Raw genomic sequence first — 144179 nt, forward strand, 5'->3', positions numbered from 1 at the left:
CAACACTGGCAACCTCAGGAAAACATACGAGATCAGGAAGTCAAAGACATGTGGCATACGGAACAAGTAATGGCCATCGCGATCACCGGTTGAACATTTACACGTTCCAGTTGAACATAGTGTGCATAGTATTAGGGTCAGGCGCCCCCTGTGGTTTCCTACATCTGCGCCATATGTACACTGTGAAGAAATACAGAACTACTGTAAATGCCAGAAAAGTGTTCTGTGTTGAATACCTAGTTTTGCGTTGGGTTCTGTTGGGTGTCCTGGCATTTGGCCACAGGGCCCCTGGTGAAACCCAACGTTGCCCGCACACACCGCTACGAAGTAGCCAGGCTGCTCATTATTCTCTGGCTAGTCTCCGCAGGGTCGCCCAAGCTTCCTGACAGAGACCAATGTAAAAAGAAAAAAAGAGAGAGAGAGTTAGAGTGGGTGGGTTTTAGAATCAAGAGAAAGTGGGGACAGGTAGAAATATGGGGGATGAAGAAGAAGGCATCCCCCAGGTACAATGGAATAATTCCATCAGGCGAAAATAGGGGATGGCAGTGGAAGAAAAGATGCCGTGCAAGAGAGCACAAGCGTGATGGCCATTTGGCACAATCTATTTACTCTTCTCATTCAGGTCCGGCCGTGATGTCAATTTCAGTGATGATGCCCAGTTTGGTAGTTAAAGTCCCATCCGGTGATCTGTGGCTAAGTCAGTAGGGATATAAATAGGAATGCAGCTGCGGTTGTCCTACATTGGATCTTCTCAGATTTGTTGGTGGTGTAGTCTCATTTGCTGGTAGGCCTCTGCATTGATTAACAAAATATAGGTGGTTGTCTTCTTTTGGTTTTTGACGATGATCCGGATAGTGACTATGTCCATGGTAGGGTCTTCCGTCGTGCGAATAACTCTTGTGCGTATCGCGTAAAGGCGAAATAGTCTTCTCTTTGGAGGATGTGCTGTTCTTCGTTTTTAGGAAGGTAATGTATCCTAGTCGGGAGGAGGCATCTCAAATCTTCATATATTTCGCACTCGTACATCAGGTGGTCCCAACTTTCGACGGAACCACAGAGAAATTGTGGGTTTTCGGTGATCCCGAGTGCAGTGAGCTTTCCTCTGATAGATCCACGGCCAGTTAACAAAAAAGTGACGTATAGGACAGGGGAGAACCATGTGGGAGGATTTCGGGTATGCTGTTGCTATTGTACGAATGAATTTTCTGGTGACTTCTCCTTTTGTAGACTGTGTCCACCTACACTGCCAGATCTGCTGCAAGCATGCAGTGAGCGCTTCTTCTCGGCCTTGATGTTATTTGAGGGGTCGGTGGCAAAATCCAGACAGGAGATGGCTTTACCTTTGGAAAGCATGTTAAGCAAACCACATTTTATTATTTCTAGATCTAGAGGTAGCACTCCGGCCAACACTTGCAAAGCATGTGTGCTGACTGTGCAGCAGGCCCGGGTGATGGTGAGCAGGATGACACGTTCCAGTTGAACAGGGGGATATTCAGGGATATTCATGTGTTGTTGTGGCGGAACCCAGGGTTTCCCCCATAAGCCGCTATTGTACTTCTTGTGTTGAAGCTTATGCCAAGACCGGCCAATTGTATGTAGTGTGTTGGTCGTGTAAGTGTTATGATGTGTTCTGTTGTTATGTTATCAGCCGGTGCCTGGCTCTTAGCAGGTAAGAAGCAGTAACACCTGGTTACTACGTCTCACCCCCCAGTTCCAGTTGAACATTTACATAATATCTTTTCCATGCCGAAAGCATGTCAACCACAGGTATGGTGCCAAAGAGCCTCTATAAAAACCTAGCAGCAGTACGCCCGCCCAGAGAACGTTCACCTGGAACTCCAGAAAGTCGCGATCCTCAACGCGTGTATGATAGTCAGAGAGTTCCTCGTCCAATAATAATAAAGGGACATAACAACTACCCACCCACTTGGTACCAATACCCGTCGCGGGGTGGGAAAACACCCATCAGAAGAAGAAAGAGGATATAATAATATTAAGAGGTAAGTCGTCCTAAGTCGAGAAGAAGGATGTCGTGTTGTTGTTCGTGCCCAACCTGAAAAAGTGTTCAGTTGGCGACAGTGAATCGTCGTGGAGCAAACCTTGTTTTATTATTATTAAAATCAGTTTATTTCCCAAGAAACCTTGGGTCACCCCGGGACGGCTCTGTGCCAGAAGGGTGTGAATATTTGCAGACTAAGGTGCGAGGAACACAATGTACAATGAACAAGAGTACATGCGTGCTCGACCCGAGACATTTACAGAATTAAATATACAAAATATACAATTGCATGAAGACAAAACAAAGTCTTTGACATATACAAATAGGCAAGTTAAAAAAAAAAAAAAAAAAAAAAAAAAAAGTCTGTCCAGGAGAAGGGGAGTATTATAAGTTCATAATCTGGTAACAGTTCTTGAGGGTTTCCTTCCTGTAGGGCTTGTCTTCACAGAACCTATCAGGGTGGATCCTAAATTTATTGAAGACCCGAAGACAATTGACTGGAAACATGTTCCTCAGGGAATCAATGCTTGACAGCGTAAGACGTAGAGGGAGACAGGAGTCGGGGTGCTTCCCTCTGGCCCTCCTAGGGCCAGAGATTAATGTGGATACCGATGGAGCATCAATTCGCCTCGTTATAAGCCGTGCAAGCGTGAGGACATTTTTTTGTCATGATGATATGTCTCCAGGGAGTGGTGCCCGCATTTGCTTGTAGGATAGATCTGGAGATAGTTAGGGGGTGGCCTACCACCCTGTTCATCCATATAAGCCACCAGTACTCTAAACTAAGATACTTCTGAAGGTATGAGGCAGGGGCACATGACCAAATTTCTGAAGCATAGAGAGGAATCGGCGTAATACACCTCAGGTTGGATGAAAACCTTGATGAAACAACTTAAGAATTTTATTGAGAAATACCTCAGTTTGTACTCTTAATAAATGGAGGGCTACGTTTCAAGACAGTAGTACATCTCATCTTCAGACATAAGGGGATAAGAACAGAATTACTAAGGAAAGAGTCGGGAGTGGTTCATGATTTTCAGAAGGGATCAGCTTAGGCTGCTGGCCCATAACGCGGTGCTGGTTTGGTTCGAATTGGGGAACAGGGTGCTCACGATATGCCTTGCACGTGCCATGATAGGAGGGACACAAAAAGTGACAAAAGAACTTCATTGGTCGTTTGGTCAAAGGGATAGAAGCTCGTAATTTTATTTATTTACTCTGAAGTATGCAACTTCACCCCCGTAAGGCAGTATGTGCTACTGTATTTCAGTAAACAACGCTTACAATAAACATATAAAATGAAACTTGCCAGACGAAACTGCCCAGAGGGAGCTTCTCCATCAGCTGGCAAATTTTCTGCAAAATGGCACTTGGTCGAATCTCTGTCCAGTGGGCAATTATTTCTCTTCCTCGTTGCCAAAGGGGAGGGGGAGGAGTGTCTAGTTCCAAGACTACACGCCTGTACTCTTCTCGAACACAAATCTGTGGAGGTCTGCATCGAGGAACTGAGCAAGGTTTCAGCATTGGAGATGGCAAAAAGTGGTCCGACAAAGGAAGTCCCCTCGGATGGGGAAGACCTCGAAGCCGGCAAGGGGAGGACGGACGCAGGGTTCTCCGTTCATAAACATCCAAGATGCGACGGGGAGCAGGCACGCAACCATCAACCATTTTTACGGAGCATCAATTAAGGACGACAGCGTTTGATTTTTTTTTTTTTTATTAATCACGAAAAGGAGCAAAAAGCTTTTTTGTGAAAAACAGTTTGATAACATTTAAATATAAAAGTACATCGTTGGGTGACCTCGAAAACCTACACGAACATTTCTGATCATCTGACAGGTTCGAAGTTGCACGGGTTTTTTGGGGGGGAGGGGGAGGACAAGGGGCTTTCTGCACAGTTCAACCGCAGAAAGCGGACCCAGAAGTGATAAGGGCTCCTGACCATTCGAAATAAGGCGGTTTTACCTTCTGCGGTGCTCACTTGAACATCAGGGAAAGAGAGAAACTCGCACGGCTGTCTGCAAGATCGTTTTCGAGGGTGTTTCCACTCGAGGAAGGCGTCTGTCTTCGTGCCGAAGGTTCTTTTCGTTTGGAGATGCGGCCTGTCCGTTCCTGGTTGCTACGAATAGCCCACGACGCGTTTTCTGATTCTCGGCTTGATCACGTGTCTTCTGCCAATTTCGGTTTCGGAACGAAGGCGGTGTCTTTTCGGCCGTGCGAGGAACTTCTGATCAGTCGGAGGAGGCACCTTCGATGGACAATCCGTTCTCCGCACTCTCCTCCATCCGCCTTTCACGCCGTCTCTCTTTTTCCACATCCTTCCTCGTAGTCACATGACCCGCCTCGATTATCCCACGAGAGCACCGCACGGTGGCACTGCGCCTCCCGCGCTATTAACATATCGGCCCAGCCCTCCGATAAAGCGTTTCGGCTTCGAGGTGGTCCTCGGCTCCGTTTATTCATGACTCCCTTCCCCCCGGAGTCCCCCACCCCCCAGTGAGTGCGACGCTCGGAGAATAAATCCCATCTATCGAAGCGGAGCTCGGACGAAGCTGCCAGAGGATGCAGACAGAGTGGCGTGCACGGCAGGGGAGGAGGGGGGAGAGAGGAGGGGAGGGGTAGAGAGGGAACGAGTGGCATCTGGTCCGCTCCTCTGCCGTCATCAGCGTCGTCGGTGCTGTACGGTCCGTGGCGCGGTGACGACCAATGAATGACTGTCCTCGCACTCATTGTGAACAACGCACGCGGGTTTCTGATTTGGCCCGCTGTTGTTGTTGTTGTTGTTGCTGTGGACCAGCGAGGAGGCGACGACGGTGTGCTATCGAACGAGAAATGTCATGCGAGGAACGCCATGGCGATCTGGGAAATGGTCGGAGTCGGCATCGTCCACACAGCGTGCAGGTGGGTCACCCAACGGCAACGTAAGTTAAGGAATAAGATTTCTAGGTCGAGAGTGGGGGACTGCTTGCGAAGTTCAGGGAGGGGCACCCTCCCATCCGAAATTTGTTTCTCTGTCTTTATGTGGGCTGTCCAGGCGTCATTTCTTGTCTGTTAATATCTCGTTTTCTGCGGTCGCTTTAGAAGGGGGTTAACTTTCCCTTTTGCGTGTTATGGGACCTCCTCTGTAGCAAACGATGCGTGGAGCGAGAACAGAAAAGCGTGATCGCGTGAAAGTTTTTTCCGATTGAAAATCTTTTGCCCTCCAAAAGTTCGAAGTGCCTCGAAGATCACCCCGAAGATAATCTCCTGCGCGTTACGAATAGCACGAAAAGGGTGTTTATTAAGTAAACTGACGATAACCCTTGGGAACATCGAAGAATTCTGTTTCACTACACAAAGAAATCCGCAGAAGTTCGCACGATTGGTTTTCGCACTGAAACACTACCCCTTCACAACTCAATCTCTCCTCTCTCTCAGAGACCTTGGCGTGGTCTTTGATGCCAAAATGGCATTGATGAGCCACATCAATGTGGCACTCTCACGCGGTTTCTTGTATATTCCGTGCATCCGAGCAATCTTGTACTGTTCCCAAGTTTGGGGTTCAGCGGATCGCAGCGACGTTAAGAGAATCTACGCACGAGAGTAGCGGCTTCTGAAGAGGACAACTCCATCGCACAAATCGCGGGTTGGATCACTGAACTGGCAGCCGCCTTGCCAGTAACAAGAACGACGTCCTCCTTTATGAACGAAAGGAAGATCGTGTTCACAGCCGAAATGCTAACAAGAGGGATGTCCGAACCCTCCATCTGCGGCTCGTGCTCCTGGAGGATCTCAAGACTTCGTCTCAGATCCACTGCGACGCTAACGCTTGCCCTGGCAGTGCGAGCGCCTTCTTAATAAATTTAATACTTCGATGTGGGCCCCGTTCCCCCAAGGCTATTGTCCACCAACCAATGTAAAACCCCTGGCATTGTTGCTGTGAAGGGTCTATTGTATATACCATGTTTGTATACAATAAAGATTAAAGATTAAAGATTTATTTCAGTTTGGCATCTTCTGTGTGTTTCTTGCAGTGCTCGCTCAGACTGCAAACCCGTGGCATTCGGACGCTGTGAAGGTTGGTTTTTTTCCATATTTCTTCTTTTTCTTCGTTATTTATAAGATGAGCGGGACAAAGCTGCCTCACGGTGACCCCGGGGATCTTCCAGCCAACAGCTGGAGCCGAAACGCCTCTCTTTCTTGTGTCTCCCTTGCTCGGTGAAGTTGCTCTCGAGTCGTCCCTTGCTTTTAAGTTTTCCAAACTGGGCTGCCACCTGCCGGTAGTATGAGGAACTCATCTGTGCCATTGAACTGAACTTGTTTACATTCCACCCTAGGGGCTTCCATCTGGCGAGTATGGGCTTTGGCACACCCCAGGGACCTGAATTGGATATCATCATTCTCTTTCTTGGTGATTCCCTCTCTGTCTCTCTCAGGGTAACTCGGAATTTTTTTTTTTTTTTGGCTTGTGCAGCATAAGCCTCAGACTTTCTTGCACCATATAGCTAATAATAATAATAACTTAAACGCTTAATTAACTTAGATTTTGCATCGGTGATCTTTTGACGAAGCCGGTGGAAATACGAAGAGGAATGTACCATTGTGGGTTAAGCGGTGGGGGTGAAGGGTCTGACAGCGCTCACAAGGCTGCAGCCTACTCTGGCAATCGAACGGTGCCGGATGGGAGATCATTGCGAGCAGAGAAACTGCTCCTGTCGAAGCTCTCGTGATGTCACATCCATTACGCTACGCGAATGTACGAGAAGGAGTTTACGTCAAGGGCATTCATCGGATGAATTGCGAGTTCATTTCGTGTTCAGATCGTTAAAGAGTGGCAACCCTTACTCCGTGTAAACCTGGAAAGCCGCTCACTTCGGTGGTGCGACACCAGATTCTAATCGCTCTATTATTATTTTAATTTATTACTATTATTATTATTATGATAGCAATCCTTCTTCCACCTTCCCACCTAGTAGCGTATGCCGATGACATTTCCATTCTAATCACTGATAAAGACCCTCACCAACTTCAATGCAAGATCTCTGCCTTCAAAGAATCAGCTGATACTAAACCCAGAAAAATCCAAATATATGGTGTTTAGGACGAAAAATAAACCATTGAATATTGATTTCGAAATAACATACAAAGGAAAACAACTGGAAAGGGTGAATGATACCAAGTTTCTAGGAATCTGGCTAGATGACAAGCTGAGTTGGGATAAACAAATGATCACCTTACGAAAGAAGACTTCGTCACTAGCAGGAATACTCGCCCGAGCCTCTGCCTGGGTACCTCCTTCCCTTCTCAGACTAGTATTCCTTTCCTTAATACAGCCTCACTTCACCTCACCTATGGAATCATCTCATGGGGTACGACCAGTCAAGATAACCTCACGAGAATCAATTCAATTGTCAATCGATGTGTTCGTTCAATTTTGGGCCTTCCCTGGAATGCATCGGTGACTTGGAGATATAAGGAAGCGAGACTCTTAAGCATCTACCAACTGATACAAAAAGCTGAGGGGGTCTTTGTCTAGAATGCTTTGAAAACACCGAACTTTCCTCCTCTCTTCAGATCCTTTTTTATAACAATAGAAGAAGAAGAAGGAATAAGATATAATTTAAGAAATGAAGCGAACCTGAAGGTTCCTCTTTTTTAAAAAAAGCCATAGCTCAGAAAAATATAAAATACAGAGGCGCAAAAACCTGGAATAATCTTCCTGAGAACATCAAAAATGCCATCTCACTAAACAAATTCAAGAAGCTCCTGACTGAACACAGCACCAGGGATGTCTGATCTAAATCACCTTCCGCTCAACTCCTGAACTTTGCATTCGGAAATGAAGTGAACAAGTTGAGGAAGAGCCGTCGAGAAGCTCGTAAGCAATTATTTCATCATAATTTCTTCCATTATTCCTTGTTATTGTAAAAGTGTTCGCGATGCAATTATAAGTACTGTTGTTAACCACGTGACACACGTGGTTGGTTTTCGAAGTGTGTGCAGTGGAATGTAGAAACATGTCCGATTTATTTACGATGTATCTGTGTAATTTCAGATCTGTTTTTATCGTTACCGTTTCGAAACCCCCTAAAAAGCCTCTGGCTCATGTGTTCTCCCTCCCGTCTTGCTGTTATCTCCCAACAATTGTAACACAAAATAAAATCAAATTATTATTATTAAACCGCTGTGTCGGCGTGATGGAGATGCCTTTGCTTCCGTCAAAGCGGAACTCGAACCCAGGTCCATCAGGCTGCTAGTGCAGTGTATTAACCACTGGGCCCTCACTACAAATAAAGTATTCCCCCGTTTATTTCGGCAAAGGTTTGCTTTCCCCCATCTGTTGCACAGCCCACCGACCAGAAGGGTGTTGTTGTTGCAGTTGCAGTAGGGGGTTTTAGGAGCATCATCGACTAAGGCCATGTTGTCTGTAAATTGCGTCTGTTCTCGGGTCGATTTTCTGTTTCCGGGAGGGAAAACCACGCTACCCTCGCCAGACACCGACTAACTCTCCATCAACGTTCTGAAAAAAGAGCCGCAAAAATTCGTACGTCATCGAGTGGACTCCAACTGGGTCTTTTCCACCCGGTGTGGGGGGACGGCGTGTCTGCGCTACCCACGAGAGCCAGAAGGGGTACACAAAGCGATAATTACCATTATTCGCAATATTCGCAGAATTATTTAAAGTATTTAAAAATAATCGCGTTATTAATCGTGCGCCACCCCTCCCCACCCTTCTGCATCGAGGGGTGCGTGTGTTTCCTCGGTTCGCCGCTGTTTGCCACGTCATGGTCACGCCGCGACCTTGCTCGTAATCTCATTATCCCGACATCAGGCTGGCATCGAATCGCTCGCTTCGTGGCGGTTTCTTGGCATCCGACTACTGTTGGGGAGTTCGGGTGGGGTGGAGTGGGGTGGGGGAAGTGTGCGTAGTGGTTGCGCCGAAGTATTTCGATCGAACTATTCTCGCTTGCTCCGTAATCAGGACACGACCCGCAATGACTTCCTACGAAGCACTCGAACAGGGATCCATCGCTGGAAATGTGGGGCGAACCCAGTTCTACAGGATGGCGTGTAATATTCCTTCGAGGGAGTGAACCCGTTTCGGATGGAAAAGATTTCGCAACTATTCCGAGCGTTTCCTTTTCTCGCCCTGCAGAGATGAAGGGGAAGGGGAAAGAGAAGGGGGCTCCTCCATCTGGAAGCCCTTCAAACGGAACGGGGAACGTTGCTGTGGGGAGGAAGGGCGAGTTGCCAACGAGGCTAAATATATCCGATCGCGGGAGGGAGTGACGCACGGCCGCGTTAACGAGAGGACGAAGAGGGTAGGCGGAAGGAAAGAAAAATCTGCGGGAAGGTCGCATTCTGGGGTGGGGGATGGGATATCGGCTGGACGCAAGGCCTTGGGGGTAACGCGATGGAAAACGTCTGCGCAGTTCCTCAATTCGTTGAAAAGACCGGGTTGGATTCCACCCGTAATAGGAATTATTTACAAAATGCGATTGAGTATTGCCAATAGCACGAGAAGCAGTTATTTGCAGCATTCTCCAAAAGTAAATGTTCAACGAACGACTCTGCATTAAGTGGAACTGCCTCTCCTCATCACAAATTTTTACAAATTATTTTACTACAGCTCACTTATTACAGGGTCTTAATAACAGTATCACATCTCGTTCATCTTCTTTATCCCAGGGGGGGGTTCCTACCTTCTGCTCCCGTTCTACACTTGAAGCCAGCTGTAGGCTTTAGAGAGAGCACGCTGTACTCAAGATGCTGCCTCACCATTGCCTCGCACAAAGGGACAGTCACCTCCTTTTATCCCTGCTGGCAAAGTTTCTGCATATCATTGACGAAACCCCATCAGTTGTCCCGTCTGCTCCGCTCACAAAATTTCAATTCTGAGTGTACCTCTCCAGTTACTTCCAAATACCTACGCTGATCCACACCTCAGATCGATCTTATCGCACTGATTCCGTCCGCTTAACCACTCGAGAAGGTAAAGGATTACGACGCAATTTTCGTTCTCACAGCTTTCTTGTTTCATCCGGCATTAAAGCTACGATACACGTTACAATCAAGGTCAGGGTAGTGCAAAGGGACTTGAAAAGGACGTTTTCGCGCTCTTTTCAAAGACCAAACATTATTTAAAATCAATTCTGAGAAATAATCGGGCACATTTCGTCTTTCTCGCGAACTCTTAAGTCGGATCCATACCAACTTCAACGACAATAAGTAGCTAAGATTTCATCCAATTCACGCTTTTTTAAAAACTTATTTCAACAGTTTCATTTTATCACTTTGTTCATAAAATGTAGTAAAGGCATTTGATGCAAGAAAGTCCCGGGGGGGGGGGAAATGAAGTTACTGTAGAGTTGTTAAAATTGGGAGGAAGAGACATAACACAAAAACTGGCAAGGCTCTTCACAAAGTACATTAGAAAAGGTGTGATGCCTAAGCAGTGGAATAATGCAATCATAGTTTTGCTGCATAAGAAAGGAGATAAATCAGAAATTGGAAATTATAGACCAATTAGCTTGTTATCCCATATCTACAAGTTGTTCACAAGGGTCATTACTAACAGATTAGACAGAATACTGGATGAGAATCAACCGAAAGAGCAAGCTGGCTTTAGGACAGGATTCTCAACTGTGGATCACCTTCACGTAATATCACAGCTAAAAAGAGAGAAAGCAAATGAATATAAAACACCATTATGCCTGGCATTTGTGGATTATGAAAAGGCATTTGACTCCATACAGCATCAGGCAATGTTTCGGGCACTGGAAAGACAAGGCATAGATACTCCATATATTATGATTTTGAAGAAAATATATGACAGTGCTACCTCCTTCATTAGACTAGGCAAAGACGGTGTCCCCCAAGGTTCAGTTCTTTCCCCCACTCTTTTCCTCTTGTATATAAATGACCTTCTTCCATTGACTGGAAATCCTATCCATAGTTTTGCCGATGATAGCACATTGCATTCAACTTTCCATTTTGAGAAACCTTGTCCAGCTCAATCAGCTTCAACTTCTCGAAAATCTGCTACCAATTCCTTAAATGCCGATCTTGAGGTAATTCTTCAGTGGGGCAAAGACAACTTAGTTCATTTCAACCCTTCTAAATTCAGTCTTGTGTTATGTCTCGCAAAAAGGATTCTTGTGCTCCTATGCTTATCTGTAGTGACACTCCGATTTCTAGGCAAAATGATATATCTCTTTTGGGGATTACCCTGACTTATAATGTCTGTTGGCACAAGCACATTACAAATATTGCTTCTTCTGCATCTAAAAACTTGGTTTTCTCTTTCGCTCTTGACGTTACTTTTCTTCCAAACAGCTGCTCACTCTGTATAAATCGCAAATCCGCCCTGCCATGGAATATTGTTCCCACATCTGGGGTGGTGCCCCCAAAACCTCTCTCAGGCTTCTAGATTCCATTCAGAAGAGGGCAGTTAGGTTAATTAATGACTCATCTCTAACAGTCTCTCTCTCTCTCTCTCTCTCTCTCTCTCTCTCTCTCTCTCTCTCTCTCTCTCTTTCTCTCTCTCTCCATTCGCTTTCTCTACAGATTTTTCTACAGATACTTCCATGGGCACTGTTCTTCTGAATTAGCTTCTATAATTCCCGCTCTCTCTTCCAAAACAGTCCAAACACGTGCCGCCACCAGCCAACATCTATTTACTGTCCAACTTCAAACCCACAGAACCAACTTTTCATCTTCCTCGTTTATTCATTCAACTGCCGTTTTCTGGAACAACCTTCCTTCATACGGATTTCCTGAAAATTACAATCTACAGAAGTTCAAGTCAATGTCAACAAATATCTTCTTTTGTCTTCTCAACCTCCAACCCAAGCACGGTACTAAGTACTATAGGTTCCAATACCTCTCGTGTTTGGGGTTTACATAAAAAAAGGAAAAAAAAAAAAAAAAAAGACAAAGACAGTAGGAAATTTAAAATTGAGAAAGGAGTTCGACAAGGAGACATAATATCTCCAAAGCTGTTTACTGCTGCCCTTGAGGAAGCTTTTAGAAGATTACACTGGTCGCAGAAAGGAGTCAATGTGAACGAAGAGTACCTAAACCATTTACGATTTGCAGATGACATTGTGGTCATAAGCCACGATCCCAAAGAATTAGAGGAAAATCTTAATCAGTTATGCACAGTTAGTAAGGATTTTGGACTAAAGATGAATATGGATAAAACAAAAGTAATGATGAACAAGTATGCCACGGAAAGGTAAATAATGATTGAAGAAGCAGTAATAATGATAAATGGCTGGAAGTCAAGAGAAGAATAAATTTTGGATGGATAGCATTCAGGAAATATAGTCACATACTGAAGAGCAATATCCCAGTTTGTCTGAAACGTAAAATAATGGACCAATGTATACTCCCCATCATGACTTATGGAAGTGAAACTTGGGCACTCACCAAAAGAATGGAAGAGAAGCTGAGAACTACACAGCGAAGAATGGAACGAATTATATTAGGAATCAGACTGTCAGATAAGAAGAGAAACTGTGGCAAAAACTCGAGCAAAGGACATTCTTATCAAAACTAAAGAACTAAAATGGTCTTGGGCAGGACACATAGCTCGAAGACATGATGACAGATGGACTAAGAAAATAACAGAATGGTACCCAAGAGGAGCTAGAAGAAAACCTGGAAGACAACAACGGAGACGGACAGATGAATTTCGTGAGTTTGCGGGTAGTGAATGGTTGGCCATTGCACAAAATAGAAGGAACTGGAAAGTTGCTGGAGAGGCCTTCATCCTGCAGTGGATTGAAAATGGCTGACGATGATGATAATGAAGATTATATAACATCCGTCAAAAAAAAAAAAAAAAAAGAAAAAACCATTTTAGCCATTCACTCGCTCGAAATGTTTGTCTAGTTCTGCCTTGAATTTATTTAAACCATCAACTTCCCCAACGACAGATGGAAGTTTGTTCCACCAATCAATCACTCGTTGGCTAAAGGCAAATTTCCGCACATCTATTCTACAACTGTCTTTCCTGAATTTGAATTTATGCCCCTCAGGTTCGTAATTTGAGCAAGAGGAAGAATTCCATCAGAATTCAGCAACGCTCAACCCATTCAAGGCCTTGTACACCTCAATCAGATCACCTGACAGGTGCCTAGGCTCCAGACGTTGCAATTTACAGAACTTAAGCCTTTCTTGGTAAGAGGACGTTCTCGTCACCGACCTTGTTGTCCTTCTCTGTACAATAACATATTTTATTACTTAAGGTCTTACTTTTTTTCTATCTCATACATTTCATGCGGGGTTCCATCCCTCTCTTTGTATGATAATAATAAAAAAAAACATTATTATGATTAAGAAGTATTAATTAATGTTAGACCTCAATTATCAGCGCATAATTTCTCGAGTTGGGGAGCAGTAAATCAATTCCCGTCATTAATTACTCTGTTCAGATTGGTATCGCCATCAACAATATAGAAATTAAACTGGATATGCGTTGTCAATATCGTTGTAAACAGGAAGTGGTGAGCGCTGAACCCTGAGGGACTCTACCATTGATAACCAAAACCTGTCTTCTCCCGCTCCACCATCCACAACGGTATAATGCTCCAATTTGTCACCTTTTATGCACAACAGCATCAAAGGTTCTGAAATTATTTTTTGCGTAGTAACTAATTTTTAACCTTCCTTTGTGAAGACCCCTTAGTCTCCAGACGTCTCCCCGAGTCTAATGATGCGCTTATAATTAAGAAAGGCGATCTACAACGAGCCACCTCAATTCGAGTAGTCATGTCAATTCACGAAAACCTCCGAAGTTCGGTAAAAGGTTGAAGCGGTTTTCTTAGAAATTGCGCCGTAATTGAACTCCACAAACAGAAGTTGAACTGACGATGTTATTATTCATGAATCGAGTGCGATGTCTCAATAAACGGAACAAGTCGTATCTTTAAAACAACCAACTGTTCTCGATATTGATTAATGTCAACGAGAAGACGCTAAAAAAACGAAAGAAGTTTGAACTCCATTCATCGCCCAAATTACTCGCTAACACGGGACAGCACACTTCGCCAGCTTCTTCGATACTGCGAACCCGCTAAAAATCGATGAAAGAAAGTCTCGAGCCAGCGTGCTTGCAAAATGATTTCCCTCGTTGCGGCGACTTTAGACACGGGGGGGGGGGAAGAACGGCAATTTGCCTTAACGCAGAATCTCTGTCAGCAATGTGGGCAACGAGATAGAAATAACTGGAGTAAACAACAACACACTTGCCATTCACCACATACAAACATGTGTTGTTCCCATTCCCACGAATGCCTCAACGATCTGGTCCTCTTCTTCCCTCACTAACATTACAAAATTCATGGGTATCGAATACTGGATTTTAAGATGGTTGAACAGTCTTAGTAGCCAATTGCGATCTATAAACGTAGCCGAGTGGTTAGGAGCGAGAGAGCATAGCACGCGTTCCTTGAGTGGGCCGAGATTCAAGCCCGTGACTAATAAATACGATAAATATTTGTATTGACGATTTATTGTAATCTCTACTGACTCGGTTGTCGTGCTGGAGTATAAACTGAAAAATTAATTTAAAATTTTAAAACAAATTAAAATTTAATTTATAATGTATGCAAACCTTGGTTGCACCCCTTGGGATCAGTTGCTCGTCGCAGAAAAGCTGCACTACTTCTGTCAGCTTCTCGCCTTGATTCTCCAAATGTCCACAATTTTGTTGGGGGCCCCTAGACTATCCCGCGTTCTTTGCAATGACGAGTGGATTCCCCTAAGAAGCTCACTATAGAATTTAACCACGCTTCGAAGATTTTTTCCGGGTAACACCCTGAAGATTGACCCCCACAAGTTCTGTGACGATAATCCTCTTGCTATCCTCCATCAACTCCTCATCAATAGGCAAATCTTCATTAAATAAGACCATAGATTGGAGAGGACCACCACGACCTCTATCGGCATCCCACAACAGGGAGTTCTTTCAACATGGTTTTTTTGCCACAGCACTAGAGCCCTTCCTTGCGAAGCACCCAAACTTCATTTCATACGCTGACGATCTTAAGATGCTGGTCATGTCTGATGATCCAGCAAAAGCTGAGGCAGTCGCCTATGAAAATCAGATAGTACTGTTTGAACTCCAAGATTATCTAGGACTCTCTGGGACTTAAACTAAATCCTCAGAAAGCAACTCAGATGACCTTCACAAAAAGGAGGACTGTTAATGAAATTATGCTGACAATAAATGAGACTGTCATTAAAAAGGTTCAAAAGATTGAAGTGGCTTACTTTCAAAGACCACCTCAAGGTGGCCAGGCTAAAAACGCTTGCGGCGTTCTGGGCAATCCGGCAGGAGTTGGTCGGTCTGAGACCTCGAGAGTTCCTTTTGGAATACGTCCGAAGAAATTTAACACCTGTACCGCTCTACGCTTCGATACTCTGGTCAGGAGCCTCCTCTACTCAACTAAAGAGGTTTCTGGGGGTTGAATATTGGCTCCTGAGATGGCTAAACAGAGAGGTGGGCTACCCTTTCACCATCTCTAGGAGCGTGCTCTATGGAAACCTTGGAATGAAACCCTGGGAAACCATAGTCAAAGAGAGGAATCTACACACCTTTGACCCAACTTCTATTCGGCCAAATGGATTCGCCTGGAATGAGATGTTTGTAGAAACATCTCATTCCAGAGATGTTTCTACAAACCCTCGGACCTGACAACGAACCCGGCGCAGTTCAACACCTTGTCTACAATCTTCTCTGCAAAACGTGCCTTAGGCCAGTATTCACGGAAAATAGGTTCGGAATGTATAACTTCCTGGGAATTGATGGCTCATCTTTCTGCAGCTCAAAGCGCTATAGACAGGACAGAGTGAAAGAATTCTATAAACACGAACAATAAGCACTATGTGAAAAGAGTTCCCTGCAAAGGCTTTCCTGGACTCACCACTGTGTTTTTTATTGTTTGGTATTTATTGATTTTATTGTTTATTATTTTATGTATTTATTTTTACCTTGTTATGTATTTGTAATCTGTCTTTATCTCTTGCAATACCAATGATTGCATTCAAATGGAATTTGCACAATGTACACCCTTCTAGCAGAACCAGGCTGTTCCAGGGGTACCCACTGATGTGGATACCACCAAATCCACATCAGTGGAAATAAAATGATAATAATAATAATAATAATAATAATAATAAAACGTACAGGTCTCAGAAGATACAGGACATGTGCCATCAAATACAACTGTAGAAGTTTCCTGATTATCTCCTTCAGGATGGAATCTGTTCAATTAACCATGCTTTGCTCCTCTGCTGAGGAGAAACAATTTGTTTTAATTTTATGTATATGTATGATAGTTGTATACATTGCACCCTCCTAGCTGAAGGCTGTTCAGGAGTGACGCATAAGCAACAAATTCAGTAAATAATAATAAGAAGAAGAAGTTCAACGCAAGGTGACTAATGTACAGGAGTGGAAGAAAGAAAACAGAACTTAGGGAACACTAGCATTACGAATTAGGGGATAGTTAGAAGATAGACAGCCATTTACCATCACCAGCAGGGAGCCAGAGAGAAGAACTGAATATATCAAATTGCTAAAAACAATTGGCAACAACCAATCCTAAGATGGAAGTTTGTTAAGAAGATCGTTAAGACAGATACGATCAAAGGCTGAGATGGGAACAGCAACTGCTTCAGCTCCACCAGATCGAATTGTCCATAGATGGTAACATAATTATGCCAGCGTATTGACAATTAAGGAGTTGGTGGTTAATGGATTTCTCCATTACTTTAGCAAGGCTAGAAGAAGAAGAACTATTTATTGGATACAGAAGCTGTGCAGAGAAGTGCATCGCGACGATAACTGGACAGGACTGTCGAGCCTTTTTGAGGAAGTGGCTGTACACGAGAAATTTCCAAACAGAAGGATAAACACCACTAACATGAAATGTTCCACCCAAAGTAAACTAGGAAGGCATATGGTGGCCCGTCTGATTTCTAGGGCCTTTGCTAACAGGGAGAAGAACGTCATTAAGGAACACTGGCATTTGCAATATTGTATTAAGGTGTGGTGTTGTTGTTTTTTGGTTTTTAGGAGCATTAGCAAATAAGGCCATGTTGCTCCGGGATATGCGGTGATCATTCCCTGACCTTTCCGCATCCTCCGTATTTGGTGGTCACGGGCTCGAACCCCGGTCTAATCAAGAAGTGTGTGCTACGCACTGCTGCTTCTGTCCACCTGGCTACGGAGGCGCCTTAAGGTGTGTGGAGACCTTCCCTAAAAATTACAGAATATTTGAAGGGGTTCGAAGGAGCGTGACGAGTGCAAAGCGATGCATGAACGACCTACGAAGGCAGAGTGCAAATTTTGGCAAACAGACATCTAAGGGGAAGTCTGATCAGGATGTAAGGCACTGAACAGGTGGGATAAAAATGAATGAAGAAGGTGTGTTTTCCCTCGTTGGAGGCACACGAATGGGATGAAAATGTAAAATCTTGGGGAATGAGACAGTACTGGATGACGTGAAGGCCATCTGCGAGGAGAGGTTGGAACTGAAATTTTGGAATAATTTGACTCCCGACCTGGTGGGGTAGTGAGTCTGGTTAAGTTTGAAACGTACTCAACAAGTGTGCTTCCTTACATCATCCCACTTTCCGAATACTAAACAAGAAAGTGGAAAAGGGCGATACAGAGCAGGAGTAAGTTGAGGAACAGAAGTTTCGAGAACAAGTGGAGAAATGCCATCAGAACATGCAGCTTTCTTGGGACAACATTGTTCAAAGTTCTTCTGACATCCTTTTGACTGAATGCCTCAGAAATTAGAGCTGGAAAAGGAATTAGAAAATGTGAATTGGAATATCATCGGTTTGGCTGAAACAAGAAGAAGAAATGAATCACTTATAAGTTTATCAAGTGGAAATCTGCTGTACACCAATGGAAACAGTGAAAGGAGTGAAGGTGGAGTTGGGTTTCTGGTCCATAAAGATTTAAAAAACAACATTTTGGAATTCAAAAGTACATCACCAAGGGTGTCAAGACTAATACTCAAGATTTCTAAGAGGTACAAGCTAAAGATTATAATGATTTATGCACCAACATCGAGCCATGATGATGAAGAGGTTGAAGAAATGTACACTGAAATTGAGAGTCTTCTAGATGAGCAGAAAACCCACTACACTATTATTATAGGGGGCTTCAATGCTAAGGTTGGAAAAAGGCAAAACAGTGCAGAAAGAGGAACTATAGGAAATTTTGGAATTGGTGAAAGAAATAAAAGAGGTGAAAGACTTGTGGAATTTGCAGAATCTCAAGGACTGTCAGTAATGAACACTTTTTTCGAGAAAAGGGTGAACAGAAAGTGGACATGGAAGAGTCCAATTGGATCAACAACTAATGAAATCGATTTCATCCTCACTAACAGAAGATATATTGCGGATGATGTTACCGTCCTGAATAAGGTAAATGTTGGAAGTGATCACAGAATGGTAAGATGTACACTTGATATAGATGTAGGAAAGGAAAGGAAAAAACTGACTCGAGTAAATAATACAAAGGTCTTTGAGATAACAGAGGAGGAGAAAAAGCAGTATGTACTGGAACTTAAGAACAAGTATGAGCTTCTGCAGACTGCTGAGGACCAAGATATCGACGAGGAATATTACAACTTTTTGAAAGTGATAAAGCCCAAGAAACCTATAGGGAAAAAGAAATCCAAAGAAGAAAAAATTAGTCAAGAAACACTTGTCATGATGAACCGAAGACGACAAATGAAGAGCAAGAAGAACACTGACAGGGAGAAAATTGAGTATACTGAGTTATGCAAAGCCATTAGAAAGAGACTCAGAGAGGACATAAGAAGATTTAACACAAGAAAAGTAGAACAAGCTTTAAGGGAAAACAAAGGATTTAAATCAGCAGCCATGAGCAGTAATACAGAAAGACAAATGATACTGAAACTGAAGAATAGCGATGGTGTACTTATAAATAGCAGAGAAGGCATAATTCAAATAGCAGAAGACTACTATAGGGAATTATACAAGCAGCGAGGGAAAGATGGTAGCAGTGGGGAAGAAGGTAGCAACACATACGACATACCCGATATTCTTCCTGATGAGGTAGAACATGCATTGAAGAAAATGAAGAATCAGAAAGCCCCGGAGGAAGGAAGATGAAGTTACTGTAGAGTTGTTAAAATTGGGAGGAAGAGACATGACACAAAAATGGCAAGGCTCTTCACAAAGTACATTAGAAAAGGTGTGACGCCTGAGCAGTGGAATAATGCAATCATAGTTTTGCTGCATAAGAAAGGAGATAAATCAGAAATTGGAAATTATAGACCAATTAGCTTGTTATCCCATATCTACAAGTTGTTCACAAGGGTCATTACTAACAGATTAGAAAGAATACTTGATGAGAATCAATCGAAAGAGCAAGCTGGCTTTAGGACAGGATTCTCAACTATGGATCACCTTCACGTAATATCACATCTAAAAAGAGAGAAAGCAAATGAATATAAAACACCATTATGCCTGGCATTTGTGGACTATGAAAAGGAATTGGCTCCATACAGCATAAGGCAATGTTTCGGGCACTGGAAAGACAAGGCATTGATACCCCATATATTATGATTTTGAAGAAAATATACGAGAGTGCTACCTACTTTATTAGACTGGACAAAGACAGTAGGAAATTTAAAATCGAGAAAAGGGTTCGACAAGGAGACACAATATGTCCGAAGCTGTTTACTGCTGCCCTTGAGGAAGCTTTCAGAAGATTAGACTGGTCGCAGAAAGGAGTCAATGTGAACAGAGAGTACCTAAACCATTTACGATTTGCAGATGACATTGTGGCCATAAGCCACGATCCCAAAGAATTAGAGGAAAATCTTAATCAGTTATGCACAGTTAGTAAGGATTCGGGACTAAAGATGAATATGGCTAAAACAAAAGTAATGATGAACAAGTATACCACGGAAAGGGAAATAATGATTGAAGGAGCAGTAATTGAAAAGGTGAAGTCATATACTTATCTGGGACAAGTTATTACCTGTAATAATGATAAATGGAAGTCAAGAGAAGAATAAATTTTTGATGGATAGCATTCAGGAAATATAGTCACATACTGAAGAGCAATATCCCAGTTTGTCTGAAACGTAAAATAATGAATCAATGTATACTCCCCACCATGACTTATGGAAGTTAAACTTGGGCACTCACCAAAAGAATGGTAGAGAAGCTAAGAACTACACAGCGAAGAATGGAACGAATTATATTGGGAATCAGACTGTTAGATAAGAAGAGAAACACATGGATTAGGCAGCAAACTCAAATAAAGGACATTCTTATCAAAACTAAAGAACTAAAATGGTCTTGGGCAGGACACATAGCTCGAAGACATGATGACAGATGGACTAAGAAAATAACAGAATGGTACCCAAGAGGAGCTAGAAGAAAACCTGGAAGACAAAGGCGGAGATGGATAGATGAAATTCATGAGTTTTTGAGTAGTAAATGGATGGCCAGTGCTCAAAACAGAAGGAACTGGAAAGTTGCTGGAGAGGCCTTCATCCTGCAGTGGATTGAAAATGGCTGATGATGATGATGATGCCTCAGAAAACGTTGAGTGGAGTGAAGTGGAGTGGAGTGTAGCGGAGATGGTAAGAGGTGGCTGACCACAATTGTCCTTCCTGCAGTTAGAAGAAAAGTAGGGTGGCAGCGGGTCGGCTTTACGCTTAGCCGAAATGGAACCGTCGGGTTTTAACAGTAGCGATGGAGCGGGGTTGCCCCAGCAGGCTTTGCACGAGACCAGAAAAGTTGGACTACAATTTCGACAAGAAGCAAAGTCGAGTTTCGATTGATTAAAAAAGCGTTTCACAGTTTTGTTGCGAGGTTTAGTGCAGGCGGAAAATGCAGATTTGGATACAAACCAATTACGATATGCAAGAACATTCTCGTCTTGAACAGCCTAGGAGCATTTATTGGGAAGGTCAAGGTTAGGTAAAGGAGACGAGATTTTAAGATGGAGCGTAGAATAAAGGGTTAGACCGCGTAGCCGAGTGTGCACGCGCGCGGATCCGTAAGGAAACGTGCTTTGATCGATCGTTGTTTAAGTTCGTGGCTGATAAATACGGCGCTGTTTCTTTCATTCCTCTCTGTATCTCTCGATTTCTCCGACGGTGTGCTACTCCAGGGACTGGTTTTGCTATTCGTATTTCTGGCGCAAGGCTACTTAGGCCATGTTGCGCCCATCAACGAAGATTTACCGAAAATTTATTATTTTGATTTCGTCCGTACAACGATCATCGGGCCCGACGTAGCCGATTGGTCATGGGAAAGAGTGCAATATCACGCGCCCTTTGAGTGGACCGGGATTCAAGACCGTGACTGATAATTACGATTAGCGTTTGTATCGACGATTTATTGTCAACTTCACTGACCTTTGTGGTCGTGCCGGAGGATAAACGAGAACATCCGAGCAGATGTGGGGATCCACAGTGGCGGGCGCCTGACCCTAATGCACACTGTTCCCATCTCCCCCCCCCCCTTTCTACAATGTCATCGGTATTGCATTCCGCGCTGCGCGTCGAAAAATAAGTTTTTCGATCACGAGGAGTGGACGGAGGAGGAATCGTACAGAAGACGCATCGTGAGGGAACACGATTTCGTCTTCAGCCGAGTGAGTGCTATCGTCATTTCATTTCATTCGTCGTTCTTTCATTTTCCACGTCAACGTTCATTTTTTTTTTTTTATATGTAAATACGCATTTTATGTAATTTTTCCTGTATTTCATCGCGCGCAATAACACCCACCGACATTGTGGGTGTTATTGCATCGGGCAGGGGTGGAACCACTCGCTGCCTGCAACAAAAAAGACATTACTTTTTATCACTTGTAGGCAGTGAATTCACAAACGGGAAGTTATTTCTGTTTTAATTTATTTTTTAAACATCTCTTTTTGGAACGTACGTGAAATTTAAGAGGAAATATGTAAAAGATTAAGATAATTGTATAAAGACAAAAAAATACAATCGATTTTTATTATAAAACATGGATTTGTACATTTCTTGGCTCAGTTAAGAAGAGGGGGTGGGCGCCGCTCCCGAGGAAAAAAGTTAGGTTACTTTTACGCCACCAATTCGGGACAGATTCAACCAATTAATGATTAGTAATTAGCGAAGGGGAAAAGGTTATGTTAATATCACATGGAAACCACACTTCGTAAGGGCTGTCCATCATACCGACAGAAATACTGTGAACTCCCTCCACAGTTTGATCCTGAAAGGTGGATGGACTTTATTGCACGAGTTCAGCAAAACCAACATGAGCCCAGTGATATTCCCATGTCTGATGATGATGTGCCCAGAGATGCACTTGAAACCATTCAATTAACAAGACAAGACCTTTTATCTGCGATTAATAAGTTGCCTGCAACTGGTACAGCGGGAATCGACAAAGTACCACAATTTATCATTAAATGTTTGAGCCCATTTCTAAGTGATCCCCTCCTAATAATTTTCAATAGCATATTAAAAGGAGAATTTTTCCCTCCAATATGGAATTTATATTCTGTTAGGCCACTCCCAAAAGTTTCCCAGCCAACTGAAGCCAGGCACTTTAGACCCATCTCTCGTTCCTCGTGTCTATTGAAATTACTTGAAAAAACAGTACTGAAAACACTTACCACGCACATTCTCCCGCACAGGCCCCAGCAAATTCATTATTCGTTGCAAAACAGATCAACAGTTAGTAACCTGATTATGACTACTAATGCAATCCTTGGATCATTTGAGGAGAAAGAAGAAATGGCAATCACATATCTTGATTTACAAGCTGCGTTCGATAGTGTTCACATCCCAGCCTTGCTCAAACTCCTTCGAAATTACTATCACATCACAGGCCCAGTATTGAAGTTTCTGACATCCTTTCTTCAGAATAGAATCATCCAAATGTACATAGGAAAACAAAGGTATACTAGACAAATACATGCAGGCGTTCCACAAGGAGGAGTCCTGTCCGGAATTCTTTTCACTGCTATCATCTACCCACTAATACACAATAGAACAGATACAATATCATCAGAACTCCATCTGGTTGAATCCCTGGATGCCGACTTATTTAAAATCATAGATGATAAAAAGTATAGACGGCTCATCCTAGATCTGCACGTGGGCTCCACAACTACCAATTGATCTCAGATCGTTATGGCGGGGCAAGAAACTCCCAGAAAACTGGACTTGAGGAAAAGCTTTTGTTATCACAATTTGTTATTTTTGTTTTTTGTATTAGTTTTCCTTCCAAATCAATGTTATCTGCTATGAGTACTTTTTTTTTTTTTTTAATATAATCTGCCTATAATTAATCTTTATAATCTCGGCGAGGTTATCTCTGCCGTTTGTTAACCTCTGGCATGGTGCCGTGAAGGGTATTGCAGGGTCGTGGTACTTGCGTGTACCGGTGAACTGTACAATAAAGATCTTATTAATGATTAGTAATTAGCGTTACAGTGAAGAGGAAAAGGGTTGGTTACGATACCCAACTGATTCGTGCATTACGAAGTGGGTGGCATCCCGTTCTGCATTTCACCCCCTTTTTTCTTTTCTTTTTCTTTTTGATTTCCATTTTCCGCGACACACTTGACTCGAGGTTGAGCGACACTGGACCGTCGGGGGTTTCTCGCAGTAGTGACGTCGCCTGTCCGCGAAGGGGGAGGAGCGGGTTTCGAGGGCCGATGCACGTGGCAATTACGAATTCGTTCTGTTTTTTAAATTAAAGAAGCACAAATGCGCTTCTTTAATTTAAAACCTTTTTTAAAACTGCATCGTCGCACGTTCACCCGTGCTTCGAGGACGGACCTCTAAAAATAGCCGTTTCGAGGAATCCTCGTGGAAGAAGCAACGGCACATTTAAGAGATGCGTGACGATCCCTCCCCCTACACCCCTCTCTCTCTGTGTCTAACGTCGTGTTCAAAAACCTTTCTACTCGACCCCCCCCCCCCCGCGGTCGGCCCAAGTTGAGAAAAGGCTTCCGTGAGGACTGCGCTGCATTCCCCTCCTCCTCCAAGGACCATAATGGTTCCTCGTGGTCTTAATTTCCTTGGCTCCTATTCTCCGATAACTTTTTTGTGACAACGAGATGACTTTAAAACTTCAACGGAACGCGAGAGGAAGAAAAAGAAGAAGAAAAATGTCGATCAGCGTTCGTGCAGTTTACGCGGCTCATTTTCGGAACGTGCTCAACCCTTTCAACACCGATCAGGACCGCACCCAAAGACACGCGTCTTTCCTCCCCCGATAATGGCACGAGGGAGAAAAGGCCGTCTGTTGCGTGGGGGACGGGTGGGAACCGCCGTGTAACTGGAAGAACCATCTGTTCGTGTCAAAGGTCATTAGGACAAAAAATCTCACCGCGCTCACAGGAACAAAAGGGAGCCCCCCCGTCGACCACGTTTCTGAGGAGGGGGAGGGAGTTACGTGTCCATTCTAATGGCGGGAAGACGATTCGTCGAGATCTTTCCGCTGAGTTCAACGCGTGTGGACGCCGGAAGTGCGTGCGTGTCAGCAAGAAGAAGAGAGCACGTGAAAATCCTGTTTACGACGACCCTCGCATGAGTCACTCGTCGGGGCAGCACAGAGCTGCGTGAGTGCGAACAACAATCCAGAGCGAACTGAACAACTCCCCCATCCCCTCCCCTCTTCCCTTCTTTCTCTCGGCGCTGAAGGTGGCGGCGCTGCTGTCGCCAACTTCGTTCGCGAATGGTTTCCGGCGAACCACGTGACCGCAGTGGCGTGTCGTGTGAGTTGCCGAAGAAGAAGAAGCCGCTGTTCGCCCTCATTCAGTTCCGTGTCGGGCGGCGGTGTCGGATGTGGCGATTCCAGTGGTGCAAGTTGGACAGCTGGCTGAGGCTCGAGCCGCTGTCCACGTACAGGTACGCATCTCCCTTTTACGCCCCTCCCCTCCCCACCTCACCTGACGATTTGGCGAAGGATCCCACAACACTCGACGGATCAACGGGAGGTGCGCGAACGCGTGTTTCGGCCGCTGGTTGCCACCTTCCCGCAGCGATTTAGAGAAGTTTCCCGAAACCGAGGGGAGGAGCGATTGTTAGCTGGCGCGAGGACAAGTGGGGATGTTGCTGAGGTGCGTGTTGTTGCCGACCCATCAGCGGAGGACGATTCTTTGTTTCGGCCGATGTTTGAGCGGTGCTGTCGATGAACACCCTTTTGTTGTTTTTTTTTTTGAGGGGGAGAATTCCGGGGAGTTGAGAAGGATTTCCGTTCTGGTGTTGGGGTGGCTGAATTCGAAGAAAACGGGTTCGCTCCATTCGTAGGAAATGCAAAAAGGAAACTTAAAGGAAATGAACGATCGTAAGAGTGTTTAGCGTGCGTGGACATGTTGTTTGTTATTTGGTTTTTAGGAGCATTAGCAACTAAGGCCATATTGCTCCGGGATATGCGGTGGTCATTTCCTGACCTTTCCACATCCTCCGTATTTGGTGGTGACGGGCTCGAACCCCGGTCTAATCAAGAAGCGTGTGCTACGCACTGCTGCTCGTGCCCACCTGGCTACGAAGGCGCCTTAAGGTGTGGGGAGACCTTCGTGAAAGCGTTGGAACGATGGAACGAATGAAGGAATAAATGAATGACTCGCTGTGCAAGTTCACGTGGGTCGTTTACAGCGAGTACATTGAGGTAGGTCGCCGAGCACCGTCGCAGGAGATCGTGCTCGCCCTCCAGCACCCCATCACCGGTCAAATGGCGCGAGAAGACGCGTCAAAGGAGCAGCGAAGTGGAAATCCGCTTTACGGACGGCTTCCCTTTCGGAAACAGTCCCTCCAAGTGGTGACCCGAGAGAACGATTGTAGCAGTAACTGTTACCATTGCAATTCGATCGATGCAGTCGAATGATTGTGAGAACTGTGACACGGTGACCTCTGAGAACGTACGCAAAGTTGGTCGACATCAGACGTATAATCCCCGCTGTGTCAAAAAGTGTCCGAACGTTGGGACACGTCTGAGTGGCACACACATCCCTCCACTATCTTTGCGGAACAACCCACACTTATCCCAAAACGCGATCGTCCGGAAGTGTGCGATTCTTTCTTACTGCACGTGCACTTCCCAAAATTCCTCGGAAGACGACCTCCGTGCACGGATTCGTCGCGTTCTGCCCAAGCCGTGCCAAATAACTGAATTACGAAGTGCGTAACTGCGACGGGTCGATCTTGTTTTGACCGTTGGGTCTCGGCCCTCTTTCCCCTCCCCCACTTGTGGCGTCCAATGACGTAGGGCAGTTGTTCCCTTTTTGTTTTCACTTTTAGCGAGCACGCGTTGTGACGCGGGTGGACATCGCGTGATGAGTGGCGCCGTTTGCAGCCACCGATCAATTCAATTAATTAATTGATTCTGGCTGTCCATTATTATTATTATTATTAAGGAAGCGTGAGGCTTATGCTGCACCAGCCAAAGGAACATTTGTGGAGAGAGAAGGGAATCAGCAAGAAAGAGAAGAATGATGATATCCAGCTTAGAGGTCCGCACGGGCCCCGGCCTGGTCCTCGGGCCGGGTAAGACGAATGAGGTTCGGGTACTTTATTTAATTTAATCGTAACGAATTTGTTATTTCCAAACATTTCGGACTTTTTTTTTTGTTTTTGAATTCTTTTTTTGGAAAAGATAGTTGAGTGTTGAGTTGACATTTTTAATTGACCAAAATAAGGCGCACTTCGCCAACGTCACCGAAATCTGTACTCTTTCTAGAAATGACCCGGTCTGTATTTATGCTCGGTAAAGTAGCCATCCCCTACCCTTAAGCGAGCGTAGTTGCAATTTGCATTACGTGAGGTATGTGGGTCATTATGACTCCCCTTTTAGTCGTATGCGTACAGTATTTATTAAAAGTGCCGTTCAATTAATCCCTGGGTGTACTCCATCCGACATTTTGGGTTTCACCCCTTTCAATTCTGAGAACATTCACTTTCGAACCGCTTCTTTGCTCAATCCAATAATTTAGAAATAAGGGGAGGGTGTGAGTAATTTAGAAATAAGGTGAGGGGGAGGGTATGAGTAATTTGGAAATACAGGAAATACAGCGGGGAAAGGGAATGCTTGCACATCCTTCATACAGTGGGATCTGCCAGTGACACAAGTCACAGTCACTTCTACTTTTTTCAGTTAAGTACAATATCGATATTCGTTTCCGAATTATATCAAATATGGCGAATTGAAAATTGATTACATTTCATTTTAAATAATTAATTATTTTGGATAATCATTACAGTATTGTTATATCTTTCAATAGATTAAATTAATTTCCCTCCTAGTGATATTTATGCAGCCAATGGGAGAAGATGGATGCGGGTTTCCTCACGAATACTAAAATACGCAACAGAAGCTCGCTTTACTGTGGTACAACAAGTTTCTCTTTAAGCGTGGCCACGCGCTAAGTTTATGTAACGTGACCACGTGGTACCATTGTTGATATCCATTTGTAACGTATTTATGTATTCGTAGCAGAGGAAGAGACACACGGTGTCGAAAGCTTCTCTATTTCATTTTATCAAAAGAAGCGAGCAGGAGACGAAGCCCCCTAGTAATTACTAATATTGTATTTTGAATGTGACAGTTTCATTTTTTTATTATTGTGAAACTTCAAAGTAATGCTAGCGATTTTATTCATATAGAAAATTTCAATCGGGGTGAGATAAAAATCGGTTCTGCGGGAATTAAATTTTTGAAAAAAAAAATTCGAGCTCGGGTTGGGTCGTCTGGAGTGGGGGCTGGGACGGGTAAAAATAAAACAAAAAATTAGGCCCGCGCAGACCTGTAATCCAGCTGAGGGCCGTGGTGTGCGAAGCTCGTAGTCAGCAGATAGGAGCTCTTGGGGTTTCCTCGCTTAAATTGGGGGTCTGTATGTGAGAAATGTGTATATAAATACGCTTCACGGGTCAAGTCGTGCTCCCAAAAATAAGCCCCTAAATATTGCGTCGATGAACGCTGCATTAATGGCGAAACAAATCGAATAAAAGCCGTTGAAAGCATCGCCATTAATGCTTGCAGTGCGTTCTGACGAACGAAGTTTTCGTTTCGTGTGTGGGGATTCCGTTTTTTTTTTTTTTCTTCAGACCGACCTCCACCCTGGCGCCTCCGTATCCAGGTGGGCAGGAGCAGTAGTGAGTAGCAGACGCTTCTTGATTAGACCGGGATCGAGTCCGTGACCACCAAATACGGAGGTTGCGGAAAGGTCATTCAGGGAATGACCACCGCATATCACGGAGCAATATGGCCTTAGTTGCTAATGCTCCAAATAACAACAACAACTTCTCTGGGGGCCCGTCATATCACGTTCTAAAGATTTAACAAATTTATCGGAGTCATCTCGTCGGATTCTTGTGGTTAGTTTTCTGACTTCTGCTCGAAGCTTTTTATATTTTATGTGTAGATGGAGGTCTTTAGTTTGTAGGAACAGTCTTTTTTTCTCTCATTGGTTGTTTGTTTCAATTCTTCATTCCAAGTTCGTAGCCAGTTTTTATGTGTTTATATCCAAGACTCTTCAGCAGCTCCTAGAATTGATTTCTTTCATGTTTGACCATATTTCCTCAACATTATCACTTTCATCTGATTTCAGTTTATCTTTCGATCGACTTTCGTACAGGAATTTGGTGTTTTCATCTTCCAAAAAATGTGTTTTTAATTTCTTATAGTTTTTGTTGCTATTTTCTTCTTTTTATTAAGATAATTTCTTTTATTTTGAAAGTGCCTTCTGATAGGTAGTGATCACTGCCTTTCAATACTCTAATAGTGTCTCTAATTTTGTCATTTAAATTTTCATCAATATAATCTATTATAAACTTTGTGTTTCTCGCTTCCCACGTGGAATTGTTATCATCATCAGTTTATCACAAAATGAATTAAAATCCTCTCTGGATGTTCTCTTTTCGGAAAACGGGAAAAAAACGACGAGTAAAAATTTTTTTTTTTTTTTTGTCAAATGGAGAAACAGTCCGCTCCGTGCATCATTTCCAACGCTCGTTTCACGAGAGGTAATAAATTGGACGTCGGAGCCACCCGCGCAGCAGTCTCACCCTCTGGTTTCCGGGTAGGGAAAGGGAGGGGTGCGACTCGTGAATTCTTAAGAGGAAAACCCGTTCGTTAAACGAATTTCGCCTCAAAATCGGGCAGGGTGTTCCGCTGGATGGTCACGTGACCGCACATTACTCCGCTAATCGTTCTCTTTCGTACGCTCTTCCGTATCGCTTTTCGCACAAGAAAGCTTTCCTGCTCCGTGAACAACATAAAGAAACGGGGGGGGGGGGGGGGGTATAGCGAATACGGTTATGGCCGCAGACACCCGTCGGACCGCAATCCCGAAGTCCATCGGACTCGAGGGGAAAGGTCAAAATTAGTGAATCCCCAATTGATTTTATGAGATGTCCTTTGTCTTCTTCTTACAGGTCTTTCCCCCCCCCCTTGGCCTTCAACGGGTACTGGTATCAGGTGCACGGGGCAGTTGTTATGTCCCGTACTATTATTGGGCCACGAACAATGTTGCTATTCTACGCGTGTGGCAGAGAAGAGAGAGATCCTTGCTGTGATACACGCGTAGCATAGCAACAGAGATCCTCCTGGATCGCGGCTTTCTGAAGTTCCATGGTAAGTGTTCTCTGGTAGAGTTATTGCCGCGGTGTTCTTATGGAGGCTCTTCAGCGGTGGTTGTCGCTTGTTCCGTATGCCACGTGTCTTTCACTTCCTGTCTTCGGTCCTAGTACTTCGTGATCTGTCCCTCGTATGTTTTCGGAGAATGGTGCTGTTGGGCACCGCCGCGTAGATCAGGCACGCAACCTGTTCCTTCTTGTCCGCAAGGGTTATGTGTGGTCCGTTGTGCGGGATCACGTTGTTCGTTATTACGGCACGGTTCCACTGTAACCTCTAGTACGGCCTCAGGCTGGCACTGTAATACGGCAACTTTCTTCTGTTCAATGGTGCTTTTGTTCTCTCTCTTCTGATGTGTTGTCCTGGTCAGCTGGTCTTGTCTGTGAATGTACTGCGTCTGCGTGATCACCCTGAATCCTGCGATGATGTGCCGCATACTTTTTGCGTTATTATTTCTATGCGCGTCATCTGTCACTCCGCGGTCCTTGCCGATATATTTCTTGTAGTTCGTGGTGTTCATCACCTGCATTTGGAGGGTGAGCACGAATCCTTCGCTGTCGGGAGGAGCTTTCCTTTCGTGAGCTAAGCGTTGGAAGCTGTCTTATGTATGTAGTGTTGATGGAGTCGTTGCAGTGTCTGCCCCGGAGTGCCTTCTTCGGTTATCTTTCCATCTTTGTTTTTTATTTCTGCGCGAGTGGGGATCTTCTTGTTAAGGTTAAGTGCCGTTTATCAATCTTTCTTATTTCTTTCAGCTGACCAGGATTGGTAGATGGGTGTTTTCCTCGAAGTAATTCCGCAGGTTCGTAACCGTCTTCTTCTTTTGTTCAACGAGCTCAGTAAATCCCCTCCCTCCTTCTTTACGGGTTATGGTCACTTTCTCGATGAACCCCTTTTATATAAAGTATATGCACTGAGTGATCACTGAATTATGACCACCTACCTAATACTTAGCAGGTCCTCCTTTTGCCCCCAGTACAGCAGCTATCCGGCATGGCGTTCATTCAACAAGATGTCGAAAGCGTTCAGGAGGGCTGTTAACCAAGCTGTGTGTAATGCAAGCATGGAGGTGATTTGTGTATCCAGACGCCTGATATGCCTTTCCATAGTGTTCCATGGGATTGATATCGGGGGAATTGCTTTAAAACTTGATTTTTTTTTTTTTTTTTTTTGTTAGTTGTTTGCGCATCGGCTTCTGTGGCCATAATGCAACTCCCAAAGTTTTTTTCCATTTTACTCTGATCCTAGCTGCAGGCGGGATTCGAACTCGCGACCTTTCGGTTGCCAGGCAGGCACTTTACCCACCTGGCTAGCCCGGTCGGCTAACATTTGATTACCTCCTTATTTCTATTAGAGAGGATCCCTTATTCGAAGGTGTCGATTCTTGATTTCTGAAAAGTAATTTTGAAAAGTGGAAACTTTCGAATAATTTAAGAAATGTTGTTTCCATTAATGGCGGCGACTCGTCTTTCTTGGAAGGCGTTGGTCGGACGCAGAAGTCGAATCATTTTAATAACATAAATTTATTTGCGTTTTCTTTATAATTTGACGAACATCAAAAACGCGAAATTAATATTACGATACGATACTGTTTATTAAATACAATTTGACAAACGTGAAAAATTATACAATAACTAAGAAATTTAAGAAAAAAAATTAAAATTTTTGCGGTTTTAAATTTGCGAAATTATTAATAAAATTCATTTTACTGCCATATTTATAAATAAAAAAAATAAATTTATACTGAGTAGACAACATTGCAAGATTGCACAATCGACTTTCACCAATAGCGTTTCTTTTATTATTCGTAATTTACTAAACGAGCTTTCGGCAGGGGCAGCTGACACGGGCAGGGCAAAAAATAATAAAGAAAGCATTTCTGAAAAGTCACTTCATTTTCAAATTAAGAAATAACAAAATTGTCCGCCGATAAATCTCGTTTAATAAGCGCGATTAAATTGCGATACAGTTGGGGAAAGAAAGAGAGTACGAATGAATACTTTTTTATGAGATTTTCACACTTACTGAATATTGACGTATTTTTTTTCGGTTCTCGAATTGCAAAATAATTTTTTACTAACTTCGTACTTTTGAAACGATTTTTAATTTTGTCTGAAACACTGATTTAAAAAAAAAAAAAAATCTGAAGCTAATTCAGTGGTCTTCGACCTTTTTTTAATAACGGCACCCCTGAGCTGAGTGATTTATTTTGTTTTGCGGCACCCCTACTCAATTTTCTGCCTGTTACAATCCGATTCTGTGTGTGTGTATATATATTAAAAAATATATACACGTATATGTTATTACAATAATATAATTATAAAAATTACATTCTCAAATAACACGCAGTGGCATCGACTGGCGATAGTTAACTTCGAAAGAAAGAAAGAAAGAAAGCCAGCTGACAACATACAAGAGGGGGGGGGGGAGGACAAGCCAGATTGACTATATCGTGTGCCGGAGGAGGCACGTAAAGGAAATGAGGAAGAGCGAGGTGATAAACGGAGAAGTGTGTGCACAACAGATTGCTTGTGGTCGATTGGGAGGTTGCAGTGGACAAAAGTAGGAAATATTCAGGACAAAGGGAGAAAAGGATAAAAGGGTGGAGGTGGAAAGAGGAGGGTTTCAGGAAGGAGTTTAGGGAGAAATGCTAAAAGGAATAAAGTTACCGGAAGACGTGCAAGAGTGGTGGAAAGTTAAACAGTTGTATCCTAAGGAAAGTTGGAGAAGAGTTGTTGGGGAAAACATCAGGAAAGGGGCTGCCGAGGGAAAGAAGGCTTCGTGGTGGATGTGCAATCGGTGATGAAACAAAACAAGGAGATGAAGAAAAGATGGGATTTAATAGGTAGCCAGGAAGATAAATAAGGAGGCAAAAAGGACTGTGGCAATAGCAAAGACGAAGGCATTGGACGAGGCCTGTGGGGAACTGCAAAGGAAAGATGGAGAGAGGCAATTGATGAGAATGGCCAAAGCGAGAGACAAGGCATCAAAGGACTTCTCATCAATAAAAGATGAGAGGCGAGAGGTGCGGCTATTTTTGGAGGTCACTTGATCTCGCTTGTTTACCAACTGACCGTCCGTCACGCATCGTACAATCGGAAATGTAACAACGTTAATAACAGTTACCATTAATTAGAGATGAGCAGCGCCATCGTACGGTACTCTGCAGAATTCCCCCCCCTCTCTATTTACTACCAATATTAATCCGCTCTGGTTTTAATGCTGAATTAATAAACAATTTTTCCACTTTGGAAGTTTTTTTTTTTTTTTTTGAACAGAAAAAGAAATTATTTATTAGGAAAGAATTAAGAAGACGAGGCCAGACTGACCGAGATGCAACGGGGCAGTTGCACGGGGAGTCCCGCGATGCAGCGACTCCCCCCGAAAAATGAGATTATTGTTGTTGCCCTACATCCAATGGACGTCGAGATGGTACTTAATTATTATTATTTATTTCTCTTTCGAGGCACCCATAGACAGCACGTGGCTAGAGGGTGTGGTTACATTATATCAGTATTTACGAGCATATTTACACGAACTTATTTACAATATTTGGAGATGAAAAAACACAGAATGTGTGGTTAATGAATTAATGCCGACAGAGCTGAACCAAGTCTGGCTACAGGTGCCAAGGACGGGCACCAAAGGCAGTCACGCTTGAGTGTCTGCCTCCTGGTGGCGATGAGGCCCCCTTTTTTTTTTCCTATTAGTAGTAGTTCTTTTGGACATATGATATTGGGTGGAGATGGGCGCTTGCCCGGGTGCCACCATATTTACATTAACGTTTGATGATGATATTCGAGCGAACCTGAGGACCTCATTTCACTTCGTGCTAAAAAGATGTTTCTGCTGGAACTCGACGTTGCTGCTACGACTTCCTGGAGATAATCCCTTGTTTTCTGGCGTCTGAAAGTAAAAATCGCTGTTTTCACTTCTTTATAACCACAGCGGAAAGGGAACACAACAGTCGGTGGAGACACTCGTTGGGCCTTCGCCATTGTGGCTCGAGTACAAAGTGGAAGCCAAGCAAGCGACCCCGAGCCCCCCCTGTTGTTTTTCTCTCTACTTCAGCCATGCATCTGACGAACTGTACGACTAATCATAATGGCGGCAGAAAACCTTGTGATTGCCGAAGTTAAATCCATTGCTCGTAGCGCTTGTCGAAGAGATTTAAAGAAATTTATTTAACGAAGGATACTTTCTTCCGGTTGGCCTCCGTAGCCAAGTGATCGGGAGGGTCCCCAGGGGCCATTTTCAGTTTGGGGTCTCAGCTGTTCTACCGTGACGTCAAAGAACCGGCGCTTAATCAGCCGCTTTTGTAAATGCCTCGCAACGACTGCAATTAGTAAGAGCGGTTCGTGCTCATTTCACTGAAAAGCACAAATACGAGAGAATTCACTTAAACAAAATATAGCTAGGGCTGCGGGAGTTGCCGTGTCCTTCGATCTGTTTTTGTGCCCAGCACGAGTTGAACTTCGTTGATAATCATAATTCTCGCGGGGCGGAACAAAGTTTTTCTCCGAACGAGCTTCTGTGGGATTCCCTACTTTCGAACAGATGGCCACGCGAAGGGTTAATCGAGCGCTGTCACGACAGCCCGTTCCAGTTCTCTGATCAGAGAACGAGTGATGTCCAGTGACAACGCTCGGACCAAACAGATAGCTCTGCTACAACTGCGAACAGTGGTCTCGCACGCCACCTCACATAGAACAACTTCTTGACTGATCTTTTCTGTGTGCATTCCAACTACAACTGGCGAGGGCGTACTGAACACAGAAAAAGGCTGTCGCAGAAGTCCCATCTTTTAAAGAAACTGCCGATTAACCTCTTGGCAGTGCCGTCCGTTCCCAAGTACTGCAATACCACAGTAACTCGTTGCAAAGGCAACTTTCTTCTATTGTGAGAATTATTATTGTTTCTCCCTGATTGGGGATTTCACCTCGTGACAGGTATTCAAGTACACCAGCTGCCGTTGCAGATGAACTCAACAGTTATTTTGCATCGATATTTACAAATGAAAAGCCTTTTGTGGATGGCAATGGGATATTGTGGGAGCGAAGTTAAAAAATATGTAATTAATGATATTGAAATTTCGCAAGATTATTTAATGAAAAAACTTTCGAGCCTACAGACCAGTAAAGCTCCTGGAGTTGATGGAATATACCCCATAATCTTAAGAGAGGCGGCAAGCGAGTGCATTGAACCATTGAGGCTAATTATGCGAGCATCATTAGACTCTGGGGAGATTCCCTTGGATTGGAAAAGTGCAAATGTATCTCCCATACATAAGGGTGGCTCTAAAAGTGAAGTGGGAAATTATCGACCTGTCAGTCTGACTTCAGTAGTAGGGAAAATCATGGAGGCAATGATCAAGGGTGGAATTCAGGATCATTTGGATCGAATTGAAATTCTCAAGGATACTCAGCATGGTTTTGTAAAGGCAAAATCATGTTTAAAAGGTTTTGAAAATGTTTCGAAAGGGTCACTCACAAGCTGGATTTTGGGAATAATTTCGACATTATTTATTTAGATTTCAGCAAAGCTTTTGACTCAGTCCCACATGAGCGGTTGCTTTATAAGCTGGAACAGGTTGGAATCACTGAGAAAATCCTTAGATGGATAGAAGGATGGCTTCAGGGCAGGAGGCAGAGGGTTGTGATAAATGGCTATTCCTCAGATTGGGTTGATGTAAGAAGTGGGGTTCCCCAAGGATCAGTATTAGGACCACTGTTGTTTTTAATTTTCATAAACGACATTGATGAAGGCATGATGGCATGATGTCTAAATTTGCAGATGATGTTAAAATTGGTAGAGTAGTTAATGATCACTGTCAAGCTGAGCTTCTTCAGAGAGACCTAGATAGACTTCAAGAATGGTCAGAAAAATGGCAGCTATGCTTTAATCCAACAAAGTGTAAGGTATTAAACCTAGGAAACAGTAATCCCAAAAAAACTTATTCACTTGGTGGAGTTCAACTAAACCCAGTACTGGAGGAAAGGGACTTGGGTGTTACGATACGGTCAGACATGAAATTCTCTGAGCATTGTAAACAGGTTGCAAGGAAGGCCCATGGTGTCCTATCGATGATCTATCCAACTTTTGAAAGTAGAGATAGGGTCGTGATAATCCCATTATATAAGGCTTATGTTAGACCACACTTGGAATACTGTGTTCAAGTATGGAAACCGCACCTAAAGAAAGACATCGAGCTTCTTGAAAGGGTGCAAAGAAGGGTAACTCGCCTGGTGAGATCGGCAAAAGGGAGGCCTTATGAAGAAATACTTCCAATATGTGGGTTGCAGAGTTTGGAAACTAGACACCTTAGAGGAGATTTGATTGAGGTGTTTAAGGCTCTGAGAGGCATCAGTAAAATGAATGAGGACGAAATTTTCAAGATTATAAATGATGGTAGAACTAGGGGACATAAATTCAAGTTACGCGGGGAAATGTTTAGATTGGACTGCAGGAAGTTCTATTTTAGCCAGCGAGTTATAAATTACTGGAATAAGTTGCCTTCATGGGTGGTAGAGGCCGACAGTTTGGGGAAATTCAAAGGTCATCTGGATAGTACTTTCGGGTAAGGGAAGCGCATAGGATGAGACGTTTAATTTCCTTTTTATTTTATTTTTTATATTTTTATTTATTAATTATTATTATTTAGTTATTTATTTATTATTTATTTTTTGTTTTTATCATTGTTTTGTTCGGATTTTTTTTTTTTTTTTTTTTGGCTAGTGCAGCATAAGCCATAGGCTTTCTTGCACCATGCGGCCGTTACTAATACTAATACTAATACACAGGGTGGTTGCTGTTATGTCTGGTGTTACTGTTTTATTTTTATTTTATTTTATTTTATTTTATTTTATTAGTAAAAAGATACACAACAGGTAACCATTAACAGTGTATCTGAGATCAGATCAATAAACATAATAACAATAATGTGAAATCCTACAGGACGATAAACATTGATATAGATTCAAACAATAAAAGCATATGTACAAAAGAGGATTGTATTAAGTTAAGTTACCGGTAAAACAAGTAATAATTAATCCGTTAGAGAATAGAAAAATAATATAACAAATAATAATAAACTACAATAATTAGATGTGAGCTAGTCACTTTGCAGTTTAAGAGAAGAGGCAAACTTGTGGATGGAGTTCATCAGTGATTGGGAGTTGTCAAACAAGTCAATGAGAGAGTCATTTGCTGATTCTGTTCAATGGACTGAACTTCATTAAGTCCGTGTTGGCAGAGTCAAGGCGAAACGGTGTAAGGTTCCTGACTTGTCTACAAGGAGCATTGAAGTTTATTTTACTCAGGATATCAGATGCTTCGTAAATTCCAGTGATTCATTTGGCTAGAAGGGTGATGTCAGCAGTAACTCTTCTAGTGCACAGAGGCCTCAGATGAAAGTAATCACACAGCGATTCATTGTACACTGAGTGATAGAACGTTGGATGTCCACGGATGTCCACGATTGCGACTTTCTGGAGTTCCTTGTAGGCGTGCTCTGGGAGGGATATTGCGGCAAGGCTGTTATGTAGGATCTTTGGCACCATACCGGTGGTTGACACGACGATCGGGATGGTTGTTACTTGTTGCAAATACCACATCTCTTTGATTTCTTGCCTCCTTATTATTATTATCTGTTAATTCACCTTAGGTTGATCTCCTGAACAGCCAGTGGACTACGAGAATGTGGAAATATACACTGTGCTGCCACTTTATTAGGTACACATGCCTAGTAGTGTGTTGAGCCTCCTTTAGCCTTCAAAACAGCCTGAATTCGTCTAGGCATGGATTGAACAAGATGCTGGAAACGTTGTGCAGGAAAGAAGTACCATGCAGACATGAGTGTGTCACGCAGTTCCTTGAGATTCGACGCAGGTGTAGGCCTGCATTGCAGCGAACAGCCCTTTCCAGCTCATCCCGAAGACGTTCAATAGGATTGAGATCCGTGGACTGAGCGGGCCACTGCACCAAAGAAAAGTCATTGTCATGTTCCTGGAACCATTCCATATTGATTCGGGCTTTGTGCACCGGCGCATTATCCTGCTGGAAGTAACCATCTGACTGAGGATAAACTGTCAACATGAACGAATGCACTTGGTCAGCAGCGATGTTTAGGTACGATGTGGCATTCAGACGTGAATCTATCGGTATCAATGGACACAACGTGTGCCAAGATTGATTTTTTTTGATTTGGTAGTTGTTGGCGCATCGGTTTCTGTGGCCATATTGCACCTCCCAAGGTTTTTGCAGTACTTTGATCCAAGCCCGAGGCGGGAATCGAACCCGCGACCTTTGGGTTGCCGGGCAGGTACTTTACCCACTCGGCTAGCCCGGTCGGCCCGTGTGCCAAGAAAACATTCCCCACACCATAACACTGCTCCCACCACCTTGCACAGTAATCGTCAGACATGACTGGTCCATGTATTCATGTTGTTTTCGCAAAATTCTGAGCCTTCCATCGATATGATGCACCAAGAACATTGACTCGTCAGACCAAACAACTGTTTTCCAATCCTCGATAGTCCAGTGCTGGTGTTGTTGTGCCCACAGGAGGCGTGCTCGCTTGTTCTTCATTGATAACAAAGGTACGCGATGTGGCTGTCGTAGCTCATTCGCGACAAAGTGCGACTAGTGATCCGTTGCGGTATTTTGTTCTGCGCACCAAGTTTGTATTCTGACGTGATGTGCGACATTGTGGCCCGTCTGTTTGCTTGCACAATTTTAGCCATCCTCCTCCTCCGACCTCTCTCATCAACAAGCGATTTTCTTCCAAGGAGTGGCGTTGAGAGGGTTCGTTGCACCATTCTCGATACACCCTTGAAAGTGTGGTGCGTGAAAAGTTCAGGAGAACCGCCGTTCCAGAGATGCTTTGTCCGTCATGTGTTGCACCTACTACCATGCCACGTTCGAAGTCCGTCAGATCAGTGGTCTCAAATTGGCGGCCCCCGAAGCAATTTTACAAGGCCCGCGAATACATTTCAATTTATGTATTTGTTGTAAATACGGTGCTTATAGTTTTAGAGACAGGGATATGGACTGAGCTTATGTGCGCGAGTGCTATTGAAGGAAAAAGAGATAGAATGAATTGGTTGGGGCTTTGTCTTTGTCACTGTATGCCAGGCCACGTGACTGGGGTAAGGTGGGAGAACTTCCCACGTCGGTACAATCAGTAAATTTAGTTCGCCAGCTGAACAGTTGGTCGCGCTTCAGTATTCTGCTGTTTCCGATTTTTTCTATTGAGTTGGTAGTTCTGATATATATCTTCCTTGAGTCAGCCACTAGTTGCTTAGTTGGATGCACAACTGCGCAGTTCATATTGCTATACAGTATAGATGGAGACAAACTAACGTATACGGCTTATAAAACCTGTTTATTTGTGCTTGTTGTTAGATCTGCAATGTAGATCTAACCATAAACGATAGGTATAGTAGATTCTACGTTATATCAAAATACCTATCCTTTAGAATTGTGCGTAACTTTTGAGAGTTGCTTTCATACGAAAATTCATCTTGTTAAATTAAAGTTGTAAATGAAATTATAATCGTGCTTTTAATTAAGAGATTAAACTGCAAGCCATGTCTTTAACATGTCTTTAAAAGAAAAGTGGACGAAGAAGGACGTGTTTTTCAAGATAAATGGGAAATTGTGTACTTTTGTGGTGTTGTGCGCAGTAAAATTCTACGTTTTATTTGTAATAAGGGAACATCAGTTCCGAAAGAATACAATTTACGTCGCCATTACGAAACGAATCATAAAGAAAAATTTGAAATGTGGGAAGGCAAATTGAGGAAGAAAAGTTACTTTCTGAAATCCAGTGAAGCAACAGTTTACGCAAGTTTTGCTCTCGCGCACATTATTGCAAAACGATCAAAACCATTTTACTGATGGCGAATTCCTTAAAGATTGTGTGATTAAGTCTGCTGAACTTCTTTGTCCTGACAAACAGCGATTATTTAAAAATATTAGTTTGTCAGCCAACACGGTAGCGGAACGTATTAACGAAATCGCTAGTGATTTACGATTGTGAGTTAAAAGAAAAAAGTAAAGATTTTGCCGCATTCTCAAGACATCAGAGATACAGCACAACTTGCCGTTTTCGTACGAGGTGTTACTGACGAATTTGAAGTAATTGAGGAATTATTGGAAATAATTCCTACGAAAGGAAAAACTGGTGCGCGGGATATTTTTTCTGAAATAAAAACTGTAATAGACAAATATAAATTGAGTTGGGATAAAATGGTTGGATTTGCAAGTGATGGTGCAGCCGCTATGGTTGGTAAAAAAAAAAATGGAGTAGCGGTAAAATTAAGAAATACAGCGAAAGAAGAGAAATTTCAGAATAATTTTTGCACTGTACATTACATTATTCATCAAGAAGCACTTTGTGGCAAAAGTTTGCAGATGGATAATGTTATGGAAACGGTAACTAAAACAGTAAACTTTATCCGTGGACGAGCTCTGAATCATCGAGAATTTGTGGATTGCTTGAAGAAATTGAAAGCGAGTACGGAGAAATCATTTATTACAACGAGGTTAAGTCGAGGAGCTGTATTAAAACGGTTTTTTGATTTAATAAATGAAATCAAAATTTTCACGACACAAAAAAATAAAACCATCGACGAGCTACATCATGATACGGGGATAACAACAGATTCAGCATTTCTTGTTGACTTCACCGGCCATTTAAATATTCTCAATAAAGAGCTGCGAGGAAAGAATAAACTTCTCACTGACATCTTTGCTTCTATTAAAGCTTTTAAAGTTGAATTGCAATTATGGGAAACGCAACTGGAATCAAAAAATTTCCTACATTTCCAACATCTTAAATCCTGCCCTATTAATTATTTCAAATTAAAAATCTCAAGAACATGCCAGAAAAATAGCATTATTACGACAAGAATTTGAAGAAAGATTTAAAGGTTTTAATGATTTGGAGTCCCATTTTACATTATTTTAAAATAAATATTCATTTATTGCAAATACAGCAAGCCCATCACAGCACATGGCTAGGGGCAGATAAGAATACAAAGGAATGATATAAAGTATATGTACATAGCAAATTTTATATAGATATTAACAATGGCTAGGAATTTTAGTTATGAATTTAAAAAATTGCAGAACAGGGCATTTAGCTTTCAGCTGCCATTACTGGGTTGGATTATTTTTCTTCATTTCATCGGAGATCTGACTCCTGTAGGCTTCAGAGTTGATTAACCTGTTGCAATCAATGTTGTGATGATTTATGAGGTGAAGAGATGCATTGGGGAACATTCTGTCCATTTGTTTGAGCCTGGAGAGGTTGGATTTAAATCCCTGGTTTCTTGTATTTTCCCTGTTGGGGGCAGCTATTATATTGGCTAAATTTGGTGAATCGCATGCAGAGGTGATTAACTTTGCAAGAAGCATGACTCCAGACTCGTTGATCATCTGTTGCAGAGGCTTTGTTTTTAGGTTTTTATAAAGCTGTTGCCTGGATATTGTATGGGGAAAACGAAGCTTCCTATTGATCCATCTAAGAACCCAATATTCTAGGGCAAGGAATTTCTTGACGGTTACTTATTATTATTATTATTAAAATCCGTTTATTAAAAATAGCAAGTGTTTGCCTTCACCCCTTATACACAGCCAACCGGCTAGAAGGGTGTACAAAATGCAAGAATTGCAATTATATACAATATGAGAAGGGTGTACAAAAAGCAAAAATTACAATTATTTACAGTATTTACAATATAAGAAGAGTGTACAAAAATGCACGAATACAATTATTCGTGCATTTTTGCATTACCATTAAACAAGAACGTGAATATTACGCGCCAGAAAATCTACAAATGGAGCTCATTAATTTACAGCGTGATTTTTTTTTTTTTTTTTTTTTTTTTTTTTTTATGAGAACCCCAAACACGAGAGGTATTAAACCTATAGTACTTAGTACCGTGCTTGGGTTAGAGGTTGAGAAGACGAAAGAAGATATTTGTTGATATTGGACTTGAACTTCTGTAGACTGTAATTTTCAGGAAATACGTACGAAGGAGGGTTGTTCCAGAAAACGGCTGTTGAATGAATAAATGAGGAAGATGAAAAGTTGGTTCTGTGGGTTTGAAGTTGGACAGTAAATGGATGTTGGCTGGTATTCAGACTGTTTTGAAAGAGACAGCGGGAATAATAGAAGCCAATTCAGAAGAACAGTGCCCATGGAAGTATCTGTAGAAGAGGCATGCAGCAGAAACAGTACGTCTATGAGAAAGGGAGTGGAGAGACTCTGTTAGAGATGAATCATTAATTAACCTAACTGCCCTCTTCTGAATGGAATCAAGAAGCCGGAGAGAGGTTTTGGGGGCACTACCCCAGATGTGGGAACAATATTCCATGGCAGGGCGGATTTGCGATTTATACAGAGTGAGCAGCTGTTTGGGAGAAAAGTAACGCCGAGAGCGAAAGAGAAAACCAAGTTTTTTAGATGCAGAGGAAGCAATATTTGTAATGTGCTTGTGCCAAGAGAGATTAGAAGTCAGGGTAATCCCCAAAAGAGATATATCATTTTGCCTAGAAATTGGAGTGTCACTAAAGATAAGTATAGGAGCAGAAGAATCCTTTTTGCGAGATATAAGACAAGATTGAGTTTTAGAAGGGTTGAAATCAACTAAGTTGTCTTTGCCCCACTGGAGAATTACCTGAAGATCGGGATTTAAGGAATTGGCAGCAGATTTTCGAGAACTTAAAGCTGATTGAGCTGGACAAGGTTTCTCAAAATGGAAAGTTGAATGCAATGTGCTATCATCGGCAAAACTATGGATAGGATTTCCAGTCAATGGAAGAAGGTCATTGATATACAAGAGGAAAAGAGTGGGGGAAAGAACTGAACCTTGGGGGACACCGGCATTAGTGGAGAAGTTAGAAGACAGAGAGCCATCTACCATCACCCTCAGTGAGCGATCAGAGAGAAAACTGGATAACCAATTACTAAAAACAGTTGGCAAACCATAAGATGGAAGCTTGTTTAGAAGACCTTTATGCCAAACACGATCAAAAGCCTTTGAGATGTCAAGAGCAACTACTTGTGTTTCACCGAACCTTTCCATTGAATTAGTCCATAAATGGGTAACATAAGCCAGAATATCACCAGTGAATCGACACTGACGGAATCCATACTGGCGATCGTTGATCAGACGGAAAGTTTCTAGGTAGTTTAAGAGTTGGCGGTTAATTGATTTCTCCATTACTTTAGAAAGAGTAGAAGTAATTGCAATGGGACGATAATTGGATGGGAGGGATTTGTCACCCTTTTTAGGAACTGGCTGGATATGAGCAAATTTCCAAGCAGAAGGAAAAACACCTTTGGAATAAGAAAGTGAAAAAAGGCGGCAAAGAATAGGAGTAAGTTCAGGAGCACAGGTTTTGAGAACAAGTGGAGAAATACCATCAGGACCTGGAGCTTTCTTAGCATCAAGATTCATCAAAATCCTTCTGATATCCTTTTGACGGAAGACCACAGGAGGCATTGAATGGAGCGTGTTAGGAATGGTGGGAGGTGTTTTACCAAGATCATTAATACATGAGCTCAAAGAAAAATGGGATGCTAGCAGGTCAGCTTTATCCTTGGCTGAAGTGACAACAGAACCATCTGGTTTGGACAGAGGTGGGAGCAGAGATGGGCAAAAGTTGCGGCCAATAGCTTTGGCAAGAGACCAGAATGCTCGGCTACCATTAGGGCAAGAAGCAAGTTTTCTACTCTTAGCCTGTTCAAACTCTAGTTTGGACTGATTAATAACTGCTTTACAATTGTTGCGAGCTTTGGTGTAGGGAGAAAATGAAACTGAAGAATTAGAAACAAGCCAATTACGATATGCAACATTCTTCTCTTGAACAGCCTTAGCACATTTATTGGAAAACCAAGGTTTAGATAAAGGACGAGATTTTAAAGTGGAGTGTGGGATAAAGGATTCCATTCCTGCAAGAATAATTTCACTGACACGATCTGAGCAAACGTTGACATCAGAAGTTTTGAAACAGTAATCAGACCAAGGAAAGGAAGAAAAGAAGTCTCGCAGGTCATCCCATTTTGCATTCTTGTAATGCCAAACAATACGAGGTTGGGAATAGCCATGAGATAAAGGTTCCATTGGAGAAGCGACAATCACCAAGTTGTGATCTGAAGTGCCTAAAGGACCTCTCACTTCAACCTTGTACTTAGAAGGGTTGTTTGTGAGAAAAAGATCAAGCGTATTGGCTGTATGATTAGGATTGTCCGGTATTCTTGTAGGTAAATGAACAATCTGTGCTAGGTCATTAGTAATTGCAAAAGCCTCAGCATCTCGACCTGCTGGGTCGGTGTGACTAGAAAACGGAAGCCAGCTGGAGTTGTGAACGTTAAAATCACCAAGGAAAATTACCTCACTGTTAGGAAAGTTGGACTGGAGAAAGTCAAGTTGCAAAGAGAGGAAGTCAAAGAGCTCCAAGTGATTAGTGGAGTTGGGAGAACGGTAGAGACAACAGATGAATTTTACACAATGAGGTAGAGAGATTTTAAGCCAGAGAAGATCAAAGAGAGAGGAGATTCCAAATTGCCAAGTCTCTGACAGGGAATATCAGAACGGACATATGCACAAGTACCACCTTTGAGGCGAAAGGAATCATACAGCGAATAATTTGGGCATCTGAGATGAGCAGTAGTTGAATCAACTGATAACTGAGATTCAGTCAGAAAAAGTACATGGGGTTTGGAAGACTGCAAGTGGAAATGGACATCGTTGAGATTAGAATTGAGACCACGTATATTTGTGAAATGAATTAGGAAGTCCTTGATTTAAATCTTATTCAAAGGTTTGAAGATACAGATTCGATTAACTTTTATTCGTACTTGTCAAAAGATAAATACCCTCAGTTACGAATTTTTGCAATAAGAATAATCGCTTTGTTTGGGAGTACATTTATATGTGAACAGTTTTTTTCTCAGTTGAAAATTAATAAGTCTAAGAAAAGAACCCCCGATCGACCGATGAGCATCTCCAATCCGTGATCAAGATAGTTTCTAGCAATTTTTCTCCAAGGCTACAAACTTTATCAGAATCGAAACGGTGTCAAGTTGTAGTAGGAAATGTAGGTGTAGGAAATAAAAAAGTTTAAAATTATTTACATATGTATTTTTTCTGAATGTGTCGATATAAATTTTCAATTAAAGCACGTTCGAGGCAAATTAAATTTTAAAAGTAAAATTTCCAAACTTATTATAAACTTACACGCAACACACCACACACACACGCGTCACGCCAGGTTATAAAGGGGTGCTATCCATACATTAGGGGTAAGTACGGTGCAATATATACATATTCACTCTCGTTTTGTTAAAAAAAATTCCGGCCCGTCAGCTGCTTTCAGATTTCGTGATTCGGCCCGCATGCGATTTCAGTTTGAGACCACTGCGTTAGATCACTCCTTTTCCCCATTCCTGCTACGGTTTGTACGCTTAATGATACAAGAAAGGTTGTTCTGCCGCATTTATATCCACATCTGTGGTCATGTGACTGCAACGTTGAGGGACAAACTATTTGTGTGCGCAGCAGGGGTGTACCTAATAAAGTAGCAGCGCAGTGTATATTTGTCATTACAATTTGTTTAACTTTTACAATACTGTATATTTTTGCATTCATTTCCATTTCTCATATAAATAAAGCTCACATTTTATAGCAGTTCTGGTGATTTGGTCCACATTTCGTCGGTTCATAATTTGGCTTCTGCCTTTTCTATTTTGTCCAAACTTATTTGGATCTATGGAGAATGTGTTGGATCATGTTACACGGGAACATTCCTTTTAGGGAGTTCAGGGTAGTGAGCTTCATCCTAAGTGAAGAGTGCTGGATCTGATGGTTTATATTCCTTGCTTTATGGAGTCCTCTGTGGATGGGGCATCAATCTGACTAGTTAGCAGTTTAGAGAATGATTTTTTCTTGAGAATATTGAGCTTCCGGGAGGAGGGGAGTCGTGCGTAGATTGACTAGCATTAGCATTAGTAGAGGCATTTGATGCAAGAAAGCAAGCTTATGCAGCATCAGCCAAAAAAAAAAAAAAAATAAAAAAAAAACCACTCCCACTTCACCCCTCTGTTCGTTCAAAATACCTGTCCAGCTGAGCCTTAAACTTATTTAGGCTATCAACCTCCACCACAAGGGATGGAAGTCTGTTCCACCAACCAACCACCCGCTGGCTAAAGGCAAATTTCCGCACGTCTATCCTACATCTGTCTTTCCTCAATTTGAATTTATGCCCTCTTAGGTGATTATTCTGAGCTAGAGGAAGAATCCCATCAGCATTGAGCATGCTCAAACCATTCAAGGCTTTATACACCTCTATCAGATCACCTCGCTGGTGCCTAGTCTCCAGACACTGTAATTTGCAAAACTGAAGCCTTTCTTCATAAGAACATTCCCTTTGTTCCATTCACTAATTTTGTTGCCCTTCTCTGTACTCGTTCCAGCAGCTCTACATCCTTCTTGAAATGAGGCCTCCAGACCTGTATACAGTACTCTAGGTGCGGTCTGACCATTGCCTTATACAATGGAATAATCACCTCCTTATCCCTGCTGGAAAAATTCCTGTATATCATTGACAATACTCCATGAGCTACTCTTGCAGCCCGTCTGCACTGCTCAGAGAACTTCATATCTGCCTGCACAACCACCCCCAAGTCCCTTTCATTCTCTACCACTGTCAGTGTAGTACCACAGAGTTGATACGTTGCTCTGGGGTTGCTGTTTCCCATGTGTAGTACTTTACATTTGTCAATGTTAAACTTCATTTGCCACCTCTCAGCCCATCTGCTCAACCGAACTAGAAGAATAGATTTCGAGATGGTTCCCTCCCAGACGGTTCAGCCACAGCAGAATCCAGTATTCCATCGCCAAGAATCTGTTACGCAGAGAGGCAGGTGGTGAGGACCAGATTTCAGATGGATATAAAGGTATACGAGTGAGGCGCCGATCAATGTACCGACAAATCAATTTGATGTTGTTGGAAGCTTCTGGCGGATAGCCCAGAATGCAGCGTAGGTCTTCTTCTTCTTTGCCTTGAGGAAATTACATCATTGCATTATCAGTTGAAGGGTCGCATTTCCTTCCTTCTTTGTAAGGTGATTGCGGGAACAGTTCTGGCGCTGCAAGAATCTTATAAAAGAAATGAATGCTACTCTTCTTTGCGTGGGTTCTTAAAAGCTAATGCGATCGTTGATAGCAGTGCTGGATTGCTTTCTTAAATGTTTTCCTGTTTTAAAATGTTCATTATTTATTTATTTATTTATTGTTATTTATTTATTTTTTTTTTTGTAAAATGTGCCAGATTTTAAAAAATTCCCAAAATGTTTGAAATGTGAACTGGAGAAGCCGATGATGATCCAAAAGCGTTGTACCCGGCGAGCTGAACTTGCGTCTCCTGAGGAAGTGCGAAGGTGAATGGCCACCGTGGATTGACTGAGGCTTCCCTCAGCACAAAGAATCAGAGTGGAGACGGTGCAGGTTAAGAGTGGTCACCCGCAAAGATTATCAGCCACAACAAGGCTTCAAATGTCCACGCGCTGTAGAGCGAGGCGATAGTACCTCCTCGTCCTTACAATTCTGAAGTTGGGGAAGTGGGAGAACACCCCTTAACCTAGAAGCCATAAACTACCGCAGAGATAGTGAACAGATCTATCTAGTGACCATCCCACTTCTGCTGAAAGAGGGGTGGCCAAGAGCGAGTCCAACCTCTCTGAGTCGTACGAAAGGACCAAAACCGGTTCAACTGTTCTGGGTCATTCTCGTTCTCTTTCCTCCCCCTCCACATCTGCAGCTGAAAGCGAGGGTGTACAAGCTGGGCCAACAAAAGGGACACACAAATACACCGGTGATGCATCGGCGCTGTTTGCCAAATTAAAAAGTAATAAATAAAAGTGCGAACCGGGCTGTCGTAATATACGCGGATGTCACATTTCGAATGTCAGTTCCTTCGTCCAATTTAAGAGGAAATTCTTTTTTTTTAAAGGTTTATGTTATACGTAAATTATTTTGGTATATTTGATATTTTTTTTCTTTATTTTTCTGTATTCTGTACACACGCACCCTTTTTTTATACAGAGGGGTGGACAACGTAATGGAAACGCCTGCGACAAGTGATACGCGACGGTTAGAACTGCAGACACGCACCCACTTTGACCTACTCGCGGCATTTTTTCAGCGTGTGTTTCTACCAAATGGGGTCGTCTACGTTTAATATAAATAAATATAATATAAAATTTAATATAAATAAACGAAGCGGTGACTTTTCGCAGCGCGTCCAAGTTCTTGGGAAGGAAAAACACTTCTGCGGTCATCGGCAATTTTGGTCAATGGAATTGTCACGTGCGTTACGCGTTCACGTGACTGAATTAAATCGATTGTGGTTCGGAAGTATTTGATGGAAATAACGAAAACGCCTCCGAATTATTATTATTAAAACGGTTTATTTGCTCCGATCAAGAGCCATCCCCTGGACATCGGTAAGCTAGGGGGAGGGGTGATATTTACATACAGACAGGGACATGTGTCTCACGGTTACATGGGGCACATGTACGCTTAACCCGAAAGGTACAGAACTTAGTGTTTATTATTTTACATAATTGAAAGTTGTGCGATACCGAAGTGTCCCAAATTAAAGGATTTTATTTTCTCAAAAGCGCTGTTAATTAAGAAAACATGAGAAGTATGTAGAAAATATAGAGAAATGAGGCAGTCCTTCACCGGTTGTTGCACGTGGTTTCTCTTCAATCTTGACTGTCCTGGTGCTCACAGCTGGACGTCTTTGGCTACGGTTTCTATACATCATCTAAGAGAGAGGGGACCAGCGATGGCTTCACTTTATTTTATTTTTCATTCGTCTTTCATGGGAAGCATTGTCGTGGCAATTTTCCTTCTGGTGGTCTGTCACAAGTGTAAGTTTGTATCGTGTCCATTAGCTTCTGACGTCTGTACATATGTTGCTCGCAGAATCTATCCTGGTCGATGGATAGATTGTTGATCAAGTCTACCGTGTTTCTTGGGAACATGCGTCTCAAGCCTTTCAGGTTGTTCAAACTGCCTCGTTGGCGACTCCATCGTGTATGTAGTTTACCCAAATTTTAGAATCCTCGGAAGAGCTTGGGGTGGTCGCCAAACGTTTGTTTCCAGCCCAGACCTCCCTCCTTTACACCGTTCCCTCGCATTCCGATTTTGAATTGGATGTACAGCCGGAAACGGAGCGCTGCGCAAAGGCAAAAGTTGAAAAGTTTTTATTTGTTCAAAAATACAAAGTCCACTCCAGTGACAACGTGCAAGTACAGTATTACGAGAGAAATTAAATAACGACGCATTTAAGGATGATACGCATATTATTGCTAAAGGTATAGAAGCGTACATCTGTATGTACAAATACTGTAACAAAAGCGATTACTTTATTTGTACAGGAATTAAAGATTAATCCGAACTGATAAGTCGACGTTTTGCAGTGCGAATGAAATTTGGGTAATTTTTGACGAAGCTGTTCGGGAACATTACGTCACTCACTCACTGCGCGCTGTTCTTGCCGTAGTCAGCCCTGCATTTGATGAGAGAGAGAGAAGAGAACAGAATAAGTTTTATTTTGTACGCGACCTCCATCTAAGATTTTACGATGCAGAAGCTTATAAACAAGTTTGCGCACAGTTGAGTTCGCCCGCGCGATGAATAAGATGAAGAAATTCTCATGTGGAAGTACCCACGATAGCATTCCGTGTGGAAGCATTCGGAGCCCTCTAATTTTAGCAGAAATCTTTTTTGGATATTTTCCAACTCTTCAGCAAATGATTTCCAGTTCTGGTCCGCATAGGGACAGCGAGTTCGAGAATTGGCAAGACAGTAGAGAGAAATAGATGTCTAGTAAACGTTGCGCAACTGAACGTATAAGTGAACCTGTTGACGAATCCAAGAACCTTACACGCCTTCTTAAGTTTCCAAAATATGAGGAACGAAAGACGGGTTGCGGGAAAACAACACCCCTAAGTACTTGCGATGGGATTCGCTTCCAATAAATTCATTATTAATTTCGTGAGGATGAAAAATCTTTTTCTTTCATTTTAGGGTCTGCATAGGTCAGGGCAGTACATTTGATTCGTAGAGAGTCAGATTTTTGTGGTATGCCCCATCGTGAGAATGGGTTGAGTGCCTCGTGGTTGATCAGGGCGCACCGCAGACCGGCGGAAAAGCAACGTGGAGCTTAATGTCATCTGCGTAAGACAAAAATTAATCGATTTCTCAAACTGTGTGGCTATATCATTGATATTATATATGCACCATATATTAAATAATAGTGGGCCCAGAGCGGACCCCTGTGGGACACCCTTAGTTAGAGAACACGTAATGAAACGGCGTCACTGACAGAAACTTCACGTAGCCTATCGTGAATATAGCTTTTAGAAGCACGGTCAGAAGCGGTTTATTTTTGCCATAGAGATTGAGTTTAACTGTTAAGCCTTCGTGCGAGACCCAGTTGAAGGCTCGACTCAGTTTAGTGAACGTGACGTCAATCCTGACACCTTCGTGAAGCTTGGCCATAATGTACTGCCAAAATTGGTAAAAATTAGAAGGCACAAAATCTCAAGGTCCAAACCCGTGCAGTGAAGGAGAAAGTAAAGAAGCAAAGTAAGAAGCCTATCTTTTAACTGCCAGACACTCCAGAATTTTCCCTGTAGAATTTAGCAGAACGATTGGCCTATAGGTTTGCCGAAGTTTCCAGTCACGCTTACGGACACGTAAAACGCAGACACGTTTGAACCAAGACAGATCTCGCTATCAGTTCAAAGGGAAATATTGGAAAGATGAGCTGAGTGTGCAGCAAGTACGTTAATGATCTGTTTCCAGATATATTATTTTTATTATTATCTGTTTATTTCCATAAGGAATATATCGTGGCACACCACAATATATCTGGAGCTAACTTGAGCGACAGCGGCCAGTGGAGGATCTCTCATCTCGGTGTGGTTTCGTCCGTCGTGTTGTAGGGGGAAAAAAAGGAGGAAGTCTCTGCTTCTTATTTTGTTGTTTTTTTTTTATTTAATGGTAATATTAAATATTCTTTATTTTGTTCCCTATTATTTATATAGACCTCTGTTTTTTCTTATACCCCCACTTACACATCTGACTATGGATTCACAGGGGAATTCCAGATTCAGGGGAACTTCTCAATTACGTATAATTCCCCCCGGAAAGGCTGAATGTTCAAGAATGACAAAAGCACACGTTAATTTATAGCATAACATCGTTTATTTACATATATATATATATACAACATGATAAAGTGATCAAAACTCAAGCACATACTAATATTATTCAAATTTGCCTATGTAGCATCAGATATATATATATGCAAATTAATACATTGGGTTTACACCAGAAGGGTTATTTGTTTCTACACAACAAACTTAATATCCTTACAAAAACTGCTATAGTTTCTTCTTTCTTCACACATGAACAATAAATCAGAGGATCAGTTAACACCCTTTCTCCTATGAAAATCAAATTCTTACCTTATAAATTGATTTAGGAATTTCACTCTTACTTTCTGATTTAATTATAGTTCCCCTTTTTGTCTTAGGGGAATATAAGTTCACAAACTTTCTCTAATCAAGCTAAATCGTACAATTAACATCAATTTCTGGACAAATGCTGGTCCTAAGGGTTAGCTACATCCATAAGGCTATTTCTTTCTCTGTATTCTCTACCCTTCCCTTCCAAATGTATTATACCTATATGTTAGACAATAACTAATAACAAATATCAAATTTCTCTTCTTTACCTTTCTACATATGTCTAATCATACATTAATCAAAACCATAACTATCATCTGACTTATCCCTATATTTATCTTTTTGTACATCCTTCCCTTAACATCTTTCTAAATTTCTACTAATCTGATATTAGAGTTCCAACGGTCCTTTATTTGTGAGGGAGAATACCTTATAACTAATCACTTACTTTATTTACGAATCGGATTTCTCCGTTTTGGGTCCTTCAGCTCCTTGCCTGGGAATGGCATCATTGTTTGCCAACTGCATTCATCTCAGAACTTCTAGTTTCTCAATGGGCTGTTCTTAAGAGACACAGGGCATCGCTGTGTCTCTTAAGAATTTATGGGCTCGTCTTCGATACTGCTACTTAACCTTCGGTTCAGCTATTCTGGCGGACTCGGGGTTACAACTTTACATTCTCAGCTCACTTATCTGCGCCTTGCCTTTACCACTGCCTAAAGATGATGGACAAGGGTTATTCCTCTTCTTACACCACTTATGTTCATGCTGGCCACTTTCATTACCTTCCTATTACGGACAAGGTTTATTTCTCCGTACACTTCACTCGTTTTCATACAGGCCACTACCCTTGCCTTCCTCCGATGACGGACTACTCGACTGTTCTCTTCTATCATGAAACTCCTCTAACTTTTCTTAACTTACTAACTGTACTTAAACTTATCTAACCCTTCACTACTCCATCTTAACTTTGTCAGATCTTTCCCAACTGGCTGTCAGGACAGGACAGGACTTATCTAACCCTACACAACTTATTACTCCATCTTAACTTTGTCAGATTTTTCTCAACTGCTGACCTGAGTACTTATCTAACCCTACATAACTTATTAACTCATTTTCCCACTAACAATGTGAAAAACCCAACTCTGTGTCTCACTAACTCATTTTCACAAAACACCAACAAAACCTCAACTCAGTGTTTTTCTTGGCTGTGCGCGCTCTCTTTTTGTTTTCCGAATATGTGTACCGCCCTTTTGTGTTGGTCCACCTTCGCTCAGAAATTTGACCACTCGTTCTTCAATATTTAAATTTCCATCCCGACTATTCGCTAGTGTGGGTTTCCCATGCTATGTCCATCCTCGCTAGATTCAACCTCCCATTTTAATATCACTATTCCTTTCCCAGGCCGTCTGTTCTCTTTTGAAGAAGGCCGAACCCTATAGACAAGTGTTACTAGATTCGCACCTACCATAAATTTCTTCGGGATGAGCTATTGCAGACTACCACACGCTAACCCTATTGTTTTGGACACGGTATTAGTCCTGTACTCACATCCTGTTTGTCTCCGATCAAAGGAATGCTCCGACTAATCCGGCTCACCTTTCTATTGTTGTTCTCAAGCGACCCTTTTTGTCGCTTATTCACCGATGGCTCTGCTACCCGTTTTAGACCTTCAGATTTGTTTACGGTACTTATAGCTGAGTGTTTATCCATCTTTTGGTGGAAATTTCATGCAGTAATTCCCATGACTCTCCCATGCCTTCGATTAGCCCTCTCCTTAATTTAATCTCCCCCATATTTTTAACGATCCACTTTGTTCAATTTATTTGATTTGTTATATTTTATTTTTCAATATAACTATTCCTGACGTATCCTTTCCTATTAAATTTCTCAGTTTGGGAACGACGATCTGTTATCTTTATATACAATTTACTTGTAAGATTTTATATCTTACAGTGTCAAGTCGCACGCAAACATTCTACTTTTCTTTGTCGGTTTTAGCTTTTCCAACGTTGCAATGCGTTCAAGATGGAGACGCGAGCGAGTAGGGTTCCCCAGAGATGAAGATGCATCTTCCACCTCATCCTCATCCACACCAGAATTTGTTAAGGTAATACTGAAACAATAAGACAGCGATGATCCAGACGACGCTTTTTACTCTCTGCGAGTGCATGGATCAGATGGTCGGCAAATGTCTTCTGGAGGCTCATACGGTTTCTATACGTTTTCAATACCTTCCAGTAGCGAGTTACAGAGTCCTGACACTTGCAAAAGTGTGCGTGGTAGTCTGTCAGCGGGGGCGGGTATTTGAGACGTGTGGGACAACATTATGCCTCGAGAATCGCTGGAATGAGAATATTCGTTGTTTGATTTTCCTGGTGGGATCTTCGTTGTTTCTTTTTGTAAATCGTGGTTACCTTAAAAAAGAAAACTTCAGAGCTTTTATCAGTATCCTGTCAAGACGGAAGGACTTTAATGGATTTCTTTTTAACACACAATGTGGCCGAGTTAGTTGGTGTCGGACTACGGTTATATATTACCTTCCAACAGGTTTGATTTTCATCCCGGAAAGTAGGCCACCCGTCGAATACACGAAACTTATAGTTACAACGCATCGAATTGCCTCATAGCCTTAGTGCTAGGGTAAAGCGACATTTCGAACTCGTAGCGTGTCTCGTTCGTAATAAAACGTGATGACCTGACGCGCGAGTAAACATACCCATTGGTGTTTGCTATCCGAAGAACACGTAACCGCACGTCATGTCACGCTATGCGTTGCTATTCACGAGGGCTTTCCGAGGTTCTCGCTGCGAACAGGTGAGTAATGGCGTTCTTTCATTTTCCCAGCGCGCGCTGATGCAAATGAGTTTTGGGTGTGGCGTTTGTTTACGTGTGTTTCTTTCGGCAGATACATGAATGTCCGTGCCCATGGAAACCAGCCGTACGTCCCTACTGAGGTGGAGCACGTTGCCAACGTCGTCACCCATGCGGTAAGTAAGGGCCCTTTGTGGTCACATTGCCTTGCTTTTCGTACTAATTCTTGCCGTAGCTACACCGACCCCCACTAATAATGGCTGACGCGGATTCTCGCAGTAATATCACGAGGGACAGCAACTTTGAGCAAATTCAGAATTCATTGAAAAAGATCGCAATTCCCAACGTACAGTAGAAAGCAGTTTCCGGTGATGTCCCATTAACGGCCGATCCGTGAATTCGACTCCCCCACCCATCTGGGTTTCTCATAAGCAGCGCTGTAGGTGTAAAATTAGCGGAAGGTGTACTCTACGAATGTTAAATATTTTAATATTTGTTTTTTCCGAGTCTCGCAAAAACCTAAAAAAAGCCAGGGGTATTCGACGTATACCCTCCTCTACAGCCCTACTCGTGAGAGTTTACTGAACAAAATAGAAGCAGTCCAAAAAATGTCGTCCTCTATTTTATCACTCTGAATCGCCGTGCGATTACTTTCATCTGAAACCTCCAGGCGCCAGAAGGGTTATTGCTGACATCACCCTTCTTGCCATAGTAATCCTAAGCAACACCGACTTCCACGCTGCTCGCACCAAATGACAGGAATCTGTCATTTGGTGCGAGCAGCGTGGTGCTGCCAACGGGGACTTCGTGAAGTTCAAAGCACCACGCAGGGATTACCGCATCAGCAAATCACTTTCGTTGACTTTTCTCGCAATTCTCAGTCTGTGAGGAATTCCTTCCACAAATATTCGTCATCTCTTGGACTGAAAAGTGATTAGAACTCTTTAATCCCACGTGGTTTGTTTTTATTTATTTAATTTTTTTATATTTTAACGCTTTTCTTTTCTTTCTATTATTTCGGTAATTAAACTTAACTGAACACTTCTTATTTTCGTGCGTATGATTTCTGAATCTGTTTTAATGGTTAATTTTTCTGCTGGATTTTTCTCTTGTAATAATTGTCAACTCTGTTCATTGTCTGCTCTCAGATACGCTGTTAATGATTACCTCTTGTGTATCTTATTATCAGGAGGCACCGGCTCGATTACCCCCCCCGCCCTCCTCCTACACACTGGTGATATGATCCAATCTAACACGAAATTTTCCATGCGGCGCAAACAGGCAGTTTGGAAGGCGCGCGATGTCCTCTCTATAATTTATAGCGCCTTTACAGGTAGGAAAAAGGACGCCATTACAAAGCGACGGTTAGACCGCATTTGGAATACTGAGTTCAGGTCTAAAGGATGACATGGAACGACTGCATTCAAGCGGGATGTCCGCACCTAAAAGAAAACATGGAATTTCTGCAGCAGTGCGACCAAATTGGTGACGAATGCAAAGAGATGGACAATATGAATTATGGCTTAGAAGAAGGTGTGGACTGCGGACTTTGGCAACCAGACAACTGAAGGGAGATCGGATTTGGGCGTATAAGGTAATGAAGGGACTGAGTAAAATGGGTGAGGAAGGGCAGTTCTCCCTCCTGGGAGAGACACGGACCAGGGGCCGCAAATACAAAATATCGGGAACAACAGAAGGTTGGACCTCATCGAGTCGAACATTACAACACGTTGCCTCGCAGTGTGGTGTGCCTGGCTGAATTCAAAGCACAGTTCGATGGTTACTTTATGCCGAATGATAACAGAACAAATATTCTTTTGTGTCGCTTATTTTATTTTATGTTGTTATTATTATTTGCTTTTTTTTTTGCTGATGCAGAAAAAGTTATTTTCCTTGCATTGTTCGGCCTTACAAATACTAAAGTGAAAATTCTTTCTCTCACTCATCACCTTGGCGCACTATAGCCACAGATGCCGATGCGCCTAATAAATCCCCAAGCAAGCAAGCAAACAAACAAACAAACAAAGGACACTCATCACTTCAGATCCACCGTACGATCGCGCCAGTAACTCCAACTTGTTCCGCCCTGTGAAGCAACCCGAGTTGCTGATGTGTCTGAAATCCAACAACTTCATATAGCAGCCTACTGTGAGGGACATCAAAAACTTTACCGAATTCCAGATCGTATATTGTCAAAATTGTTATGGGCATCATCCAATTGCTTAATGGTTGCATCATGGTCATTTACAAGATTAATCAGCCAAGGTCTCGCCTTAATGAACCCCAGCTGAACGTACCGAAGACCTCGTTCTTGTCCAGATTCACCTAATAATAAATAATTATTACTTATAAATAATTATCACTCAATAATAATAATAAATAACAGACATAATTTATTTCAGTTTCTGTCAACCAAGCTAGCCATGCTGATAAAAATGTTCCTCATAAGCTATGTAGAGTTCCTCAAGCCGAAACTTAATTCACGAAGCTTTCATTATGGAACACCATTATATCTGGGAACAGTTTCAGACATTTTGTTCTATCTGAATTCTAAGGGAAGCTGGTAGAACCAGCATACGCTAGTTCTACCTGCTTCGTGGCACCAAAGTATTCCGTACCGGTTGATCCATTTCTGGGGGTGCATTAGGAGATGCAACTCTTGAAATAGCATCACACACTTAAGTGTCTGAATTTTGTGTGCAGAAGACCTTTATGGCAAAAGTCATAAAACCATCGATTGTTTGAGCACCAAATTTTTCCTTCGAATTTGTCCACATGTGAGTAACATGAGCGGTATATCGACACTTACGGAATATGTATTGCTGATCATTCATTGGATGAAGGTTTCTGGATGGTTGAGCAGTTGGCAATTGATGGATTTCTTCATTTCGTGGCTGGATACGAGCAAATTTCCAAGCAGAAGAGAAAAACACCAGTGAATATGAAAGTTGAAAAAAGAAGAACAAGCTCAGGAGCACAGGTTTTGAAAATAAGTGGAGAAAAGCACCATTAGGAGCTATAGCTTTCTTGGCATCAGGATTGTTCATAATTCTTCTAAAAAAAATCCTTTTGGATATTGGAAAAAATTCTAATGGACAATGGAGCCCTCGTGGATATCACAGTTGGTAGGATCGCCGTCCTCCCCACACCGCGTTGAAAAGATCTCAGTTCGAGTCCCGTGGAATTTTTATAGGCCCTTTTTCATAACGTGGCTAAGTTGGTGGGGTCTGAGGCGAGGGTAGCGTGGTTTTTCTCCCGGTCAACTCGGGAGAAAAAACCAACTTCGTCCAGCAAACTGAAAATCGACCACAGACACCCGCAGTTTACAGACAACATACATGGAGCAATAAGGACTTAGTCGCTGATGGGCATAAAAACCAATACGACAACAACAATAGACAATGGTGGCGTTGAGTGGAGTGCATTTGTTAAGGCATAGCGTTTGGATTGGGGCCGCTTTGGTACAAAATTTACAGAGATCATTCATTAAAGAATTAAAAGCATGATTCTAGTAAGTCGCCTTTATCTTTGGTTATGGATACAATAAAACCATTGTTTTTAAAAGAGGTGGGAGTAGAAATGAGCAAAAATCAATAGTTTCAGTAAGAGATCAGAGCGTTTGGACAAGAAGCACGTTTTCTACACTTAGCCTGTTCAAAATGCAGTTTGGACTGATTAAAAACTGCTTTACAATTGTTGCGAGCGAGCTTTGGTGTAGGCAGAAAATGAACCTGGACACTGTATTTGGATATAACCAATTGCGATATGCAACATTCTTATCTTAAACGACCTTAACAATTATTTGAAAACCAAAGTTTACATAAAAGACAGACTGCAGGGTGGAGTTTGGAATAAAGGATTCCATCCCTAAAAGAATAATTTCACTGACACTATCTGATTAAATATTAATATCAGAAGATTTGAAACGGTAATCCGACCAAGGAAAAGAAGAATACAAACCTCACAGATAAGGTTTATGCATTCTTACAATATCGAACAACAGAGTGCTGAGGAATTGGAGAAGACTCAATCGCCAAGTTGTGATATGAGGAGCCTAGAAGACCATTCATCTTGACCTGCATTTGGAAGGGTTTTTAATGAGCAAAAGAGTGTGGCTAGGAGTGTTTGGTATTAAAACCAGAAAGCTAAGTATCTGCTCACCGAAAATTGATTCAGCCCCGCATGACTCAAAGGTGGGCGAATAAAACTCCATCAACTCCACTTAGTAGCGCGCTTACATAGCTAAGAAGTCTTCGGCGATTTTTTCCGTCTAACACTATCAAGATGTACAACGATCTTCAAAGTAGACTCAGAAAGGCTTTGCACAGAGAAGAAGTAGATGATGGAAGTTTTTCCGAATGTGTTACTCCACTCATGAATGCTGCGAGTAAATGAAGGCCACAGCAGAAAACAGAACGCAGAAAGTGAGCTGAATTTGGGAAGACAAACTGAATGTGTATTATTTCAGCATTGGCGCTTCTGTTATTTTTGTTACGCTGTTTCGCTGCAAACAGGTCGTGTACACGTGAACATTCTTAAATGTTTCCTTTAATTTTTGTAAAATTTACAAATTATTCTTTAAATGTAAATTCAAAAGAACAATCTGCGCGCGACCATCAGTAATTGCAAAGGCCTCAGCATCTCGACCAGCTGAGTCCTTTTCACTAAATAACAAAATCCAGCCGGAGTTGTGAACATTAAAATTACCAAAAAGGAAAATTAGCTGACAGGAAAGTTGGATTGGAGAAAGTGAAGTTGCAAAGACAGGAAGTCAAAGAGCTGCAGATTGGTGGTGATGGAGGCAACGGATGAATTTGACAGAAGGTGTCGTATGTCGTAGAGAGATTCGAGTCAGAGAAGATCGGAAAAGAGGAAATTCCATATTATTGAGTCTCTGACAGGGAATATCGGAATGGACATACTCACAAGTACCACCTTTGAGGCCAAAGGAACCGTACAGCGAATAATTCGGACAAGTGGGACGAGCACTGGTTGAATTAAGGGATATTTGGATTTCTGTCAGAAAAAGGTTTACGGGATTTGTCAAACTGTAAGTGTGAATGGACATCGCTGAGATCGGACACGAGCCCACGAATTCGTGAAATGAACGAGGAAGTGGTCGGAAGGTTCGGATGTTTTTTCAAATAAGTTTGTTCCGTTCGTTTGAGAGTCTGCGCGGATAGCACCGTGGTATCGTCACCGTCCTCCCAACCCCGGGTGGAAAAGGCCCAGGTTCGAATCCGTCGATGACGCGAGGAACTTGAGTGGGCTTTTTTCTCTCCGTGGCTGAGTTAGTCGGTCTCAGGCGTAGGTTTTTTTCGTCTAGAAAAGTGGTGGGCAAATCGACCAGAGAACACAGCAATTTACAGACATGCGTATACGAATATGTGTAAGAAATTACGGGTGGCCCTAATATTTGAATTTGTTATTGAGTATTGTTATTAAATATTGAGTATTCGTGCAGTATTCAGTAGTAAGAAAAGGTGGAGAGGACACGTTGTATAAAAGATATGAAATTTTTGGTGGTATACGCAGAACGTCTTATACCCCGAAGAATATCTCTTTGAAGAATATTTTTATTAAAAAAAAGAAAACGTCTGTTTAACATAACTCGACTTCCTAATGTGGCCTGGACAAATGTGTTTTCTCTCCCTCCCCCAGAACATTACAATTACTCGGTGTCCCTGTAGTCATTAAGTGGCAGAGAAGAGGCGGAGAGACTACACGCAAGTGCTGATCCGGATGCCCCCTGAAGAGTTAAGTTGCCACGACGAAAACCGTTTCGAAATGTAAAGAAGGTTGGGTTTTGCCGCGATGCCCATCGTAACTTCAAAAAGACATCGAAATGATAGATGGAAGGAAAGAAACCTTTCTCCCGGATATTTGTCTAGGGGATGCTTAAAAGTTGAAATATAATTTTCGGATTTTTATTAGCGCTAATGAATAAAAAATGAATGCAGAAATAAATTAATACGACGTAATTTGAAACAATTATTGAAATCGTCAAACACTCCCCCCACTTCCCCCCCATTTCCTCTGCACGTAATCTTGGCTAAATTCCCAAAAAGTATCTTTTTTTTTTAATTGTTTGATACGTTTAAATTTTAAAGAAGCAAAAATTTAAACGGCGAGTGGGGGCCCACTGATTCCTGCCGAAGCTTCTCCGTTAGTTTTTACATAACGAAAGCACCCCCCCCTCTTCGCCATCTCCGCTTCAGCCCCAACCCAACTTTCGTCTTTGTCTCCCTTTTCCCGGGGGGGGCCTCCAATTCAGGTCGCCCGAATTCCTCATCCGTTAATTGTGAGGAACATTTTGTGGGAATTATCTCCCAAAGTTCTGATTGGTCCCTTTAGTGTTAGCGTGTGAAGTACGAGGCTTTGCGCTGCACCACTCGAAGAACAGATTCCCTTTTTCTTTTTTTTTTTTTTTTAACTTCGTGTTTCGGGCTCGCAAAATTATTAAGAAGTTTCTGACGGACGTTTTCCTTTGACTTTTTGCCGCAAACATCCAGAGAGCACCCTTTCGTCGGGGCGCAGCAGTCCCACCTTTGAAAAAAAGATATTTTGAACAGCGCTCATTATCAAATTTGTTATCACCTGGCTGGAATGAGAAGGGCAGTTGAGGAATATATTTGCGACCCGATGCTCGGTCCACTTGACCGCCCTGCACTTTCTGTTGGAATATTCGCGGGCCGCAATCTTTGATTATAAACGAGGGGCCACTTTAAAACCCAGAAAGAAAAAAAACGTGCGACCTTGGAGTGGCAGCGGTAATTTTAGAAATCACGTGTTGGAACTTTAACAACTCCGGTAGTAGTAAAGTGCAAGAAATGAGTGAATCGCCATCTGTCGAATCCTCCCCATTTGGAATGGCAGCGATTCCTAATGGGGAGTTCGTTGAAATGGGCTTCGGCATTCTTTTCTTATCCAACAAATCCAGAGTGGATTTCGCCAAGGCCCTCCGTCGCTGTGAATTCCCATAAAAGAATTTGCGTCGATTAATTAAGAAAAGAGGGCGGAAAAGAGATTCGTCCCCTCGATGAATGTCGTAGAAAATTGCTCCCCTTCGAGTTCTTTTTAAAATAGTTGAAGCTCAGTTGCCAGTTGACCGTAGTTTACTGTTGCGGTCCAACTTCGATGTACACGAATGATAAATTGGGCACTGGACCTTTTAAACTGATCTGGCACAAGTTGTCCGTATTTGCAGGTCTTCAGCAGGCCGCAAAATTGTCGAATCATTCCCACCCGGACTTTTTTGTTAATCGTTTAAGGGCTTCAGAAAATGTTTCTTTTTTATGAATATTTGAGGGAAAGAAAGTGGAACGTGTTGAAAGACTCCGTTCAATGGTGTCCCTCAGCCCTTCGTTCTGTTTTTGCGGTATTCGTGTCTGCGATTCGACATACCTGGTTCTCCCGCATGTAGTTCCAACACCAATTCGTTGGACCAATCCGTGCGTAGCAGTAACTGAACTGTTCCCATCCGCGCTTAATACCCTCTGATGATTACAGAACTGTGCACAATGACCACAAAAGAGTGCAGCGTTAGTCTTGTGTGTGTTGTCTGATCGTTAAGTTTATTTTGGCCACTTTGCTACCAGGAAGGGGTATTCGCGAAGAAAGCGGCCTCTTAATAGTCGTCCGTGCCACGAGGAGGCGGGCCCCAACTGTGCACGTAGTGGCCATTCCAAAAGGACTAATCTAAAGGTCTCGCATCCACCGGAAGGCCGAAGCCAATCGCCTGTGAATGCGGCATTAGCAAAAATAAAGAAATAAAACAAATAAATAATAAAGAAATAAAAAGAAAGAGAGAGAGAAAGAAAAAAAGAATAAGAAATACAGCAAAAATAAAATAATAGTTAAAAACAATATTAATAGAAAGAGAAGAATACGAATAAATGTTTTGTATTTACGCAAAAATAATATTCCGAAGTAGCAAAAAATGAAGCCGAACATTTAAGCGGAAAGCGATGACACAACGTGACACTCCCTTTCCGGGGGGGGGGGGGGGAGAAGTTTTCAAACAGAAGACGCGCCGCTGCTTCCCGAGCTGGTGCATTCACGAGCGATAAACGTTTCACGGCGAAAACTGGTTTCGGGCGTAAAGAGCAGGGGACGAGCGTGGGAATCGTTTCCCTCGCACTCGGTGGCGCCAAATTATCTCCAAACGGAAAGCGGCGATTGCCCGGAAGAAGAGGGTGCTCTCGTCACTTCACCGCACGGGTCAAAGGTTTCGGGATTTTGTTGCGGGTGAAACGAAAATTGAACGCGGCCACGGCGGGCGACTTTGCGAGGGATGCCTTTGAACGCGGATGCCGCACTCTCCGCCGGAAAGCTGCACGCATGCGCAGTTACCCGCTGCTGTCGGGATTGACGAGCATTTCCTGCCAAGTCACCGTAATCTCGAGCATCTCCTTTGCCCTTCGAATGACGCACGCAACGCATAAAGGCCGTTAAGAATAGCGAAGGAACTGCGACCTTCGCCAATTGCCGGACAGAGTTACGACCGGACAACTTTATCTTCTGCACACTCTTACGGAACAAAAGAGAAACAAACAAAACACAAACAAAACTCGCGCTACGCAACCACCTCCCTTTCTTGCACCATTTGTGCCATTCGCAATTTGAATAATGTTAAAAACAAGACTCTCTCTCTCTCTCTCTTTTTCTTTCTCTCTCTCTCTCTCTCTCTCTCTCTCTCTTTTTCTTTCTCTCTCTCTCTCTCTCTCTCTCTCTCTTTTTCTTTCTCTCTCTCTCTCTCTCTCTCTCTCTCTCAAGCATCGCCAGTGATTATAGAAATCCAGTTAAAAAAAAAAAAAAAAAAAAAAAACGAACAGCAGAATCCGTTTAATAAAATCGTTCACTTTAAACGAGGGCCCCCCCCTCCGCGTAATGAAGCAGAACGGCGTTCGGGGAATTCCCGTCAGATCTCCGTAATTAAAAGGCAGTTCCGAAGCTTCACGACAAATGAAGTGCGATGCTTTCGGCGAGGGGGCCCCGCAGGTTAGATGAACTGAAACCCGACCTGAATTTAAACTGATTGGGTGTTCAGGAGAGGCGGGGAGGGGAGGCGATGCTTCTCATCAACACCCGAGGTCCAGGAATCCGGCGGAGAATGGTATACATTCAGTTGCAATTAAAAAGGCTGAGGTGGGGGCCCCTGCATCAAAATCTGGAAGGAGCAGCACACGCTTCTTGATCAGACCGGGGTTCGGGCCCGTCACCACCAAATACAGAGGATGCGGAAAGGTCAGGGAATGACCACCGCATATCCCCTGAGCAATATGCTCCTAAAAACCAAATAACATAACATAACCATGTCTGGAAACTTCATTTTAGGCAGGATCTGCTGGAACGAGATTGGGGAGAGGAACAAAAGGGTGCTCTTATCAAAAAAGGCTTCGGATCTGCAAATTGCGGGGCCCCAGCGAGGCGATCTGATTGAATGGATTGAGCAAGCTCGAAATGCTGTTGGGAACCTTCCTCTGTTTCAAAGTAAGCTCACCAGGGGGCATAATTTAAAATCGAGACACGATGGTTGGAGGGTAGAGTGCGGAGGTTTAATCTGTATAGGTCGGGGAAGACCTATACAGATTAATCGAGCGGTTGCGCAGGTGCTGTGCGATTTTTTTTTTTTTTTTTCTGACGCTTATTTGCCAGTAACTGACGAGAGCATCTCTGCAGGAAACCCTCGGACTGGACAATATTTCTCCCCGAAGAGGACACGCATTTCTGCAACACCCCGAAGAAGAGGTCGATAATTATCTGTCAGTGAGTTTGACTTCTCCGCTCGATGTTGTTCTTGTTCAGTTTTCGACGCAGCGGTACCTTCGCCCACATTGCACCGTTCAGTACGTCCGTACTGTGGCCGCTGACCAAGTCGGCCACGGTGGAAAAAAGACCCTCGAATTCCTCTTGTCATCGACGGGATTCGAACTCGGGTCTTTTCCATCGGGTGTGGGACAATACGATCTGCGCTACCCACGAGGACCCTTCTTTGGTAGAGAAATCGTGAAGTCATTGGATGACGGTAGCCACTCGGGATCATCTCGAGAAGGATGGGACCTCCAATAGATCTCAGCATGGATTCGTCAATTTACTACGATGCGGCCATTAAACATTTCTTCGATGCACGTAACAATTTCGACATCATTTGTGCGCTTTTAATGCGGAAAGGCTGCTGCATAAACTGGACAAAGATGGAGTCGGTGGTATGATCGGACGCTAGATTGCTCAAACACGGGAGACACAAAAGATAATCGTAAATGGCAATGTTCGGGGTAGACCACTGGGATCTGCCATGAACCGGCCTTCGGACGTCTTCTATTTCTGTTTTCATGAATGAAATCATATTACTTTCTGTCAATATTTTTGTAAAAACCAGCAGTTTCAGTTTTCTTCATTGATTTCACGCGTTTGTGCGTCTCACTTATTGGCAACTCAATCCAGTGTTCGACAGGCCGCTGCCCACAGGTGAACTTGAGATCCAATCTTCTCTTATCCCCTCAGATTTTGTATTTGATGGTCGGTGGTGAGATCGGACGCTAGACTGCGGTCGTACAGTTGCATTTGCATATTTTGTTCTGCCTTCTGTTATACGCCAGTTTTCTGACATTGTTACAAGGTCAAACTGCAATTTGTCAAATAAATAAAAAATTAACGGAATGTCCTAGATGAACTGTCAAAGTTTCCGATTGTTTGCTGGTGATTACGGTGAGTATAGCGTTAAACAATTCGAACCGGGCCATCTTCACGCTTCAGAAACAATTGGTTTCTCATGTGGTCTGAAAATATCAACTTGAACTTAATGTCTGCAAAAATGGAAGATTATGCATTTGGATAACGCAAATTCTGGAGTCACATATAAGTCGGGGGTGAGGAAGAGGATCTAAAGATGGTTCCAAGAAGAAGACGACCCAGTCTGACACTACATTTTTTTGTATACAGTTTAAACAGGAAGGCACGTGGTGTCCTGGCCACGATTTATAGAACCTTTGCTAACAGGGAGAAGGATGCAGTCCCTCTTTGTAAGGTGAAGGTTAGAGCGTGGTTGAAATGTTCTATTCGTGTCTGGAGACCGCAACTAAAACAAGACAGAACTTATGAGGGCTCGGATAAGGGCAGCCAGATAGGTGACGAGTGCAAATCGATGCACATCAGAAGAATGGCTTAGAAAGCTGGAGTGCACAGTTTGCAACGTAAGAGGAGATCTGATTGGGATGTACGAGGCACTGAAGGGATTGGGTGAGGAAGATCTGTTCTTCCTCCTGAGAGAGACCTGAACCAAGGGCCACAAATACAAAATCTGAGGGGATAAGAGAAGATTGGATCTCAAGTTCACTTGTGGGCAGCGGCCTGTCGAACACTGGATTGAGTTGCCATCCAACGTGGTGGAGTCATAGAATGTTTAAAGCACAACTGGATTGCATATCTTCTGGTAATGGATGTACTATGAATATTTCACTTTCTTTTATTATTTCATTTTATGTTTTGGCTCATGCCGAATGATGCCTTTCCTCGACCTTCTTTATTCTGACTTGCAAAATGAAATGGGCGGCCCAGAACAGAATTCCGGATGAGTGCATACGAAGGCGAAAATGGGGCGGAATAGTGCGCCTTCAAGGAGTTGCAGCAGCTTTCCAAGAGGGGCTCATGTGCGCCAATTCGTCCGTGTCACAGTCTTCGGCGCGTACTTCTTATTGCTAGCGGCGCGTGCAGGAGGGAAGTCGGTGACCTTGTTGCAGTGAATGCCGAAGAGGTTCAAAAATAATTCGATCGCTGCGAAATACTGCACGACGCATTCGGTGCTGGAATGGAAGCGACACGCAGTCTGGGGGGCTACATTTTAAACGAGCCGCCATTTCCGGTCCACACGCAACTATGCCCACTGAGGCGCCATCTGGAGAGATTTTGTCGCATTCGTTTACAAAATGAGATGGGATCGTGGACTGAAGGAGGAACCGTCTGTGAAGAAACAGATTTAACAATTAAAAGAGCGCATTCCCTTTGGGCACGTGCATTACGTGTTTGATAGAATAGCGCTCCCACCAACAAGAATTTAAAACAGAAGACTGCGTGTCGCTGCGCAGGATGACGATACTTCACTGGCGAGTCCTCTCCCTGCTGGCAAATAAAAGGATCGTTTACCGCCAATGATGTCCCTCCCGACATCATTCACAGGGGGGCAGTATTAGTATTAGTAACGGCCGCATGGTGCAAGGAAGCCTATGGCTTTTGCTGCACCAGCCAAAAAAAAAAAAAAAAAAAAAAATCCGAACAAAACAATAATAAAAACAAAGATAAATAATAATAATTAATAAAAAAAAAAAAAAAAAGTAAAAAAAAAATTCTTCGAGGAATACATTTTTAGTTCGTGTAGGGGCCCTGCTGGACACGAATACTGCGGTTCAGTGTCAGATTCAGTTGTTATCGTAAAAGGGACTTTAATTAAAACCTCGATCGGCAGAAGCTGAAAGAACTGAAGAAGCTGAAGATGGTTGATTTACAGCTTTCTAAAGGTGGTTTTGAGACGAGAGAAAAAAAAAAGTAGTAAAAAGTTAAACCGATTTTATTCCACGTACTCTGCGCAGACAGCTGGACATTAAAACGCAGAGGGGTTGCAACTTTTAGCACTGAGCCCGTCTTGCTTGAATTTTGCACAACTCTCTGCCTCGGCCACATTTGCGGCAACTTATTCGCAAACTGCCCTCGAGTAAATGTTCACTTAATTATAACCCTGTGTAAGTGTGTCTGTTGTCGTCTAATTTTGATTTTTTTTTTTTTTTTTCAGCTGTGGGTGCTTCCGAGCCTGTTGGGGATGGTGTTTCTCATCAAACAGTCGAGCAGCAGTTCGCAGTACCTCAGCGCGATAATCTACGGCATATCCCTGGTGGCCCTGTTCACGGTGTCCACCATGTTCCACTCCGTCTTCTACGTCCGCCGGTTTGGGTAAGTTTTCTCTCTTTCTTTTCTTTTCGCTTTTCTCGTTCCAGAATGCCCCCGTCTCGGTTGACCCCACCCGTTACGTTCAGATCCATCAGAGGACGATTCGTCGTTGTCTGTCCGTTATTTCGCACAAGGAATCGCCCCGGGGGGTTGGGGAACGGCTTACGAATGTACAACCTGTGGTACCTCTTCACATTGATCGTTGCGAGTAGCGGAGATTTACGAGTCTAGGGTGTTCCCCCTTGCCGCTGTTTTAAAATCGGGGACTCGTTTTCAGATTTTGAAACGGCGGCAAGGATGGGGGGATAAACACCCTAAGAGTAAGATGGGTCGTAGCAGTTGAAGTCCACACTTCGGCGCCATAGAGTATGACCGGATAGACACATATCTTAATATACATGCACCCAACAACCTGGTCATGGACGTGCATGACTTGTTGTTTAATCATCCACCAGAGTCAACAGAACTTTATTTGCAAGTAGTCTATGTGCGGTAGAAAGGAGAGCTTTCGATCAAAAATAACGGCCAGATCTGTATGTTGTTGGACGGCAGAAATCGCGGATCCTCTTAAAATGGGCTGCACTATTGTTGGGCTTAGTTTGAGAGAGGAAAGTAAACTGCTTTGACTTCTCAGGATTGATGTGAAGTCCGAAACCGGAGAGGAAGACCTCAAGGTTCCGGATTTTCTGTAGGATTAAGGCATTGATGTATTCAGCAGTGTCTCCAGGGCTGAATGGAGTAAACAGTTTTATGTCATCAGCAAAGGTGAAGATATCAGTTCGGCCTGTCACAAATGGCACGAGAACAGGACTCCGGCTTGTGGGACTCCAGCTGTAGTCCTGGAGTAGCGCAGATTGCCATCACGAACAATAATGGTCCTGTTCTGAAGCATTGTCTGAATAAAGCAGAGCACGTCTCCACCAATGAGGTAATACTCACGTGGTAGCCTTGCCAACGCGTGAACGGATACAGAATCAAATGCTGCCTGGACGTCGATATACGCAACGGTGATCTTAGATACTAAACTTAGATCTCGGGTCCAACAGGCTAGAAAACAGTTTCAGCGGCACAGACACTTATCTGAGGCTGATGTCACTGTCTATAAAAATGCATGCCGGGATTTGCGCAAACGATTCCACAAAGAAATTGAGGAAGCAAAGAATTCCTGTTGGCAAAGCTCTGTTCGTGATACCAGTAATTCTGATTCGTGGGGTCTTCTTTATAGGATATCTAGAAATAAAATATTATGCAGAGATAGATACAACACCGTGATGGTTGGTGAACAAGAAACACAGGATTGGACGTCGACGGTTGAGACCATTGTTTCTAAACTTTCCCCCAGGGATTCTCTTGAAAGTGACTCCTTTGAGCGAGAACAAACACGCCATGATAACGCCTTATATGCTGGGTGGTCGGATACAGTGCCTTTCACACTTGTTGATTTAGGACTGGCTATTGCAAAATTAAACCTACATTAAATGCGCAGGCTTGGACTTGTTGGAAAATCTAGTTTTGGCCAAGTTTTTTGAACTTCTTCCTCAAATTTTATTGATTCTTATGAACAACTATTTACAAGTGACTCGTGAACAAATGAATGGGTTTTCCCCAGGCAATAAACCAGGGAAATTCAAACCTGACCCACCAGCATACCGGCCAATATCTTTGTTAGCAAATATGGGTAAATTGTTCGAGCGGCTTCTCGCAATTAGAATTCAGAATCTTCTAGAGGAAAATCAGCTCGCATGCAATTGTCGATTTGGCTTCAAAAAAGGATGTTCAATCGACGATGTCATCAACTCCCTAACATATTAAATTCAACTTCAAAATACGTAATAGTTGTGTTCATTGACTTCGAGGGCGCCTTCGAATCACTATGGTGGGAAAACGTCCTCAGGTCGTTGCGTGAAGCCAACTGCAATAACTACATTTATCGAGTGATCAGATCATACTTCAGCGATAGATTAATTAAGGTCTATGCAGGGCACTTAACCTATTCCTCAATTGTTTCCAGAGGATGCCCCCAGGGGTAGGTATTGGGATCTCTCCTCTGGAACGCAGTGCTGGACCAGTGGTGGTCATAGATCACGGGGACACTCTGAAAATAGCTTATGCCGACGATCTGGTTATCGGAGTGGGAGGACAGTCAAGGAGGGTAATTGAGAACGGATCCACATTTTCACAGTGGAGCATTTTCACAGTGAAGATGAGGCATCTCTGTTCCATCTTCACTGGCAATCGTTCCAGACCGAGAGCCGTGGCTATCGCTGTAGTTCGCTGCAGTGGTGACTTCCACTGAGACTTCCACGTGGTCCATTTAAGTAACCAAAACTCAGCTGCATGTAGTGGCTTTAGCGTAGTTTTGGTCGCAGAACACCAAATTTCTGCTCCGTAGAGGATGCGTTGCAAAATGACGGTCTGGATGTACCTTTTGGTAGTGCCTGGGTTTATGACGTACAGAAGGTGCTGTTTCGCCATCCAGCGATTGCGGCTCATTTGAAGGCGAAGTTCAAGTTGGTAGTTGAAGCGTAACTTCGCGTCGAAGATCACCCCGAGGTCACAATGTTTTGCTACACTGTAGCATGCAAGCAGATTGCGTGGATTAATCTTCAGACCAAAGAATTTGAGGTAGTTTCCTAGTTGTGGAAGGCTGCTGTTGATTGCATTTACCACATCTTGCACGTTATCCGAAGGCTTTATGGTGGTTAACATCTAATAATAGTTATTTTATTTTATTTATATTTATTTTTTTTTATTTTATTTAATTTATTTTTTTTATATAAATTAAAATCACTTGTATAAACAACAAATCGTAAGATTCCTCTGGCTTTCTGTGTAAGGAATCACTAGTGTATAAAATTTATGTTAATAAAGAATCTTATTATTATTATCTTTAAATCGTCCGCATAATATGATCTTAAAGCTGTACTGGTTTGGGTGCTGCTCCTGGCTTTGTTTGGACTCGGCACCATTATGAGTAAACTTAATAAGTATCGAAGCAGTGATTAATAAGAACACCGACTGGAAAACCCTCCTTCTGCTGCTCACGCGATGCCACAGGCCAATTAATTAACGGACGAAATTCGATGTAACGTTTCTGTTTTTGACACAAGATGATGCGCATTTGTATTCGGATAAGAGGTTACACACGACACCTGAAAACGCCTTTAATTATTTAAGGATATGTAAGACTGTGGCGATTCACGCCGCATTCTGGAAACGGGCACGTGTCGAGGAAAAGTGCTTTTCCTTTTCCTTTCCCCGAGCAGGTTGTTAATATTTTCAGAGCGTGCGCAGAATCTTCAATCGGCAGCCATCGTGTTGCCGATTCCCATAAACTCAAAACGTGTTTCGTGGCTCGCAGGAAGCCCGAATTGCAGTCCACGCACCGTTGCGGAATGCAGAAAAGGAAATGAGCGAACGGGCTCGGTAAGGGCAAAACAGCGGTGGTGATGTGGGGGAGGGATTGTACGGGGGAGAACAGTTCTGTACCACTTACCATACTTGACGGAGATTTTTTTTTTTTGGCCACAGCTGCTAGCGTTTGTTAGTGTCGGAGAGTGGGCATTCGCCTTTAAAATTCCAGCGTGGCAGCTGAAGGAAGTACTTCGAGCAGAAAAAGAAAAAGACTGGCAAACAGCTCAAAAATCGGACAGCTGTGTTCGATAGCTCATTTCATGTTTTAAGCGGCGGATTTAAAAAAAAAAAAAAGAAGAAATTTCTTGTTTGCAAAATAATCTTTATTTGTGCTACCGCTCAACTTCATGATCTGAATTTATACTTTGGTAAAATAGGTTTATGGCTAAACTCTGACAATAACAAATAAGAAGATGAAGGCCTTACCTTTAAAACGCACTTTCAGAACAAAAACTCTCACTGCCATTTGGGCTGTAAGACAGGAGATAACTGGGATTCGGAGTGACTCATTATATCCAAAGATGTGTTGTTCCTGTTTCCCTCTATGCCTCAAATACCTATATTAGGTAGTTTCTCACCGTGGAATACTGGGTGCTTCGGTGGTTGAATAGGATTGCCGGGAAGCCCTTCACAATTCCAAAATCCATACTTCATGTATGCAAACTTGAACACAGCTCCGTGGATCCAGACGGTCACATTACGTAACATCTGCGCTCTGGCACAACTTCTGATTAGATGCTCCTCAAATTAAATCTTGTGGTCAGGCCTTGATAAATCAAGGCCTCAGTTGATTGACCTATTGACTTGATTGATCTTGATTGACCTATCTTGATAGGTTACGCCTTGATAAATTACCTTTTTATCAAGGTACAAGCTACTACAAGCTGGTAAAAGGCCCAGGCCAGCTGGGAAATGTAGGCCCCATTTCAAACTGCTCATTAAGTATTTTTGTAATCAGTGCGAAACCCATACATAAATCATATTTATTTAGCGCTGATTACAAAAATAAGTGATGAGCAGTTTGAAACGGGGCGTACATTTCTCATTTGGCCTGGGCCTATTACCAGCTTTGCAAGAGCCTGAGTATGAGAGAAGAAGAGCCGGACCCCAGGACGTGGTCTGACCACAAGATTTTCAAAATGTACGCTATATGTACACGTTGACTACAAGAACAACACGTGCATGTTGTTCTTGTAGTCAACGTTAATTTAATTTGCTTTAAATTATTACGTGTTTTGTATGTATTTGTATTAGCTGTATGCATTTATTACGACGCGTATGTGTTTGTATGTCTCTGCCTTTTGCTCGTGTCACTCTCTATATTTGTATCTGCTTTATTTGCTCACTTTAGATGTTATTTGTTGGAATATAGAAACTAATGTTTATAATATTTTATAGAAACTAATGTTTATATATGCGTAATTTATGTACGATTTCTATGTTTGCTCTCTAAGTTATAATGTACAAATGTATATAGGCACCCTCCTAGCTGAAGGCTATTCAGTGGTGAAGCATATGTGATAAATTGAATAATAAATAAATGTAGTGTACATAATATTTTTATAAGTAACAGAACAGAATAAAAGATTATAAAAAAAGGTTTATAAAAAAAGGTAAAAATGGCAAAAGCATTTTATTGAAAATGTATGTAAGACATACAATAGAGTACGGGCAAAGTACGATAATAAGAAGCAGTGAATACGATGGTACATTCGTGTTTTTTCGTATTCGAAATTTCAGATCACAAATGGTCATCACTTCTTCACATTCGGAAATGCCTTTCTTTGGGCAAATTCGTTTAATATTACACCACAAAAATCAAGCAACTTTGCCTTGTCACTGTTCGTGTTCAAAATTGCTAATCCATTGAAACGTTCTTGCGCCATTGTGGGCCGAAAGTTAAATCGTTTTAAGACACCGAAGCTCCTCTCATTAGAGGCCATTTTGTTGCTGGAAATGACAGAAAAATGCGCAACACGATGAGGACATTTGAGAAAACATTGTCCAATTTCAACGATACCCTAAAAATGGCTATGGTCAATTTAGAATAGGATCTAAGGATCCAGCAAGCACTAAACAGTAAGCAGCAGGTGGACGTAGTCTATTTAGATGTGGCATCCGCGTATGATAACATATCCATCCCAGCTCTCATAGTCATTCTGCGGGACTACTTCCACATTACAGGAAATGCCCTCCATTTATTACAGAGCACTCTTTGGCGCAGACAAATTGCGGTGACAAACGAAAACATGTGCGCAACGTATGAGGTTGATAAAGGTGTCCCGCAAGGCGGAGTATTGTCTGCCACACTTTTTGCCATAGCCCTCGAACCCTTCTTAGCCCAGAACAAGAAGCACTTCATCACATACGCCGATGATATAAAATTTTTTATTACCTCAGGAGATCAGAAATCAGCTGAATACCACAACCAAGTGGCTAATACTAAAATAAAAGAACTTCAAGAGTATCTAGATTGTATCGGGCTGCAGTTGAACGAAAAAAAGACGGCACAAATGACTTTCACAAATAAAATAAAGCCAAACAAAATGGCAATACTTGTGAACGGCATCCTCGTCCAAAAGGCACAGTCACACATTGATCTTGGTCTCAAGTGGGACGAAGGCCTGACCTTCCGCCCGCACTTCGCATACATCCGCAACAAAACATACGCGGCGCTTTGGGCAACCAGGCAGGAGCTCACCGGTATTAGAGACCCCGGTCTGATGAAGCAATACATCAACAGATGTGTTACTCCTATTCCCCTATACGCGGCACAAATCTGGTCTTCAGCTCCCGAATGCAGTATCAAAGTCTTTCTAGGACTCGAATACTGGCTCTTGAGATGGCTGAACAGAATTTCAGCTAAACCTTTTACCATCTCAAGAGCTATACTATACTCCAATTTAGAGGTCACACCCTGGAGACAAACAATCACGTCAAGGAACATAATGACCCTCGCTCAGCTTTTAACGGGACGACTGGACGCACCGAAAGCCCGAGAGTGGATAAAAATACCCGGCGAAAAACCAAGAAGAGTTGCAGAAAATAAACCACAACTGAAATCGGCATTTACGCAGTTAGATAGCCTCGGAAGATTCTTTCCAGCAAACACCATCCAGCTATTCAACAACCTCAATATCAATCCTGAAAAGCTCTGCACTTGCAAATCCTACAGAAAGGAAGTTCTCAGAAACTCTTACTTGCAAATACAGATGTAATTAAGGATACAGTTCCAGCACCTTGTTCGGCCAGACACAAGCCACTGGGATTTAGGAAACCCGACCTCATCAAGAAATAGATGTCAGGATTGTCATACCTACACAACTCTAATCCCACAGAAGAAGACGACTGCTGGAAATTTGAACTTTCAATTTTTTTTTTTTTTTTTTTTTTTTTTCTACTGTATCGCAGTCATTCCTGTGGTTACAAATGCTGTACGTTGTTTGGCTGTAAATATTTGTGTTTGTGTAAATACGGTGAAACTATCACTTGTGTCTGTTCAAGCAAAAGGTATGCTTCAATTGTCATGGTATTAAGTTCTTACCAGTTTACGGTAGTAAGTAATTAATAACTGAAATATTCTATATTCCAGATAATTATAAATCAGATATTATGTATTTCATAACTGTAACATAGATGTATGTTTTGTAACATAGTTGTATATGTATGTTCACCCTCTAGCCTGTGGCTGTAACTGGGTGTTCTCATAAGAGAAATAAATTGATGATAATAATAATAATAATAATAATAATCTATAGAATCTTTAATTGCAGCAAAGATAGACATACAATTAGTCCCGTCACGGCATGGTGGTGCCAGGGGTTTACAAAACATATTCACAAAAGAGAAAAACATAAGTTACATCAGATTATTAACAAAGCACAGTTTTACATTTTCAGTTCGACGAGGATACCCTTCCTGTATTTTTTATTATTGACCACTTCTTGGAGGTCCCCGTTGATGGCTTGCAGTGAGGGCAGCATTTGCTTTGGCAGGAATCTGTCGGTTAGTACTACCAGGTTACGGTTTGCTAGCAGCTGTGCTGAAGACCGGAGATAAGGGGGAGGAATGCGCCAAGAGCAGTGATCCCAGAAGTTCGGCTCTGTAATTTTACCGGTGGCCATCTTGATGGCGAACAGCAGCCTTCTTTCTCCGATGTAGGACCGGAGCCTGCGTAGGTGAAGAGCTTCTGCTAACTGCGTTGATCTGAGAGCTGGGGGAAGGTGGAGTTTGCTGTTGGCCCATTTTAGAAGCCAGAATTCGGCAGAAAATATTCTTTTGATGTTGGATTCGGCGGCCGAGGCCCATATCTCTGAAGAATACAGTATTGTCGGGTAAAGGATTGCTACGATGTATCTTTTTACCAGTTGTGGGTCGGTGGTGTGGAGCAGCTGTTGTTTGGCGACCCAGCGTAGTGAGTTCAGCCTCGACTGTATGAGGTTTATGTGATCGTTGAAAGATAGTTTGGAGTCGAAGACGACCCCCAGATCTTTGTGTGTTTGAACACTTGGAACTGAGGAGCCGTTAAGCACAGGCTGCAACGTTGTTGGGCTGTCCTTTAGAGAGTACGTTATTTGTGCTGATTTTAGGGGGTTGATTTGGAGGTTGAAGGTATTGAGGTAGTCAGCCATCTCCTGCAGTTTGCTAGTGATTCGCTGAGTGATTTCGGCTGTCGTGTTGGATGGCGATATTCTAGTAAGGAGCTTGACATCGTCGGCATACGTGATTCAATTGCACTTATTGGTCACAAATGGCACCATGATTGCTCAGAAGAGAATGCCAGACAGGACCCCCCCCCCTTGAGGTACACCGGCAGTTATGTGACGCGTGAAGGTCTTTGTTCCGATCTTTAGAACAAGGGTCCTCTTCGATAGGAGAGATTCTAGGAACCAGAGAACATCGCCGCGAAAATTGAAGTAGTTTTCTAAGAGACGTAGGAGATTAGGTATATAGATGGCATCAAAAGCGGAATGGATGTCAAGATATATAACTGACAATTCCTGTCTTTGTTCGAAGGCATCTAAGATGTGCAGAGTGGTTGTTACAAGGTTAGTTATAGTTGACCTTCCTGATATCCCATAGTGTATTTGCTGAGGACTGTCACGGAGAATTTGATGGGTGACAGACGGTAGCAATGCTTTCTCCAGAATTTTTAGCAATACAGAGGCGCAAGCGATGGGCCTATGTTGGCTTGGGAGCGTCGATTGTTGGTGCTTAGGAAGGGGCCAGACAGAGTACCTGTTCCACTGGGGTGGAAAGAAATGAACTTCGAGGAATCTGTTGTATAGGTTGAGGAGTGAGTCGATGATGAAGACACTTAAACATTTGATTATGAACTGGGGGATGCCATCGTCACCGGTGGTTGTTGTGAGAGGGAGAGTATTAATGGCCTGCATCAGTTGTTGCTTGGAAATTCGGATCGTAGCGAGACTATCATTGAGATGAGAGCGGTTGAGGAGTGGCCGATTAGGTAGAGCTGGAGGTTGATTAGAAAATCTGGCAACGTAGTTGAGCAAGTCAGTTGGGTCGATGTTGCTGGAAGAACTAGCCTTTGTTCTGTAGAATGGTTTTCCCCTTTTTAGGGTTCTTTCGAGGTGCTTTTTAATTGCAGCTGATTTGTTTCTGTTGAATTCGGCCCTGGCTTTGGAGAATGAAATGCGGTCTTGGACATCGCCGGAAGCTTTCCACTTGGCGTGTGGTAATTGTTTGTAGTGGAAACTTTGGTTGAGCTGGGGAGTCCACCATGCTCTGGAGCGCGGAGTAATGGTGACTGTCTTGGTTGCGGTGTGAAGGGCTATGGTATTGATCCATTTGGTCATTAAGTCGATTGCGAGGCTCAGTTCACATCCATCTAAGATGTTCCATGGGACTGTGGATGCGGCTTCAATGCAGAGTGCTGGATTCAGAAATTTTGGAGCAGTGACCTTTTTCACAGATTTGGTATTGGGGGTATTGAAATATTTTTTGGGTAGGAGAGCTGTAAATATGATTGGTTGGTGGTCTGATTGAAACATGTCGCCTGTGGTTTTTTCGAGTTGGCATGTTGCCGAGGAATAGACTATGTCCAGTAGGTTTTGGTCTCTCGTTGGCTGGTAGTTAACTTGGAATATTTGGATTGATTGGAGAGATTCTGTGAGACGATTTTTGAGGTGTTGGCTAGATGGCGGAAGATTGAAGTCCCCACATACGATGTGAGTGGCTGCTGGGTGGAGATTATTTATTAACCAGTTAGTGGCTGCGTCAATGGCCATCAAGGGGGCCTCCGTAGCCAGGTGGGCAGGAGCAGCAGTGCGTAGCACATGCTTCTTGATTAGACCGGGTTTCGAGCCCGTGACCACAAAATACGGAGGATGCGGAAAGGTCAGGGAATGACCACCACATATCCCTGGAGCAATATGGCCTTAGTTACTAATGCTCCAAAAAAAAAAAAAACCAAACAATAACCCAAACAATGGCCATCATAGTTGGCGTTGGAGGAAGGTACAGGGATCCGACATCTATAGTGGTACCTTGATGTTCCAGAGTTATCATTAAGGCTTCCACGTCTTGAGAGATACTTGAGACAGAGTGTACGATGGAGAACTTTGTCGTATTGAAAATTATAGCAACTCCACCCCCTCTGCGGTTACCGCGAGAGGCAGCCAGTACAAGAAAGCCTGCAGGAATGGAGCAGCTGATATCTGTCTGGTTCGCCTCTAACCACGTTTCGGCGAGGCACAATATGTCTAGTGAGTTTGAGAGTAGAATCTCTTCCATTGTATTAAGTTTGTTTCTTAAGGACCTGATATTCTGGAACATTACGCGGATGGTAGGAGAGGTTGTAATGCTTATCCTCACGGGAGGGAGCCTTGCTTCCCGGCTGTGAACAAGTAGAGACTCTCGATAATGAGAGATCGGGACAGGGATGAGGCGATCTCGGGTTCTCTCGCGTTGGAGGATGGTATTACCAACCTTGGGCGGAGTTTGTTCCAGTATGTTGGTGTGGGAAGATTCTGGTGCTGGCATCCTTTCTGGCAGGCAATTATACTCGCCAAGTCAGCTGGGACTGCGGTGGGAGTACTTTTGTCGGATCTGAGTAGTCGCTTTAGGTTTCGAGGTTGATTGATAGTGAACAAATGGCCTGATCCTCGTTCCGACAGGCCAAATGGCGACGCTTCCTATCAGGTCTACTTGCTGTCGGCTACAGTCAATTTTGAATGCAGCATATTGTTGACTCCTAGTTTGTAGTTTATGTACAGTTGGTCGTAGATTCAGCTCTTCATATATAACCTGTTTGACTAGTTCAGGGGTTGTGCATGGATCCAGTCGAGATACGAAAAGGCTGGTTGTACTGTTTCTGGTAGTGTCTTGAGTCCTGAAAGCTCGTAGCTTGGAGTTTATTGCTATGCCGTACTTTATAGAGTTTCTCTGAGTGCGGGTTTCTTGTCTGGTATCGCCGTTTAGTGAAGCTGCTACAGATTGGGCAGTGCTGTTATCGTGGTTGCCATTCGTCTGATTTTGAATTATGTCGATTGAGCTCGCTTGGGCGTTGACGTGGCTTGATGAGATTGTCGGTATATTTTCTTGACTGCGTTGGGAAGTCAGCGATGAGTTTAGGTCACTGTGAGGGATTGAAGTTTGGAGGGAACTGTGCAATTTTATCGCGGTGCATGTTAGAGCTTGATCTTTGATGGTTTTGCCACTATTGCTCACCTCGGTGGCCAGGATTTCTGCGTATGACTTATCCCGAGGGGACTCTGAAGGTTGCGCATCATGGATGTTTCTTAGGGCTGTGCAGCCATGTTGGGGTCATGCTTTCCAGTGTGTGAGAGTTGGCTTACGGACTGGCATTGATTTCGTGACTTGTTAGGCAACTAGTTATTTTCTCTATGAGGACTTCCACTATTTCGTTGATTTTGCTGTCAAAGATTTGCTATAGGGATGACTTTAAGTATTGGATGTTAATTTCTGGTTCGGTTTGGCACCCTTCGGACCTCCGCGCAGGTGCGCTTTGGCTATTTTCAGATATTGGCATAATATAAGCTGTCAGAGGTGTTGTTGAAGATGCATCGATGCTTGCATGCGATGTGGGCAGGTTCAGATGGCCTGGTGTTGGTCTGTAGGAGGCGACAGTATGAGGCCTTATATCTGTAACGATGGTGTCAGTCTCGTAGGTATTATCGCTCATATTTTCTTGCAGCTTGGCATAGTGCTGAGTATTATCTAGTGGTGACGCGACTTCGGTGAAATCAATCTCACTGGGCTGTTTGTGCTTTGGGCTGTGCGTGGCGAGTTCTGTGAGTTATTGTTGGAAATTTTCGGGTTGTCCTTGTGGCCTAATGAGCGTAGCTTCTTGCAGCATGATCCCTTGGATTTCAGCCTGGCTGCCATGGAAAGTTTCTTCCAGCTGGATGGGGACAGGCCCGAACATCCGGGACAGATGGGGTTATCACAGCTGGTACAGAGGATGACGTCAACAGCCAAATTATAGCGAAGGGCACATTTCTGTGTCGAGTTTAGGGGTTTTCCGTTTCTGCTCATATTTGGGAGGAAAGCAGTGGGGATATTCAATGGACGGGCGTTTGCGTAGTCTACGTGGATGTCTTGCTGTGAGTTGGCTTCGGGCTAGGGTTTGCGAACTTTCCGCACAGTCGAATAGTACGGAAAGCTGAGTGAAAAGAAAGGGCGCATTTCAGCCTAATGCTGTGATCAGAAAGTAAGCTTTTCAGCACCCGGGGCTATGGCTGGTGAACGAAGGCTGGCAGAATACAACGTGCTATTCAGAAGAACAACGGAAGGCGAATTCCCGTCTCTGACAAAAACAGGAATGCGATGAACAATTTTCTTCCGTGGTTTACTTTCAGCCTTCAACAAAAGAATTGAAATTGAAATTGAAGCATCGCTCATTCCTGCCTTTCTTTTCACGCAATATACTTTTCCTTTTGTGTAAGTTAGAGTTTTCATCACTTGGAATGCGATCCTTTAATTATTTTCTCAATACTCCATCCTAGATGGCTGGGTTAATATACTCACATTAGAAGAGACATCCCCCCCACCCCTTGGTAAACAAAAAACAGAGCCAATCTCGTTTATATTTCTCTCCATCTGTCATTGTAAAAGGGCGAGTTGGAAATGAGGATTATCCACAGTGACTTGGAGAGAAATATAAACGAGACTAGCTCTGTTTACCAAGGGGTGGGATGTCTCTTCCACGTCTAATTTGTTGTAGGATGTCTGCATTAGCCACCCTCGTAGAAACTGATAACAAATAAGTGTTAGAATGGTGAGTGAGAAATTCGTTTCACAGAAGTAAATGCCAGGGGATGATACTCCGGCACGATCGGTGGAGTTCACAACAAGAGTGCATCTGCACTCTTGTTATTTACCACTCGGCTACGTCAGGTCTACCGAATTCGTGTTGGCCAACGGGGGGGGGGGAAGAGGATGCAGTTTGGGCCGCTGTTTCTTTGTTGGTTTCGGTGTCGTTTGATCAGAGTGAGAAGCCGCCGCGCTTATATTTGGATGCCGTTTTTGAAAGCTAAGCGAAACACATTTAGAGAGGGCATCCATCGCTGCCCCATTGCTTTAAGGCAGCGCCGCAATTGCGTCGTGAAAGCGGAATTCCATCATTAATCGCGTGCAGTAACGGGTTGCTGTTTAGCGAAGAAGTTTTTCAGTCGGAAAAAGCTCCTTTCGCACAACCAACGTCGCTCCCCCCCCCCCCAAATTTCCGCCCGACGACACGATGAGGCTTCTGCGTCGAGAAACACTTCGGCGGGGTTCTCACCTCGCACAGCTCGCGATGGCTGATGCGGCGCCTGTCTATTTTTATCTCCGCATTTCAGTGCCCAAATAAAGCGCGACATCCCTCTTAAGTCTCGCCCCCCCTTGTAACTTCTGCTTTTGAGGAATTTCTGCAGTTCCGACGAAGGACGTCGGATTTCTCGCAAGAAACGGCGCGGAATGTTCTGGTCCAGCGACAACGGAGTCTTCCGCCCAGCTTCGTTTCTTTCAGCGTTTCCTGTGTCGTCTAAAAAAACTCAGTCCGCACTTCACGATTCTGCAGAGCGACGCACGCGCCTCGAACGGCCACCGAGAAACCCGTCTCGAGTAAGAAACTGCAGCACCTTCGGAGGAGACACAGAATCCGCGTGGGAGCACGGAATTAGGACCCTTCGAGGCGGGGAGGGATGTCGTGGCTTTTGAGAACAACTGTACGGCAATGCGAACGGGTGCGCAGCTGGGTAAACTTTTCGCCGGGGAAATGGCGGCACTCTCCACCAATTTTCTTTCGCATTCCTGGACGGGACCAAGGATGCTGTGATTGTGCCGACGAAGGACATCGGCGTCCCCTCAGTAAAAGCTGGTAACAGTATTTTTTTATTAATTTAATAAAATTTGACTTTTGACTGTTCAACAGCGAGTGAAAGACAACGGCGTCCTATTCCGATCTCTCTCTCTCTCTCTCTCTCTCTCTCTCTCTCTCTCTTCCCATATTGATCACGTAATAATTCTATGCGGATGATATCAAACTTTAAGAAGATATTTATTGTTCAACTGACAGCAATGAACTGCAGTCCTCTCTTCATTCCCTCTCACTGTGGCTCCATGAAAATATTCCGATCTCACCCTCATCCCTCTTCTCATGTTCATCACGTGATATCCCAGACTTCCAAAATTCTTGTCTTAATTGGGTGTTCTCCCTCTGTTTTCAAGAGTGACAAAGTTCTAATTCTCTTCTCTTTAAGCCATTTTTGATTGTTATTTGGTCACAACTGGAACATCTCTCTCTCTCTCTCTCTCTCTCTCTCTCTCTCTCTCACACACACACATGAGGCAATTCAAATTAAACCAATTAAATGCTTTCGAAATCGCCTTGCCTTTCATCGTCGACACCGTAGAGCCCTTTTTAATGGTCGCTTCAGAATCGTCCTCTTCCGTCCAAAAGTCCTAAACTCCATCATCGATTCTCCATCTCTTCTTGAACAAACACCTCTCACTGTGCCCAAAATCAAATTTCTCACTGCCTGTCCGTCCCTCGTCCTCAGCGCTTGTTTCGAACACCTTGTTTCGTTTCCTTCGGGTAATGAATAATTGCAATATTGATCAGCGTAATCAATTACACTTAAACTGCTCTTTCGTTTCGTAAATCCAAACGTTGGTTGTATTTTAATGACAGCAACTTCTTTGTACAGATCGCCTAATTCTCCCCATTAAGTAGAGTCTGCGTGTCCGGTGGGTGAGAAGTTTGTAAATAAACGAGCATCGACGAAAACGTTTGTTGCAGACTTGAACATCGAAGGTTCATTGAGTCGAGGGTTCCCAAAATGCGTTCGGTTTTCCACCGAAATCTGTTTGTTCGCTTCGTGGTGCATTTTGACGTCACCACTCTTGTCCGTTTGCTTGTGTTATGAAGCACGGTTTCGCCCCTTTAAACAAGCGTAAAAGCGATTATTTATTTATTTATTTCAGCCGCAAGCCTTACTTGAAATGCAATTCCGAATAAAATGAATACAGAAACATTAATTCGAAGAGATGAAAAAAATAAATCAACCTTTTTTTGGATATTTCTAATTTTGACTAAGCTGCGTGGGGATATCAAATCTGCGATGTTTTATTTGTTTCATTACACACCTATAAAACAAAGCCGCAGCAGTTCTCGAGCCTTTCCATAGTTGTCCGCTAAGTCACATTCAAACACGCTCGTTTGCTTCGCAGCGAGGCGGGTTTTCATCATCTTCTGTTTTTGCAGGTTGCCGGGAAAATGATAGACAAAAGAATGGAACGACGAATCAACCTCCAATTTTTAACAAAACTAAAGAAAACAGCGACTGAAAGTTGTGAGTTGTCTCGTTTATGCGGAAGGTATTGTGTCAAGCTCGCGTGTTTCAATGCCACAAAAGATTTTTAGAGAATTTCAAAGACGACGAACGACCAGGTCGTCCAGAACCCACTAATGAAAATGTGGACCGGGTAGGGACATTAAATAGAAGCGATCTCGTTTGTCAGCATTAGAAGTTGCATCCGGACTCAACACGGGCAAAGAAACATTTGGACAAATTTTAACTGAACTTTAGGCGTGAGAAAAGTGTGTGCTGAGATGGTAGCAAAATTTTTCAGGGCAGACAAAGAATAAGAAGACTCCGCTAGTTTGTGAAGATGTTTTGGAAAAAAAAAAGCAGACTTTCTGAGTACTGTAATTACTTGGGATGAAAGTTGGCTGTTCCAGTACGGCCCAGAAACTGAAACACAGCGTTTGCAACAGAAGAGAAAACAATCTCTAGAAAAAGAAAAAAAAGAGAGTCAAGGTCATAAATGAACACCGTGCTTCTTGTTTTCTTCGATATTAAAGGAATTATTTTGGCGTATACATCTCACCTAATCAGAGTGTCAAACAAATGGTGCGTGAAAAACTTCGAAGGAAGAGACGTCAATTGTAGAACGGTGGTTGGATGCGCCATCGAGACAATGCTCCAGCACACGACGCTCTCTCTGTTCACCACGTTCTGGCCAAAAAACAAATCCCCGCGAGGGAACATCGACCCTACTCGTAGACATAACCTCTCGTGACTTTTTTTCTCTTCCTTAAACTAAAAAGTGTGCTTAAAGGAAGCTATTTTTAGTCCACTCAAGATAGTCAGAGAGAAAATATAAAAAACGCCACAAGTGTTAAAACGACTTGCAGAAGATGATTTCCAGAAATCTTTCTGTTCTTGGAAGAAACGTATGGAAAAATATGAGCAAGCCCAAAAGGCAAGTATTTTGAAGGGAAATAACTTGAGATAACTCGCACCTCCAAATCGTTCCCATTATCTTACAATTGTCCCTTACGTACCTCGGAACAGTCTCGTTATTTAATACCCACACCTCTTCTATTCTACGGTTGGCCGAACATAAACTTTCTAAAGGTGAGTAAATGTCGCTAATGATGGAGATCTCCGCTAGCTGTCTACTTTACGAAGTGTGGGACTGGAAAAGGTCGAAGGAAAGTGATCCTGGGATTAACTCCCACATTTTTCAAGTTACTCACATGTTTTAAATTCTCTTCTCGTTACTACAACAACAGAAACTTAAACTTGTTTTTTGTGCGTGCGAATTGCCAGAACTCATTAGCGGACGCTCATCCCGATTAACTGTCATTCAATTCTGTATTTTTTTTTTTTTTTTTTAATAAAAACCCCAAACACGAGAGGTATTACAACCTATAGTACTTAGTCCGTGCTTGGGTTGGAGGTTGAGAAGACGAAAGAAGATATTTGTTGATATTGGACTTGAACTTCTGTAGATTGAAATTTTCAGGAAATACGTACGAAGGAAGGTTGTTCCAGAAAACGGCAGTTGAATGAATAAACGAGGAAGATGAAAAGTTGGTTCTGTGGGTTTGAAGTTGGACACTAAATGGATGTTGGCTGGTATTCAGACTGTTTTGAAAGAGACAGCGGGAATAATACAAGCCAATTCAGAAGAACAGTGCCCATGGAAGTATCTGTAGAAGAGGCATGCAGCAGAAACAGTGCGTCTATGAGAAAGCGAGTGGAGAGACTCTGTTAAAGATGAATCATTAATTAACCTAACTGCCCTCTTCTGAATGGAATCAAGAAGCCTGAGAGAGGTTTTGGGGGCACCACCCCAGATGTGGGAACAATATTCCATGGCAGGGCGGATTTGCGATTTATACAGAGTGAGCAGCTGTTTGGGAGAAAAGTAACGCCGAGAGCGAAAGAGAAAACCAAGTTTTTTAGATGCAGAAGAAGCAATATTTGTAATGTGCTTGTGCCAAGAGAGATTAGAAGTCAAGGTAATCCCCAAAAGAGATATATCATTTTGCCTAGAAATCGGAGTGTCACTAAAGATAAGCATAGGAGCAGAAGAATCCTTTTTGCGAGACATAACACAAGACTGAATTTAGAAGGGTTGAAATCAACTAAGTTGTCTTTGCCCCACTGGAGAATTACCTGAAGATCGGCATTTAAGGAATTGGTAGCAGATTTTCGAGAAGTTGAAGCTGATTGAGCAGGACAAGGTTTCTCAAAATGGAAAGTTGAATGCAATATTCTATCATCGGCAAAACTATGGATAGGATTTCCAGTCAATGGAAGAAGGTCATTAATATACAGGAGGAAAAGAGTGGGGGAAAGAACTGAACCTTGGGGGACACCGGCATTAATGGAGAAGTTAGAAGACAGAGAGCCGTCTACCATCACCCTCAGTGAACGATCAGAGAGAAAACTGGATAACCAATTACTAAAAACAGTTGGCAAACCATAAGATGGAACCTTGTTTAGAAGACCTTTATGCTAAACACGATCGAAAGCCTTTGATATGTCAAGAGCAACTACTTGTGTTTCACCGAACCTTTCCATTGAACTTGTCCATAAATGGGTAACATAAGCCAGAACATCACCAATGGATCGACACTGACGGAATCCATACTGGCGATCGTTGATCAGACAGAAGGTTTCTAAGTAGTTTAAGAGTTGGCGGTTAATTGATTTCTCCATTGCTTTAGAAAGAGTAGAAGTAATTGCAATGGGACGATAATTGGATGGGAGGGATTTACCACCCTTTTTAGGAACTAGCTGGATATGAGCAAATTTCCAAGCAGAAAGAAAAACACCTTTGGAATAAGAAAGTGAAAAAAGGCGGCAAAGAATAGGAGTAAGTTCAGGAGCACACGTTTTGAGAACAAGTGGAGAAATACCATCAGGACCTTGAGCTTTCTTAGCATCAAGATTCATCAAAATCCTTCTGATATCCTTTTGACGGAAGACCACAGGAGGCATTGAATGGAGCGTGTTGGGAATGGTGGGAAGTGTTTTATCAAGATCATTAATACAGGAGTTGGAAGTAAAACGGGATGCTAGCAAGTCAGCTTTATCCTTGGCTGAAGTGACAACAAAACCGTCTGGTTTGCACAGAGGTGGGAGCAGAGATGGGCAAAAGTTGCGGCCAATAGCTTTGGCAAGAGACCAGAATGCTCGGCTACCATTAGGGCAAGAAGCAAGTTTTCTACTCTTAGCCTGTTCAAAATCTAGTTTGGACTGATTAATAACTGCTTTACAATTGTTGCGAGCTTTGGTGTAGGCAGAAAATGAAACTGAAGAATTAGAAACAAGCCAATTAAAATATGCAACATTCTTCTCTTGAACAGCCTTAGCACATTTATTGGAAAACCAAGGTTTAGAAAAAGGACGAGATTTTAAAGTGGTGTGTGGAATAAAGGATTGCATTCCTACAAGAATAATTTCACTGACACGATCTCAGCAAACGTTGACATCAGAAGTTTTGAAACAGTAATCCAACCAAGGAAAAGAATAAAAGAAATCTCGCAGGTCATCCCATTTTGCATTCTTGTAATGCCAAACAACACAAAGGTTGGGAATAGCCATGAGATAAAGGTTCCATTGGAGAAGAGACAATCACCAAGTTGTGATCTGAAGTGCCTAAAGGACCTCTCACTTCGACCTTGTACTTAGAAGGGTTGTTTGTGAGTAAAAGATCAAGCGTGTTGCCTGTACGGTTAGGATGTCCGGTATTCTTGTAGGTAAATGAACAATCTGTGCAAGGTCATTAATAATTGCAAAAGCCTCAGTATCTCGACCAGATGGGTCAGTGTGACTAGAAAACGGAAGCCAGCTGGAGTTGTGAACATTAAAATCACCAAGGAAAATTACCTCACTGTTAGGAAAGTTGGACTGGAGAAAGTCAAGTTGCAAAGAGAGGAAGTCAAAGAGCTGCAAGTGATTAGTGGAGTTGGGAGAACGGTAGAGACAACAGATGAATTTGACACAATGAGGTAGAGAGATTTTAAGCCAATGAAGATAAAAGAGAGGAGATTGCAAATTACCAATTCTCTGACAGGGAATATTGGGACGGACATATGCACAAGTTCCACCTTTGACGCGAAAGGAATCATACAGCGAATGATTTGGGCAACTGAGATGAGCAGTTGTTGAATCAACCGATAACTGAGATTTTGTTAGAAAAAGTACATGGGGTTTGGCAGACTGCAAGTGGAAATGGACATCGTTGAGATTAGAATTGAGACCACGTATATTTGTGAAATGAATTAGGAAGTGTTTGGGAGGTTTAGATCTTTTCACAGATAAGCTTGCTCTATTAGTTTGACAATTCCTGGTGTATTCAATAGTAAGAAAAAGTGGGTGTGACATGCTGTATGAAGTAATGAAATTTTTGGATATGCCGTACACATGGTAAGGGTATACCCAGATCCTTGACATAATGTGGCCTCGACAATGCTCCCGCATACACACTACTCGGACTCCCTCCAGTCACTATCTGGCAGAGTAGAGGTAGCAAGATTATACACTAGCTGATCCGGAATCCTCCTAGAGAGTTACCAATAGGTTCAGTCCGGTGTACTAACTATCGTCCGGCCTGCGAACTCCGTTTTAGTGCTGTACCCTCGAAAAGTAAGGAGGTTTGGATCTCGCCACGATGTTCATCATAACCTCAAAAGTCGTCAGTCATACTGCATGATGGAAGAGATGGGAAAGCATTGACTGGAACTTAGCTCTGGAGACTAAACATGGGTTCCACCACTTCAAGCCTCCAATAAGCAAAGTGGTGGTATTGTACCGGTTGATGAGAGTCATCTAGCACCTAGTACTGCCTGGTAACATAGAGGGGCGGCGTTCCTCCATGTGGTGTGGGCGCCACACCTCGACCCCTGCTTACGTTGGTTCACACCTGGGTGGTCACCCACCATGTACTTGTGCATGGAGGTTATACCCAGGATTACTAACAGTTCCACCATCGTGAAGGTGCAAGCAGAGGATTTGGCTGTCACAGACGGTCCGGACTTCGCCGAAATTGGGTCCACTTGATTTGAGTGTCACCCGAATATCAGTTCCATCAGCGTTTTAGACTCCCAGGTAGCAAGTGCAGCTTGTCTGGCATATCTGAGAGAATGTCTGTGACAACCTCAAGCACCAAACTAATGTCAAATGAAGCTCTGCGTCATTTAACCTTTATACATTCAGCGCTATTTTCGTTTAATCATATAATTTCATATGATTAAAAGGGCCCAAGGATGAACCCTGTGGTACACAAACTTCTTGTTTAAGAGAGTATTCATTACCTTTAATAGTTACGGGACATTTCTCTCTTTTCCAAGTAATTTAAGCTTCATTTGTCGGACAACCCCCAACGGTTTATTACGAGAAGACGCGATTTCTTTTGTAACTAAGATATCTCTGGCGCCGTTTTCCTCGATTTAAGCCAAGCTTTTGACAAGATAGAGCATCGAAGATTATTGGAAAAACTGGATCGGGATTTAAAATGATTTTGAAATAATCTTCGATGTCAAAGCCTCCGATGTGAGGCTTTGACATCGAAGCAATGTGGACATGTGTTTTTATAAGGGGCGGCTCCTAGAACGTTAGTTCAACTCCGCCTACTATCACTACAAATGAGCCAGATGTGTGTGTGTGACGTCGGTTTGTGTGTATTCTGTGTGTGTGTTTTTTATTATTATTATTATTATTATTATTATTATTATTATTATCTGTTTATTATTATTATTATTATTATCTGTTTATTTCTCTTACGAGACACCCATAGACAGCACGTGGCTAGAGGGTGTGGTTACATTATATCAGTATTTACGAGCATATTTACACGAACTTATTTACAAAATTTGGAGATGCAAAAACACAGAATATGTGGTTAATGAATTAATTGTTAAGTTGGTTTAATTAATTGCGAATGGTTGTTAAATGCTAAATATTATTATATAAATTATTAAATTAGTCTTCTTATTATATTTATACTTGCCGATACACATTACCAAAGATTTCTGTCCCATACATTTTGTCTGTACATAGTTTCTCTGCATCTATATTTAAATTATTAAAACAATTCACAGTATTTGCTGGGAAGGAAGAATCTCCCCAGAGAGTCCAATTGAGTCAGTTGGCACTTGACACTTGGTTCTTCTCTGTTTATTCTCGGTCGTATCATCCGGGGGCGATTGATCACGTTTCCCACTTTGGGCGAATCTATTCTCTCCGTTAGTAGCTTTGCCAGAGTTAAGATGTTTCTGGTTGTGATGATGTACTTCCAGGGTGTGATGTCCAGATTGACAGACAAGACCGCTCTTCAGATGGTAAACGGTTTCCCGGCGATCTTGTTTAGCCATCTCAGGAGCCAGTATTCTACTCCTAAGAAGGCCTTGATGTTGTTCTCGGGGGCCGATGACCAGATAGTCGATGCGTACAACGGAATCGGTGTAACGCATTTAAGGATGTATTGGATCATGAGATGAGGGCTTCGGAGACACGTGAGTTCTTGTCTAGTGCTCCACAGTGCTGCGTATGTCTTTTTCCTAATGTGTTCGAAGTGAGGTATGAAGTTTAATCCTTCATCCCACTTAAGGCCAAGGTCAACATGTGCGGGGGATTTTTGGACTCTGGTACATTGTTCACATAGATCGTGATTTCGTTTTTCTTCTTTCTGTTGGTGAAGATAATTTGGGGAGTTTTATTTTCATTAAGTTTCAGGCCAATGTAGTGCAGATATTCTTCTAGCTTCCTCATTGCCTTGTTTGCTTCCTCTGATAGATGGGGTACAGTTTCTTGTTCTTTAGAGATTACAAAAAATTTCAAATCGTCAGCATATGTAATAAATTGCTCACAGTTTTGAGCTAAAAATGGGGCTAGTGCTATTGCGAAGAAGGTGGCGGACAATACGCCCCCTTGAGGTACTCCCCTGGAGATACAGTAAGATGCTGTTTGTTTCCCGTGTATTGCGATAATTTGTCTTTCTTGAAGGGTGTTAGTGAGAATGCTTAAAGTACTTCTTGGAATGAGGAAATTCTCCTTGAGGATTACTGTTATAGCTGGGATTGAGACGTTGTCGAAAGCTGCTGCTACATCCAGGAACACGGTTCTGTTGTTCTGTTCTGGCCACTTGGCTACCCAGAAGCATCAATCACCTGAACAGATGATTCTGGGTACTCGTTCACACCACGGTAAAGTGGGCCAGTCCTTGTAAAGTATTGTCTTAAGAGAGACTCTGACCCACCTGATGTTGCCAAAAAGTGGACCAGATTCTTCTAGGGGTCCAGTCCAGAGGATAGAGAAAAAAAAAAAAAAAAAAAAAATTTTAGATTTTCCCGTGGTGCAAAAAAAAAAAAAAAAAAAAATGATATCACTGTAAAACGTGAAACAAACAAAAAAATAATAATAATTAAAAAAAAAAAAAAGACTGTGACAGCAACCCTGAAGAACGCAATAAGGAGTGAGGGAAAAAAATAAGTAAATAAAATAAAAAATGTGATATTACTGTAGAACACGAAACAACAAAACAAAATAATATAAAAAAAATAAAAAATAATAATAAAATAAAAAAAATAAGATAAAAAAATATTTTAACAAAATAATAATATAAAATAAAAATAAATAAATAAAAAATAATAAAAATGCAAAATAAAATAAAAAAATAAAAAGCAACCCTTAATTAAGAACGCAAAAGAAAAGAGAGAAAAAAACCAAAAAAAAAAAAAAAAATGTGACTGCTTGTAGAACGCGAAGAGAAAAGAAGAGATGGGGAAAAAAAAAAGAAGAGAAAAAAGGAAAGAAATAAAAGGCGGAGAGAGAAAGATGCTGTTTTCCTTCCTGCACACAGGCCGCAGAAAGAAGCTCCACAGCTCGTGTAGCAGGACGAGGGGGGGGATTCATGATCGGTTTCAGTTCACTGCTGGGTCCTCGATGTTTGCCACTGGGGGCCTGTTAATCCTTCGTCTGCGCTTAAAGACTTCAGCTGAGTAGGTTTGCAGTGCAGGGAGGTTGTTCGGGTTCTGTAGGAAGAGCTCTAGATGCTCGTCAGAGATCTGTGTACAGCTGACAAGGTTGTGTCTCAGATCAGCATACGTAATGCACTCGAACAGTAATTAGGTATGAAGTTTCTAGTGAAGGGGTGAACCAAGACTGTACAGATTTAGTAGCAGTGTAGGTTATATCAGGTAGGAACCTTCTTTTGACAATGCCCAGTGTTGAATTATGCCATCGAGTTTGCCAAATGTTGAAGAGCTCGTTGTAGCAACGCGTCATCTCAGCCTTGGGGTCAGCATCCAGATTAACCTCAATATCGAGGATCCTTGTTGGGATATTTCTCGTAATTGGGAAGCACAATCCACGGAAGATGACATGTAGATCGAGGGGAAGTGCTCCCGCAGTGACCTGAATGGCAGGAGTGGAGACCGTTCTACACTCGGCAGATTGCCATTAACATTGACCTCTGGATGGTTCCAAGCTTGTCTCGCATCTTTACAAGAGTTACCCGATGGAACCAGGCTCCGGCTGCATAGGTCACAATTGGTAAAAATACTGCGTTGTAATACAACCGAAGGGACATTTTGGAGAGTCCCCAATCATTCTTAGAGATGCGTATGATGGTTCCTGAGATTCTCTTAACTTTGTTTCTTAGATTAACAAGATGTGGGAGAAAGCTGAGTTTGTGGTCAATAATCACTCGAAGTACCTTGGTTTCGGTGACGATTGCCAGTTGAGCATTAAATATCTTTACCTGCGGTGGGCGCCTGAGATCCAGTCTATTCTTGAATATCATCATTTTAGTTTTTGTTGGGTTGATATGCAACTTATTAAGTGCGGCCCAAGTTGAGAGATCGTCGAGGACCTGGTTTGCGTTTTCTTCGATGGCGTTCCGTGATTGCCCTGACACCACCACTGTGAGATCATCAGCGAAGGCCACAATTTTCGCATTCTTGAAGGTGCGGGAGAGTCAGTCTTGGAGGACTATATTCCAAATGAGGGGCCCAGGACTGACCCTTGGGACAACCTCGATTTACTGATCTGGTGACTTGCTGGAATTTTGACGTGAGAATAACTGCTCGGTCGGAAAAATAATTCTGGAAGAGGCTGTATAATTTCCGGGGGCAAGCGGCAGTTCGAAGGCTTGCCAAAGCACTGTCCCACCAGACGGTGTCAAAGGCTCCTTCGAAGTCTATGAAGATGGCCAATTCGAATTTTTCTTCAGAAATTTCAATATGTAAGACCAAATCGGAAAGAGCTTCTTCACACGACCTTCCACGGGTGAAGCCATACTGGCATGGTGAGACCAAATCGTGCATTTGTAGCATGGAGACAACCCTGAGAGCCATGAGTCGCTCAAGGACCTTACCAACGTTAGCCTGCAGAGCAATAGGCTGGAAGCTGCGGGGGTCTGTTGGTGGTTTGTGAGGCTTCTTGATGAGGCAAAGGAGGGCAAACTTCCATTCTTTTGCGAAACATCCTTCATCCAAGCATTTATTGAAGAGAAGGAGTAGATACTGCGGCTGCAGTGTGTGAAAGCGGATGATGAAGATGTATTCTATTAGGTCAAGGCCTGGACACTTTTTGGCATTGATGTTTTTAAGGACTGCTCCCAGTTCTTCTAGTGTGAATGGGTCAGCTTGCTCTTTTGCTATATAATTGCTGAATGTTCTGGGTGATCCTCAGAGCTGTCATCAGGTGGAAACAGTTTGTCTAGAATAAGGTTGGCAGAATCCTGCCAACACTTAGTTTCCTGATCGTCTACTTAAACAATGTTGAATATTTCTGGGGAGAAAGTTTTCTCTCTCAAGATCTTATATGCCAGGCCCCATGGATTTGTACGGTTGGTTTCTTTTACGAAATTTTCCCAAGTTTCTCTCTTTCTGGCTGCAATTGCCTCGGTATGCTCATTCGTTTTGCCGATATAATCCCTATGAAGGCGTTCGACATCAGGAGCTGGCCAATCACGGTGTTGCTGGTAGTTCCTGCGCGCAGAGCGGACTGACTTACGAAGGATGGTAAGTTCCCGTGTCCACCATGGGCAGATTGCTGGGCAGAACACCTTCTTCCTTGAGGACCTGTATGAGGCTCTGAGTATGGAATGCTGGATAAAGGTGGTCAAGTCCTCTGCATTTAGCGAGTCCATCTGTGATGGGTCTATATTTGGAAAGTCTAGTTCTATGGAGCTGTCATATGCTTCCCAATTGACGTTTCTCGAAGAGAATCTATTGAAATCAGTTGGCCTTGCTCTGTTGTTGTTTCTCGGTGGAATCAAGTCAAGATGGAACAGTATGGCTCTATGGTTTCTAACAGTCAGATCTGGAGTTACCTCTCAGCAGCTCACTGACTGACGTAGGTCCTTTGTAGAGAGAGTTAAGTCAATATTAGATTCACCAGTGGAGCTAGAGTAAGTAGACATGTAGACATGTATAGTATCTTATGTAGGACGGCACCTGAACGAAAGTTCATCTCCGTCTTTGTACACTGTGATGGTTACAGAAAGCACTGTAACAGGCCAGAAATGTGTGTAACGTTATGTTCGTGCAGTGTGTGTGTTGTTGTGTTGTTTAGTTGTTTCTGGCCGTTTTGTCACCAGGCAGGCGATCACCTGGAAAGCCTGCCCAGTGTCCGTCTACACCACGGGGAGGTAGGCCACAACTGCGCAAGAACCATGGCCAACCTCAACAGTCACGTACTGAATGTCCAAAGAGGATTTGGAGCCATTCAAAAGAACCCCGCGCCAGCAAGCCGGCAACAGCGCGCACACACACACACACACACACACACACACACACACACACACACACACACACACACACACACACACACACACACACACACTCCCAGGAGAAAGGACAGCAGAAGACGAAGAAATAAGGATGAGAATAGCATAAAGTAAAAAAAAAAAAAATAAAAATAAAATCTTTATCCATTTCTTGCCCACATCTGTATGCAGTGCTGCCCAAAGTGGTCCACAAAGAGAAAAGGTGTATTGTCAAACAGAAGTTGTAATGTCATTCAATCATGATCGGCAGGAACAAGTTCTAGATATAATTCTGAATTCTGTTAATCTGGAGTGGTGTCAGAAGTCCCTGGTAGATGACGGTATCACTGAGCAGAGGTTTAGTTGAAGAGAGTCTTGATAAAGGATGAGTCAGAGAAGTGCAGCATCTGTCAAAATCTTTGTGTGTTCTTGAAAGCCACAACAATTTTGTATATGACGTCATCAGGACGACGAGGCAGCGCACAGTTGTATTATGATTTATGATGCATTTTCAGTTTCATTTCTTGAATTAACATTGAGGTTGAGAGCCTTCCTGCGATTAAAAGCAGCATTGCAGAAGGTTTGAAGGGCCTGGAAATTGTTGACAGAAATGAGTATCTTCTCACCTCCGGGACACAAGTTTGGTACTGTTGCCTTAAGAGCCGATCTTAGATCATCGTAAATGGAGCATTCAAAAAGTACGTGAGGAGAGTCTTCCGGTAGCCCACATCGACAGGAGACTGTATTGGAAAGTCTGAATTGGTAGAGTTTTGCGTTAAGCGAACCATGCCCAGTTAGTATGTAGGAGGTAAACAGTGAGGGTGAAAACCATTTTCTGGTGGATGATGCAAGTAGTGCAGTTACGTCGGGAACGAAGTTTTTGGTGATAGCTCCTTTTTCGGTAGAATTCCATCTATTCTGCCAGGTATTCACTAACAAATTCCAGCATCTGGTTCGCTCAGTTTTGGGATCAGTCTGAGGGTTAACAATGATTCCCTGAAATTCCACGGAAATGCCTTTGCGGATGTAAAAGCAAAGCCCTCTAAACACAACATGCAAGTCAAGTGGTATGGTGCCTGCAAGAGTCTGTAAAGCTGGAGTTGATACTGTTCGGCAAACGTGAAGTAGGCTGAGGAGAAAGCAACGTTGAATAGTGGATAACTTGGTTTGTACTGTTTTGAGTGCAGTACGTCTAGAGTAAGTAGTGAACTGGCTAGGCTGGTTATGGATAATAAGATTTTGGCTGAGGACAAAGTCCTCAAGAAGCTGGCCATGGCCATCGGCAACCGCACTGTGCCAGAAGGGGGATTTTGCATTCAAGTCAGATGCAACCAGGAATTGTTTGGAGCCAATAAAATTCAGGGTGAATTCCAAAAAGTTTAGTGCTTCATTGATGTTACCTGAGGGAGGGCTGTAGAGTGACATCAGATAGAATGATTGATCTGTATATGTAATCTGGATACAGGTGGAGAACTGATTGCAGAGGCCCGGGATAATCAGGACATTGAGTTCCCTATTTATGACTGCTATACATGTTTTAGGGTCCACTGGGACAGGTTGAATGACTCGAGTGTGTATGGAAAAGCCAGTAATTTTAGAGGTTGGATGAGGTTGTATTCTTGCAGCATACGGCTCTTGAATCAGAACAATATCAATTGAATGCTCCTCAGTGGCCTGGCGTATTTCATCCGCAACTGTGCAGGACCTTTGCCCATTTGTTTGCATCATTCGCAAGTATTTAGTTTGAGATTGAGATACGGGGGCTCCACTTAGGCTTCCAGAAAGAGTGGGCAGGACTGGAGCGGGGAGACAACCGGTATTTCTTGTTGGTTTAGGCATCGGCGGTCCTTAGTCTTACGAGTTCCAGAGCCCTTTGGTATTCTGGGCATAAAATATCCCGGAGAGAATGGTTATGTGTTCGCCTGTTCCTTTTACAATTCACGCAAGAGGGCTCTTCATCACGGTAGGGACATTCTGCTTGGACATGCTCACTCCTGGCACAATGCCCGCAGGATGGAGATTTGTGGGAGCAGTGTTGGGAGGTATGCCCATATCCCAGACATAGGAAACACCTTGTGATAATTGTAAACGGACGAAACCGGTGTGCGCTGCAACCAAGGAATAATCTATCTGTAGAGAGGACGGTTCTGTAAATCCTTGGGGAGAAGCTAATTACTTTGTGTTCTGTAGAGCTGGATTTTGATTTTGTTGCAAACCTAAATGTGGTCTCAGCCTTAACTTCCTCCCAGGAGAATCCTCGGTCCATTAGGTTTCTGTGGAACAGATCCTCAAGTAGTTCATCGTTGGAAATATGCTTTGGAACATCGTACACTACGATTGACGGATTTGACTTTTTAGGAGGAGCTATGACCACTCCTGCATTTGTGAGAGTACCACATGTGGGAATACTTGTTAGGTCTTCTTTTGTTGCGGTCTCCAGTAGGACTCCTTTGTTCCTAATGGGTCTCAGGGATTTCACTTTTAGATTCTTAAAATCAGCCCTTATAGTGATTTGCACCAGATCTTTGACGTCATTGCTAGTCTTGAGCTCCGAGGTATCACTTGCTCTCAACAGTAGTAGATACAGTGGCTTCTTCTCTGGGTGGTGCACATGGAGAGTTTGTATCATGCCATGGTCAAGGGGCTCCTGTCCCCGACTTCACTGCAGCAGCATAAGAAGTGACATCCGCAGCAGGCCCAGGGGAGCACAGAGTCTCAATATAGTCAGGGTCAGCTTTAGTATAATTTTAGGGCTTGCCAATAGCATCAATGACCTTTTCCAGGACTACAGTTTTGGACCGAAGTTCTTCATTCACAGCTTTGAGCCTCTCATTGTCAATGAGGAGCTCAGTTGTAATTGACTCAAGGGTGGACCACAACTCCTGCACTTCTGGTGAAGCGACTGGAGTCGTGGTTTAGGAATGCGATCAACTGCCTACTAAGTCGAGAGATTATTTGGTGAAGGGTAGCTGGCTCTGAAGTGGGTTCACCTTCCGGGACACTAGATGGAGGAGGTATCCCCAGTCTAGGAGAGGATTTTAACCCAGCTGCGATAGCGTTGGCAAGGGCTGTCGGTGTGATATTGCCCCAGAAGTAGGAGCAGCATCGGTGGGTTCAGCAACAGGGCTTTGGTCAGGGGCCAATGCCAGTGGTTGCCCCTCATCTTGGGTCACAAACTCCGAACAGCCCATGTCTCAATGGTCTCCTTAGTTTTCTTGTTGGCCTTCTTCTTTTTCATCGAGAGATATCCGCTCTTGAGCTGGGTCTTTGGCGGGGCACTAGTTGGAGGGGGATTCTCCGGAACTGTTTCAGGCTCCTCCTCACTAGCAGAACTGGAACTTTCCCTCCCGCTCATCTCAGGTGGAGGGAGTGCAGGATGAAAAGCAAAGCACAAGCGTAGCGATGAAATGCAGCAATGACGAAAACCAGCAGTTTGTTGGGCTAGGGGTTGGGCTGTCTGAGGATATAAATTTTAATTTGCACTTGAGGAGCAAGTTCGCAGCACAGTTGCTAGGTGGCGCTGCGAATAGCGCGCTGTTACGATCTTAAGGTTTTGGTCAAGTTTCCAAAGCACTAATTAACTATACTGTTTGTGGAGACAATTGAATTAATTCCACTCATTATACTGTATAACACATTATGAAATAAGGGGATTATAGATTTAAGCAAATAGGCAGCAGCCTAATTAAAATATAGGGTGTGGCAGTTCTCAAATCCAGGAATTCCAGCAACCAATCACAGGAGAAAGCACTGTTCACGTGACTTGTTTCCGGAAGAAGCAATGGCCGACCATTTGCTAATTAATTTCTCGCTAAATGTGGCAACAATACTAAGAACCCCATAGTCTTCTTTGTAGTGAGTAGAATTTTTTATAGAAATAATAACAATTTCCCCAGTGTTCCAAAAGTACAGTTAATCAAACTAACAAGCAGCAGGAACAGTATTAACTGACACTATAAAAATCATTACAAGACATACCACAGGCAGAACTACAGTGGGAGCGGCCATTACATACAAACAACAGCGGGGTAGCATGTCTGTACAAAGCAAAATTAGAAAACGTTAATAACTTCTCACTCCCTTAAAATTTAGCCACAAAAATACATGCACCAACTAATATGGAGTCGACGACACTACTTTAAAATCGCTAATTCCAAAAGTAATCCAGAATTTGAACGAACTTTTGCGGACATCGAAACGAAATGAACCTTCGATGTGAAATCGCCGACCGGGCTAGCCGGGTGGGTAACGTGCCTGCCTGGCAACCCAAAGGTCGCGGGTTCGAATTCCGCCTCGGGCTTGGATCAGAGTAGTGAAAGATCCTTGGGAGGTGCATTATGGCCACAGAAGTCAATGCGCCAACATCTAACAAAAAGAAATCGTGTCTTCCCTTAATAAGCCCGTGGGGGTGGTCCGACAAATGAAGCTTAACGAACTTAAACCTTTGCTTCATCACGATGGATTTTGTTAATTTAATAATTCGGCTCGATTTACCCCATCCATATGCCCAAAAATATCTACCAAGTGAGCCAAGCGAAGAATAAATTCCTCCTCCTCCCTGTCAAATTGTTCTGAGGGTGGGGTTTCCTTTTCGTTCACAAAAAAAAAACAGAAAAAAGAAAAAAAAGGGAAACTTCAATGAAGTCCTTCAAGACTTCTCTGGAAATCTTCAAAACTTATTTTTTACGACGTCCTCAAAAACGAACTGCAAAGTTTGTTTGCTTCCTTTGCAAACTTCCTACCTGTGGGAGCCTTTTAGCATCGCGCTGTCCCGGGGTGAGACCTTGCTGGCATCTGATATAAACGATTAAAATAAATACTTGACTTTGAAACCCCGCGTGCTGTCCTCGCTAACTACGTACTTCTCTTTTTTGTTGTAGGGTCCTCAAGGAAATTCTGCATCGCTGTGACCGAGCTGTTATCTATGTGTTCATCGCAGCCTCCTACACCCCTTGGTAAGTGGTTTTCTGCGCAACTTTCTCAACCGCAGTGGTCGGCTACCCGCGTATGATTGCGGATCGGTCAGTGACCAACGACGCGGATTCGCTCTCCAAGTAATTAAAGAAAACGGAAAACTTAAATAAATCGCGACCGCAGCGAAGTGCTCGTGGATACGCAGTAATATTCTGGCAGTCCTTATCGGGGAAACTCTTCTACTCCCACGTGGCCCTTACGTGTAAAAAGAAAAATTGCCACGTCGGTGTCCCGTTTATGAAATAAAATTTTAAAAATCGGGTGTGGATCCAATATTTGACTCCCTACGGCGAACTTTTACGAAGAAAAGAGGTGGTTGCTTGAAAGTGTCGGTCAGCTGCGCAGGTTGTGGTCCGTGTTAGGGGGGTAAAGAGACGTGTCACGGCGGCCCAAGAGCACATGCTGAGCTTTCCGCGAGTGACTGAACAAATATTGGAGCCCAAATGCAGGAACCTCCTGTTCGATGGAGTTACGATCGCTCATTTTATTCTAAATTTTGAAATTGGTTTTACAGACCGAACCGCGATGAACAAAACGTTGGACTGATCTCGCATGTTGGACAGTTCCAACAAGCGAGATGAGTCCTTTTTCTTTGAATAAGTAAGTTTTGATGTAAATTCTGAACAATTGACGATCCACGAGAGGCTTTGACTTCTGGCGTTGTATTCGCAGGTTACTACTGAAGGAAATGGAACCGAACTTCTGGGGACAGAATCTCTGGTGGCTCGTGTGGTTTATGGCCCTTCTCGGAATCTCCTACCAATACTTCTTCCACGAAAGGTAAGCTCCACGAAAGTTCCCTAAAATTATTAAAAAAATGAAAAAAACCTCCGGGCTCTCCAACTGCGCATCAAGGAGGGGCCAATGTGGGCCGAAATTACATTTTGCTACCCTAAAGTGCTGTCCGTCGTTTTAGTCTTTTGCGGCTGGGGCGAGGGGGGACCTTTTCAAGAACATCCGATTCTATATCCGCCAGGGCTGTAAATATGTGTAGCGCAGAATAACGCAATGTAAACCTTGGAATGATCAAAAAGAATAACGGTATTAAGGAACGATTTAACCCCGCGTTGTTTGGGGCTCTCGCGATGTCACGGGCTCGTTAAATATTTTCCAAAAATTATTCTTCTGATTGGAAAGGGGAACAGCAAATAATCTCTGTTTTTCCAAAAAATCTGCCGCGTTTTTTTTGCTCTTTCATAACAGGAATTTCTCGTTTGTTACGCTTAAATGTCAACCTTTTAAAAATCCGTAATAAATAAATAAATAAAATTAAGCGTACTACAAAAATAAAGATTTTTTTTGTTTTCTTCAGAGAGGTAAAAATATATTTTATTTATAAGAGGAAGTGCAATCGAGAAAATTAGACTCAACTTATTATATTCCTTTTCACGTATGAAAACGTCAAAACTTTTCATCCCTCATTAATGGTGCAGCCGAAAATATAGGAGTTCAGCGAGCTGAATTCGATTGCTGATTCCGATCTCCTTTTTTGCCGATGAGTGACGCGCTTATGTCAATGAAAGTGAACGATTGGAATCGCGAGCAAAGGAGGCCACCCTCTTTCGATACTGCCCCCAATTTTCTTTTTGTATGATTTTTATCCCCCCCCCCCGAATTGCACGATGTGTGTGTGTGTGGGAGGAGCATATCGAATTCTTTTGCCGTACGTTTTAAAAATCCATACTTTCCTTCAAGCGAATGCCCCCCTCCCCGGATTTTGTAACCGGATTTTGCTGTATATTTTTGGGGGTGCAGAAAAAGTTCGCGTCATTTGGTCTTTATTGATTTAAGAATATTACAATATTTAAAAGAATAAAGACATTTACTTAAATCATTTACGACTTAAGTATTTTAAAATAATATTTAATGTCGAATGTACAATATTTAGTTATTAATATTTAAATATTTAAAAAATATTTGAATTCATTTAAAATATTTAAGCTTATGTTTAAATATTTTGGAAGACTGTTTGATAAAAGCCTGGCACGTGCATGCATGCATGCTGTGTCAGGGCAATTGTAATTCATTTTCCGAATAAAACCACTTATTATTGCGCGCTGGTCGTCTTTGATGTCTTTTCAGATATAAAGTCCTGGAAACGACCTTCTACCTCGTCATGGGAGTGACCCCCGCTGCTGCTATGATTTACATGGTAAGTGACCTCGAAAATAACCGCCGAGAAATAAAATAAATTCATCGAATTCACTTTAAAAATATAACAATAACATTGTCGAACCACCTCCAGCACTGCTGGTGACCACAGCGAGAAACAACCTGGCGTCACAGGAGACACAAGGAGAATATGACAACATCAACCAAAAAACGTCCACAGAAATCAGATAACGAACTACCAACCATAAGCGCTGCCCATGAAGACTTGGAAGATGAGCGGGCTACTAGCTCTGACACAGACACCTTACAGCCGTGCCGAGAGAGCAATTGCCGATCAGGTTCTCTCCCTAAGGCTAGATCTGGAGACGCTTATGGAGAAACCCTCAAACAGAATCACTACGAGGCGAAATACCCCAAGTTTGGCTCTGTATGGGACATATTCTTCTGGACTTGCACGTGGAACAGGAAAGGACAAAAGCTAAATGAAAAGCCATGACTAATGAATTAAAATCAAATGCCACAGGGCTCCCCGGTTCCTACGCGGACGTCCTAAGCACCCCTACGACTGAACACAATGAACCATCTAGAAGAAAGCAACAGAAGAAGAAAACCATAATTCAGGAGCTCAATCTGGTACTGCTGAAACCAACACCAGAATCTCATCTCGATACCAGCTAGGCGGTGAAGTCAATGGTAGTAATCAAGCTTGCAAATGCCTCAAAACAACTTGAATAAAGTCTATCCGAAAGACGCGCAATATGGGAGTGATAATGGAGACAGCGGCTAAACAAGAGGCGCAATCCAATCCGTCAACCGCAACCTTGGTCCTTAAAGCTAAAGCCCCCCCCCCTCTTGGGGGGCTTCAGCTTTAACGACCCCATACTCATTTATGATATGGACACAGAGCTAGCACTCGATCAGGTTGTCAAGGAGATTGCATAAACCTGCGAGACATTTATGGTGCCCAAGGAGTCAAGGATTGGATCAAACTTAAATATCGCACGAACTTATTATTATTATTATTCAGTTTATTAAGCTTGATTTCACCCCCGTACAGCTGGTTGTCTAAACTTCGTCGACACATCTCGGTAATTGGGAGGTGGAAGCTTCTCCCAAAGCGTGGCTTGCCCTCAAACTACAGGATCGTATCTTCGTCAAATGGGGCAGCCACCGCTTTAGAGAACATGTTCCTGACCCAAAGTGCTTTGGGTGTTGCCGATTTGGGCAGACAACGCACGCATTGCTCCCAGACAGAGCACACCTGCGGTCATTGTGCTCAAAAAGGCCACAGTTTAATCGAACGCCCAAAGAAGATTGTGATTTTGTCTGTGCCAAATGTAAGAGCGCTAAGCTAGATTCCAAATATTATTATTATTTCTCCTAGGAGACACTCGGTTACAGCCACTGGCCAGGGGTGATGATACATATTCAATTATGTTACAATGCGTAATACAATTTTAAAATACGTACATGAAATACATCTTATCTAAAATATACAATGCTTGAGTTAGTAGACATCTGCTGAGGCTTTTACCACTTAATTAGTATAAACAGGTAAAATCTTAATACTGTTACATTTGAAGCATACCTTCTGATTTAACGTACAGAAATGGGAGATTCAAACACGAGTATTAACAACAGAACAGCGTAAAACGTGAGACAACAGGTATGACAGCGGTACAGTGCAATAGAAATAAAAACTGGAGAGTTCATTTTACTGTTTCCAGAAGTCTGTTTCTTCTGTGGAAGCAGAGTGGGGTGGGTAGGACATATATTTCTTGATGAGGTCGGGATTCCTAAAGTCCACTGGCTCGTGTCTGCCATCACAAGGTGCTGTATCTGTTTTCTTACATCTGTATTTGCAAGTAGGAGTTTTCAAGGAGTTAATATTGTATGATTTGCATGTGCAAAGCTTTTCAGGGTTGATATTTAGGTTGCTGAATAGCTGTATGGTGTTTGCTGGTAAGAGTCTTCCAAGGCTATCCAACTGTGTAAATGCAGCTTTGAGTTGCGGTTTATTATCTGCAACTCATCTTTGTTTTTTTCCCCCAGGTGTTTCAACTCAAGATAGCAAATGTTCGATATGTCTTAAAGCAAAGCGGACCCAACAAAAAAAAAAAAAAAAAAAAAAACCAACTATGGAAGCATAGAATAAATCCTACAATACAAATTCCATGAAATTCCTACGGATTAATACCCAACGCGCTCGGGTTGACCAGATCAGATTAAAAGTGGACAAGGAGAATATAAGATATAATTCTCCTCCAGGAGCCATACACGCACTCGAAACAGGTTAGAGGCTATCATCTAACCTACAAAATAGTAGTTCAAGTAGAGCATGACACCCCATGGGCTGTCAGGAACAGGCTAGGAACAGCTATACTGCACTCACCATGACACCCCAGCTCAAACCTCACAGTTACCAAGACCACTTCTCTTTGCTCTGCCTGGGGGGTGTGTGTGCTCACATGGCTCTTACCACATCATCTCATCTCTATGTGTTGCCACCTGGGGGATGATATTATGATAGCCATTAGATGCTTTCAAGCAGTCCTGACCATACTTCCTAACAGCAAGATTGTTATGGGAGCCGATGTCAATTGTCGCTCCCACATGGTTCAGTAGAACGAATGATAATGCGGGCATTCGCAACGGACAGCGCCTGGATGAACTTCTCTCCAACTCACCTTTTGACATACGAAATCAGCCAAACAACTTGCTCACCTTCTGAAATATCCTGTGGGAAGCCACCATCGATGTTTCCATCGCTAGGAGATCAATTTCCCAAAAAGTCTCCGGTTGGCGGATCAACGATGATTGGACCACCTCGGGCTACAGGGCAATTACATACAACTTCATCCGTTCTATTCATGCCACATCCATTACTAGATATGAATTCAATCGCTACGAGGTTTAACGGGCGGATTGGGACTTCTCTCCTTCTAACCTCCATGTGGCACTATAGATGCCCGATGTAAGTAGTGTATGAACACCAGAGGAAAGTGACAGATATTATCGCTAACGTATCTGACTGCTCCATCAAGAGAAGGAATCCCAGACCAGGCAATGTCCAGTCTGGGATTCGCTTTCCCTTGGTACCATCCGAATACCAATGTCAGCGATGCTTCGTCCACTCTAAGCAGAAGGCATTCCAGCGGGCACGTTCCGGGCCCTTGCGTGAGGTCGAGCCACTGCGGCAGGCTAGGAACAGCTATACTGCACTCACCACGGAACGAAAAAAGGCATCGTGACAAGGTCTTGTAACCACTGCAAACGGAACCACAAAGATGGAAGGATATAGAAGAACGAATTACTTTTGGTTTCATTACAATATTTATTTAGATCTTCAAAAAGCTTTTGATTCGGTTTCCCACGAAATATGTGATACGTTTTCTGAAGTGGTTATAACAGGACTAGCTCTAAGGTGGTTTCAGGACTATTTAAAAAAAAAAAAAAAAAAAGCATAATTTGTTATAATGACGTTTATTCGGAAAACATTAATATACAGAGGGGTGTTCCACAGGGCTCTTCTCTTGGCCATTTCCTATTTAGTATATTTCTTAATGATATTTGTATATCATTAATACAATAAATCAATTAATATAATTATAAATTAATTACATTAATTAATTTATTGTATTAATGATCAATTAATATGATATAATAATAAAAAACAAAAACGGTATTATTACATATCTATAATATCTTTATTGCAATCAGCGAAAATAAGTAAATTTTCCATGGGTGCCTGATGCAATGCCCATAACTGCAAAAATGCTAGGGGTTTAACATAGAAACGAACTAAAACTCTAACAACAAAAAAATAAGTTGTAAACACATTAAAACAGATTTTGATTTTTTTTTCACAATATCAACAAGCCCATCAAAAACAGTGACAGTCACTCGGTTAAAGACGAGAACTGCTCCGTCTTCTGTATGCTTTGTCCTCAATGAATTTCTTGTAGTCAGTATCCATATCTTGGACGTTTTGGAGCATCTCCATTGGCAGGAATCTGTCACTCTTCCTGAGTCTCCACGCCACGGACTGTAAAGAAGGGAGGGCCCTCAAGGGTTTCGGGGGGATTCTCCAATTACAAATCTGACAAAAACTTGGCGTATTGATTTCACCCGCTATCATTTTAATGGTGATGAGGAAGCGAAGGGTGAAGATCCGCTCTCAGACTTTTCTGCAGTTTAGAAGTTTGGTCATTTCTGAAGTATGTCTGAGAGGTGGAAATTTGTGCTTGAAGAGCACTCAGCGAAGAAGCCAGTACTCATCAGATGAGATGGTTTTTAGCGTGGTTTTTGCTGCCGACGCCCACATTTCAGATCCATAGGTAATGACTGGCTGAAGAAACCGGTAAATATATTGAAGGATGAACTTGTCAAACAACATCTCCTTCATATCACTCTGTGACATGAAGGTGGTGTTGTTTGAGAAGCCATCTGGATCGGCAGACCTTGTTGTGAATATCTGAGACATAGTGTTTAAAGCTGAGCTTAGGGTCAAAGATGATCCCGAGATCTTTGTGCTTGGTTACTAGAGGGATGGAGGTTCCATGAATTTTCAGGTTTAGTTGAGTTGGGTGTGATTTGAGCGAGAACACCATTTGTGCAGATTTATTTGGGTTAATCTGGAGAGAGAACTGTACTAAGTACGTAACAAGAGTTTTATTTATGTGTACAGGAAGCCAAGTTCAGTATCCTTATGCTGATGACATGAAATTGTACAGGGAGATTTAACCAGTCTATGGACTGTGAGGAACTACAAAAAGGTATTAAATTGATTTTCAACTAGATTAAAAGACATGGATCAAATGTGAATATCGATAAATGACATGCCAGTACCATGACTGGTCCCCGTAAACAATTAGTCATCTGTTAAAATTACATTTTGGAATCCGCACACATTAAAAGAATACACGAAATTTTGGATTTCGGGGTATTAAGAACCAGTTATGGTTCTTTTACACCTCTCATATTATTAAAACAACTGCCACAGCATCTAAAATGCTTGGATTAATAAAAGGAGCCTGTTTTGATATACCAAAACTGATTTATACTTCTTTCGTTCGACGAATTCTGAAGTACGCAACGCAGGTGTGGACCCCTTTTGGAAAGAACAATATTCATATGTTAGAAAGGGTGCAAAAATTCTCATCAGGTATTTAGCCTCTACACTTTTATTTGTACAATTATAAAGAATGCTGTAGAATATTCAACCTCTCCACTTGAGCGATAGAAGAAATATGCTTGATTCTATCGTACGACACTCGATGCTTCGAGGTAAAATTGATGCTCCATTGCCACTCTCACGTATCAACTTTAATTGTCCACCTGGGCTTTTGAGGGAACATAACTTATATAATCTTACCAAATTTAGAACAAAACATCTGAAATTTGAAATTTTCAACAGAAAGCAGCATTTTTAAATGAAAATAAAATTGATATTTTTATTAGCAAAAACAGCGTTAAAATGAATATTATAATCTGATTTTATAATTCATAATTAAGGTTTCTTCATCGATTATTCCTTCATCTGTAAGGTTTCTTTTTGTATTATTTTAACGATTAAAAAATACATTTATCATGTTGATGATGAAGTAAAATTATATTTGTTTTTTAATGCTTTTCCTTTTATTCAATGCATTATATTATTCTTTTTAATTTATTAATACTACCTTATTATTTATGGTATGTGTTTAATATTTTTTCTACTCAAGATTATATATGTATTGCATTTATTTTATAAATATTTAATTTACCGAAGATTATTTTACATTTATGTGTAATAATTGTCTAGCAAACTGTAAATCACAAATGTAAGGCGTTACGCTGTTATTGCGATTGGTAAAAAAAAAAAAAAATAAAGAAAAAAAAATTATATCAATAAATTGAATCGAATACACCGAATTGAACGAACTTCGCATTATCGTAAATGGAATTTATTTGGTGAAACTTCTTTGGCGCACCCAAAACAGTTTTCACATGCGTCCGTGCATTGACAAAAAATCGTCACGAAAACGCGACACGAAATCACTTAAGCCGTACGTAGCAGCGACGCATGACGCAATCAGTACTCCTACAGCGCGATGACGGTGCACTCGCACGCGTGTCGCGTTTACGTTTCAAATCGCTATATCTCAGCTTCTAGCAGTCCGATTTTAAAAATTTAAAACCAAAATATTTCTTCCGTCCTTCTCTACCGTAATTCATAAAAAATTATAATTGAATATGCCGAAGACTGATAGCGTATAGAGCACGCATGCATGCAATGCGACCACCAAAACCACCTCTATTGAGTACACAAGAGAGATCTGTACAAGCTTTGTAATAAACTTGTAAAAAATAAACGTTTCAAAAGATTTTAAAGAAGTTTCACTTAACTCTCGCTATGCGTGCTCATCATAATCTGAATGCTTTCAATAATTTGGATGTTTGTGTATTTAAATACAGATGTAAATACACAAACAACCAACTCAAAGGAATTCTTTGAAATGCACCGAATTATTTAATTTGTTTTTTATAATACTGTACGTAAACATTGTCATTATTTTATTCAAAAAATAATGCATTTTTTTAATGAAAGAAAACAAAAATCCCAAAAGGAATTTCGCTATTAGTGAAGTGCGCGCTCAAAATTTAAGGCCTGCCGACAAATCCTATTTGGCCATTCTACTTTGAATCTCAATGGACGGGAAAAAAGGCACGTGCCCAGAAACCTGTATAATTTTATGTACAATTAGACTTTACTTTAAAGATCGACAGAAAACCTATAAAGAAGTGAACCTGACCGCAATATCCGATTTGGCCAGACATTGCAGTTATAAGCACACTTCACCACACTGATTCTGCGCGCATCCAGAATCAGTGTGGGCGCGTGAAGTTGCATTTGATTATAGATTTCAATGTTATCGGCTGAAATGCAGAATAAAACCTCGGCTGAGCAATCCCCTCCCTGAAGAAACAAATCAGATCCCAATTGCTGCAAGACAAGCGGCACACCGCAGTGTTCCGTTGGATTCTGGTGTTAGTCTGTAATACCACGAGATGGATACTCAAATCAGGCACCAATAAACTTGTGGAAATTGAGACGGACCATCATTATGGGCTTACAGGACAAGGGAGGGGAGACAGAGGCAGAAGGGCTGGTCTTCCAGTGAGCACATTGGACTCAGCCATATGCTCATCTTATTCTCGCTAGCGAAAATCCTGAACAATATGTGCCTGTTCTTTCGTTAAGCCACATTTTACTTAACTCTAGCCTGTTATCAACAGGAAAGATTGAGGCACAAATTTTAAAAGTCTCCCAAATACTTTCTCTTTATAAAAGTGCTGCCACTGTGGACTGTGTGTGCAAATAGCGATGCTACTTGGCCGTTATAACTTGGCTTACTGTTTCACAAGATGTCCCTCAAGGTTCGTCCTTGGGTCCACGTCTATTTATTTTTTTTACTTTAATGATCTGTCAACTGAATGAACAATGATTCCAACCATCCCCTTTTCCGCGAGATGCGGCCACGGAAGTGCTCATTAACCATAAAATGTAACGATGGATGTAAACTTAATAAAAATGGCCCAACGAACAGTCCAGAAAACTTTCTCGAGCAATATTGCAGATTTTAGCAGCAATTCATTTAAAGCGATATAACGGATTACAAAAATCGATAATTAATTACGGTATCTATTTTTCATTAATTATCGATAATTAATTATCGGTTTTTAATAATTACCGAGAGATAGATAGAGACAGAGAGAGAGAGGGGTTTACTTCGTAACGTCTATCAGTCGATAATAACGGAGTTTTAATTAAATATTTTAATAAAAATTAGAATTAATTAGAAATGTGGAAGTCTTTATGTCTTTTTGTAATAGTATCGCAAAAAAATTAAACGTATTAAAATTATTTTAAATATAACTTTTATTTAATAAATAAACATTATTTAAATCCGAAACTGTTTTTAATTTCCCGTTATTCAGTTTTTTTTTTTTTTTTTTCAAGATCATATTTTATAAAATTGCAATCGATTCTTTCAGAGAGAATGTTCCGGTCTTCGAGAGCTGTCGCTAGGAGGAGCTGTGTACATCCTCGGGGTCGTGTTCTTTAAGTCGGATGGGAGGATACCGTGCGCGCACGCCATCTGGCACATGTTTGTGAACGTCGGCGCCACGTGCCACTTCTACGCCATCAGTAAATACCTGATCGGAGCGCAGACCAGTTTCCCTGCCGAAAACTGACGAAGATCCACGAGGAAGCCCGACCTTCGACGACCACGTGGGCAACACTCTTTTCACCAAAAGACATCTCGGGGGGGGGGGGGGATCATCGTCGTGCTTAATTTATTGCCTGTCCCTCGTACGCGATGTTCTCCGCCCGTCGGGGTATTTCAGCTGACTTCGGAAGTCCGAGTCTTGTGGACGCCCGATTTTATTTAAGAAGTTAATTTTCGTGCTCGTCAGGACTGCGCCGTGTGTTACGGAGCCACGCCATGTTAAACGGAGAGGTCAAATTATAAAGAAACGTGCCGCGCACGTTGGAAGCTGGCAGAAGTGGGGATATTTTTGAAAAGGCGGTTTTTGTTACTCGGCAATGCCAATTTCCAAAAATGATAAATCGGATTCGCCTCTGTTTGTATTGGCCGGATTTTAGTCGGGAAATCTCATCCCCCTCCAGCCTTCGTTTCTTCTAAAGTAGGGGTCGTGACGGGGATGGGGCCTCTAAGCGCCGTTGGAGGCAATGTTTGGAATCGCAACGAATGGAGTGTCCTTCCAGATGCAACAAACGGTTTTACTCCGAATACAAAGGACTTGGACGCTCTGTATTGGCCACGTCGATGACCACCCCGATGGGCACCCAACATACTGCTCCGTCATTTGCTCGTCGCATAAGCAGCCGACGAGTTCAAGAATTCCCCAGATTCGCTGCGGAGACTTTGAAGTCCGGAAATGTTGCGTGAGCCGATGCACAGTGCAGCGGACGGTGGTCACGGGGACGCGATCCCACGAAGCCAATCTGGATCGGTGGCCATTCGAGTGTGGGTTCGGTTCTCGCGTCTTCGGCGCAGTTCCGAAAGTTCTCTTGAGGGCAGTCTGTTCGGTTAATGGAAATTAATATGACGGGGGCTCTGTCCATTTTGTAAATCGCTGTCTCGTGCAGTGACGTATTAATCCGTAAAATCGTACGGAGTTCACTAGTCAAAGGGATTTTTGTAGAACAGCAACGTCAGGTTTCCCTTCCAATTGGGATGGGATTCGGCGCACTTTGCGCATGTGTGAAACCGAGTGTGCGAACAATTTCTTGTCGCCTGTCCGGTTAAATTCATCTTGAAACGTTTTTCACAATTTTTTCATCTTTTGTACCGGAGCTGTTTGTTGTAAACCATCGAAATTTGACAATAAATCGCCTTCTTTCATTATCCTGCTTTGCTCTCTTTTACTTTGCATTCTCCTCACTTAGCACAGTCGAGGGACAACGCGTTCAACGCAGGGGAATAGATGAGCTGACAGGGGAATGAGTCAGTGCCAGCGCAGCTTCGTACGTGGGAAATAGTTGCACTTCAATGTTGTTGTTGTTGTGTCGGTCGGGGAAATTTTTCCCCCTCATTTTGAACAATATGTAAAGAACTAGAAGCGAATCACCCTAATAATCCCCAACACACAGTGGCGGATTACCCATTAAGGCAATGAGGCACGTGCCTGGGGGGCCCGAGACTTTCGAGGGCCCCAAGGCAAGACATTTTTCTATAGTGTTCTAAAATAGATTGTTTTCAGCAAACATAAAAATCTTGATTAATTTAAGCGAAAAATTGAAAAGTACAAAATTTCAATTATTTGCCGCATAACTTTTATTTATTTTTATTCTTTTTTTTGTTATTATTTTTGGGGGGCCCCCCCAAATATAATTTTCCTAGGGGCCCCAACTATCCTTAATCTGCCACTGCCAACACAGTACAAACCAAAACGCTGGTCTCGACCTTTTCTTCAAGTTGCTGAAATATAATTAGAAACAATAATAAACATAAGCTTCTGTTCTTGGCTCCTACTGATCACCGTAGCCTAGTGGTCAGGCGCGCGGGTGCATAATTACACGTGCCTTGAGTGACCGGGGTTCAAGCCCGTGACTGCTGAATATGGTGCTGTTTCTTGTATTCTGTCTATCTTGTGAACTCCTCTGACCATTTGGTCGTCCCGGAGTATAAACAGAAAAATAATAATAATTTTAACACGATTTCACGCAACAAAGTTCCCTGACCCCGACCCTTTAGTTTTCGCACTCCAAACTGATTCGCATAAAAAGATTATTTTTATCAAAAAACGTACGGATTGTGGTCGAGTCATCTTTTCTCTTAATCTAATGAATATTTCAAATTTAGATCCTTTTGTTAAAATTCATTCTTTCGTACGGTCATTCTTAGATTAATTTTTCTTAGGGTGATGAAAGGATACAATATCGCGTTTAGATGTACTCGTAGTAAAAGATTATTAAAGTGTTAAAAGGACCAACAGCTGCTCGCGTATAATCGTTGTAAAATAAGCGGCAATTTCATTCATTCCGGGAAGGAAATGTGGTTCATGTGGACGCTAAAGAGAAGCGGGCCCATCGATTTTGGATTCAAAAGGAAAGGCTCAGAAATGTGGCCGTAAAGTGATACGAACTCGATAATGCCGTGACGTAATCAGAGAGCCAGTGGAGGATTCGATTGGTCAACCCGGAAGAAGATTCGAGTTTACCTTTTAATATTTCGCGGTTAACAGAATCGAAAGAGCCTTGAGAGATCGGTGCAGTGCATACCAGAGTACCCAGCGACCCCTTCAACTTCAACAAAATCCATAATGTTCGGCGCCAAAAAACGAAACACGAATGGTGCGAAGTATTTTCGAAATACTGCTGGGGGTTGTCATTGGACGACAGTTGCGAGCTTCAAATTTAGATCGTTTTTGCGTTGGTGTAAAAGAGGAAGTTTCAAGCGATTAGGATACATCCCAGCGGTAAGTGATTCTTCAAAAAGGAAAAGTATTTGGTTTAACAAGGGGTGGGGGAGTAAGTGTGATGCGCGACAATGTAATTAAAATTTATTAAATCTCTTCGATCTGATCGAGTAATTTTCATAAAACAAATTATATCGAAGATGTCCCCCCCCTTTTCTTGAATACACGCGCCGACTGCGTTCGTCACATTCGACGCACCTTTTAAAGTTCGTTCAGTTTGCCCACGTGGCGGGGGTGTGTGAGCGTAACCGAACAACCTCTCCGTTCCGTACGCGCAGGTTGCACCGACGTGGTTTTGTGACGATTGCGCAAAGATGGGGGGGAAATCGGCTCCGCTTTGTCCGAATTTTTGAACCGTAAACACTCGTACAATGAACTGTACGGGGGATCAAAACACTCCCCTCTCGTTCGTCCGTGTGTGGCTTCGTCAATAACCGATTCGTAACAACCAACCGACTCACACGATTGACCTTGAATGCCTTTCGTGCGATTGCCCATCTGGCACAACTTGGGGGGGGGGGGGGGGGGGCGACGACTGAATTTGTTTAAATTTTAAACAATATCCGACAACTCCTTGAGTAAAAATAAATAATTCCATTTTAATTAATGAGCTTCCCGTAATATTTGATTGTGATGAATACAATCTGGACCAGGTCCAAACCCGAATATCATCCGTTTACTCGGCCCTGCTCAGCGCACAATCGAAACACACTAGATTCCCCCCCCCCTCCACCCTCTCCCTCCACAACTGCCATTTTGTCTCCCGTCCGCCATCGGCTGAAACTGACGGGAATGTGGCTCGAACGCTGGCTCTGGACGCGCACGAACGCTGCCCCATGCGGCAGGGAGGAGATAAGCCGAATGTCCGAAGCGCGTTTGTACGTCAACGGTGGATGACCTCACCTTGACCCCTTCTTAAGAACGCTGAATGCCGAGCATTGAACACGTGGGTCTTCCGATGGGTCGTTCAATGAATGCTCGGCATTCAGCGAATCTCAGTTCGGACGTTTATTGTCTGCGCGTGAGCAAAGTGTTTAAGCGGCGACGCTGTTTGCGGCTTCTTCTTCCCTTTCGCAACCGGAAGATTCACAAAGTATGCGAATGAAGCGCAACCCAACCTGTGCGGGGAAGGGTCGCTGCCTGGTTTGGCATATGTAAGATCTTTCTGGCAAAAAAAAGAAAAAAGGCGTTGCAATAACCCACGTCACTGACCTCCACCCACAGCTGCCCCAGTGGCATTCAATGGCGGACTTGGTATACTGATCCTCGGGTTTCGGCCTAATTCAGATTCATCTCGGACTGTACAGATAGTTTGACCTCACGGAGACGGTTCAAACGCGCCCTTCAATGGAGCATGCGCGTTGTCGAAGCGGTAGCACACGGACGTCGATTATCCGAAACAACTGGGATTCACCTGTTCGAATAATCGATTTCTTTGGGCAAAACAACAACAACAGCAACAACGCAGTCTGTTCTTCAGTTGTTACGATTTAACCCGTATTGAGCGGCGAACAGATTCCTACTCGAAATGCCTGCGAACCGCAAGCGAAGCTATGCTTTAACCCTAGATAGCAATCACGCGGACCACCTGTCGTAGCACAATGGTATCGTCACAGTCTTCCCCGCACCGGGTGGAAAAGGCCCCCAGTTCGAATCCCGTCCATGACCTGAGGAACTTTAATGGCCTTTTTTCACTCCGTGGCTGAGTTAGTCGGTTTCAGGCGTAGATAGCGAGGTCTTCCCCACAGAATGGAGCTTTTCGTACAGCAAACAGACAAATCGATCGTAGAACACACGCCATTAACGGACATAAACACGCAGCGCGACAGATGAATTTAAATATTCGAGTGGCCCAATGTAATAGACGGACTCGAACCACAGTCAATTCAAACGCGTGTGCTACTTAACGCCACTCGGCTAGGTTCGTTGCTAAACGAACGCGAGTGAAGCTTTCCCCGTTACTGCGACTTCAATTTACGTTCAAACATTTTAAGCGACTCGAAATAAGCTTGCACGTGCACTCTGCAAGTTCATTTCGCGTCTTTCCTGACTGGGAGATTTTTTGTGATTAAGTCGGAGAGCCTTTCCCCTTCCATCCCTCTCGTTCAGCAATCCAAACAACTTTGGGGACGGTAAAAGTGGCGCTCAAATGTTTAAATCGGGTCACCATGGACGGTGGGTGAAAGACCACTCGAGGGTAGAATAAATCGCACTTCCCGACTGAAAATGACAACGGTTTGGCTCTGCTAACTTAAACCAGCGTTTGGGTGAGAGGAAGGAAGGAAGGAAGAAGGGAGTATCGGATGTAAACTGGCTGCTCCGACGATGTTCAAGCGCCGCCTTTCTCTTCGATGGAGAATTTCAACGAGCTGCCAAGAAGAAACAACCTTTGCTCGATAGAAGACGACACTGACCTCGATGGACCGCATCCGCCCTTATTCGACACGGTCAAAGAATGGAATCCGGCGACCTTCGACCCACGTTACTCAGTCGTCACTTCGTCTTTCAGCGGAGTGTAAACATTCGCGCATCACGACCCTGGGAACGCAGAGAGTAGAGCCCGCACTAACGTGACCACGTCGACGATACCTCGCTGGTCACGTGAAAATTCGAAACCGCAGCGAAGTACTCACGTGAACGCGATGTCCACGATGTCAAGGGAATCGATGCGACAACGAAATACAAAATACTCGTACTTTGATGGCTCGGGTGACAATAATAATTTGAGCGAAGGACAATAAGAGAGACGCACGCATTATCAGCATTAATGCTTAATCAAGAGGGTCTGCCTTTAAAAAAAAAGTAATGCGGAATGTCCCATTCCAGCATCGCTTAAAGTAGAAACCAATCAGTTTTGAGAAGTCACAATTGCTAATCAAAAGAAGGCAGTCTGTCCACCCCTGTGAGGAGGAGGAGGGAGGTCAATAATAATAACGAAGTCTCCGCGTAACCACGAAGTTTATCCATAACGAATCCAGTAAGAATAATTTCAACGAAGGTTGCAAACACTTAACTAAAATTGACGAATATTAATAAAATTATCCACGAATTACATAAAGTGATTTTTTTTTACTTTCTGAGTCCCCCTCCCCACCAATCCAGCCTCATTATTACGCAAAACAATTTCAATTCCAGTCGGTGTTACATTGAACAACAGGACACGTCACATTACGATACGTAACAAACGTATTTCACAGATCCACACGCACGCCATTCATGGCGCAGTCAGATGTGAAGTTCATGAGCAATGATGCCACGACAGCTCATCGGGTTTTGTCAATGACACGCAGTAAGTTTCCTGGAAGGGATAAGCGGATGATTATCCCATTGTACAAGGCAATGGTCAAGCCGCATCTTCAGTACTTGATACATGTGTAGAGGCCTCATTTTAGGAAGGACGTAGAGCTGTTGGAACAGATGCAGAGAACGGCAACGAGATTCGTGAGAGGAACAGAGGAGTGTTCTTACCAAGAAAGGCTTCAGTTACCACACATCCAACCTGCAACTGTCCTTGTCAATTGAAATCTATGCGACCTCGTGTGTGTAGTGTCAGAAAGAGGAAGAATGCCATCAACATTGAGCTTACTCAAGCCATTCAAGGCCTTAAACATCTCAAATTATCAAATTTTTATATTAGGGTCACTCGTAATTCATTACATAAACCCTTATTTTGTGTCTGTAAATCGAGTGTGTTCTTTGGTCGATTTGCCTGCTAAAACATAAATAAATAAATAAATAAATAAGATCTTTATTGTACAGTTCACCGGTACACGCAGGTACCACGACCATACAATACCCTTCACGGCACCATGCCAGAGGTTAACAAACGGCAGAGATAATAAAGAAATTGTAAAGATTAATTATAAACAAATTATATAATAAAAAAAAAAAAAGTACTCATAGCAGATAACATTGACTTGAAAGGAAAACTAATACAAAATAACAAAAATAACAAATTGTGATAACAAAAGCTTTTCCTCAAGTCCAGTTTTCTGAGAGTCTCTTGCCCCGCCATTACGATCTGAGATCAGTTGGTAGTTCTGGAGACCACGTGCAGATCTAGGATGATCCGTCTATACTTTTTATCATCTATGATTTTAAATAAGTCAGCATCCAGGGATTGAACCAGGTGGAGCTTCTGATAAGGCAGGAACCGATCTTTCAAATGTAGTCTCGAAGGAAGAGCAAGAAGCTTGGGAGTGGAGCGGAGACCTGGTTGGGGAATCCGCCAGCACACGGTGTCCCAAACGTTGGGTGACATGTCAATCAGACCAGCTCGCAGGTACCTGCGAGGCTTTCCTGATAACGGCACTCTTTTACTCCCCTCACCAATCTTTTTTTCTCTTCTTTACAGCCATTCCATCAGATCCACATACTTTCTAAAAGGAAGCTTACATACCTGTATATAGCATTCCATATGTGGCTTAATCATTGTACAACGGAATACCGGTGAAATACCACCACTTTGCTTATTGGAGATTTGAAATGGTGAAACCCATGTTTAGTCTCTAGAGCAAAGTTTCCGGCATCCCCCTCCCCCCATACTTCTCCTTCAACCCATGCACGGTACTAAGTACTATAGGTTTTGATACCCTTCGTGTTTGGGGTTTTCATAAAAAAAAAAAAAAAAGAAAAAAGGACTTACTTATCCCTTCTGGCAAAGTTCCTGTATAGCATTGACAAACTCCAAGAACTGTCCTAGAAACCTGTGTCTGCACTATTCAGAGAACTTCATATCTGACTGGACCATTACCAGCAGGTCTTTTCTTTCTCCACTGCCCTGAGTATGGTACACACAGTTGGTACCTTGATCAATATTCGACTTCACTTAAATTGTCACTTCTCAGCCCATCTATCTAGATGTCGCAAGCATACTCTATTTATTAACCACCCTTTCAACCATCGTATCATCCACAAATTTGACATTCAATCTGATGTACCTTCATCAATATCATTAATAAATAGGACGCTGCTCTTTGTGGAATAATAACATTAGTTCACGAAGAGTGTTGTCCATTGATATCCACTCTCTGTCTTCTCCCACTAAGCCATCCCTTAATCCACAGCAGTCTCACTGCTACGGATAAAGGGATACTTACCCTTAATGCCATATTGCTCCAATTTGTACAGCAGTCTTTAATATGCAACAGTATCAAAAGCTTTCCTGAAATCCAAGTATTTGATCTCAAAATTACTTTTTAGATCCAGTTCTTTTGTAACCACCTCGTAGTGTCCCTTAACAAATCATGATGTGACTGCAGTATAATTGCACTCCTTTCGCTGCTTCGTGTCCTCAAACTATTTGACCAGTTTTTATGTATTGACGATACGTGGACACTTCTCTAATCTAAAGGAATATAACCGAACTCGAAACACGTCTTCATAATCAACCTCAATGGTTTAATACACTCTCCGGCTGCCTCCCTCAAAATTATTATTAAATTATTATATTAGAGTCACCCGTAATTCATTACATTTTAAACCCGTATTTGTGTCTGTAAATTGCGTGTATTCTCTGGTCGATTTTCCTGTTTTGCTGGACGAAAAAACCTCAGTTTCTGAGGGAAAAAACCTTGCTATCTACGCCTGAGACCGACTAACTCAGCCACGGAGTGAAAGAAGCCCACTAAAGTTCCTCGCGTCATTCGAACCTGGATTCGTTTGTCATTCGTTCCACGGGATTCGAACCTGGGCCTTTTCCACCCGGTGTGGGGAGGAGTGACTATACCTTTTCCACTCGGTGTGGGGAGGACGATGACGATACCACTGCGCTACCGCGCAGGCCTCAGAGAACAGAAATGTACCCCATTTAGCAGAGCTCCAAGTTACATATTCATGACAAATACATATTTTTTTCACATTTTGAATTAACAAGCAGCTCCCCAGCAGGAAACTGGTAAATCCGCTATATATATATATATATTATACACATTATATTATTTACAGATGATGTACAGATTCAAAGACATATGAATTACAACGCGATCAAGTGAAATGAACACAAGTGTCCACACAATAAATCACATCACACATTAGAACTAGTCATAAATATAATTTGTGGCACAAGGAACCACAAAACAAACACATGGCACAATGAGCCACGTGAAACGAATAAGACCAAACATGACACAAGGAGCCACTGATCTTACGAAGTCAAAATGATAAGAAAACAAATAGCAGTGTGGTCACAAGCAACTATATAAATTGTCCAATAAGGTTATCCTGTTTACAAAGGAACATGGTGATCATTAACTACAAGGTCAATTACGCAGTTTATTTCAGCATCTTAAACTGTTGAGCAAAATTCGTCTCAATTGTCTACAAGCCTTCTACTGTTCTTTCCTTAAGTTCAAACAGCACTGATCTTCACTGCAATAATTTCTCGGAAAATTTTTGAAAAGCCTGAAAATCTTCCTCAGTCTTAATTAATTGAGCCTCATCACCCTCAGTCAGGAGAGCAAGATCAGGACTAGCAAATAAAAATTCATTTCTGAGATCCAAATACTCATGACAATAATATAAAACATCACTCGATGCCTACAGAGCCGTGCAGTGACACTGCAACCTTTCCTAAAGAACCATCTTGTTCAGCTTTGCTAAAAATGGGCCATGACCGGTTAATAAAAACATAGTTTGTAGGTTAGGCACAAATCGTTTTTCTGGCGGAACATCAACAAAAGAGGAAAAGAACCTACGAGTTCACCTTTATTTGAGTTAGCCCAACTATGATTCCAAAGAGTCATTAAGATATCTAAATTCTGCTTGGACTCATTCTTAGGATCATTAGCCAAATCCAACTCAAAATCACGAATAATAAAAGGAGTTCCACGCCGAACGTTGAAAGTCATTACTCTGTAAATCAGAAAGAGGTCAACTGGCATTTTCTTTATGACAATCTGTAGCACATAAATGTAGAGTTCTACAAACTAGAGCCATCTTCAGGAGCATCATCCTCTGAATGGAATAGTTTTCTTACGTATTTTTTAAAAATTAACACAATATATCCAAGCTCAGATATCATAAGAAACAATAGGAAAAAAAAAAACAGAGTCATAAAGAAGAGATAGTGCCCTACCTCTAATACCCCAGTTCTTCCTAGTAATTCTTGCTATCATGTGAACAAATTTTGCAACCTTTTCAGATAGAAATTTGATATTGGCTGTCAAATCTAAGACCTCTGTCAATGAAGTCTGCAAAATATTTAACACTCTTAACGGGCTTTAAGCTTTCACAACCAATCAGCACATGAGGTTCTCTATGAACAGATAGATTCCATTTTATCAATGATATTGTTAATTTATGGATGTCCCACCAAGCATTCGGATCTTTTATTACTTCATTAGATCGTTGTTCAATTTGTAGCCGTGAATAGCCTTCACCTAAGATAAGCAGGTAATCAGCACATGCAATCATATGAACATGATTATATTCCTTCTGTAACCAGTCCTCTAATATCAATTTCCACATTAGTGGCCCAAAAACAGATCGATGCAGACAACCTCGAATAGCAGATCTAGATATACCGAATTCCAACTAGATTTAACTATAACGGATCTTTCCTTAAAATAATTCACTATGACGCTATAAAGCTGATGGCCGACCGAGCTAGCCAGGTGGGTAAAGTGCCTGCCTCGCAACCCAAAGGTCGCGGGTTCGAATCCCGCCTCGGGCTTGGATCAAAGTACTGCAAAAAAAAAAAAAAAAAAAAACCTTGGGATGTGCACTATGGCCACAGAAGCCGATGCGCCAAAAACTACAAAAAAAAAAATAAATAAAAAATAAAATAAAAAAAATAAAAATAAATAAAGCTGATGGGAGCATTTTGCGAAGCAAAGCATCAATAATACACTATCAAAAGCTGCTTCAAAATCAATGGAAATGCCAAGAACATATTTTGCATTTGAATCTCTAATGAATTTAACAAAAGATTTTAAAGCATCCCGACCAGGAGTAAAGCCATATTGTTTATTTGAGAATCCCAAATTTTCTTGCGTATACAGTGTTGCAATATTCACTGTGAAAACATGCGTTCATATACCTTGCCAAAACCCAAAAGAAGAGCAATTGGACCCTAAGAAGAGGACTCAGTTTTATGTTCTTCAGGTGACTTCAAAATGATCTCAAGAAGAGCATCCTTTCAAGGAGAGAGAGAGAGAGAGAGAGAGAGAGAGAGAGAGAGAGAGAAAAATTCCTTCAAGCAGGCATTCGTAACAGTTTGAAGAAAAGCTTAATAACTTCCCCTTCAATGAGGTCTATTGTAGGGGAAGTTATTAAGCGTTCCAAAACACCTGTTATTACGAATTTTTTTTAACAGCTGAATTAAGAGCATTCGTTTGAAAAAGGTTCCTCTTGAATATCGCTAACACAACCACAATCTAACCGATCAGTACTATCAGAATGATGCACCTCATCCATTTGATGATGAGATCCATTGTCTACATTATCAAGACTAGATTATTAATACTGCCGAGCCAATCTACAGTTTCAGAGTCTTCATAACGCATAGAACTTACCACATTCCCAGATGGCCTTAATTTGTGCAAACACAACTTTTAAACAATTCCTCATGGATCCTCATTACCAGCTGTTTTCACAAAGTTTTTCCTTGCATCAAATTTTCTCTTAGCTATTAAACGGGTATATTTTCTATTGATCAATTGATACTCAGTTTTCAACCTAGCAGTAGATTCTTTATTGTTCCACAATTTCTGACGTTTGAACTTCTTATGAGCCATGTTGACCTCCCTCCGGAGATCAGTAAGATCAGAGGACCACCACTGCACCGGAGCACGTTTACTTTGCTTTAATTTCATTGACTCCCTCGACGCACCAAATAACTTCTGTTGTAATAACTGAACCGAAAAAATGCATTAATCCTATCTTGTTTAGCTAACGACATTGCAGGAGTTCCCCAAGGCGGAGTTCTCTCCGGAGCATTATTCACCGCAGTTATTCTTCCGTTTGTGCAACAGAGAGAAGACATACTCTGCTATGCCGATGATATTAAAATATATACTCAGATTAACCCCGGCGAACATCTCTCAAACATCAATAAAAATATCTGTGAAAAGTTACATAACTTTGGATCCTATCTCCATCAATTTGGCCTCCTCATTAACCCTGCCAAATCAGCCCAAATTGTCTTTTCTCTGAAGCGCCAACCCACTGAAATCCAAGCTTCTCTAGACGGCATTCCCTTCCCAGTGGTCAAGATGCATACAGACTTGGGAGTCGTCTTCGACTATAAACTAAACTTCAACCCCAACATTGACAAGCTCAGAGCAAAATTCTGTCAAACGTGCTGGACCACAAAACAACAACTGCTCCACGTTAGGGATCTGGATGTGACTCGTCGGTATGTATACACCTCAGCGTACTCCGTCGTACTGTATGCCTCGGAAATTTGGGGGTCCGCTGCCCCTACCAACATCAAGCGCGTGTACTCCGCCGAATACTGGCTCCTTCGTTGGATCACGCAAAAACATCGTCGTCCACCCCAGCAAAGGACAACTGCGATGGCGATGTCACTTCATTTTGCCCGATTTCCAGATTTTGTATTTGAAAAAACGCCTCGTTCTCACTGTCAAGATGATAACCGGAATGTCTCGGAGCCAAACATCTGGGAACTGTGTGGCTGGAGGATCCCTCTACCCGGAGGTCAGTTCCCACACTCACAGCTCACAGCTCACTATAACAAACTAGCATTCAGTGACCGCTTTCTCCCTAGGGAGATGCTCCCCACAATCGTTTCAATTGACGGCGACCTCTGTAGGTTTGTGAAGGGTAGGAGGTACCCACCGAAGACAGATCCTTAAGAGCCTGACCTTGGCCAGGCAAAGTGCACATTGATAAGGGCAGCATAATAATAATGCCCAATATATTGTAAATAATGTTGAAAGCACGATGTCTTTATGAATGTGTTGTAAATAAAGTCAACAATATCTTTATGAATATAAATATTAATATAACATAAGGTAAATATGAATACCTTTATTATTTCATTGTAAATACTGTCAAAAGTATATATCCTGTAAATAATCTGACACTGATTCCATTTTATTGTTGGCTCTGGGGGATGAGCCCGAACTTCGATGTGGGCCCCCTTCCCCAAGGCCTATTGTCCACCAATCAATGTAAAACCCCTGGCATTGCTGCTGTGAAGGGTCTATTGTATATACCATGTTTGTATACATATATATAGACATTTCACCAAAAATTGTCCTAACAAACCTGCCAAACTTACCCCAGACAGCGTGCTTATTCACAAATCTTCGAAGTTGCAACGAATGAGGCTCAATAAATCTACTTCTAGCACGACCTAAGTTGAAAGTATTGGCGCTGTTAATCCAATCTGGTTTAACTTGCCAATTAGATATGAAATTGAGGGCCGTACAATTGGCTAAAGTTGCATCTTTGTTAGACTCCCACATTAATAGTCGAAAACGTCGGTTCATTACCACGCTTATTAATGATCTCAAGTTTAGACGAGGATATCAGCTCTTCCAATAACCTGTATGTGGCATCCGTAAATCTAGAATGCCATAAAAGACTTCTAGCATTTGAATCCAGACAGATAATCACTTTTCTGCCATTCAATCTGAATAGAGCCTCTTCCAAATAGCTAAGAAAGCAATGAAGGTCCGCATCAGGCTGACAGTACATAGATATAATGAAAAATTCTCCCTAACTAACTTCAATACCAACACGGACTGTATGCGATGTACATAAGGAATCAATTCTGGTCACAACTAGATCAGAGCTGAAAATTAGTATAGCAGCCCTTAGTTTGTCACACTTCTTTGAGACAATTCTAATAGAGTTGGGATATCCAGTTAGCTGACCCCTATAAACATAGGATTCCTGAACACAAACAATGTCAATCTTTTCGCGTTCACAAATTAATCTTAGTTCATCTGCTACAGATCTTGCACGCTGCGCATTAACTTGGAGAAACGTGAGTTCACCGTGCATATTATTTCTACGGGTAAGAATGCTATTGCTCATTACCGTAAAGAGCAGAATGCGTTCTTTCCTCAGTAACTTTCAGTGCAAATACACTGGCGTTCACAGAAAATGCATCACCCCTTAAAATTGTAATTGACGTCCGAATAACGTAAGTATATGGCAATATTTCTTACAGATTGCATCAGATAAGATCGAAACGCTTTGTTGATGACGTAATATTGCATCAGCTGTTACTTTCAGCTATATAAGCAAGCTCTGCAAGAGGTGAGTCATTCCTTGCTTGTGTTAGGTTGGCGAGTTAGGTGCAGTTGACGCCACGAAGAAAGAGTTGCTTTACGTGAGGAAGGATGTTCTTCCCGTCGTATTGCTTATCGAGTGTCTTGTAATCAGTCGAAACTCAAGAATACTTGTTCTGCTGATAGGAAAAAAGGAACCGGACGCCGCAAACGAGTCGCTACGCCAAAACAGGACTGACTTCGTTTTGAACCGCTTACGCCTTAAAAATCATCAGACTAAGCTTCTTCTTAGTCTGAGCTGAAAAGGGAATAGGAAGAACATACAGGAATGGTAGCAAGTGCAAAAAACAGTCAGAGACGCCTCTTCAAAAATGGACTTGTCGTCCTAAGAAGAAGTCCCTCCTCACGCAAGATGAAAAAGGTCCGATTAATTTGGTGTAAGGAGCATGTCAAATGGACCCACCCCCGAGCAGTGAAAGTCAAGAAATTCAACCTGCAGGGCTTTGATGGGAGACAAACGACACGTGAAGAATCCCATCCAGACTGTATGGTGTCTACAGTGAAATTCCCTACCAGCACCCCAAATGATATGGGGGTGCATTTCGTATCACCGGAATTTTATAAAAGGTTCCATCTGGCTGCCAATGGATACCTGGCTATATTGGAAGGCAAATTTCATTCTACAACACCATAATTTCTGTGCAGAATACACCCTCACTTGGGGCATCCCTCAGGGAGGCGTTTTATCAACTTTGCTGTTTGCTGCCACCCTGGAGCCTTTTCTGGCGCGAAATCAGAATTTTATTTCCTACGCCGATGATATAAAATATTTTGCTGTCTTTAACGAAGGCTCTGTGGTGTCCGACGTCAATTTCCACGCCAACGCTAAGCTGTGTGAACTGGAGACATACCTACGCAAAGTCGGTTTATGGCTAAACTCAGTTTTTTTTCTGTTTTTTTTTTTTTTTTTTTTGTTAGTTGTTGGCGCATTGGCTTCTGTGGCCATAATGCACCTCTCAAAGTTTTTGCATTATACTCTGATCCAAGCCCGAGGCGGGATTCGAACCCGCGACCTTTGGGTTGCTATAGGCCGGGCTAAACTCAGACATGTCAGCACAACTGAGAATAACTAATAAGAAGATAAAAAATCAGATCAATTATCTATTAATGGTGCACAGATTAAGAAAGTCAACTATATACACCGACCGATGAGTGACGTAGGACGAGGGCCTTACCTTCCAAAGGCACTTTCAGAACACAAGAACAAAAACTCTCGCTGCCATATGGGCTGTAAAAGATAAAATAACTGGGATTCGAAACCAGCAACTAGCGACCCAACATATCCAAAGATGTATCGTTCCTGTATCCTTATAGGCTTAGACAATTTGGTCCTCTGTTCCAAATACTTATATCAGGAAATATCTCAGCCTGGAACACTGGTTGCTCCGGTGGTTAAATAGGATTGCCGGGAAGCCCTTCACAATTTCGAAATCCATACTGTACGCAAACTTGAACACAGCTCCGTAGATTCAGATGATCACAATACGTAACATCAGCAGTCTGGCACAACTTCTGACTGGGAGTTTAGACGCCCTTCAAATTGAAAATCTTGTAGTTAGGCCCCGCCCTGGAGCCCGCCTCCACAACCCTCATAGTCTCCGAAGCGCTCTCAATAACACGGACGGATTAAGGCGGATGTTTCCTGCCAACACGCTGGAGCTGTTTAGAGACCTCAAAATAGACCTGGACAGGTACTGCCATGACAGAACCTACAGGAAGTTCATTGCAGCGGATCTGAATACGAAACTAGAAATATGATGAAGAACGTAATTCAAGAAAGACTTCAAGTGCCCTCGAACTCATAAAAATCTTAAATGAACTCTATATTGTGTTTCCAAAAGACTCTTATAGGACTGAGGGAATTCCTTTTGTTCAGAGAATGACAATGAGGACGAATTCATAGTGTAAAAGACGATGACATTTTTCTATGTATGTGTAATGTTTTATAATTTTTCTATGAATGTATGATTTCTGTGATATCTTATGTATTTGCTGATATTTTATCTTATATATTTTATCTTATGTATTTGCTGATATTTTATCCTGTGTTACACTCTAATAAGTTTAGTTGGATGTATGCACGAGCCACCCTCCTAGATAATTTCTGTACAGGGATGTTTGTAGAATAAACTGAATATAATAATAATAATAATAATAAAATAATAATTGCTGCCAACCATTAGAGGCCATTTCAGCCTGCCAATATTAATGCATCTTTCAGGATGACTCTGCTCCTTGTCATCGGGCAAAAAGTGTAATTAGGCACTTCGGTCGTTACTTCAGCTCCATTTCTGCATTAGAGGTTCGACAGTAATGTGTTTACATTTGTTACAAGTGAAAAAATGGTGGGAAGAATGGTCCATTACAACTCTGAGCTGGCCAGGAAACAGCCCGGACCTGAATCCTGTTGGCATCGTGTGGAATTTGCAGTTGACAGAAAGAAGCCAAAGACCCTTTGTGAACTTCAGGAAGCCATAATTCGTGTTTTAACTATGTCTGAACCACGAACTATCAGTTGATTATCTTCAGAAATTGATCTTCTCAATGCCTCGAGGGTGTGCTGCTGTCATCGAGGCCAGGGGCAGTTCAACTAAATATTAATTTGAACCTGGTGAACTTTTCATTTTGTTTTCCATTTAAAATGATAAACTGGAGCAAATTGAAGGCTTCCGATAACATTTCAGCCATGATTGTTGTGTTTACCAAAACTGTTGTATAAAAGTTGACATTCGACATGCTCCTTGCCATTCTCTCCCTTATAGTGTTCAGTGAATTTTGGGTACAATGCCGTTGAAAAATATGCAACCCTGCTCGAGCTGCGAAAAACTTTCCGACTGCCTAATAAAATGTTCATCATCATCATCATCATGCCAGCTTCTTTCTTGCAATTTTTGCAGTGGCATTAAAGATCTAAAACGGATTGCGCAACTTAGGAAATCAAAATGAAGATGTGAACTCTGCCGCGAGCAAAATAGGGATTCGTCAGATATTGCTGACTTATTGGCTGCTCCGTTAGCACACTTGCCTCCATTCCCCACAGTCTCTCCCTCTAGAATGCTGAATGTTGTTAATGACGTCACCACACATAACAATTCCACTCTCAGTGAACCGGCTACGAACAGCAAGCTTTTGCCTGGGATTACTGATAATTTCACTCAAACGGAATCACAGGCTTCAGTCAGCTGCGCTTTTTGCGGGTGTAACACTGAGAAACTTGAAACTATTGAAGGCATTCTAAGAAAAGTGCATTCAGAAAATAGCTCGCTGAGGGAACGTCTGAACCAGCTTGAAGACTATCAACGAAAGTCCTTGAGCCTACTACAAGGTCTCTTGCCCGTGAACACTAGGCTCCCCTGTCCCATCCTACAGGAACGTCCATCTACCTCACCTGAGTTATCGCTACAACCTGAAACGGAAATAGTTGCACTCTCTAAAGACAGCGCCTAGCGTCATGCTAAAATCTACGAAACGGAACTCTGACATTGCAGACACGAATGGAGCACAGTAAGGCCAGATGCCCGGACCTGAATCGATGCAAGCATCCCCACGCCAACGGCATTCCAGAAACAGCAAGACCACATTGATTGTGGTCGTGATTGGCAGGAAAGTAGTTAATAGTAACCTCAGAATACGAGATCGCCAAGCGATCAGCAATACTCACGCAAATATTTTCATTAGTAGGCTGGGTCCCTTGACAAAAGTTGAAGAAATAGAGACACTATTGAAGGAACTAGGCATAGCCGGTAAGCCTTTCAAAATCAATACCAAGCATCCGTATTATGCTCCTTGCCATATCTCCTTCAGGATTCAGATTGATGGGCCTAATTACCAACAGTACCTCAATGCAGAATACTGGCCCAGAGGTCTGTTGGTAATGCCATATTATGGGACACCAAAGAACAAGAACTTATCAAGCCCGAACCCCATTCCACAACAATGTATAACTACACCAGCATAGATACCTGTCATCTCTAGCGGAGTCTCCCAAATTATATCTGGGAGCGAGTGCAATTCGTGGATGTCTAGCGTGGAGATGACGAGCGAACATCAGACTGGTCGTATTCCAGTTAGAATGTCCAGCAATAGGGCACATGGAGCGCGACATCAGTCCCTGGACGAGATTTCAGATCATTATATGAAAAGCAAATACTGTTCCGAGAGTAATCTCATCATATTACAACCTTCTGTCGAAGTAAATATTCGATGTTTCCTACAAAACAGGAGTGTCCAAAACAAACTAGATGGCCTACTTGATTTGCTTTCCTGCGCAGAGTACGACTTCGTCATTTTTATTGAAACCTAGTTCAGAGAGTAAATGGAAATTGCTACCTTCACCTCAAATCTTGGCTATCACACGCTGGCTGCTAATAGAATTGGGGAACGAGGTGGCGGCATAGCAATCTGTCAAAGGAGTTCACTCCCCCCTGATTAAGACATCCACTTATCCAGGAGGTGACACAGAAGCTGTTCTTGGAATCGACCGAATTGCTGCTTTGTCGATCTCTGTGTGTGTGCCGTTTATTTTCCTCCACCGGTTTCTGAGGGTTCCATCCTTAATCAGACAGCATGTCTGTCATCCACAATCAATCATTGGCAAAAGCTCATCACCCTTGGAGACTTTAACCTTCCAGATACAAAGCTCCTAGATACACTGTCATTGAACATGTCGGAAATGGGCATTAGTCTTATTCGTGTTCCTCCCTCACATGGCAATGCCACCCTGCAGCGCATTTTCTCAAACTGTTCCGAAAAGAAACTCTTACCATAACTGAGAACTTCCTCCCATCCGATCACGATCCGATCGCTGCTATGATATCTCTGCAGGCACCTAAGGATGAACGTATGCAAGTACAAACTACCAACACTATCAGGAGAGTATACAATCCAAATACACCAACGTTGGAAAAGTTATTACCCTTTTTCAACTTTACCTATGGAACATACTGGCTGAGCTTAACATAAATGAGGCTGCCTACTGGCTTTCGAGATGGATGGAATTCACTGCAACGTCTGCAATGTCCAAAACTTGCATCCTTAGTCCCCACTCAAAGCCATGGTGGAATGACCTCCTGACCAAGGCCTTTAGGGAAAAACAGGCAGCCCATCCTCCTACAAGGAGTCGCCTTCACAAGACTCATATGCCAAATTTTCCAAATTAAGGATGGATTTCCAGAAGAGTAAACAATTTGCAATTGACAATTTAATGAACGGCCGGTGATCCAGGGGAAAACGTGTGTGGTCCACAAGTCATACTTGCACCCCTCTATCTTTAGATGTCCAGGAATGGTGTGAGCATGTGCTGCGTTTTAAGCGAGATCACCGTGTGTCCGAAGTATATCCTTTGAACGAAGCGCTTAACGTTTCTTCACCTACTAGTAAACAAAGAAATTTCCCAGAAACAGCTAATAAAAATAATAAATTCATTACCTGACAAGTCCACCACAGGAATTGATGCAATACCTCTTTTTAGTCTAAAAATTGCTTCTTATTTCATCAGCAAAGAGCTCATTCAACTCTACAACAAAGTTCTTAAATATGCACAGGTGCCTTCAAGTTGATTGTCATGAGTAGTAGCAGTTCCAAAGAAGCCTCGTGCTAAAACACCGGCTAACTTCAGGCCAATATCAATTGCCTCTCCCTTCCTGAAATGCCTCGAGAAGTGCATCTATAATGATGTAGCACTCGAAATCTTTGCGCATAGGCCAGAACATACCCACTTTGCCATACCTAATAATCTACTGTAACCTGCCTACAGTCATTATCACAGAAAATACTTCAGGAGGCCTGGAATGACAACGAAGATCTTCACACCATTTTTCTGGACGTGAAATCTGCTTCCGACTCGGTCCAAATCACATCCCTTCTTGCTTTACTTAAACGATTCTACGGGATATCCAGAAATATGCTCGAGATCCTCAATAATCTGCTGTCTAGGAGAATGCTTCACTTCACAGGCATTGGCATGGAAAAACAAACCTAATCTGAATCTGTAAACAGCTACCTAAATACATTCTGTAATTATGCCGAATTTTTTGGGCTGTCAGTTAATACAGAGAAGTCAAACTATCTCATCTTTACGCTAAGTCGGTTGACTTCTGCTGATACTGCATCTTCTCTACTTCCGGAATTGGCAGGAGATGTTCTGACTCCCATGAACAGTGTCAAATTCCTAGGAGTAATCCTTGATGCCAACCTCACCTATAAAAAACAAATCCAAGCTCAGTATTCCAAAGCCCTAAGAGCGTTCTGGGGAATGAAAATTGATCTGTGCAAAACGCAAAATTAGCAAATAATCAAGAAATACCTCACAACTTACTTCTGTAGTGTACTCTCCTATGCCGTGGAAGTTTGGTCGACGGCGCCACCCACCAGCCTCAGGAAACTATGGGGCCTCGAATTCTGCGTGCTGAAGTGGGCCAACTTGTGGTCGCACTCGATCTACACAACATCTAAATCTACTCTCTGTTGCAACCTGCAATATACGCCCATAGTCCACAGAGCCCATGTGCTAAAAATAAAGTCATTCCTTCATCTGTGCTCAGCTAAGCAGGATCACATCAACATCTGGAACACGGTTGGTTGGTTTGCGTTTGCCAGGCAGACATCTCCGCAGTACCCCTACCTTGTGCTCAAGGCTCCAGCGGTTACAGAATTTCAAGAGACACTTCCCAAATGTGACTGTGGACACTCTCAACTCGCTCAACATGACATGGACCTGTGGACTATAGACAAGTCATATCGAGATGGCATCTCGGCGTATTTTGTTGTTTGTAAAGGACATCTATGTAAGTGCCTATCTTAGTTAGCCGATGTCATTTCATGTTCTGCTCAACTTGTAGCCCTTTTTCGTTTTAATTACTTCTTAATTTTTACAGTTTGATTATTATTTTTGTTTTTTATTTATTATTTTTTAGTTGGTTTTGTTTTCTATTAAAAAATCAGTTTCAGTTGTATAAACAACGTATTGTAAGATTCCTCTGGCCTTCTGTGTAAGAAATCACTATTGCATACAATTTATATTAATAAAGAATCTTATTATTATTATTATTAAATGGAAAGCAAGCTTACTAGGAGATAGGCGCTTTGCCCTAACCTTCTTCTAGAGTTTCAATACTGCATTCAGACCACAGTAAGAAGTTACTGGATTTATAGTATTTGAAGGGAAAAAATGCTAAATCAGCTAATCGAAGTGGAACAAATGTATTAAGGGGTGAGATAAATGTAGGGACAGGTGTAAGTGGGACTAGTGAGTTGAATTTAACTGCAAGTCTTAGTCAGTCAATTGAAAAGCAGACAGAATTTTGTGATCAGGGTGCACAAATACAAGAAATTAGTGGGGGGGATTGAAGATCTCCAAATATTTTCTGAAACAAAGCTATTGGAGGAGGTAGATTTTGAACAGGGGGGTTTGGAGGTTGAAATAGACAGTTTTTATAGTGATGTTAGTAGAAGGAGCAGAGGAACTAATTTGAGAGAGAATTACATTATTGTCAGTTACATTTATGAGCAAAAGTGTAGGTATGGAGATGTAAATTCAATTTATGAATTAATTACTAAGCTTAAAAAGGTATTGGTGGACTATACAACGAGTGAAAGTAAGAAGATAACAAAGGCCACATCCAATTTTGTGTTAGATAAGTGGATAGGCTTAGAAGTCGTTACTACAGCTTTATTAATAGATAATGAAAGATTAAAAGGTTGAGGAATTGCAGATAAGAGCTGCATTATTTGATGATTTAGTTAGAGGACAATCATTTTTGCCAGGGATAGTAGATAATCAACACCAGCAATATGCAGATAGAGTAAAGCAGCAAGATACTCAGGCTTTGACCCATTATGACGATGAAACCAATGTGATAAAGGAACTGCAGAGAGAGAATAGGGGTATAAAAAGTTAGAAACCTAGTCAAAGTAACATAGTTATTTTGAGAGCTCAAGATGATGCTAAATTTTCAACCAGTCAGGATGTAAAAGATGTTGTTGTTAACACTTTAAAACAGGATTTAAAAAGAAGTAAAGCTAAGGAATTTAAGAACAATTAGCAACAATGGATTATTGATTGAGGAAGATAATAAGGAAGATTTAAGTAAAATAATTGACGCAGAAGCTTTGAGTGAGAGGGGGATCAAGAAAGACAGAATTAAAGTGACTAATCCAAGTTTGTTAGTATATGATGTGCCGAAAGAGGCGATACAAGAAGAAATTGTGAATGATTTGTATTTTAAGAACTCGAGAGACTATGAATTTTCTGAGGAGGAAGTGAAAGAGGGGATAACATTTAGATTTAAAACTGGGAATAAAAGTAAGTTGACAAATTGGGTAATTGGGTTGATCCTCAGATGTACATGAGTATGTTTCAAGGGGTTAGGTTATTTTTAGGGTATTCATCATATAAATTTAGAAAGTTTATAGTGATAACTAAATGCTTTAAATGTAGGATATGGACATTCTGCCAATTATTGCTCACATAAAACTGTTTAATGTGGCCGTTGTGCCCAAGGAGGACATATGTTTGCTGACTGTATTCGTAAGGACAAGAGTCCAATGTGTGTTAATTGTAAGAGGAAAAGTAAAAACTGTGATCATTCAATATGGGACAATAATTGTCTAGAATACATTAGAGCTTTAGAAATAGCAAGTATAAAGGTAAATAATGGATAGTGGGTCTATATATGATCAGTATGGAGTAATTAGAAATAATTGTGAAGGTAGTTTTATAAGTTTTATTTAAATGCACAAAGGTGTAGGTCAGTAATGGATGAGGTAAGAGTTATGGCTTTTGAGTTGAATTTAGATATTGTGTGCTTACAAGAGCCATATGTTGGTTGTTTTGGTGGGTTATACAAAGTTACTGGATTCCCCATTATAGCTAAGACAGTACATGTATCTAATGAAAAATCTAAAACAGATATTATTACCTTTAGTAAGAGTCTTAATGTCACTGTTATTTCGGACATGTGCCCACAAAATGTTACTTGTGTGCACATATCAACTTTGGAGATATCATTTTATTTAGTCTCAGTTTACTGTTCCCCCCTCCAAAGATATTGACTATTCTTTACAATATTTAGTTATGAAAATTGTTGGTAGTGGAAACTTGTTGATCACTATTGATTCAAATGCCAAATCTCAATTGTGGCATAGTTCCACAGTAGCTCATAGAGGAATGAAAATGGAGGAATTTATTTTAAATTACAATTTGTGTGTTGTTAATGTGGAGGGGAACCCTCCACATTTGATAACGCACACATAGTAGTTCTAACATAGATATTACCATATCAAATTAACAATTAAGTAGGAGAATTTGTCATTGGGATGTGGTGCTTGGTGGAGTCAGTAGTGATCATGGAGCCATTTTGTTTCATGTATTGCTTAGTGATCTCCATACTGATGATTTGGCTATTGATCATGTAAGATTTAGTTATAAAATAATAAATTGGAATAAATTTAAGAATTCTCTAAAGATTTATTTTGATGACAATATTTTGGGTCAGATAAATAGATTGACTGGTGCTCAATTTGCATTTTATGTACAAAATAGCTTGTATAAAGCTTTACTCTTGGCATCTAAAAGAAAAAAAGAGAGATTAAAAAGTGTGTCCCATGGTGGTCCAATGCTTTGATGGTTTTAAAAAGAGAGGTTTTCTCCCTTAGGAAGAAATTTCAAAAGTATAGACGTAGAGATTTTACTGAGTCATTAATTTTCAAGGAATTATGCAGGGTGATTCACTACCAGTGCGACAAACTTGCAGGAGATGTAGGGGGCACAAAGACGAATCGGAATCACATAGCATTGCAGGATCCGAAATGCCTTCGTCATGCGGTAGTGGACGTTGAACGGGAGGTCGCGTGAACAGCGATCCCGCTGGAAGTCAGCATTTGCGAACCGATTCTGTTGAAGAAACCAAGTAGCAAAAGTCCTCCGGAGTGGATAATCCGCAGGCTCCAATGGTTGGACGCATTGCAGATGGTATGAACTCGTTTGGTTTGTTGATAGTATCCTCGATACAGTGGATTGGGAAATACACAATCGTTGGCCTATCGCTCGAATACTCGTACTCGTCTTGCCTTCTGCAAGACGTAGGACATTCTCCTCATTGTCTGGCGTCCTCGTCGTCGTTCGCTCTCGATTCATGATACCTCTCGTGAAACAACCAGTCTCACGTAACCTTCTGTGCACACGTGCGAAAATCGTATGATGAGGAGCACGCCTATGCGGGAAACGTTCCTGGTACAAGCGCAGAGCGGCGTCCCCGTTACAGTCCGCAGCTCGATACGCGAGGTGCATGTCGGCCAGTTCAACGTTTGAATACTCGTCCATCCTACTGCCTTGGGAACCGGTTCGCAAATGCTGACTTCCAGCGGGATCGCTGTTCACGCGACCTGCCGTTCAACGTCCTCTACCGCAAGACGAAGGCATTAGTAGTAAGATTAAGAAATTTACATCGGCAGTTATTAGAGTTACCAAAAGCGAATGGGGCCTTGGGAAAAGGATATTAGGTTTATATTATAAGGCGGTATTTCTGCCTATAGTAGTAAATGCAGCATCTGTATGGTTTGGACGTATTGACAACATTTAACTTTAGACAAAAATTATTATGTTTACAGAGAGTAATGATGTTGACTCCAATTAAAGCATGTAAGACCGTGTCAACAAATGCTTTACAGGTTATAGGAGGGGTACTGCCATTAGATCTAGTAGTTGTTTGTAGAGCATTTTGTTATTTCTTGAGGAAAAAGAAAAGGGTTAGTTTTTTGGGGATAAATGTGCATTCTGTTGAAAACGTTAAAAAATAAAAAGAAATGATTATTACAAAGTTATTGTAAATGTCGCAACATCGATAGGAAACAAGTGTTACTGGAGAAGTTAGTAGAACTTTTATTCCCAATGTGAAATTTAATTATAATGTTAAATATAACAAGTGGTTTTATCCACGTATGGAGACATTTGACTGGACATGGGTCACTAAATCAAAAATTGTTTTATTTTAGGTTAGTAGACCAACCTTACTGTACACGTTCACTGCCTGAGACATGGGATCATGTCATGTTTGATTGTCCCATTTATGATGACTACAGGAGGAATTTAATGCTCGCTAGACTACACCTTGTCAGAGGGCATGCTTAGATAATTTCAGGCCTTTCAAAATTTTGCTAGGTTGGCGTTTAGGAAAAGGGGGGCTTTGTCTACAGTTACTTACAGTTCATAAATGCTGTGCACTTTCTTTCTTTCTTTAATTTTTTTAAAGTTATTATCTCTCTCCCTGTCTTGGCATAATCAAAACGGGCAGAGAGAGGAAGAATTTTTTTTGTAAATTTACATTTTGATTTATTTATTTATTATTTTTTTATTTATTTTTTTCTCTTTTTTACCATTTTTTAAATTTATTTCTCTTTTTTTTTTTCGCGGGATGCTGTCACCAGGCATATTAATTTATTTTTTGGTGCGGGGTTGCCCTGTATTTATTCCCAAGTGGTGGCAGGGTTTGTTTTTTTTTGCAGGCACTCAGGTATGGGCAACCTGAGTGTGGGATGCTGGCACCCACCTGTTTATTACTACCTCAGGTGGGTGCGGGATTAGTGCTAATTTTCATAGTAAGGTCTATAGTAGACCCAGGTCCGGCTCTACTTGTCAGGGACAGTCACCAGAAATCAGCTGCCCAGTTGTTGGCTGCTTCATGGTGACAAAATGGCCGGAATACAACACACTAATATACACACACATACTAACATGTACACTACATAACATATATTCAGGCATAACACATAATATAATCTACATAACATATAATCTACTCAGTTTACTATAGTTAAAATTAAAAGGTGGATTTGGACGAGAGTCTTGGGGCCACTGAAAAACATACGCAGATAGATAGATAGATAGATACCTAAACATCATTGCTGACCAGGTACACCCTTTCGTGGCAACGGACTCCCCCCCGCCCTTGGTGGTGCCGTCTTTCAGCAAGATAATGCGCCATGCCACACCGCCCGGATTGTTCGAGACTGGTTTGCGGAACATGAAGACTTCCAGGTATTGTCTTGGCCTCCAAATTTTCCAGACATCAATCCCATCAAGCATGTGGTTTGTGTTGGAACAGCAACTACGATGATATTAGGTACGTGGTCATAATATTTTGGCTGATCAGTGTATTAGACGGAAACTTTGTTAGCAGAACTAACAAAGAGCAATTGCTGACCACCAAACTTTTCCATTTGAATTTGTCCGGAGATAAGTAACAAACCACTACATCACCATTGGACACTGACAGAATCCATACTGGTGATCATTGAACTGATGGAAGGTTTCAAGATCGTTTAGGAGCTGGTTAATGTATTGGCATTAGTCTTAATGTTAATAGTAGCAAATGATGCAAGAAAGCAAGCTGATAAAGCATCAGCAAAGAAAAAAAAAATCCCTACACACTTCTCCCATTCATATCCTTTAAAAATTTGTTTAGTTCTTTGAATTTGTGCAAACCACACTTTCATAACAACAGATGAAAGTTTGATTCGAAAATCAACTACTGGTTGAATCCAAATTTCCACACACATATCCTACAACTAAACTTCCTCTATTTGAATTTATATCCCTTCATGTGTATATTAGTTTAAGTTTAGGCATATGACGCAAGAAAGCAAGCTTATAGAGCGTCAGCTAACAAAAAAACCTTCCCATTTCACCCATCCGGTCACTCCAAATGTTTGTCTAGTTCAGTCTTGAATTGATTTAAGCTTTCAACTTCCACAACAACAGTGGAAAAACAGTGTAGTCCCAGCAAGAGAAGAGGGAGAATGGCATTAACATTTAGATTACTCAATCCATTCAAGGCCGTACTGCTGGTACTTAGGAACTAGACGATGCAATTTGCAAAAACGAAACCTTTATTGGTAAGTGCACCCTCATTAGCGTAAGTAGAGGCATATGATGCAAGAAAGCAAGCTTATGTAGCATCAGCCAAAAAAAACCTCCCATTTCACCCCTCCATTCGTTCCAAATGCCTGCCCAGCTCGACCTTAAATTTATTTAGGCTGTCAACTTCCACAACAAAAGATGGAAGTCTGTTCCACCAATCAACTACCCGCTGGCTAAAGGCAAATTTCCACACATCTATTCTACAAATGTCTTTCCTCAATTTAAATCTGTGCCCCTTCAGGTTCTTAATCTGAGCAAGAGGAAGAATCCCATCGGCATACAGCTTGCTCAAGCCATTCAAGGCCTTATACACCTTAATAAAATCACTTCGCCGGTGCCTACTCTCCAGGCGCTGCAATTTGCAGAACTTAAGCCTTTCTTGGTAAGAGCACCCCATTGTTCCCCTAACCAATCTTGCCTTCTTTATACTCGTTCTAGAAACTCTACATCCTTCCTAAAATGAGGCCTCCAGACCTGTATACACTACTCTAGGTGTGGCCTGACCATTGCCTTGTATACGGGATAACCACCTCCTTATCCCTGCTAGCAAAATTGCTATACAGAGTGTTTCAAAAATGGTGGTCAATAATTCAAAGGTGAAAAGTACAAAAAAAACTATTATATTTAGGCCACCCGAATAATTAAATTCATCTGACATGCCCTGTCTTATGTCTGTTAACTGCTTGTGTTCTTTGGTCGATTTGTCTGTTTGCTGGACGAAAAACCCCAGATTCTGGGAAAAAATCTTGCTATCTATGCCTGAGACCTATTAACTCAGTCACAGAGTGAAAAAAGCCCATTAAAGTTCCTCGCGTCAACGACGGGATTCAAACCCGGGCCTTTTCCACCCGGTATGGGGAGGACGGTGACGATACCACTGTGCTGCACGCGCAGACCAGTGAAACGTATAAACTAAAACAAGCAAAAAAAAAGTCCCAGTGAACATCAGGTCGCAATTGAACCGTTTTCGAGATAATGCTCCTTTTTTTGCTAATATCTGCCATGACTATAGGAGCACGAGTTTCGCAAAAATATAGAAACATGTACAAGTATACATGCACCTATTTCTACTCTTAGTTAATCTAATACAGCCCATGTATTTACTTGTTCCACTACGACTCCCAGCAGTCCTGGAAATCTCCATTGCCTTGCTTTCCAGGCTGCTGCTCGTTGTAATAGAAGTAGTGCAAGAATCACTTTTGCCTATGCCTGCGGCCACAGTTAATCTTTTAGTCTGTGTATTCTCCCAAGCTATCAGTTTTCTGACCCACCTAACACTGCCTCGATAGCATCAGCAAATATTCTTGCACCCTTTCTATTTAAGTTTCCGGGAAAATAATGGAATCACTCGTTAAAGAAGCATTGCAGGATCATATAGACAAGACTGCAGTAACAGTTAAGACACAACATGGGTTTGTTAAAGGGAGGTCTTGTCTGACCAATTTGATTGGATACTATGTTTGGTCATGAACTGAATGCCAAAAATAATTTTGATATCATATACTTGGATTTTAGGAAAGCTTTTGATACTGTTGTACATGGAAGACTGCTGTACAGATTGGAGAGATATGGCATTAAGTATGCCATATCTCTCCAATTTGTGATTTTCTACAATGGATAAAGGGATGGTTGGGTGGGAGACAACAGAGAGTGTTAATCAATGGACACTGATCTTCATTATTAGCAGAGTTCCCCAGGGTTCGGTGTTGGGGCCATTGTTGTTTTGTATATTTATCAATGATATTGATGAAGGTATATCAGGTTTAATGTCCAAGTTTGCAGATGATACAAAGGTTGGCAAGGTTGCTAATGACGGTAAAGACAGTATGCAACTCCAACTGGATCTAGATAAGTTGGGAAAATGGGCTGAGAAGTGGCAGCTGAAGTTTAACGTTGACAAATGCAAAGTACTGCACATCGGTAGCAATAACCGAAGAGAAACGTACCAACTGTGTGGTACTACTCTCAAGGAAGTGGAAAGTGAAAAAGACCTAGGGGTAATTGTGCAGTCGAATATGAAGTTCGCTGAGCAGTGCAGATGGGCTGCCAGGGCAGGTCATGGAGTCTTGTTCTTCTTCTTCTTCTTTGGTCCTTAGCTGGCAGCTGGGGGAGGCGGTTGGCCACGCAACCAGTATGCTGCTCTAGGTGCCGCAGCGTTTCGGACTTGCTCTGTGATGGAGTCTTGTTAATGATATATAGTAATTTTTTTAGCATGGACAGGGAAGTGATTATCCCATTATCAAGGCAATGGTCATGCCACACCTAGAGTACTGTGTACAGGTCTGGAGGCCTCATTTTTGGAAGGATGTAGAGTTGCTAGAACGAGTACAAAGAAGAGCAACAAGATTGGTGAGGCGAACAAAGGGGTGCTCTCACCAAGAAAGGAGGCTTAAGTTCTGCAAATTGCAGCGCCTGGAGAGTAGGCACCTACGAGGCTGCGAGGTGATCTGATTGAGGTGTATAAGGCCTTGATCGGCTTGAGCAAGCTGTATGCTGTTGGGATTCTTCCTCTTGCTCAGACGAAGAACCTGAGGGGACACAGTTTCAAATCGAGGAAAGATAGTTGTAGAATAGGTGTGTGGAAATTTGCCTTTAGCCAGCGGGTAGTTGATTGGTGGAACAGACTTCCATCTTTTGTTGTAGAAGTTTATAGCCTAAATAAATTTAAGACTGAGCTGGACAGGCATTTGTTTTTTGGTTTTTTTTTTTTTTTGCTGATTCTGCATAAGCTTGCTTTCTTGCACCGTATGCCTCTATTAATACTAATGTTAAGTGTACCCCATCCTGTCAACAAGCACAGACCAGGCTGAACAAAATTCTACCACTAGAGCCTTGCCCATGGCCGAATTAATCGACAAAGCTCTCATCATATACTCCCTCCTATCGTGTCTGAGCAGAATTGCAGACACTTTCACATTCAATCCTAACTCGCGACTTTTTTTCAACATTGACCTGTACTTGTTGAGCAACACACACCCTTCCCATTCACTCCAAATGGTTTGTCTCGTTCTGCCTTGAATATATTTTAGCTGTCAACTTCCATAACGACAGATGGAAGCTTGTTCCAGCAATTAAACGACGAAAGGACGAAGCTCCTTGAAGCTCTGGAACAGAGAAGTTTTTCCTGATTTATTTTCTGATTTATTAGCTTAAATTGTCATATTAACTTATTTTCTAGAGTAGCTTTATATTCCTAGTTACGATACTTAGTTTAAAGTTTAACTTAGACAGAGATTTCGTAGATATTACTTTGTATCGGTAACGGTATCAAATCCACGTGTTACAAATTGAACGAGAGGTCTTTTTTTTTTAACCAAATTTAGTCGATTTGCTAACCAATTGTTATATCAAATTATCTTCTATAAGTAGATTATAGACCTAGTCAGGATCCTTAGTTTATTCTAAATTGAGATAGCGAGATTTCGAAGCTAATCAATACTTACGAGTCCGTAGAAGTACCGTTCGAGAATTCCCGCCATTTTTACACGATAGCATAACCTTAGTGTAGTATAGTGCATAATATAATATTGTCAATTAATCAGTAAATCTATTAATCTTGATAAACTTTATTGTCAATTAAATTGTATTTTTAACTCTATATACAGGGTGTTTCAGTTAAACGTTTCAGAACTTCTAAGAGGGGTAGGGTACATCCTGACAACACGAAATCATATAGCAATGTGGGGTCGGAAATGCTTTTCTGAAGCGGTGTTGTACACAGAAGCACCATAAAGAAAAGAGACCGTAAGTGAGAAATCGTTTTAATAATACATGAAAAGAAGCAAAAGGTACATGGATTAAAGTAAGTGTTCGAAGTTTCTTCCACGGGCTACAATGCACGCCTCACATCTCCGACGCATGGACATCCGAACATTCTGGAATACTCCAGGCGAATTTCTTCGGCAGCTACTGCGATTCTTGCAACCAGCTCCTCAGCATTGTCAACAGGGGTGTCATAAACTAGCGATTTCATATGACCCCAGAAATAAAAATCAAGACATGATAGGTCGGGTGACCGAGCAGGCCAACGCACGGGACCACCACGTCCGATCCACTGTTGACCAAATGTGACATCCAGGTAGTTACGAACATCTCCGCTATAATGGGCAGGGGCTCCATCGTGTTGGAACCAGATTGTGTGTTGCGTCGATGCAGAAATCTGTTCATCTCTCAAAAGTTGTGGCAATACTTGCTGCAGAAAGATCAAGTAGATAGGTCCGGTTAGACGACACGGTAACAGGTAAGGTCCGATGAGGTGATCTCCCATAATACCGGCCCATACACTGACCGAAAATCGAATCTGTGCTGCACGACGTCGTATTGCATGCGGGTTCTCGACCGCCCAGATATGGTCGTTATGCGTTGTTGAAAATTCCTTCCCTTGTGAAGGATGCCTCATCGGAAAACAACACTTCAGCAGGAAAAAGGGGATTTATAGCACATTTTCCAAGGTACCACTGTGCGAAAGCAATACGAGGTGCATAATCCTCCAGTTGCTGTGTCTGGACACGCTGCACGTGAAACGGATGCATGTCTTGTTCTCGGAGAATCCTCCAGACGCTGCAATGGGAAACCCCTACTGCGTTTGCTAGACTTCGTGTACTCGTTCTTGGATTCCCCTGTACATGCTGCAGCACATTCTGTTCGATGGCTGGAGTCCGTGCTGTTCTTACCCTGTCCCTGTCAGCTCTTTCAAATGAACCTCTCTCAGTTAACCTCTGGTCCAGTCTTGCAAAGAAATTATGACTGGGAATACGCCTCGTCGGATATCGTTCCGCGTACAAACGCTGTGCGGCTGGCCCACTACAATTTGCAGCCCCGTACGCCAAATGCATATCGGCTAACTCTGCGTTCGTGTAATCATCCATCCTACTAATTTGGCGTTCTTGTTCAAGAAATTCGAAATTCGCCTGGAGTATTCCAGAATGTTCGGATGTCGATGCGTTGGAGATGTGAGGCGTGCATTGTAGCCCGTGGAAGAAACTTCGAACACTTACTTTAATCCATGTACCTTTTGCTTCTTTTCATGTATTATTAAAACGATTTCTCACTTACGGTCTCTTTTCTTTATGGTGCTTCTGTGTACAACACCGCTTCAGGAAAGCATTTCCGACCCCACATTGCTATATGTTTTCGAGTTGTCAGGATGTACCCTACCCCTCTTAGAAGTTCTGAAACGTTTAATTGAAACACCCTGTATATATAACGACTTAATCGTAACAAATAATTAATACATAACTATAGTCGTACGCGTGATCCGGAAGTTGTATAAAGGGAACTCGTAGAAAACACTACATACCGAAAAAAAAATATAACATAACTGTTTTGGGATATAACATAAGGATTTAATTTTTGTTTTGAAATTTAATTGAATTAAATCGGAATCATGACTCTGATCAGAGCAGCAAAGCAAAAGGCTCAAGCTAAAGGGAGTGCTGTGGTTCAGGGGAGAACTGAGGGGGGCAGTTGCCCTCTGAATCACAGTCTTTTAAAATGCACTGTTTGCTTGATGTTTGCGGAGCAGTCGGGTACGGGACATGATACTGCCAAGGGGGATGTCTTTGTGTGTGCAAGATGTAAGGAGTGCAAGGAAATCAGGCGACAACTCAGCGTTGTTATGGGCCTTTATGAGAGCTTGAAGGACAGGGTGGATGCCCTCGAAGGAAATAAATTGAGGGGCCCATCAAGCTCTCAGCTGCCCACATCAACGCCAGAGCTTGCACTTGGTCATCAGGCAACACAGAGGCAGCCCCCTAGGCAGAATGCGCTGGTCCCACAGGAACTAGTAGATGTTGGTGACTCTATTGTCAGGGAAACGGGGAACATGCTTTGTAAAAAGGATAGGTGGAATAGGACCAGGGTATGTCTGCCAGGGGCAAAGGTTGATGACGTTGTAGAGCAGATATCATCTTTTAAGGGCACAAAAGGTGATATAGGTGTACACGTTGGCACTAATGATGTTAAGAGTAGGAGACCAGCGGAATTACTTAGCAAGTACAGGTCACTGTTGAAAAAAAGCCGTGAATTAGGGTTGAATTTGAAAGTGTCTGCAATTCTGCCCAAACACGATAGGAGGGAGTATATGATGAGAGCCTTGTCGATCAATTCGGCCCTGGAGGAATTGTGCAAGGCTCAAGGGGTAGAATTTTTTTCAGCCTGGACTGTACTTGTTAACAGGAGAGATTGCTTCTACAGGGATGGGATACACTTAAATAGAAAGGGTGCAAGAATTTTTGCTGATGCTGTCGAGGCAGTGTTAGGTGGGTCGGAAAACTGCAAGTTGGGGGGGATACAAGGACTAATAGATTAACAGTAGCCACTGGCAGAGGTGGAAGTGATTCTTGCACTGCTTCTATTGAAATGAGCAGAAGCCTGAAAAACAAGATGCAGGATATTTCAGAGACTGCTGGGAGTCATTGCGGTACAAGTAAACACATGGGTTGTGTTAGGGTGGCTAAGAATAGAAACAGGTGCATGTATACCTGCGTGTACACCAACGCTAGGAGTTTGGTAAATAAATTTGATGAATTTGAGGTATTGCTCAAAACATCAAAGGCAGATATTGTTGGGATATCAGAGATGTGGTGTCACACAGATATAAGTAATGCGGAACTGGAATTTGGGGAATACAATGTGTATAGAAAGAATAGACAGGACAGGAGGGGAGGAGGGGTTATGCTATTAGTTAAGAAACACATAAAGTCCAAGGAAGTGAAGCCAGTCGACATCGATGGACAGGGCAGTGTCGAGTCAGTTTGGTGTGACATAAGCATAGGGAAATCAAAATTGAGAGTAGGAGTGTGCTATAGGCCTAATGACTCTGATGAGTATAATAAGAAACTGTACAGGGAAATAGAGTGGGCCAGTAAATCAGAGAGTCTTATAATGGGGGATTTTAATTTCCCAGATATTGACTGGAATTTGTGGGTTGGTCACTCGCACACTAGCAAGGCTTTTGTGGATTTATTGGATGATTGTTTTCTACATCAGCATGTTCGTGAGGCAACAAGAGGGAGCAATACTCTTGATCTGATTATCAGTAGTGATTCTTCATGCATTAAGAATCTGCAGATAAATGAACCACTAGGTGGCAGCGATCACAATGTGTTGAAGTGGGATTTACTCAAGGAGGTAACTACCATCAGAGGTAAAGGGAAGGGTTTTTGTTTTCGTAAAGGCGACTATGATGGTCTGAGACAGTATTTAAATTCTATACAGTGGGACCAACCGATGATGTTACCAACAGCAAACTCAAAATGGGAATCATTCAAGGAACTAATCTTGGAGGCTACCAGGCTTTACTTACCAACTAAGAAATATTGTTCAAGGTTTAGACCTAAATGGTTGTCAGATGAACTAATGAGACATGTGGCAGAGAAGAAAAATGCATGGGATACATACAAATTAATGGGTGACATGGAAGCCTATGATAGATATAAGTTGGTCTGTAACCAAGTCACAAAGGAGATTAGGCAGGCAAAGGCAGACTACGAAAAATCCTTGGCAAAGGATGCAAAGAAAAACAGAAAAGAGTTCTTTACATATTTAAACTCAAGAAGGAAAGGGATGAATCAGATTGGTCCACTGGATATTGATGGTTCAACAGTTGAGGATCCTGCTCAGGTGGCTAACAATCTAAACGAGTATTTTGCATCTACATTGACGCATGAGGAGTTATTGAGGAAGGAGAATGATGTAGGTAAAGTAAACATTGGCAGTGAGCTGGATGATTTTGTAATAACTGAGAGGAAAGTGGAGGAGAGATTGTTGAGGATAAACATAAAAAAGGCACCCGGGGTGGATGGGATCTATCCAGTTATATTAAAGGAGGCAGCAAAGGAAATAAGCAAACCCTTAGCCATAATTATGAGAGCTTCCTTGGACTCACGGGAGGTACCCATAGACTGGAAATGTGCAAATGTGACCCCAATTCACAAAGGAGGATCAAAGGCTGACACAAGTAATTATAGACCTGTGAGGTTAACTTCTGTTCCAGGTAAATTAATGGAGGCACTGGTTAAAGAAGCACTGCAGGATCATCTAGACAAGAATTCAGTTATAGCTCAGACGCAGCATGGTTTTGTTAAGGGCAGGTCTTGCCTGACCAATTTGATTGGATACTATGATGTAGTCACAAAAGAACTGGTTGCAGAGAATAACTTTGATTTATATATTTGGATCTTAGAAAGGCTTTTGATACTGTTGCACATGGAAGACTGCTGCACAAATTGGAGCAGTGTGGCATTGGAGGCAAATTGCTGCTATGGATAAGGGGATGGTTGAGTGGCAGAAGACAGAGAGTGGTAATCAATGGACATTGCTCAACATGGACTAATGTCATTAGTGGAGTTCCTCAGGGTTCAGTGTTGGGTCCGTTGTTGTTTTCGGTGTTTATGAATGATATTGATGATGGGATATCAAGTTTAATGTCCAAGTTTGCAGATGATACAAAGGTTGGCAGGGTTGTTAAGGACACTACTGACGCTATGCTGCTGCAACAGGATCTGGAAAGGTTGAACAGATGGGCTGAGAGGTGGAAAATGAAGTTTAACATTGACAAATGTAAAGTACTACATATGGGAAACAGTAACCCCAGAGCAACGTATCAACTCTGCGGTACTACACTGACAGTTGTGGAGAATGAGAAGGACCTGGGGGTAATTGTGCAGGCAGATATGAAGTTCTCTGAGCAGTGCAGACGAACTGCAAGAGTAGCTCATGGTGTCTTGTCAATGATATACAGGAATTTTTCTAGCAGGGATAAGGAGGTGATTATTCCCTTGTATAAGGCAATGGTTAGGCCACATCTTAAGTACTGTATACAGGTCTGGAGGCCTCATTTCAAGAAGGATGTAGAGCTGCTGGAACGGGTACAGAGAAGGGCAACAAGATTAGTGAATGGAACAAAGGGTTGCTCTTACGAAGAAAGGCTTAAGTATTGCAAATTACAGAGTCTGGAGAGTAGGCACCGGCGAGGTGATCTGATAGAGGTGTATAAGGCTTTGAATGGTTTGAGCATGCTCAATGCCAATGGGATTCTTCATCTTGCTCAG

At 42.3% G+C, this 144179-nt stretch overlaps 1 protein-coding gene across 1 annotated transcript; it reads left to right on the plus strand.

Annotated features, from left to right (window-relative positions):
* The first annotated feature begins 4808 nt into the window (after positions 1-4808).
* Positions 4809-109229, plus strand: LOC150076631 (monocyte to macrophage differentiation factor 2-like). The gene is made up of 7 exons (XM_090386207.1): positions 4809-4900; positions 54077-54158; positions 66770-66927; positions 97755-97829; positions 98521-98628; positions 99931-100000; positions 107998-109229. The coding sequence occupies exons 1-7, from the start codon at positions 4851-4853 to the stop codon at positions 108196-108198; spliced, it is 744 nt and encodes a 247-aa protein (XP_090242333.1). The 5' UTR covers positions 4809-4850; the 3' UTR covers positions 108199-109229.
* Positions 109230-144179: the final 34950 nt, after the last annotated feature.

Source organism: Mastigoproctus giganteus, chromosome 12 (assembly GCF_048544385.1).
Source record: "Mastigoproctus giganteus isolate SK-2022 chromosome 12, ASM4854438v1, whole genome shotgun sequence".
Lineage (NCBI taxonomy): Eukaryota > Metazoa > Arthropoda > Arachnida > Uropygi > Thelyphonidae > Mastigoproctus > Mastigoproctus giganteus.

Bases quoted from the DNA above. Each gene is read 5' to 3' on its own strand.
- LOC150076631 (XM_090386207.1), top strand. From the start codon at position 4,851: ATGGCGATCTGGGAAATGGTCGGAGTCGGCATCGTCCACACAGCGTGC. The intron at 4,901-54,076 runs GTGGGTCACCCA...TTCTTTCGGCAG, and splicing joins ATCGTCCACACAGCGTGCAG to ATACATGAATGTCCGTGCCC. The intron at 98,629-99,930 runs GTAAGCTCCACG...ATGTCTTTTCAG, and splicing joins CAATACTTCTTCCACGAAAG to ATATAAAGTCCTGGAAACGA.